This window comes from Rhipicephalus microplus, chromosome 5, assembly GCF_043290135.1.
Source record: "Rhipicephalus microplus isolate Deutch F79 chromosome 5, USDA_Rmic, whole genome shotgun sequence".
Taxonomy (NCBI): Eukaryota; Metazoa; Arthropoda; class Arachnida; order Ixodida; family Ixodidae; genus Rhipicephalus; species Rhipicephalus microplus.
The window spans coordinates 59,104,221-59,242,312 of record NC_134704.1 but is presented as its reverse complement, the minus strand read 5'-3'; the positions used below and the strand labels follow the sequence as shown (position 1 = coordinate 59,242,312).

The 138,092-nt window shown below is 44.7% G+C and overlaps 2 protein-coding genes and 2 pseudogenes across 12 annotated transcripts; 3 read left to right on the top strand and 1 right to left on the bottom strand.

The window, feature by feature from the left end:
- The first annotated feature begins 9,264 nt into the window (after window positions 1-9,264).
- LOC119174493 (very long chain fatty acid elongase AAEL008004 pseudogene) lies at window positions 9,265-11,703 on the top strand (annotated as a pseudogene).
- A 14,810-nt stretch (window positions 11,704-26,513) lies between these two features.
- On the top strand, window positions 26,514-28,518 carry LOC142817798 (very long chain fatty acid elongase AAEL008004 pseudogene; annotated as a pseudogene).
- Window positions 28,519-43,096: 14,578 nt separating this feature from the next.
- On the bottom strand, window positions 43,097-81,622 carry LOC119174494 (uncharacterized). Of its 10 annotated transcripts, XM_075895539.1 has the most exons (28): window positions 81,319-81,622; window positions 80,623-80,858; window positions 79,378-79,475; window positions 78,544-78,696; window positions 78,264-78,309; window positions 78,072-78,159; window positions 77,388-77,539; window positions 76,778-76,906; window positions 73,113-73,229; window positions 70,957-71,011; window positions 70,823-70,871; window positions 69,971-70,049; window positions 68,395-68,510; window positions 67,742-67,818; window positions 66,298-66,336; window positions 66,162-66,209; window positions 63,257-63,301; window positions 61,293-61,337; window positions 60,503-60,559; window positions 60,094-60,123; window positions 57,883-57,940; window positions 55,806-55,867; window positions 53,050-53,212; window positions 52,436-52,562; window positions 48,998-49,054; window positions 47,845-47,921; window positions 47,338-47,464; window positions 43,097-44,642 (listed from the first exon to the last, which is right to left on the bottom strand). In XM_075895539.1, the coding sequence occupies exons 2-28, from the start codon at window positions 80,848-80,850 to the stop codon at window positions 44,601-44,603; spliced, it is 2,364 nt and encodes a 787-aa protein (XP_075751654.1). In that variant the 5' UTR covers window positions 80,851-80,858; window positions 81,319-81,622; the 3' UTR covers window positions 43,097-44,600. The 10 variants fall into 10 exon arrangements, with proteins under 10 accessions (XP_075751654.1, XP_075751656.1, XP_037281314.2 ...); XM_075895541.1 differs by lacking the exon at window positions 48,998-49,054; XM_037425417.2 differs by lacking the exon at window positions 60,094-60,123.
- Window positions 81,623-81,683: 61 nt separating this feature from the next.
- LOC119173849 (uncharacterized) lies at window positions 81,684-113,040 on the top strand. 2 transcript variants are annotated; one of them, XM_075895545.1, is made up of 11 exons: window positions 81,684-81,877; window positions 83,305-83,393; window positions 90,416-90,464; window positions 92,849-92,946; window positions 95,999-96,079; window positions 101,554-101,683; window positions 104,997-105,172; window positions 105,864-105,989; window positions 107,356-107,601; window positions 108,761-108,937; window positions 112,780-113,040. In XM_075895545.1, exons 1-11 carry the CDS (start codon window positions 81,754-81,756, stop codon window positions 112,888-112,890), a joined length of 1,407 nt encoding a protein of 468 aa, XP_075751660.1. In that variant the 5' UTR covers window positions 81,684-81,753; the 3' UTR covers window positions 112,891-113,040. The 2 variants fall into 2 exon arrangements, with proteins under 2 accessions (XP_075751660.1, XP_075751661.1); XM_075895546.1 differs by having other exon boundaries at window positions 81,684-82,027.
- The last annotated feature ends 25,052 nt before the right edge of the window (window positions 113,041-138,092 follow it).

The window sequence follows — 138,092 nt, the reverse complement described above, 5'->3', positions numbered from 1 at the left end:
CCCCTTTCCTTCTAGAACTTTCCAGTGCTTGCCCGGCCGCCGCTGTGGGGTGAGGAGGTTCATCGGCGAAGCCACGCTTCCGAGGGGAGAGCGTTGCGCGCCCGGGGAGCCTTTAGATGTTTGTTTTCTTTTTTTTTCGTTGACCTCGCGGCGTCATTCGGGCGCGTTATCGCAAGAATTTGGCGGCGCGCCCATTTTGAGCGCTCGTTCTGTGACAGAAGGTCGGGAAGGTGGTTCCTTTGCCCAAAACAGGTAACACTCACAATCCCATTAATTACAGACCCATATCGCTCATCAGTGCACCATGTAAAATTGTTGAGCACATTATCTACAGCCATTTAGTCTGCTTTCTCGAAAACAATTCCTTTTTTAGCAAATTCCAACATGGTTTCAGAAAAAAATTACTCCTGTGAAACTCAGTTACTTAGCCTCACTAATGACCTATTTTGCGCCGCTTACCGTTCTTCAGTTATCGACTGCGTATTTATCGACTTCGCGAAGGCATTCGATACCGTTTGTCATAAACTACTGCTTTCTAAATTAAACTCAATCAACCTAGATGTAAATATTCTCAAATGGTTGGAGTGTTTTCTAAGTAACCGCACACAATACGTTGTTGCTAATGGCTTTATTTCCACGCACTGCTCTGTTACATCTGGTGTGCCCCAAGGTTCTGTCTTAGGTCCCCTGTTATTCTTAATTTATATTATTGACTTGCCGAATACACTATCATCAACTATTAGACTCTTCGCGGACGACTGCGTAATTTACAGAGAAATTTTGGATTCCGCCGACCAGGGAGCGCTACAATCTGACCTTAATAAGATTTCTACCAGGTGCGATACATGGTTAATGAAACTGAACACAAATAGGTGCAAAGTAATGCGAGTAACCCGTCAAAAACATAATACTACAGCGTGCACTTACATACTCAACCACGACCCCCTAACCAAAGTGTCATGTTACAGATATCTTGGCGTGTACATCTCGGATAACCTTTCTTGGCAAACACACATCGATCATATCACAAGCGACGCTAACCGCATGCTCGGTTTTTTACGACGAAATTTTGCTCTTGCTTCAGCAGATATAAAACTCGTTTTATACAAAACTTTAGTTCGGCCAAAGCTGGAGTATGCGTCGTCGATCTGGGACCCGCATATCAACTCGTTACTTCATGATATCGAAGCTATCCAGAATCGTTCCGCACGCTTCATATTATCAAACTATTTTCGTACGGCTAGCGTCTCGTCCTTGAAATCTTCCCTTAACCTACTTGATCTGTCTGTTCGCAGGAAAATATCACGACTTTGTCTTTTTCATAAAATTTATCACGCCAATTCAACGCTCAAAGATTCGATGCTTTTTCCTCCCACTTATCATTCGACAAGAAACGACCATCAGTTCGAGGTTGGCGTACCCAGCAGCCGGACAAACTATTATTTCAACTCATTTATTCCTAAAACCAGCTCGGACTGGAACCACCTCCCCACCTGCATTGCTTCAATAATTAATCCAGCCAATTTCAAGGTGGCTATTAGTGGCCATATTGCCTGATATGGGTGATGTGGCCACTGATGGTGGCCATATTGACCATGATGGTGGCCATATTGACCATAGAAAAAGGCCTGCGGTGCGTCGCGAGCAGTAGACCTATGTGTCAGAGAAGAGAGCTCGGCTTTTAGAGTCTCTAAGCTGTCAGCCCCAGTGCCAAATTTGTAACGCCTCTGTATATAAGCTGTACATAAACCTTGTTTAACTCACCGTCGTCTCGTCCGCTCGTCTATCAGCTCTGCGCAGAAGCAGTCGCGAGCTGAGAAACCTACGCTACCAAACGGATGGTGACCTCCCCAGCGGAGTTCGAAGCAGTGGCGCCTTCGGGACCGTGTTGGCGTCGCCGTCTTTCGAAACAGCGGTTGCAGCGGTGAGATTTCAAGGCGCCCTTCGCAACGTCGTCGAAGTTGCGATTCGTAACAACCCCGAAAGTCTCCTTGCGTGCTCATACACTTAGCCATGGAAAAGCAAAAGAAAGAGTTGGATTTTGTGGTTTCAAGCTTTCGTTGGGGCTTTCAGTGTTTTTTTTTTGTCATGCACTATGGCGTTGATGCATTGTTTGGGCCAGTAACCGGATATAAGCGAACCAGTCGACGATATCGCGGGTTAGTGAAGAAGCTCGTCTCTCTTCTTGCCCATAGGCCTTCCTCTGAGGCGGCGGTGGCATTTGTTGGCATAGGGGTACGTGGCCAGTCAAAGGAAGAAAAGAGCAAACTATACTGGAACGCACTGAGTCCGAGTATTAAACTAGAAAACGCAGCATTACGCGTTGTGAACCTTAAGTGCAGAGTGCCTTAGAGTCTCCCTGTCCGGACCCATGGTGCTACTGCCCGACAATAATGCAACAAAACAAATTGTCAAGTGCAAACGATTTGTCTGTTTTGATGGAAGCGCCGTTCATAACAACAAAAAGAAAGGAACGGCATTTCTACCACGCAATGGAGAGCAGCTCGTTGCAGCGTATGTCGCCTGCTGGGAAAAAGAATTCCAGGATGGATTGATGTTATGAGCGTCCCCTTTATAATTGGTCCATGACATGACTGCCACCAGGCCCGCCAAACAACACACCCTCTCCTTTTTTTTAAAAATGTTGACCTAATGCCTTGTCTACTTCGACTAGCTGTCTTAATATAAGGGAATATAAGTACATTCACAGCCCACTTCTTTGCTCCATGTGGCAGAACTAATGTCCTCATTTTAAATGCGAAGCATTTTTTGGCGAACTTCGGCGACTTAGAGCCTATCTATCTATCTATCTATCTATCTATGTATCTATCTATCTATCTATCTATCTATCTATCTATCTATCTATCTATCTATCTATCTATCTATCTATCTATCTATTTGTCTAGCCGCTTACGTTTGGCTGCTCTCGTGGCCACTCCCTTAACTAGGCGTGAACCAAAATTAGCATGGGAGGATAAGATGGTTGGACGAATATGATGCGCTGGTCAAGACATGAATAATGCCACGATCCCGTTGCGTGCACCGTCAAACACTTCCCACCAGACAGTGGCACATACCCAAAGGCGGGTATGTGCTGCTAGTATGTGGGTATGGGACACAGGTGATTGACACTTAGTATCTATGCAGGAACGACGAGAGCACACATGGGCAATTTTAACACGCGAGCATTCAGAAATACCAGACATCGGTAGCATCAACCCGACGAATGAAAGAATAAATCTCAGGGTCCCAGCTGGAATCAAACCCAAGCGTTCTACGTGGTAATCAAGCATTTTACCACAGAGCTATGCGAGGTCTCGGAACTACTTTTCAAATAGACGCTAATCTTCGTGAAACGTCAGTAGTGGTTGCAGGGCTGCCTACCCAATGTTATAAGCATTATATATGTGCTCCTTTGATACAGCCGTCACGTCAAGTTAACGTCAATTGTAGTTAGTTGCCATGCGCTGAAGTTGACTCATGTAGCAGTGTCCAGAGCTACCATCCTCGCGAGCACCAGCGCTTCGTGTCAGCTACTGGTGTTGCTAATACGCATGTTCCAGTTGGCATCGTTGCGTAAGTGCAAATAACTGCTTATGTAAACATCTGCAACTTTTCAACATTTGTCTGTGCGTGCAACTTTTGTACATATATTTAGCGTCATTTCATGACGTGCCGCTCAATAAAAAAAAATTGCAACACGGTCACCTTCCCTCCGCATGCTTCGCATAACGTCGATTCCCAGGTATATGGGATCTGCCTAATTTTTTCCTTCTATTCATTTCTGACCTTTCTCTCTAGTTTTCTGCCACCAATAGTCTAGCCATCTCTTATACTGATCACTAGCGTGTTAGACTTTCCATTGTTATCCGCGAAACCCAAGGATCCATATAAGCTCGTGCCTAAACTACATCTGGGTGGATCTCCACATTCAATCAGACCATGTCCCGATTTTCATGTCTTCCCCGCAGCACATGTATCGTTCTTCATTACCGAATCTCGCTTTATTGCTACATGTTCTAAAGAAACCCGATATCGCTTCAAACAGCTAGCAAAGAATTAGCATAAAATTCATTTCTTATTTCGTTTTTGCCTTTTGGGTGGTTACTTAGAGTCGTTTTTTTTCATCGCTGTCATCCAGTGAATCTTCTCCTCCTCTCTAACTTTTCACTAAACGCTCTATGTTCCCTACAGCCACACATTTACTACATCGCCTACAGCCACACATTTACTGGTGGGCCTCCTAGTACTTTTCTACACCGTGTGTCAAGGCTCTTCCTATGCGTTTAACGGAAGAACTTAGCCTATTTACCCTCCATCATATTTCTTAGCCGCTCTTCGAACCTTACTTTGCTCTAGGATTCGGTCGCTTCAAAACTTGCCCATCTCATATCACCCTTTACAGCCTCATTTGTCGTCTTCCGGCGAGAGCCTGACGCGAGGCGTCCCAAAGTTTTGCGATTCATATCCATTACTGTCTGCACCTCCGACCTCATGCAACTGAGTTGCGGAATGCGAGCCCCGGAGCCATTACACCTTTTCACAAACCTCGAAGCACCCCGCAGTCATCGTCTATTCATAACGCTTTGTGCTTCATTACTGAAGCATTCCTCTTTCCATTTGCACCCGATTCTTTCCCTGTACCTCCATGTACCTATCACCCCCGCTTACCCATACACCCAAGCACTTGTATTTGATTACCCTAGGTATTTCTTGGCCCTAATGGACATCACCTGATCACTGGAATCACTTAATGCCATCAATCCTCATTCTGTTACACTAAATCCTATCACATTCCCTTTCGCATACTATATCATCCGTTGTATGATCTCAACTGTACACAAATAAGATAATATCTGAAAGATAAATAAACCTGTAAGTTTTTGCTCAGTTGTCACGCCATCCTGTTTGTGAGACCAAACGGAACCAATGTTGCAACCTCCGAGCGTTTTTTTTTTCCTCATCACCGTGTAGATTATGAATAACTGCGGGGACAAGGGACATTCCTATTTCTGCCCCTTGTTGATATCAACTTTCTGTCTGCTACGTATTCCTTCCTATTTTATGCAAACTGTACTTTCTCGGTAGATCGCCCTCAAAGGATGTATACATTATTCGCCGATGCCATTTCCTTTCAATATATACCATAAAATTTCCTGATTAACGTTACCACATGCCCCAGGAATGAATCATCGTCAGTGTCACGTAGGGACGGCTTTCTGTTATCTCATAAAAGAATACCAAGTACTCCGAATAGTTAAACACTTCTTTTTAAACATGTCTAGAAAAGTCACGTGCAAATACCTGTTTTCTATTTCCCGGTTCGCGGGCCTGCTTGTAGACTACACTCCTGCAGTCACGTGCTCCCAACGTCACTGCTCCTCCATTGGCTGACCTTGGGCAGGCGCTGAGCCACGAGCGATTTTTTCCTACTGCGGCTATCTTGATCAACGTGGCGAGCGAGTGTTGCTGGCTCGTGCAATGGTTGCCGCTCCACTCTTGGGGAAAAATCGCCCTCGTGTGAAAAGACCTAATGGAAAGCCCTGCGCAAGCCTGGGCACTGAGATGAACCTAATGGTTGCCACTGCGTTATCTGTGTGTTTTTATATATATGATTTAAGGCTGTCAGCAAGTAAGGAACTCTCAGGCCTGATGATTTCTCTTAGTGGTGTTGATCCCACGTTAAGAGGTAATGCATCATCAGGTAATGCATGATCTAGAAGCGCGCAGGTGAATTGATTAAATCATGGTTAATTACAGTCCCTCGCAACTCTTCTGGGCATTCTTTTTTCCTTGACGACATGCTTGCCTGCTTCTGAGCCTCAATGTGTACCAAGGTTATTTCTGGGGTAGTACGTGCAAAACTAATAAGGAACGCCGTGATAGGAAGTGAGGACAAAAGTGTGTTTCACGCCTCTGTTAAAAACTAGTGAAACTGACAGATGAAAACTACGAAACAGAAGCTAAGAGAAACATTATTTCTCGCTTCTCAACTGTGGCGTCATTACTATCACTGAAATTGAAAGAAATCAGTAAAAAAAAAACACCCTTGCCGTCAGTGTGAAGCGAATTCCCCCCTTCAAATCAGCTATAGGTTGAACTTGGCTGTAATGGATTCGCACTTGTATGTAGCTAGCTCTGAACGTGACTGCACAACAGGTCTGAACTTAGCTGAAACTATAGCTTGAACATAGCAATGGTAGATCTTTCTTAGTTTTACAAAACCTGGTCACAAACTTGGCACGAATGCTATGGTATGAATAACTCTATTTTGGTCCTGAGGATCAGTGCAGACTGACGTTCACTGCTACCACGTTGGGACAGAGAGGCCAAACTCCTCTGTCGGCGCACAGGCATTCTGGCAACCCTGAGTTGGCCCGCAAGCACGTCACTGAGCAGCATCTGGTGCCACCATGGTTCACCTTCAGAATCACCACTGTCCAACGCCGAGCAGCGCCAGAACGTGTGGTTTAAATCGAGCACCCCCTTCCTCGGGTCCCTCATTTAATACAATAGGCCGAAGCACAGCAGTTCCAATTGATTTTATTAATGAGGACCAGGTTAGGGTTCGTGCGCGGTGCGCGCCTGCACAAGTCTTAAAGTAACCGTCGGTGGCCTGTTTAGTCTATAATGTGGCAAGGGCCCAACGTTTGGTGACCTTGTTGTAAGTTACCAGCTGGTCCCCAAACTATGAAGCGGAAAATTCATCCACCTCAGGGAGTGCACGGCACAATAATTCCTCATGCCTGCCTGTGTGCAATATCGTTGATGTTACGCAGGGCTCCCACCAATGGCTTTATGTTAGCCGTAAACCAAGTAACTGTATGCGGATTACCTACCCTGCAGCAGTCTGCAAACAGGTTCTCAACAATTCTCTTAGAGAAGGCTTTAATCGCAGAGTGAGAGTCACTAAAACATTAAAACTAAGCCGGAATCAATAAGTGCTACGGCAATAGCTACCTGCTCAGCGGCCCGGATCGATCATTGGTACAAACAGAAGTGGTGGTGGTTGAAAAACATGTATTGAGAAAAGTACTGAGAGTTGCACTACAAATGCACTTGCGGCATTTCGAATGAATGTCCAAATTTCAATGAGAAAGAGTTGCGCTGGATTCTCATGTTGGCACTGCTGGTAAAAGCACGAGCAAGGCGCCACTCCAGATCGGAGTTCCTGTACGCTGGATGATTCTGACGTACAGTTCGTTTTCGTGCTGCATTTTTCTTCTCTCATTCCCTCGCTCTCCTTTTTTTTTGGGGGGGGGGGGCAAAGTTTCTTACGCTGTGACTCAGTCCCTCCGTTGTAGTAGCCATTCCTTACTTCTCACAAGGTTCACTAGATGGCGTACGTCATCACTGGTTGGCGTGGAAGCACGCGTTCCGTGTGGTTTAGTTTGATAGGATGGCGGACAGACATACGGACAGATGGGCGGACTGATGGACTGATGTACAGACAGACGAACCGCTGAGATGACAGCCCGCGAAGCTTTGCCCCATTCATCACCATTCACTCCGTGAATATGCTGTAAATAGTTTTTTTTGTTTTATTTTTTTACCACGTATTCTGGATTGGCTCGTCGACGCTATTGCGTTCTCGCACTGTCCCGCCGTGGTAGTCTAGTGGCTAAGGTACTCGGCTGCTGACCCGCAGGTCGCGGGATCGAATCCCGGCTGCGGCGGCTGCATTTTCGATGGAGGCGGAAATGTTGTAGGACCCTGTGCTCACATTTGGGTGCACGTTAAAGAACACCAGGTGGTCGAAATTTCCGGAGCCCTCCACTACAGCGTCTCTCATAATCATATGGTGGTTTTGGGACGTTAAACCCCACATATCAATCAAATACTTGCGCTCTCGCACAACGACAATTCTCGCTTACCGATGCGCTGTTTCTTCTTACGCACGTACTACGTACATACGAACGTACTTCCTTTGCGCGTCTCATGGCTGTATCTGATTGAGCAGCGGAAACAAGCGCGGCCGGCGCAGCGGAAATCAGTAGAGCGAGATGTCCCCGTTTCTGGGCGCTGCTTAGCCGTGGCCACGTGGCCGTCGTTAAGCGATAGCAGATCAGTGGCAGTCACTGCCACGCGTTCCTTGGCTTTATCTGATCAGGCGGCGAAAACGCGGCTTTTTGTGGAACGCTCATGTTTTACCGGAGGATTGAAGACCTTTGCTATAAAAAAAAGTCAACAACGTATGTTTCACTTTGTGCAATATGACTGGCACGCACTTTAGTGAGTAGAGTCATTTTAGCAAAAAGAGAGAGAGCATTAAGCATATATTTGGGTATGATTCATTGTAGTATGTGGATTCTAATTCGACATGATGCTTATGCGCAACGAGCATATTTTCCCTGTTGAACATTTAGTCCCAGTGATGAGGGTTATGTTTGTTCAACGACTCCTTGGTAGGCGACTTCAGAAATTTCTGCTCATATCGTTCAAAGAGAATATGTAGCACAAAACGCTGCGGAGCAAGTTGTACCACTACAGCTAGCTTAGCCGATAAGCAATAGACATTCACGACATAGCAAGAGATTCAAGAAACCTAACTATGGACGTTTGCCCCGCAAAGCTTTCTTTTATTTCAGACGTTTTTCTCTGAATATCGGCCTGTATATTTTTTTCACATAGCACTTCATCGTGTGTTTACTGCATTTATCTCACGGATTCACCCAGAGTGCATTTTCTTTCCTCTCGCCAGAACTATTATATTGTCGCCTACTACAACGCTCACTGCACCAAGTGGTGAAGCCCTGACTCCAACACCTGTGCTGTCAGGTCGAACACCCCCGAAACTATACTCCGTGTCTTAATAGCAGTGCGAAAGCTATAAAACCAAAGCACATGTGTGCTACCGCCCCATGAAATGGTAGCTAGGTTTAGCGATAACTTTCTCACTTGCGTTGCTAAAGTAAATGCTGCGTTATTTATTATGCCACTCAATCAACAACAGGAACGCGTAGGTGAAATAGTTATTGTTTACTTTGCAGTTCACTTTGCCTTTCTTTCCATTTCTTAGACAACACCACCTTTCTGCACACCGTTTTTTTTTTTTGACACCGAGCTCATGAGTTCGGGAACAATGATTCAGAAAATAAATGTTAAACAGGGCATTATGACTTAGTGCATCAGTGTGTGGTCGCAAGCGTTCGATTCAGTTTTCCAAGAAAAATACACTAGCATTATGACACTAAAATATGTCGTAAAATATACTCGTAAGGTTACACGTAACATGATAATCGTCACAACCCCGAAATCACCATCGATATGTTTCTCCCATTCACATTTTACTTTCGAAACGCGTAAACGACGCGAGGAGAAGGAGGAAAAGACTGAGGAGAGGAAACGACGCAACTTGTGCAACCATATATTACAGTAGGGAGCACGGCTCAATGGCGATGATGCGAGCGAGCATAACAGACATTGCGTAGAAACTTGCGGAAGCCCTAGCCTTCACTTCGATGTGAAGATCAGTTGCTGCCGAGTATCGGAGAAAGGAAACGTAAAAACATATAATAACCGAGTGATTCAGAAGCAAAAACGAAGGTCACGCGTCAGTATAAAGATACGAACGTGGATCACGCACATATTCTCTTGGTTGTGCACAGTGTGCATGGCGTCTGCATCGCCGGTCCGTGGTGTGAACACAGCCCGCTGAGGAAGTGCATACAACGCAGTGAGTTTCTCGGCGGGGGGTGTGGCTCCTAGATCCATACACCAACAATGGACTCGGGCAGGAGCAGGAACTGCAGGACGGCTCGTCCTTCCGCGAAGACCTGTGGCTAGAAGGCGACCCTACGGGACATCAGCTCACAGACATTCCCACACCTGGCCGCGACCGCGGTCATCAAAAGGTTTCGCGGAAGACCACACGTGCCGTCTCGTCGAGTTGCATTCTCATGCTGATCCACATGGCAGCGTCCACATCAGCATCTCTATTTGACCTGTACCATCACGTGTGGTCATTCCGAGACCCCCGGATAGAAGGATGGGGTGTAGTGACCGAAGGGCGCCTCATCTTCCCGCTTTTGTTTGCCTACGTGTACCTGGCCAAGATCGGCGGCCCCCGATGGATGAAAAACCGCGAGCCCTACAGACTTCGTTACGCGATCCTGACGTACAACATCGCGACGGCGTTGGTTAACGCCTACTTCTGTTACCGGTACGCCAGAGCAACGTACTTCGGCGGTGGCTACAGCTTCTTCTGCCAGGGCATCAACAGGGATGGGCACTCTGCGGAGGAAGTGGAGCTGAACTGGTGGTACCTGTACGTTCGCATCGCCGACTTCCTCGACACATTCTTCTTCGTGGCACGCAAGAAGTTCTCGCAGATATCAGTGCTCCACGTCCTTCATCACTTCCTCGTCGTGCTCAGCGGCTGGGTGTGGCTCAACTTCGGCAATGAGGGCCAAGGAATGTTGGGACTGATCATAAACCAAGCTGTGCACGTGATTATGTACATATACTACTTCTTGGCGGCACTCGGACCGTCAGTCCGGCAGTACCTGTGGTGGAAGAAGTACCTCACCAGCCTTCAGATTGTGCAATTCCTGATCGTCATTGTACACATTTCTATTCCGATATTTTACAACTGTGGGTATCCAAAGCCACTGGCAGTGTTAGGCGCCGCGCAGCTATTGCTCGGGCTCGTATTGTTTATGAATTTTTACCTCCAGACATACATCCGGATAAAGGTTGTCGATAAGAAAACATCGCAGGCGGATGGCAAAATGAAACTGGGCTGAGGAAACGTGAGAGAATGACCATTCTGTCTTACAAGCTGTCGCTCTGCTAATATTTTTTTTTTCCTGGTGAGCACAACCGCATTACTCTTAACCATTCGGCACTGAGAAAAAAATTTGTCGAAAGGTATTTACTGCCAGCAGCGATCATGGAGAGTCTCTAAGCCAGCTGATGCACGCTCGAAGCATGCAGGAACTGCCCGTCAACTTTTTGAATAAAAATAGGCCTCGATCTCCTCCCATCAACTTTTGGTATATCATCAACAAACAGCGAGATCTTACCGAGGGGAGATCTTGCTAAGCAGTCTCAAACATGGTCCATGCCCTCATCTATACCACAAAGACACAATCGCTGAGTCAATATCTGTGATATTGTTTTGCTTTCTTTTTTTGATCGGCGTTGAAGCCGGTATGTGTGATGTGCCGTTAAGGTTCCTCGCTGGTCTTGTTCTTGTTACTGTGATAGCAGTTATATGGATACTTTCTGTGTATTTTCACCATTGTCGGCGCCGTGAGGTTCTGCATACAGTTCAAACTGATAACACTGCTGAGCGCGTCGTAAGCTCCTCGTGCGAGTAGCCATCGGCCATACCATGCTGAATGCGCCGGTTCTCGTCCTCGTGCGAGTAGAAGCGTGCAAATGCAGCCTGAGATTGTGTCTCAAACGGAGAAGAAGCACGTGTCTTTCGTGCGCGATTGGACGATCGGACGGATTGAGGAGATGAGGAAGTGGGTTGATGATCCGGTCGGGGGGTGATGCCTGGCTCCAGTAGGTACTTGACCTTGATCAACCTGGTGCGGTCGCGCGCGCCCCTATCTAGAGAGGAATCAGAGTACGGCACATACCGTCGTGCGTGCTGCAGACGGCACGACGGTATCTTGATCACTGCAGCGGCACGTTCCCTTACACCGGCATTTTGTTGAGTTACGCCAGGTTGCATAATAAAAGAGTTGCCCGAGACTTAGCTCTTATAGCCTTACTTTGTGTAACTTGCCAATTTGTTGAAATCGCATATTATTCCCCCGGACGAAATGGTGAGTTTATTTTTTTTTGTAAGTGCTCAACAAATTAGCCTCAGGAGGTATGCTTGAAGTTAGAATACATCCTTAAAGAAGGAAACTTTATTTAAAATGTAACTCTCTGTATGCTTTGAACAACTCGGAATAGTTTATCACGCGGACGCCAGAACTACAACGTCACTCCAGGTGTATGATCCTTCCTTTCCCCGTAAAGCAGGAGAAAAATAAACAGCACAATGGCAAGAAATTAAGGAAATGGCTGGCAACCACGTTAGCTACCTTTAGTTAGTAAGAATTTCTTCCGCTATCGAAGAAAACATCACGGAGTAGTGACTCTGGACCTTCTTAGAGCCTAGTACCTTCCATTGCTTTTGTTGAAATAGTCATAATAATCAGCTGACCCAAAAATGTTAACCCTCTGCTTGTCCCTCATTTTCGACCTCGTGTGTATTACTTCTCACGTCCTTTCGATGGGGTTGCGTAGGAAAATCTTTTTTTTAAGCCGATATGGGACTACATAGCTGTAGATTCAGCTTGTCCCACATGTCGCTACAACCTAGACAAAGAGTATAAACCGGCGTATTCGCGAAACGTTTCCCAGTGGAATCTAAGTGATGACGCGTGTTTGTAGTTCATTCATGCATTAGGCAGCTTAGATTAGGTGGTACACTCAATGCAAAATAAATTGTCACCATTTGAAACCCGTTGTGCTTCATATGTACTTTTTCAAGCACTGCTTCACTTGACACGTTGCGGTAGCTCCTACAAGGTACAAGTACTTATGGTTTGTTTCCGCTTTTTCGTGCACACATATGGCACACATATGGAGTAGTTAATAAAACTACTCATGAAATGTTCCTAACTTCTGAAATGAACGACAAAGGGAAGCGCTTCAATCGTTTTATACGGCGCATTTCTCTCCGTGAAGATGCTCTTCAACTGCACTTTTTTTTCTGCTATAATATCATGTTTTATTTTATTGGTCAGAATAAAAATAGTGAATCTTCTTAATTAATTTTGTGATGATTACTGACAGAGTGTCACTGCGTTGCATATTCCCCCTATATTTTTCTCCTAAAGGCCGGGTCACTAAAGAGAAACAAGGAGATGGTTTAGATTGACAAACTGCACTGTGATAACTCTAATGCCTCAAGGTTCACCATCATAGTTTAATTATAAGCGGAGAAAAACAAGCCTACAATTACATTTTAAAGTTTTGCGCCCAAATCTGCCCGCGTGATACCAAAATGTCAAAATGTACTTTTGGTTTTCATGAAAGTGGCCCGACGAAATTCTCTGGAACTTGGTATGTAAATATAAAAAACACACATATAACAATGTACTTCGTTTTTATCGATTAGAAGCTGCATAGGGACCCCGTAGACGCCTTTGTGACGTCACGGTATTTGGTGCTAGAATGTCAAGATGGCGCCTGCACCCACATTTTCTTTTCGCTATACGGTTCACTATACTTCCCGCTCGTTTTCTCGCGGTAACAGTGGCGTTTTCGAGACTGTGAAATTCTTCTTTACTGATACGCAAAAAATCACAGCATATCCACGAAGTGAATGATGATGAGTGGGGCGAAGCGTCCGTCAGTCCGTTCGTTCTTGCTTCCGCCCGTCAATGCGTGCGTGCATGCGTCCATCCGTACGTTCATCCAGCGAACACTCCAAGTACCGCCATCTCGAATCTTTTCATCATATATTCGTCATATACAAGTACCACCATACAGCGGACACTCCAAGGACTACACTCTAAAAAAAGGGGGAGCGAGAATGGAGAAACAGGCTTCGTTCCTCTTTCGGCGCAGCGACTTCCTCCCTTTCGGGTGCTTTACCCATCGCGCCCTCTCGCGGCAAGGACCAAAGGAGCAACGTTCCTCCTTCAGCGTTCAAGTTTCTCTTCAATCACGGGGGTCTTGCTCGCGCGCATGCGCACGCCAAGCCTATAGCCGGCCACGGCCAGTCGCGAGCGATTGCTTTTACCTAAGATTGTTGTAAGCAATGCAGGAGTGACGTTTTCTTTTGTTTTATTACTGTAGAGTAAAAGCCTCTGTTTTTTATCGTCATAAACAAGAGGTGGCTACCTACTACTACTACTACTACTACTACTACTACTACTACTACTACTACTACATTCATCGGAAATGCACGACCCACGGCTTAAGGAGCTTCACCTTGTGGGGGTGCTGACACCCCCCCTGTAAAGTTGTCTTCGCCGCGTGGCGCACGTGTCTCGCCCCAAGGCTTTGTTTCGGTGGTGACCACCGCCGGGCGATAGATGGCGTTATGTTCGCTTTGAGTACCACTGTTGGTAGAGTGGTAGCCGGCGGCGGTGGCCCCTGGCGGAAGGCGGGCCTTGGTGGTGGGCGACAGTTGAGCGAGTCTCTTCTGCGCGTGGCGGCTGCCGCGAACGGTTGTCTGTCGCGTGGGCCCCCCGGTGCTCGGCACCGCGGGCTTCGCGCCGGGGTCCCACGTGGAAGGTCAGGCGTTGGCGACGCCGCCTTGGGTATGTGCTAGTGTGTTGGGTGTGTTAGTGTGTTTTATCATGTTATTGTGTGTTTAGTGTGTCAGTTATGTTTGTATGGTAGCGTGTTAGTTGAAATTGGTGTATCATTCGGCGGACAATGTCCTCGTCTAACTTAGTTAATAAATGTATGTATGTTGTGTGCTTTGTACCGACCGCGTCAACTGTGTCCGTTCACTCCAAGAGCGTGGCGTGGCAAGGCGCGCGTTCGCCTCGCCGAGACCCCACAACCTCTAAAAACCATTTTCTTCTTCAGTGTGCCTTTAACCGTTTCATTGTGCAAGTGAAGCCCGAGACATGCAAACCTTGTTAAGTTTGGCCTGGAAATTCATCTGGGCAGACGCCATGGTGCGTAAGCCGGTCCACTGGAGAGGCTCTCAATCCCTTCGGCACCCAGTCTGCCAGACGCTGTCAAAGATTTGAGTAATTACCCAGACCATGTGACAAGCGAAGGCGAGTTCCTGACTTTCAACTAGGGACCTTTTTGTCGTCTTTTCGAGCAGAAGCGGTGACTGATGCCCTCGGTGACTCATTGGGCGACGGGGAAGCTGGCGTGACCGGCGCCAGAGCTGACGGGAGAGCGGCGCTCTTTTAATCCTGAATCAAGTAGCCGACCGGCCGACTGCCTATGCCCGCCAGGCATTGTCCCTGCTAGCCGGAGGATGAGACGTCGTGTCGCCACGACGCCACGACGAAAGAGGACAACAAGGACAGCATCTTGCTGGAAGGGACCGCGGCGGCCACCGCAAATCACCCCGCTAATAAGGCGAGCTGTGCGGCAGACCCTTTGATGTACGTTGTCAGGATCGTGGGAACTCTCGACTAGCGGCACACACACGACGAGGAAGAGCCCTGCTGGCGCCACCTTGCAGTGCAGTGTTCACGTGGACCGTGCATGCTCGTCCCCCTCACCTGTGTGTGTGTGATTGGTGTTCCACTCGCAGAGGAGGAGCATAACAGGGCTTAAAACGACGCCGCAGAGTGCTGGACGTCGCTCTGAACTATGTAACGTTCAACCACCACGCTCGTGGTTTGGGAAACCCGTAAGCTTTCTTTGCTGTAAATATGTGTAAATAGTGCCATAAACCTGTTTGTTTTACGTATCCTGTTCTTGTCAGCGTTCGTTTCCTCCACCCGGTTACACCACGCTACCACAAGAGACCGGGTAGTCCCCCATTCTTTACAACCTGTAGGCGTATTGTACCTTCGAACGCAATTTTCATAGACATGCGCAGTATATTTCTATTCAGACCGGAAGTGGGTACACGTGTGAGGAATGAAGGATGCATGCTACCGTAGGCTCTCCCACCTTCAACGCCTTTCCCTACGCCAAGGCCGTTAAGATACGATTCTCTAGTTTGCGCAGACACAGTTCTCGTAGTTCTCTTAATCAAAACAGGCAAGTTTTTTCCCCCTTCGGGGTTTCTCGACCTAGTGTCCTCACGTTTTTTAAGTGCGAAGCGTTTCTTAGCGAACTTCGGCAACTTTGAGCGTTTCTATCTATCTATCTATCTATCTATTCGATAATGGTATCGATACCAAACTTGGTATGGCATAACATAACTTTATGAAGAACATATCTGACCAGTCATAACATGAAAATCATGACTTGTATGTCATGAATATCATGGTTTACATTTCATAGTCCCGCTGCTCTTCCGGTGGCTTCGTTCACACGGCATGTTGCAAAACAGGTATAGTATGACATGATTGCATGGCGAACACAAGCGACAGACCCTAACACGAAAATCATGATATGCGTGTCATGTAACAACACGACTACGTGCCACGCTCATGATGCGCTGGCGGCCGTTTTGTTAGCGTCACATGTATCAAATTTGGTATGTTTTCTACCAAGATTGACCAGCTTCACAGTTTTTTTTAGCTTTCCAGTGATGGTGTAAACTTTTTTTTATTTTATGTTACCGTTCATTTTTTAGCGGAAATAGTTGTGCGCTCTTGGTGGTTTACGAATACTTAGCGGCTAAGAGTGCGCGCTGCGCTAAACTCAAGGACACGGGTTCGATTCCCGCGGCTATATCCACTGCCACAAAGAAAAATGTTATCAGGCATGCTCATGCACTGCCACCATGACGTCACTCATTTTGACCGAGCGAGCGAGCGTACGGGACGCTGTGAATTCACTGCCAGCATCGTCGTCCGTTAAAAGATGAATCGTTAGCGGCAAGTTTTACATGCTTAAGCGCTTTATTCTGCCTTTTGCCTAAAAAAAAAAAGCATTGTCTTAAGTGATGTATTATGCTTGAAAGTGTTTCGAGATTTATCTGTGAGCAATTTCTTCCGCAAAAAAGTCACAAAGATTATACGCCATTGAACATGTGGTCGATCAACAATTAGAAACAAAACTTAATGGCTCAACAAAGGTACGAAATGAAGAAGGTAAATATTATTAATTTTTTATTTATTTACACACCAACTTAGATTATCTAGAGCATGCAGAAAAACTGTTCTTACTCATTTGCAAAATTTTAGAAGTTTTATTTGTACTCTTTCGAACTTCATAGACACGCAGTTGAGGAAGGTGTACGCTGCTACCACAATTGTGTTATTCAGCACAATATCAGGGTGATGACCATAGCAAGAGAAAAAAAATCTTTCGTTTCACAAAAATCTCTTACGACTGACACAAGGAGCAGCGTTTCCTGTTTTGCTCTGGCCCCTGTCGCACTGATAAGTAAAGTCGCTCATATAACTTAGGGCCTGGGAAAAATGTTAGCACAGGGTCTATATTAAACCGCGTAGCCCCTGTGGGCGCTTATACTGCACTGCCGGTACTTGGATCAGTACATTTGGTAGTGGTTTTTAAATTTTTTAGCTTGAAGTAGAGCTCGCACACCTGAAAAACATTCAAGGAAGCGCTTTACCTCAAGTATCTACAGACATCTAAATTTCAGGGAAACGTATTAGACTAAGGTGCTGGCGAGACTGGCGCAAAGTTATAATACCGCTATGAAGTGATTGGAATACCGGCAAACAAATAGGATTCGCGAAATCGATGCACTAAGCAATGCAACAGCTTTTCTTCCATTTTTCTCAACCAAGTGAACAGACGTATAGGTCCGCTGCGCTATTCGCCAACAGCAAAATGTTTACGAACCTGAAGGAAAAACGCCTGTGCTGAAAACATACTGACACGTGTGTTTATTATTTTAATGCCAGAGCTTACGCTAACAAGCCAAAAACACATCTGACACGAGCGAGCACAGAACGAGCACAGAGCGAGCACAGAACATAGTGGAGATGGTGCCATTGAAACGACTTAGTAATATGTAGTATAGGACACACGTACCTTCGGGTCACGAAGAAAACGGATGTCGTCGTGAGATTGACGAACGACTCGCTCCAATTTTGTTATTAGGTTGGCCTTTGGAAACGAGAACACTCAGAACTTCGGCCCTTTGCCACGAAATTCGCCAAGCAGCATCGCCCAACCGTTCAGATTTGCAGCCGCACAGATTGCGAATACCCAGTGCAACAAGCGCATCACGTATACCCGCTTCAGCCCACGGACGCAGAAAAAAGACGGCATTTTTTAGTCGCCCACAAGCACACCATCACGCCGCGAAAAAGTTCGTCAGGATTGGCAATTCATATCTGTCCAGCGATGAGAGCAAGCGTAGGTATGTCAATGCAGCGAAACACGACGATGTAAACGAAGTGACGTCAGAGCCCACGGCAGCTAGAAAAATTGAACAGTCCTGAAATTATCCAGGTGTCATTGGTATATAGTGGCCGCCTCTCGAATGACCAAAAACGCAAGAACACCCATGCGTCAAACTTTAAGTGCACAGTAATGGATTATTATGTGTGGTCTAACGTCCCGAAACCACCATATGATTATGAGAGACGCCGCAGTGGAGGGCTCCGGAAATTTCGATCACCTGGGGTTCTTTAAAGTGCACCCAAATCTGAGCACACCGGCCTACAGCATTTCCGCCTCTATCGAAAATGTAGCTGCCGCAGCCGGAATTTGATCCCGCGACCTGCGGGTCAGCAGCCGAGTACCCTAGCTACTAGACCAGCGCGGCGGGGCCACTAAAGGGTTGGGTAGTGTCATTATGGCAAGTAATTCCTATTGAGGGCTTTTGAAGTATAGAGGTTTCAAGGAAGGGAAAAATATTGGCCCCTGTTTCAACTCTCCCTGGTCCGATGGCCAGCTCAGGAGCGCCCTAACAATGGTCCTGGATTCAACCTCTTGACGTGGAAATTGAAAATTTTCTTCTGTAGAAACTATGCATAAATATGTCGTTTTTTTTCACGTTTGCTGCTGTTCCGTGTACGTGGGCAACATTTTTTTTTCATTAATAACTTGTTATGCTTATTATACCGTATGGTTAGGTAGCGTACTTGCCACTGTTCAGTACCTATATGGTATAATAATCAGCCACCAACTAGCCCAGCTCTCAACCTTATTGCTCTGCTTTGTGCGTGCGTGCGTGCGTGCGTGTGTGTGTGTGTGCGTGTGTGCGTGTGCGTGTGTGTGTGTGTGTGTGTGTGTGTGTGTGTGTGTGTGTGTGTGTGTGTGTGTGTGTGTGTGTGTGTGTGTGTGTGTGTGTGTGTGTGTGTGTGTGTGTGTGTGTGTGTGTGTGTGTCAACGCAAGCTAACCAACGAGGGTTAGCTTGCCGAGAACACCACGCCGCACAATGATACAGCTAGACCGCGAGCACTCTTCTTTTTCTTTCTGAGAAGGGGGGGGCTTTACACATTTGCCTATATTTGCGCTATGTAAACAATATTACTTTGCTCCTTACGTAGTTGCCATAGGTGTCACGAACACTTACACTAAATCAAGCTCAATTTCCTTAGGGAACAATTTGCTTACGCGCACGCTGACCATTCCTTCGAGGCTACCACTGCGCCGACAAGTTCCACGGGAGTAAACGTTGCTCCGCATGGTCTAACAGTTCCTCCCTCGTTTTGCACACGGCACCTTCGTCTTGCAGTTAATCCCTCCGCGGACAAACTGTTGGTAGCAGGGACGGAATGCAGCAACTATGTCCGAAATAAACTAAACTAAACTGATAAATTAAACTCCCATTTCATTCTTTTGCGGCTTAGAGTGACATAAGTTGAATAATAAAGGAGTTGCCTGTTATAGTTTTACGTCATGTAACATCAAATTTGTTAAAATCACATGTCATCCCGCCGGACGACACTATAAGGTTTTTTTTTTTTTTGGAGTGTGCAACCGATCAATTAGCGTCAGGAGGTATGTTTGATGTCATGATATGCATTCGTAAAGGAGTAAAAGGAAATTTTGAAAGTAACCTCCTGTATGCGTTGAGCAACGCGGGAGAGTGTATCAGGCGCACGGCAGAACCACAACGCTGCTCCAGGCGTATAATCCTTCCTTCCCTCGTAAAGCAGGAGAACAATAGAGAGAGGGAAAGGTCAACAAAATGAGGAAAATACATTAGCTACCCTTGATTGTTAGTATGATTTTCTTTCGCTATTTAACTAAGCACCACTGATTAAAGGCGCTTCCCGAAGTCTTCCCAAGCCCTGTACGTTTCATGGGCTGCTTTTGTTGTTTGACTCATAATAATCAGCTGGACGAAACAAGTTAACTCTCTGCTTGCCCCCCATTTTCAACCTAGTGTCCATTATTTGTCACGTCGTTTTCATGTATTTGCACGAAAGTCTTTTTTTTTTTAGCCCATCTCGGACAACTACATGGTGATGCGACCGGGGTTTGCAGGCACCGGATATCCGGGATGAAGATGTCGAGGCAGGAGGAAGTTGACTCATTAGAAAAGGTTTATTTACATTATGCACATGGCGAGCTCTCGCACATGATCGGAGCTCTTTCTTACATGGCGAGCTCCAGAATGGCACTCCTCTACATGGCGCCCTTCAAGTGAGCCGGGTGGATCGTTATAAAGGGTATGTTCTCCCCAGGTCCCTAGATCAGGGAACGCGTGCAGATGGCACGACACATCCAAACATGATGATCATGACACGGAAGTCATGTACGGCATCATTTACCTCCACCTCGCAACGTTGTGCTGATTTTAAAGTGACATCCCAACATTTATCATTCGTGTTTCACATATCATGGATTCCCACTGTACGTGGGATCTGCCAATATTTTTTTTTTGTCTTTCGTGCATTTTTTCGCTTGCCAAGCATCGTCTCACGGTAAAAGTGGCCTTTTTGGGACTGTATAACTGCACTTTACTAATGAGCGAAAAATTGTATCCCTTTAAGCATTTCATTGGTAAGTGAAAACCTGCAAAACATGCAAACCTGGAGGTGTATTGCACACCTCCGAATGCAGGGTCCATTGGCGGGCGCAGTGTATCTCTGTTCAGCATTGAAGTGCGTAGGTGCGAGGAGGTGCGGATACCTTTTACCGCAAAGCCCCCCACCCCTTCCCCGCTTTCCTAACGCTAAGGCAACTACAATCAGAGTTCCGTACAAACACTAAGTACAGCCAAGTTTCCACAGGCACATTTCTCGCTATTGCCCTTAATTCAACAGACCACTTCTTTTTAAATCAACACGCCAGCTTAATTCAACGTGCCGCAAGTATAGGCGACCTTAGCCCAAGTTCGGCATCTAATCAGCCACGCTTCCGGAAGTCGCATTACTTTCTCTGGCCTCGCTCTCACCGTTAACTGCTACAGTTGCCACAATAGTCTGTAACCACAAGAGTTTGATTAGTAATGATGGGCGTTAGTCGTCGGGATGGAGATTAAGCGTCAACTTGCATACATCCACATTGAGCGGCGCTATGTATAGCAAACAATGACAGACATTGCGTGAGCTATCTTGTATATCTACCTTATATCAATGTACAGTAAACACTAAACTACGTCTGTATATGACACGTCTTACTTTCATGCTTCATAGATTCTTATGACGAAGGAATCAATCATGTCCGCCCCCCTCCTTTTTTTTTTTTTTTTTTTGCACTGCTGAATCCCCGCTAAATCAGATTCACTCTCCATGGCGAGTGTTTCCACCAAACCATCGACATAAACAAGGAACTGTATATAGATGATCGAATGTTTTCCTATTTCTAGTGCATTTGAAAGCCAAGCCTTATAAATATTTGGAGTCCGGGAGACGTATGCCATAACGTTAGAGAAAGCTTTTTTGCTCTGCAGTGCGATTTGAAAGGGAAAGCTCTTTCACATCGTACTATACGTTTATACAACTTCAGATCCCAGAGTTCAGGCACGTAGCGAGAAATTCTTTTTCGGGGGGGGGGGGGCACATTTTTTGATTTTGGGATGGGCACCACCTGGAAATGGTTATTTTTCGCTCTCTGTACCATGGCGCAAAAATTTTGAAGGGACGGGCCCGGTGTATAACCTTCTGGTTTACGCCCCTGCCAGCGTTCAAATATGATGCAATGTTCGAAAACTAAATCCCAAATGGAGGCACTTGCAAGGGTGCCCCCACCCCAACTCCAACTTCACCATATAGAGGGTCAGACCCCCTCATGATTTACGCCGCTGAGTATAAGCCGCAATGCACTACGATGTGCGCAATCGCACCACAGAGAGAAATGCGTATACATTAACGTCAGCTCTCTTATGGGCGAACAACTTAAGGATATTCGTTTCATGCAAGTGTCACTGACATTAGAGAGCTTTAGTATAGCGGAAAACGCTTATGCTATCATTAGCGTTATCGCAACGGTAACGCTAAAACGGAACGCACGGCATGTCAACTGGTGCACTTTAGGTACAGCGAAAGGCGTTTCCGCTAACTAACGCAAGCAACTGTGAAGCACCATCTAGTTATAAAAACAGTAAGTGGACTTAAAGAGAGAGAGAAGCAGGGAGGTTAACCAGAAATTGGGGCATCCGGATTGCTACCCTACACGAAGGGAAAAGAGAATGGGGAAGAAAGATGAGAAAGAAGGCGAAGAGCAAAATAAAAACCTCGATTGTACATGTCACTAAATCTAGCTGAAGAGAAGTGACCGGCGGATGCTGCAGCGTCTCCGTTCCGCGTTTGGTTCAAGGTTTCGCCTGACAGCCCGAAACAGATCGCTTTCTTCCTCGAGCATTCCTCAAAAGGCCCCTATTACATGTATCAGGTTGACCTGTGCCAGCATTTGCGTTATCTTCGAAATAGGCGAGGGAATATAGCTGCGCGGCTACAGAAAACATGAGCGAACCTTGTAAACAAACTGCGTTACGCCCTCTGCCCCGCAAATCGCCTGTGTACTTCGAAAGCGGAGCTATTTCATAGGCAGCACATGGCTGGCTAAGACTCATTGCTTAAATCTGGATCAAATACGAGCATTATTTGGGAATGAATGGGTTTAAAGAACGCAGGCTGCCGACTATAAAGATTAAAAGTGGTCGGCTTTCGCTTCAAGCACCGCAATCTTGCCATATACGTACGTGATCTCTCGCGTACGTTAACGTTCAACGCTATATTCCAGAAATAGCACTCGTGTGTAAGAGTTCGGGATATATAGGTTAACGTTCTGCACATTCTAACCTTGGAGCCCTCAACGCCGATGCTAACGCTACATTCTTGCATTTGCTGTTTCCCGCTATACTATAACTGTCTATTGACACGACGCGAATGAAAAAAAAAACATCCAGAAGTTGCAAAATAAATGTTTTACTCCATGCTGAAGACAGCGATAGCACCGAACTTCAATAATGTTTGTTAGCGAGCTCATTGGTGCTGCATGTTACGAAACAGTACGCTTTGTTAGTGTGCCTAGCAGTACGTGCAAGCATAGGGAAAACCGAGACAGCTCGTATACAGTTGTTCGTGTTCTCAGTCTGCTGCAAGTACAGCAATATATACATACATAGTTTTGCAAGAATTCCACGTCCACCCGCCACACGAACGAGTTGTCTTAAAGAGAGAACAGAAAGGCAGAGATGTAGACCTGAGAAATAGTATATATGCTCTAGCCCACTAGTCTGCACCAGTGGAGGGGAAAAGGGATAAAAAAAAAGAACCTACAACCTCGCATACGTTTAAGAGAAGGCTAAAGTAAAACGCTGAATCAGTTTGAATAATTGATAATCCGTATAAAACTTTATTGCAGCTAATTAGTTTCATCATAGTTCCATAAAACAGAAAAGTAAAGGCAAAGTTTACGCTTTTAATTTCGCACTGAATGAGAGCCAAATGCCAGAGAGACGAAGGAAATTACCGAGATATGGGTCCAAATGTAAAAACATTTGGACCCATTGGCTCAATGAAATTTCTTGAAACATGCCATATAGAGTACGGCGTCCTTAGAACACAACGAAGTTCTTTTTTTAGTAATATTTGAGGTTTAACATACCAAAACCACCATATGATTATGAGAGACGCCGCAGGCGGAAGAGCTCCGGAAATTTTGACCATCTGGTGTCCTTTAACGTGCCGCCCCAAATCTGAGCACACGGGCCTTCAACATTCCTGCCTTTTTCGAAAGTGTAGCCGCCGCAGCCGGGATATTCGATCCCGTGACCTGCTGGTCAGCAGCCGAGTACCTTAGCCACTAGACCACCGTGGCGGCGGCAGTTCCTTTTTACCGGTTAGTAATTGTAAAGGTACTTGCAGATGCCTTTAAAATCTGTGATGCCAAGGTTAGCAGGTTCGTAAACTTCAATGCGGCGCCGTCACATGTAATCTCTTCTTGCGCGTTTTTCAAAGCGAAGCTCTCAAAGCTCAAGATAAAACGTTTCGATGTGTGCAACAAAAAAAAAACCTCCACGCCATTACATATCAATACAAGCAAGCCACAGCTGCGCGTCACTTGAATTTAATCTCGCCTCCGTGCATATCGGCTGAGGAGAAGCCGACGAAGGCAGTCGCAACCGCCGGACCAAGACCGGTGATAATATAATAATTGTCGGGGTTTAAAGTCCCAAAACCACCATAAGACGCCTTTCATAAGAAAGGCGTCTTATGAAAGGCTGTAGAAGTTTCGACCACCTGGGGTTCTTTAACGTGCACCTAAATATATAGGCACACAGGCCTGAAGCATTTTCACCTCCATCGAAAATGCGGCAGCCGCTATCGGGACTCGATCCCGCGAACTGTGGGTCAGCAGCCTATTAGCTTGGCGGGTTTGGCTAAGTTTGGCCGGCGTAACACGAGCCCAATACGAGCGAAGAAAAACACACGCTTCTAACGAGGGATCCACAACCAGGCCTGTACGTTGGCGTCTGGCACCGCAGTATAAACATTCTCGAATAGCCCGTGATAGGCCATGGTTCGACTCTATACTCTGTCTATGCCAAGCAAAGACCTATCATCAGGCAAGAAAGTCACGTCAAGCCCCCAAGACCGACCATACAGCTTCACTGTTTCTTTGGTTTTACAGGGCTATAATATAAACTTTTTATTTTTTTTCATTTTTTTTATACCGGGCATCTTTTCGCTGAAATAGTGGTGCCCTCCCAATTGGGTGTAGTCAAGGGCGGTTTGCTCATGCTTAGCGGTTAAAGGTGTCGTGGTGCTAAGCTCAAGGACGTGGGTCCGATTCCTGCAGCTGAAGCGCCCCCATCTCAAAGGGCCAGAAATGCAAGAGCACTCGTGTGCCCACATTTGAGCACTCGTGTGCCCACATTTAGGTGCACGACGAAGAAGCCCAAGCGGTCAAAATTAGTCCGAAGTCTCCCACTGAAGCACACCTCATAATCACGTCGGGGTTATGGCGTGTAAAACTGAATAGATTATTATTATTATTATTATTATTTTGTTGTTGTTGTTGTTGTTGTTGTTGTTGTTGTTGTTGTTGTTGTTGTTGTTGTTGTTGTTGTTGTTGTTGTTGTTGTTGTTGTTGTTGTTGTTGTTGTTGTTGTGCAATAGTCTCACAAGAACGACTTCTCTGTGTCATTTGCTTGTACTTGAACTGTGAATTAGATTTGAACCTAACTTGAGTTATCCTCCGAGGCTTGAGAACTTGTAAAAAGAAAATATGTGATGCACGTGTCAGCTGAACTGTAAGTGTACTGCGCGTGAGAAACGTGCACGGCGCCGGAATAGAATATTATGCATCGCATGCGATGAATACGAAAGACATTCCCACGCCTAACCGTGTCACAGGATCGCCGAGATGGCGACAGCCACGACGACGTAAAGCAAAGACAAAAACGACAAAAATAAATAAATAAATGTGCATCTTCACTGCGTGTCACTCATCGGCGCTTTCCTGATTACGCCCCTTAAAGAACGAATTCACATGATCATAGTTATTACCGAGCGTGTGTTTGCCTCGCGAGTGCCGATGCCGCTAGTGGTGCTGGCAATCGAAAAGCATCTGATGTGTTCCGCTAAACTCTAAAAATATGAATACACACGCACGCATGCAAACACACACACACACAAACACACACACAAAGAGAGAGAGAAAGAGAGCAAGTTATCAAAGAAAAAAATTACAGCCCACTTCCACTACCATGCAACAAGAAACGAAAAGGAATCCAGTTTATGCATGGCTTCCGCAGAAGAAGAAGTTCAATTAGCATGTCAAGTGATCGAATCCACGACCATTGTTAGGGCGCTCCTGAACTGACCATAAAGCTAGGGAAAGCTAGGGCGAGGTGAAATGAGGGCCCATATTTTATTTCTTTCCGTGAAACTTACACCTTGAGGGCCCTCAGTAGAAATTATTTGCCTTAACGAGACTATCTATCCCTTTAATGGCATTTTATACAAAAACATTCGAGGACTCTGGTGGTAAGTATACGCCACTGACAAAGCAAGCACGGCGAGGGAAATCAGACGTCTCCCCCCACCCATAAATGTTCATATTTGAGCGCGTATACATACACGCACATATACAAGCGCGCTCACGAACGAATAAGGGTGGTTTAACCACCTCCCCAACCCCTAAAAAATGCCGTCTACGCTATACTGATATATTGGTATACGCCCTTTTAATGTAAGTTCCGCAAAATAAGCGAAAATCATTTGTAATCAAACTTTCCACTTCGCATAGAACCTAATTATATATTGAGTACATTTGTCTGCAAGATGAAAAATAACATCCAACGTATTTTTAGGCTAGGAATTAGCCATGGTGTGTATGTTCAAGTCTAACATGCAACTGAAGCGTAATAAGTGTAGATTTTTAGTTGAGTATAATGCTGTATTTTGTACTTTCATGCATGGGTATGTTTGTTGAGCGATTGGACTTTCTTGAAGGAGACTTCAGACGTTTCCCCTAGCACAGTTCAAAGAGACATGCAGTATGACACACTACGAAGCAAGTGACATCTTTACCGTTAGCATAAAAAACTGGCACTAGCCAATACGACGTACGTTCTGGGAAGGCTCTCGCGACAAACAGTCAGGAGATGCAGGAAAGTGAACTATGGACGTTTACACAGCAATGCTTTCTTTTCTCGCCGCTTTTTCCTGGGCATCGGCCTCTTCATTCTTTTTTTCCGCCTTCAGGAACTCATCGCCGCGGTTAACACATCTGCCTCGGGAATCCACCCAAAACGTGTCGATCGCGTTCATTTCCCTCTCTCCAGATGTATTATATTAGCGCTCACCGCCTCACTCCCATCTTCGGGTGGTATAACCCTGACCCAAGCGCCTCTTGTGCCTGGCTCAACAATCCGAACTAGGCGAGCAAGAAGGAAAATAGAACGAAATAAATATTCGAAAGACAAAATAAAAAGGGAGGTAGCACGCCAGTATAAAGATATGAACGCGGATCACGCACATCATTCTTTGGTCGCACGCTGTCTGCATGACTTCTGCGTCAGGGGATCGTGGCATAAAAGCAGCCCGGTGAGGAAGTGCATATGCAATGCAGTGAGTTTTCCCGCAGGGAGCACTGCTTCTTGATTCGTACACTTACAACGGAACCAGACACGTGCAGGAACCAGTGGACGGCTCGACATTCCGCAAAGACTTCTCGCTAAGGAAGGCGACTCTGCGAGACAACAGTGAACGCGCCTAACCACGCCTCGCAGCGACCACAGTCACCAACAAGCTTCACCGAAGACCTCGCGTGCCATCTCGCCAAGCCGCGTCCACACGTAAATCCACATGGCGGTGTCCTCATTAGCATCTCTACTTGAACTGTACCATCACGTGTGGTCCTTCCGAGACCCCAGGGTAGAAGGATGGGGCGTAGTGACTGAGGGCCGCCTCATCATACCGCTCCTGTTTGCATACGTGTACCTGGCCAAAATCGGCGGCCCCCGATGGATGAAGAATCGCGAACCGTACAAGCTTCGAAGCGCGATCCTGGCGTACAACTTCATGATGGCGTTGGTGAACGCCTACTTCTGTTACCGGTACGCAAGATTAACGTACTTCGGCGGCGGCTACAACTTCATCTGCCAGGGCTTCAAGAATGACGAGCATTCTGTAGAGGTGGTGCACTTGAACTATTGGTACGTATACGTCCGCATCGCCGACTTCCTCGACACGTTCTTCTTCGTGGCCCGCAAGAAGTTCTCGCAGATATCGGCGCTCCACGTCATCCATCACTTCCTCGTGGTGCTCAGTGGTTGGGTGTGGCTCAACTTCGGCAACGAGGGCCAGGGAATACTGGGACTGATCATAAACCAAGCTGTGCACGTGATTATGTACACGTACTACTTCCTGGCGGCCCTTGGACCGGCAGTGCAACCATACCTGTGGTGGAAGAAGTACCTCACCCGCCTGCAGATTGCGCAGTTCATATTCGTCGTTGTGCACTTCACTGTTCCGATATTCTACGACTGCGGCTATCCAAAGGCATTGGCACTGTTTGGCATCGCGCAGTTACTGCTCGGACTCGCATTGTTCATCAACTTCTACGTCCAGACATACATCCGAAAAAAGGGCGCCAGTAAGGAAACGTCGTTGGCCAATGGTAAGGTTAAACAGGGCTAAGAAAACTTGAGATCTGGCCGCTTCGCCTAACAAGTTTTCGTTTCGCTGATAATTGTTCCCGATGAGCACAACCGCATCATCCTCCACCATTCGCTATTGTGGTGGAACTCACAGGAATCTACCTGTGGCCGTGACTGCCTACTGCAATAACGAAGTCTGTCTACCAGCGAGTTCATGCACAGCGGACACACACGAAATGCGCATGAACTTTTTAGCTAAAAGTATACGAATGTCTTCATCTCCCATCTGCTCTGTTCTTGATCAAGAAACAACCACCGCTGTCCGAGGACTTGCTCAGTGTCCTGAAATGTGGCTCATGTCCTCATCTACTGTAAGCTCACCATTGCTAAGTCAATGTTTGTTATACAAATGGAACAACCATTTACATTTCTTGTTTTTTTTTTCTCTCTCTCTAGCAAATGGTGCTGAAGCCTGAGTGAGTGCTGTGCCATGAAGCTTGCTTGCTGATCTCGTTCTTATTACTGCGATAACAATTCTTTGGACACTCGTTTCCAGTGCATATTATGCCGTTGTTTATGCCAATGAGGTTCCGCTTACAGTAAGAATCGATAACATCACTCCATGCATCGTATGTTGTACGAGGGAGCGAAAGCACGAGAAGGCACCCGACAATCGTGTCTTGGTGAGGAAACAGGTGTATTTCGTCGTGCGAAAAACCACTGGGGGGGGTTTATGGTGTGGAGCATACGCGACCGTATAGCATGAACACTGTATCAACCGGGGCATTGTCACATGCATACCTATCTTAACAGCGATCAGAAGAGCGATCATGCATTTGTGTATGCTGCAGACAGCACGCAGGTCGCTTTCCACGCGGCAACAGCTGTGTTCCCATAGGCCGGCCGGCGTTCTATTGAGTTATGCCAGGTTGGATACCAAGAGAGTCAGCTGCTTGCCTTACTTCGCCCAACATTACCATCTGTTGTTATAACATTCATTGCTACACCATTGCGGCGAAACTGTGAATCCTTCTTTTCAAAGCTCGCAATGAGTTGGCGTGAGGAGATTCGTTTCGAGTAAAAAAAAAAGTAATGTATCCGTATCGGGGAAAAAGAAAATTTAAAAATGCAGGAAGCTGGCAATACATCGCGCAAAGCTTGGCACAGCAAAGTCCGAGCCCATGGCCGCTCGTACTTTGGTTCCATGACGTCAGAGTTTTCTTCACGGGGCCATCGCCGTCTCTCCTCCTCCCTGGCATTCTCTCGTCGAGCGTCGTCAGGATCGGCTTGTCGCGCCTCCTCGCGGCTTCTTCTCGGGTCAAGTAGGTTGGATCACTAGCCATTTACTGACGTTCTCGTCGACCGATACTTATAGGCTTCGAGGTAGACGGCTTTTTCTTCTTTCTGAGCACGATCTTTCTTAGGACACCCAAGACTGTGTGGGCACAATCGGGCACAGTAAGGCTATGAGCGGTGGTTCCTTAGGATGTCTCTGCCGGTGGGCGTGGCGTAGCTACTGGACATGTGCTGCGTGGCAAGGTAGTGCGATATGGTCGCTAGACGGCGTGATGCGAGGTGTGCGCGTTGTCTCCGTTAGTGGGCGTGGCTTAGCGGCAGCTAGTTTTGTGCATGCGCCACTTGGTTAGGTCATGGGTCTATCTGCGGCGTGGCTGGTTGCTAGGCAACGTGAGGCGAGGTTTTTAGGTGATGAGTCTCTCATGACAGACATTTTACGTCGAGTTGGAACCGCTTAGTTGTGAGAAATAACCTCCATGCATGCTTTTAACAATTTCGAGAAATGCATCAGATGGACGGCGGAAGGATGCCCCAGGGCGCTCTACAAGTGCAGTACTTCCTCTGAGGAAAGAAAAAAGAGAAAAAAGAAGAGCGTTATGGACAGAAATTAAGGAAAATGCCGACAACCGCACCAACTACCTTTAGTTTAGAGTGTGCTTTTCTTTTGATAACGAAGAAAGTACCACTGGGTAATGGCGCTGGTCTTTCCTGAAGCCCTGTACCTCGCACTGCTGTTGCTGCGTAACTCATAGTAAATCAGCTGCCCCAAACTCTTTAACGTTCTGCCCCGCCGTGGTGCTCTAGTGGCTAAGGTACTCGGCTGCTGACCCGCAGGTCGCGGGGTTGAATCCCGGCTGCGGCGGCTGCATTTCCAATGGAGGCGGGAATGTTGTAGGCCCGTGAGCTCAGTTTTCGGTGCACGTTAAAGAACCTCAGGTTGTCAAAATTTTCGGAGCCCTCTACTATGGCGTCTCTCATAATCATATGGTGGTTTTTGGGACGTTAAACCCCACATATCAATCAAATCTTTAACGTTCTTTTTGCCCCCGTTTTCGACCTAGTGTCTATTGTTTTCATGTTGTTCCAATACACTCGCGCAAAAGTTCGTTATCCTCGGATGACGTCGATGTTAACTGAGCCTGCCTTCTTTCGTTTATACACGACTACATGAAGATGGTAAATTGGCATTGTCCAAGCATTTCCTTGAAGAATCGAAGTGACGACGCACGTCTGTAGTTCATTCGTGCACCAGGGAGTTTAGATTATGATACACTCCATGTAAAATAAAATGTGACCATTTCGAACACGTTATGTCTCAAATTTGTTTATTTACTTACTTATTTATTTCAATATACAGCAGCCCAAATACACGACTATAGCAGGAGTGGATGAGTAGTGAAAGACGACAGTGGAAATGTTTAAATACCAGCTGCTTCGCTTGCACACTGCGCCAGCAAATCAAGCAGAATATGTGGACGGTTCGCGCTTTTTCTCACGGGCACATATCACATGAAAACAATTATCTAATAAAAATAGGTATGAAACTTTCATAAATTTTGAAATGAACGTCTATGTCTGCACGCCAAAGGAAAAGTTGTTTTATACCATGTATTACTTCCATGAAGCTCTACAATTGTGATTTTACTTTCGGCAACGACTTTGTCTAGTAGTGGTCAGAATAAAAGTGAGGGCCTCCCTAATTCATTTCGCGATGTTAAGTGACATAGGCACCATCATTAAGTCCCATATTCCTTCCATTTTTGTCTATTAAGGGGATATGGTAAGGTAAATGGTACATGTCAGTTTTTACGTAACATTTTAGAAACTGCTGCAAGTATTCACATAAAATTTCACGGGCTCGCAAAGAATACCACTGGTTATCACGTGACACTTTTTTATTCCTAGATTTTTATTCCTATGGTCTACTCTCAAATTTTAAAGTGTGTTCACTTATTCAATGTACTTTTTCTCTGCCACCTCCGGAAGGAATGTAATGACGTTCATCCGTGTTATTGTAGATACTTTTAGGTTATACCTTAGCTAAAAATAGGGCATCTTTTTTGCAGCTTTTGTAAAAAATACTGCATGCACAAGGCCACACTCGGAGGGTGCGTATTGCTGTTTGAGTTTATACAGCTTCACTTTTTACAAAATCAGCAATTTTTTTAGTTCAGATATTTCCAACTTGTTGTATCATGTGCATTTAAACTTTCATTGAAATCAATTCAACACTTTTTTTTAAAAAAAGGTACGCTGAAAGTGAGAAATTTCTAAAAAAAAAACGCCATTCGAGAAAAACGAAGTTTCATATGCGCAAACTGCTTACGCCAGAGGGCGCACGGCAGACTTTGGCACTAAGGTTCCTGTATATGCTATTTTTAGGTAGCATATAGAGTAATGTTACCTTTAGGTAGCGTGTACGGTAACTTCATTTGGCACTGAATTTAAACCGCTTGGAACGGCCGCTTGTCGTCGGGCTTTCACAGGTTTGTTCCTCAGAGCGCAGTAGATTTTTCGGTGTCAAAATGGTAAATTTCATTTTTTTCGGGCGGTAGGAGGGTTTATCCCACCACATCACCTTGAACGCATCATTGTGCAACTGAAACCTGAAACCTGCCTTAATCTGGGCCTATTGTACTTCCGAATCTAACGTCAATAAACTCGCGCAGTGTACTTTATTAAAGAGGCCTTAAAGTAAAATAACAATTTAAGTCAGAGTTAAATCTCAATGTATCAAATTGTAAAAACCAACAATATTATCAACAGCAGTGTCCTACTACTTACCAAGAAATTAATGCAAATGTACGAGAACACATGCGCCACGAGTAGGCATTCGCAAAATGATCCTGATGACGTCAGATTTACCGCCTACGCTTAATCACTAGCAATCGAACAAGCTGCACTAAATAAAGGAGTTGTCGTGATCAAGAGACGTAATAAGATGCTGCTTGTTCGTTTCTGTTTGATTCATGAAAAAAAAATATCCACCGGACGTTACTATAGGGAATGGTGCGAGTGGTTCAAAATTTTAATTTTTGGCTGGTTAAACTGGACAGGTTGTGCCGTCTAGCGGAGCCAATTTGAACCAAGCACGCCTGCCATCTCGGAGGTCATGACAGGAAATTGTTCAAAGGCGGTTGTTGCTGCTGTGGCTCCCGCTACTCTCGTTCTGCTGCTGCTAGTGTCGGTGGCCACGCAGTAAAGCCGGGCAATGCTGTGCACGGCAACAGTCACGTAAAAGGTTCCACTTGGGGCGAGTAACTGCGAAGCAGCAGCGTTGCACATGGGTGGCGTCATGGTTGGAACGGCACTAACGCGGGTGCTGTGGTGAGCGCTGGAAGATTCATTTGAAGTGATGGCTGGCGTAGATCCTGTAGGTAACACGCACAAATGAGCGGCGGTCACAGCAGGTGTTGCGGGCGAACGGACGAGCCACGAGCGCGCGGCAGGCGAAGGAGTGAGTGACGTAAGCGCGTACTGCGAAGTGAGCGTGATGCCAACGCGCAGCAACGGCGTGACCTACTTAGCACGGCACCAACACTTGCGGCACACTCGTACGGAGGGACAGCATTACACAGGCTAGTCAAGCTGCTTAGCATCTAATAAAGCGCTGCGTGAACGGAGGACTGTGGCGGCGGCGGCTATTTAGGAACGCTCCAGCGCGCTGGTTTTCACAGTATCCCAGTTAGCATGGCGGTCGTGCTACGCTGCGTCGTCCTCGGCTGTTGATGTGAAATTGGCAGCGCGAAATTGTCCGCGCTAGTCAGGCTACTCACGGAGTGGTATGCAATTATACATACATGTCTGAAATTTTTTGCATCAACTTATCGCATAATCGAAGCAGCTGCATTCAGAATTCGTCCTATAGGCAGCATTGTAATTATCGGCAATTTTTTCTTGCCTTTTTGTGACGGTAACCTCTTGCTTCCCCCTACTTCCGACCCAATCAATAAAACAGTTTCACGTTTCAGGCCTTCTTTGTACAAGAATTAGGGCGTTGGCATACCAACAAAAGAACGAATAAAGGACGCTATTGAGGCGCAATAACAAGAGTGTTTTCTCAGCTGCAGCACTCTGTTATTGCTGACAAACAAAAGGTCAAAATATTTAGCCTGGGTAATATGTCACAGCCTCTGCGCTCGTCTAACAGAGATGAGACCTTGTTAAATGCAAGAAAAAAAACATGCGGCCCTACACGCCGACCAAAGCATGAATTCAATAGAAACATGTTCCGTCTTCATGTTCTTCTCTTTTTTTTTTTTTTGTTTTGTAAAGGCCAAAATGCCTTTCTTACACCTCTGATACATCTCTGCTTTCAGTACCTATTAGACAGAGCACTATTCACTTCTAGTTTGCGGCGACAAAATGGAGGTCCACTTCCCGACTGTCTGCACATCGACGTATAGCCAGGACAAAAGGGGTTCAACCCCTCCCCCCTTACCAGCCCTTGCTCCGAGCCCCCTCATCCAACAAATTTTTAATTTTGTGTACGAACGCACACACACGAACGTACACTGTCTACCGTAGAATGTCTTACATAACAAAAACAATCTTCCATAACCCACACCCGTATGCATCATTTCACGGTGAACCCCCAGAGCACTCTTAAAAGGTGGCAATTCGCAGCGACATATATGTTTTTTTCTGGATTCGCAGGTTTCTAGCACATATAAGCGGTCCTTAGTTCCCACATGGCTGGAATGGTCCTGTCGCCCGTCAACTATCGTTGCTGTATATATACAATATACTTTGGTACAGCAGCTATATGGTGGCGCATCAGTATTATCCACATGCACAGATACGCCAATATGAGCACAGCCGAAATGGCAGTCGCGCACGGAAAAGGTAAAAAGGAAGCTTCTTCTCAATGCAGCAAAGAGCTACATAACGGCTGGCGACGTAATCCTAAGACGACCCGACGTTACACGCGTACGTCATCTCCGCGTGGCATAACGGCATGCAGCAGGAAAGAGTGTCACATAAGAATGACATGACGAATGACCCCGCGAAGCGTTCTTATTTACGACGAAAGGTGAAGGACGCAGTCCACGCAGACAACAAAAAAGAAAAGAGAAGGGGACAGGATCAAGCGTCACCTGTGGCACGTGAACTTTTGAAGGAGTGTTTTATCAATGTTAAACGAGATCTGTGTATCCATGCCTGACGCGTCTGTCACTCTGCATAAAATACAAGCGCTATTATTATTATTATTATTATTATTATTATTATTATTATTATTATTATTATTATTATTATTATTATTATTATTATTATTATTATGCTATCGTGATGCCATAAGTATAATATTGTTCACCTATGTCCTGCGAAACTATCTGCGCACATGTCTACATGCATATAACAAGAATATTTTTTATTTCTTTTTCAAAATAAACTCAGTTGAAACTGACGCTATATCCTGTCCGATTCCTTTCATTCATCTTTTTTTTTTTTCGTCTACGTGGATTACCTCCTTCATCTTTCGCCAGAGTAAACCACCTAGCCCAACAAGAAGTTCTAGTAGCTGTGCATCGACGCCTGCGCCCGAAGATATACGATAGCAGAATAAACACTGAGCGCCAATATTCATCGGCCCGTTTATGATTATCTTGGCGAGAAACACTCAATGTGATCTCGAAACTGGGACATCTCGACGCATAATTTCCTAACACCACCGGTTATCGCGCGAAATGTCGGCGTCCAAATCGCGTATATTAATTCACAATTAGCACAAGAACACTATGAGAAATTCCTATAAAAGACGCAGAGCTATGAGACGCCGCGCAATAACCACCAAGGTTATAACCATCCCGATGACACCTTCTTGCGATCGAGTTCCTTCATATATATTTATAGGAGGCCACACTCAATCTACGAAAAGTGATGGCCGCATTCTTTAACAACACAAAAGCGGAGAGCAGAGGGTCCAGACGTCTCATTTTTATTGCGTAGAGGAGCTGGACCTCGATCAAAGCTCAACCGTAAGCACCGTTGAGCCTCTGCGGTACGGCCTGAAAAATATTTTATAACATGCTAGTTGATGTTCGAAGAACACTGATGATTGATTGATATGTGGGGGTTTAACTTCCCAAAACCAGAGACGCCGTAGTCGAGGAATCTCGAAATTTTGACCACTTGGGGTTCTTTAGCACACGGGCCTGCAGCATTTTCACATCCATCTAAAATACAGCCGCCGCAGCCGGAATTCGATCCTTACCTCTAGACCGTAGCCACTAGACCACCGCGGTGGAGCATTGTTCGAATAAAATTACCGACCCCTCCTCCGGAGTAAGAAAAGCCAATCTTGAAGGACGTGCCTTTCTGCAGTGGAAGCGTGATCCCATTACACCACACAAACACATGCTACGGTCATTACTTACAACACCACCTTGCACTCAATTAGGTCTGAGAGACCACCTCCCAGTAGGTGGTCACGTGGAGCATATCATGCACAACCATTCACATTTTGCACTTGTCGTTGTGTAACCCCATGTTCCCATTAGAATGCTCTGGTGGCAGCCCAAACCGGGTTGTCAGAACATCATATACAAACGCTATAGGGCAGAGGTACTACAGTTCAGAGACATAACACTTTGATTTAGATCAATAAACAATTGTAAATGATACGAGTTCTGCGAAGAATGAATTTCGCTACCTATATTTATGCACCACAAATTCAGCATGACTTACATTCCTTGTGCAACACTGGCACTTACATGGCGTGTCACATACCGACGGAGAAAATATTGAAAATGAAGCAAATCCAAGGCATACTTCGAAAATGTCGAGGTGTTGACCTAATGTTGTTACGACGTTTCATTCAAACATTTTTTTTTTTTGGCAAAACAGATAGATCGAATAAGTCTGACAATTGGAATACAGGGACTATCACAGTCTGCTTGCTTTTATTCGCGCTCGGATCACATAAAAGCTTTTGCGCATTAAATCCACAAATAAGTGGATATCTAGGTGTCTGATAATTGCGAGAAATATTCACTCTCCACTTTGTGTGATGCGCATGCGGCTGTTTTGCACTCTCCATTAACGCATTTACCTTATCGAGAAAGCGGCGAGCCACGGACTCATCGCGCCCTCGACCGCACACGTCTATGCACAGAACCAGCACAACACACCCTCAGCGTAAGAAAACGAAAAAAACGTACAGTAACAGAGTACGTAAACATGTCAAGTGTGTCCCTGCATCAATACATGTATACCGGACTTGAGAACGATGCACGGATTGCACATCGACAACGCGAGGGCTACCACGGTCACTGTAGAGATAAAGATTTTATGCGCGGCGTTAGTTGCGTCAAAGCGCATTCCACCCCGCACATTTGTGTCGCGAGTTGTGAAAGCCCCGCGACTTCGAAATGACGTTGCGCTAGAACCAGATGCAGTGGGCACGCTGCTCACCATTGTCCAGCCAATAAGCAGTAGCCCACTGCTTATAGGCTGGACAATGGTGAGGACGTGCCCAAATGGCCGGTACACGAGATGAACACACCAGAAATAGCTTCCCTGCGCTCTGAATTTTCTGGAGCATTTTCAAAACTTGAGTTCTTTAAGTCTCTTGTGGCGGCAGAGGCCGCAGCAAAAAAACTGAATCATGATGTGTATGCGCACATGTGCTAATCATGCGACCTAGCTGTGCACCCATAATAATTTTAAGTGCATATGTCGGACAAAGTAAATGCATATTCTTCCGACATTCGCCGCTGACGTTCCGTTAAATAATGCCGCCAACACATCTACAAGTATTTACCTACGACATGCCTATGACGTACATCCCATGCCTGCAAAGGCAATCTGTGCAATGCGAAAAGTGCGGTCAAATGATTTCGCAATGTCCACGGGTACACTTCTAGTACACTCTACCACGGGCTATGGCGCATCGTACAATCCAAGATGGCTGCGGGAAAATGATCAACCCATGAACTCGCAAAGGAAGATAGGACGCACGAACGTACGCCCCGCGCCGCTTTCACCGGATTAACTCTTGATCGTCGAATGAGAGTATATCGGACCAGAGTCCCTTCCCAAACCATAGGAATGGCTAAATGTTCGCTACCTTTTTTCTTGCCGCAGTGCGTAGGGTGGATGTGTCAGCTGATCAAGCATGCGTCAACGACGCCTTGTGTAATCCTGCGCGTGCTACAGGAAACTGAGTGAACTCGAATTGACGCATGAACTGAACGACACTCCGAGATAATTTGGTGCCGAGCCTGCCTGACGGATTTGATTTGCCGCAGTAGTGAGCCAGTAGCGAGTAGCGCTACGTCGCGGCTCCACGGGACCGAATGTTTAACGTGCCGATGGTTTGCTAACACATTACGCCGTCGTCACTACTTGCGCTGTAAGTACCATGCAGTTGCTTCTTCAACGAAACGCAAGCATTTAACTTCGCATTAAGTAGCGTCTTGTGTCACAGCCATGATCAGACTCTAACAGTGCGCAATTCGCTGCACTCGGATGTTGCAGGTTCCATCAGCGCGATCACAACAAGAATATCGAAACACACGCGTACGATATTCGTAACGTCAAAATTGTGAAAATTTGTCGAACAAAAACATCGTTTAAATTGCAACGGTAAAGATCAGGAGAAGTTATAGCGTGTAGTGTAGTCGTAACCACAGAACGCCTACGTCGTAACGGCATATATTTCACTGCTCTAACCATTTCGCTTCGCTGGTCGAGCTCGAACGTGTTGACGGCATGCGGCGCTCCGCAATACCTACTGTGATTGGGCTACATGCAATGCACAAGGAAAACTATGCTTTTTACTTTGATTGATATGTGGGGTTTAACGTCCCAAAACCACCATATGATTATGAGAGACGCCGTAGTGGAGGGCTCCGGAAATTTCGACCACCTGGGGTTCTTTAACGTGCGCCCAAATCTGAGCACACGGGCCTACAACATTACCGCCTCCATCGGAAATGCAGCCGCCGCAGCTGGGATTCGAACCCGCGACCTGTGGCTTTTACTTTGAGCTCGCTGAAGAATATCATATAATGAATACAACCAAATTGACTTACGAGCGTGAAAAAAACATTAACGCACGTGGGGGCGTGAAGTGCCACTCGATCGCTGCTCGTGAATCAGCAGCTGATCGTTCATCCTCTCTGTCGCTCTCAGTGCGATCTACGTCCAGTGAAAAATTCTCGACGTAAAGACGGCTTCTTTGAACACCACTGGAATGCGAGGAATTCTCTCCTCCGAACGACTTCGATAACACCAACCACGCGTCACTCAGGCCCTGGAAAACCAATTGGCCACCCAGGACCAGGCCCGGCGAGCCCCTATATCTAGTGGCGCTCCGGGCGAAGGGCCCCACCCACTTTAGTTACCGACAGTACAAACGTTTATTTTCTCTCTCACCACGCACAACATGAACACGTCACTGACTCTCCACGTTTATCTAGGCCAACGCCTCATGGATTGGATTGGATAAACTTCTATTTGGTCCTCCAAAACACAGATCACTGTGTTGTGGGCAGCTCCCACGTGGGGACAGAGATGCCAAGCTCCTCAGCCGCCTCGCGGGCTTGGTAGACAGCCCAGAGCTGATCTGCCAAGGACGAGCTGCGCATTGCCGCCTCCCATCTGGCAGAGGTGATGTTCGATAAATGAGCGAATTTGGTGCACTTCTAGAGCATGTGTTCTAATGAAGCTATTTCCCCACAATGTGGACAAATATTACTTTGGTATAGGTCAGGGTACATGATGTGTAACATTTTCAAAGTAGGCTACGTCCGCGTTTGCAAAAGCCTTAATGTAAGTGCTTGGGGCCGGGTTAGATTTTTGTGAGGTGGAGGGAAAATCCTTCTAGACAGGTAGAAATGTTTAGTGAGCTCGTTATATGTTGTAAGAATTTCCCGGTTATCTCCTTCACCGGTAGAACGCATCCCCGGGGAGGCGCGGTTGGAGAGTTCTCGCGCCACCTCGTGTGCTGCTTCATTGTGATTGGGAGGGGAATCGTTTATTGCCCAAGGTGAGCTGGGAACCAACTCAGAAGATGATGCGTTATGTTCTTGCCTTGCAATATTCTCAGCGTTTGTCCCCTTGGCGAACGACCGTAGTGCTGCCATGGAATCACTGTAGACGACTTCAATGTTATCCATCTTGAGTGCTAAGGCGATGGCCACCTGTTCCGCAATGATTGGGTCTTTCGTCCTGACCGTCGCCGAGTTGACGACATGGCCAGCCTCATCGACCACCACTGCCACAAACGCTGTCTCATTGGCGTTGATTGATTGATTGCGGGGTTTAACGTCCCAAAAACACCATATGATTATGAGAGACGCCGTAGTGGAGGGCTCCGGAAATTTCGACCACCTGGATTTCTTTAACGTGCGCCCAAATCTGAGCACACGGGCCTACAACATTTCCGCCTCCATCGGAAAATCCCATTGGCGTAGGAAGCCGCGTCAACAAATACGACCCCTCGTTCCTCGTTTGAGACTTGTCGAAGTTTAGTCCTGGCCCTCGCTACTCTTCTTCCGACGTTGTATTCTGGATGCATGTTTCTTGGTATAGGAGACACCGTGATATTCTCCCGGATGTTTTCGGGGATATCATTGTAATTGCGTCTGATTGCCATTGGGTGTTGGCCCAGCTCCTGCAGGATCATTCTCCCCGACCTTGTTGTAGATAACCTTGCAAACTGTGCTCTCTCTTGGGCTTCTGCTATTTCCTCGAGCGTGTTGTGAATGCCAAGCTCAAGCAGACGCTCGGTGCTGGTATGTATGGGTAGGCCCAGGACCTTCTTGATAACTTTCCTGAGGAGCACATTCAGTGCCTCGGACTCTGCTTTTGACCAGTTGTGCATTGCTGCCTCGTACGTGAAGTGGCTTACAACAAACGCATGCATCAACCTGATGAGGTTGTCTTCCTTGATCCCATTTCTTTTGTTGGCCACTCTGCGTATGAGGTGAACTGCACTGTCTGTTTTCCAAGTTAACTTGGCTATAGATTTGCTGTTGGCACCGGTAGACTCTATCAGCATGCCCAGGACTTTGATGGAGTCGACCCTCTGGATGGCATCCCCTTGATTTGTACAGAGGTGGATGTCTATCTGGTTTAACGGCTTCCATCCCCTGAGCTTCGGTCCCCGGCGTGCAGTCCGATACAGTAAAAGTTCTGACTTACTCGAGGAGCACTTAAGCCCGGAAGGAAGAAGGTACTCTTCTACGGTGTCAATCGCCTCTTGCAGAGCGCTCTCAATCTTCCCCTCGCTTCCACCTGTGCACCAGATGGTAATGTAATCTGCGTAGATGCTGTGCTTCAATCTTTCAATGCTCGATAATTTCTTTGACAGTCCAATCATGGCAATGTTGAACAGCATTGGTGAAATCACTGCCCCTTGCTTCTAGTTCGATTGCTGCCGTCTCGATATCTGCAATCTTCATCACAGCTTTCCGATCTGTAAGAAAGGACCATACATAGTCATAGAAAGCTTTCCCCAGACCAAGCTTGGAAATCGCTTCGAGTATGAATGAGTGGTGGATGTTGTCAAACGCTTTTTCTAGATCTAGGCACAGAATGGCTCTCACGTCTCTGGTTTCATTGTCGATGACCTGGTGTTTCATAACCTTCAATGCATCTTGTGTGGATAGCCCTGCCCTGAATCCAACCATATTGTGTGTATATATGTCGTTATCTTCCAAGTACTTGTTTATCCTGTGCAGTATGGCACGTTCTGCAACCTTGCCGATACATGATGTCAAGGATATTGGCCTCAAGTTGTCCAAGTTAGGGGGCTTTCCTGGCTTAGGAATAAGGATCATGCTGGCCAGCTTCCACTGCTCTGGCACCCTGCCTTCTTTCCATGCTGCATTGATCATATCCTTCAGGGTTTCAATTGAATCGTCATCAAGGTTACGAAGGGCCTTGTTTGATATACCGTCCGGGCCAGGGGCCAACCTGCCGTTGAGATCATGCAAGGTTCTTCTGATCTCCTCGATGTTAAAGTCGCCCTCAAGACCTGGATCGGGCCTGCCCTGGTACTGTCTACTTGGTGGTGCCAATCCTTTTTTGAACGCCTCATGGGCGCGGAGAACTATTCGAGCCTCTGGCACAGAGTAACATAGTAAACGTTTACTATGTCACTCTATGCCTCTGACGCCCAGCAAGACGCGAATCGCCAAGGAGATTATACTAAAACTTTTTAGTACAACCTCCTCGCGAAACGCCCGCAGTGTGCTGCCACCTATCAATGAACGTAAAAACCAAGCGGCACAGCGTTGGTCAAGGTTTGCCAAAGCAAATCGCGAGCCTGCGCTTCTTTCCACGTACATGAAATATTATCATTATTCACTACAAAAGCACTGACGAATGCTGTATGCACGTAAAGCAAGGCCAGTTCAAACGACAAACATCAGACGATAACATTATCCTATCCAACGTGGCTGCAGAAAATCTTGCGATGCTATTGCAACACCCTAGAGAAGGCACTGTCATGGCCTATAGGAGGCGCGCCGTGCTTTCCAAGACTAGAGTTACTGTATATGCTGTATATTTCATTGCATATTTCATTGCTCTAACCATATCAATTTGCTGGTCGAGCTTGAGCGTGTTGGCGGCATGTGGCGCTTTGTTATATTCACTGTAATTGGGCTGCATCCAATGCGCAAGAAAATCCGTGCTTTTATTTTGAGCTTGCTGAAGGATATTATACAATAACAAAAATATTATCAATAACAGTGCCCTACTTATGCACAAGAACACGCGCCGCAGTAGGACATTTTCAAAATGATTCCGATGACATCAGACGGACCGCCTTCAAATAATCACTAGACTTACGAGCGTGAAAAAAACATTAATGCACGACGGGACGTGAACTGCAACTCGCTGCTCGTGAACGAGCAGCTGATCGTTCATTGTCGCTGTCACTCTCAGTGCGTTGACAACCATCTACGTCCAGTGAAAATCCCCGACGTCAAAGACGGTTTGTTTGAACACCACTGCTGAAAATAATCTGAGGAATTCTCTCTGCTGAACGACTTTGATAGCATCAACAACGCATCCTTTACCACTCGCAACACCAACACGTCATTGAGAACATTTCGCTCCAATACCCAGCAAGAAAGGAATCGTTTACAGTGTGCTGCCATCTATCTACAAACATTTAAAAACAAGCAGCGCAGCGGCAGCGTACGCCAAGGTTTGGAAGCGCGAATCACGAGCCTGTGCTACTTTCCATGTACAATGAATGTTATGGGATGAATTCATACTAAAGCACTGACAAATGATATCCGCATGTAAAACAAGGCGAGTTTCAACTGCAAAGGTCAGACGATAACATTTGACTATACTATGCTGCTTCATAAAATCTCATGAGGCTTACATGTGTATCGAGAGCACGAGTCACCATGTATTTTCAGGAAAACTTCGCGTCTCGCGAGAATGAACCAGATTTATCGCGCCATAGACAGTTCGGTATATTCACTAATGCACGAAACATACAGTGGTTTGTGTTCATTTCTTGGTAATGCATTAACACTGAGTACAACCTAATAAGAAAGGGTCTGCCTACTGATCATCCACTCCTGAATTCCGCTAGGCGGCGGGACAGTTTATGAACATTGCAACACTGCATATATCCACTGGACAACAGTAAATGTCGGGACAGTCCCAGAAATGTCGTAGCACTGCTGACTGAGAGCTGTGCTTCTTACTCATATGTAAGAACAGCTCGCAAAATTATTGAGCAGGGGAAATAAAAAGCTAAAACAATTATTTATTCAACGAAGTTCATGCACAAGCACTATTCACAAGCTAAACCGTGCATATAAGAACATTTGCTGTAACAGAAATGTGTGGAACTGTTGTACGTACAAAGATTAAGCTGCCACGACTGCTGGTGCCATAAGGACGTTTCCAGCAGAGGCCCAAGTTAACAGATGAATAAAACATAAGCTGTGCTACAGCAGCTGTAAACAAAAGAAGATGCAGGCAATTGCTCTGCCTGTTGGAAGACCTGCAAGACAGCAGAACTTTCTTGTTTCCTGATGTTTTCTCTGTGAACACAGATATGGCCAGACATATTTATGCGTGGTATAGGAACCATTAGAAAGGGACACTGCAATTCGTATTCAAAACCACCATCTCTTGAATATACCATGAAGTGCATGAAAATTTGCATTTAAAACCATCATCTTTTGAATATACCATAAGGTGCATAAAAAAGAAAAAGCTTGATTTGATGCATCAAGCGCGTTGCATAGATTAAAAAATATATTTTCAAGGCTAAGCCGTATTAAGTTTGAAAGAATACTTAGGTCTACAGTTCAACAAGTGCAAATGTGGCTGTACTGCTGGTACATACGGTATATTGTTCGGATGCGAGTATCACACAACTTCAAAGGTGATTCTCGAGAACAGGCACAATAAAACACACTGAAATAAATACATTTCTCAATGCCGGGTAGGCACAAGTCTTGAAAAACATAATAAATAAAGATGATGTAGTTACAAACAAAAAGCACAGCCACAGAAAAAGTAAAGAACGCCTCATGTATGCTCCGCTGGTATGTCGTCATTTTTTTACCTATAAGAAAGAACTATGGGTTTGAAAAATGTAGGGATGTTCGGGGTTATAGAATTAAAGCCATGAGTATATCTCAGTGATTAGGATGCGTGTTGTGGTCAGGACAACAGCACACTGTCCTTTTAATTGCTTGTTGAGCATGCACAATGGTTACATTGAATAAGACCTAATGTCTGCACATATATAGAAGAATGAGAAGAACTGCTTCAATGAGCTGTTAATCATGCATCCTTTTACGATTATTTTTTTCTACCAGAGCACCGTTAATCATAACGATGTCAAATAAAAAAATTGAGAAACTGTAGACCGATCTCACAATTTTAAAGAATATTTTGCCAAAATTTGCATCACATTTGTCCCAGAAAATGTGACAGAGCTTTCATTTCACTTCCCAATAATATCTAAAAGTGAGATTCCTTGTTTCTAGCCCTCGTATGCGTTACAACAATGAAGCGTACAAATTTATTTCGCTTTGGTCAGCAAAAGTTGTGGTGGTTTCAAGAACGGTGCCAGATGTCCCTACAGTAGTTTTAATGAGGCATTTGGTGGTTTCTTGTACAAGTGTCGGCGTACAATTTTCTTTTACTTCTTTAGGTGTAGCTGGTATCACAGTCTGTATTGCCCGTCTATACTATACACAGGTGCTCGTTGGCGGAATGTGAAACATGTGACAATCATTTCTTTGTGTGACCATCGCTCATCAGCTTCTCGTAATGCTGCGAAAAAAAAAGGAATAAAGTCATGTTAAAACTTGGACTGCACTCCCAAGAATTCACTGCAAGTCAGACACAATAAACAGCGATTTCAAATGAAGTGCCTTCATTAAATGAGGCTACCAAAAATGAAGAGAAACAATGAAGAAATAATGAAGATTAGGCGATGAGTCCCTCAATTCTATCCTCAGCTATGCTGAATTGCAATTGCAGACGCGGAGCAACTTTTTCCACTCTTTCTGAAACAAATTTGTTCCCATAGTGAAATGACAGCACAAGTCTGCACATTCCAAAGAGAGAGTCGGAGATGAATTCACAGTAGACCAGTGCGCTGGTACATACTAAAATTGCCGACGGCGGCGCGCCGATGGTTCCACCTTCAGCAGTGGCGTGACGCGGGGCATAGGGAAGGGGGAGGGTGGGTAGATTTAAAAGTTGGTCAGGACAGAAATTTGTCCCCAGATTAAAAAAAAAAACTCTGTTCCTCCGGAAGGGCAAAGCAGTTAACATGATAGCAATATGTCTTAATGTTATTTATTTACAAATACTGCTGTCTCAGTTTTTGAGACATACCAGGTGTAATTACAGATGTTCAGCATCTTGAAAAATACAATTTAGCAAACTATATGTCTACAGAATTCTTTTTCAAACGGTTCAGCACAGAGTCTGTACAGACACTTATCAAGCTAATTCCATAAACCAAGAGTCTGTACAGACACTTATCAAGCTAATTCCATAAACCCATGTCCTGCGGGAAAAATAAAACAAAGCAATTCAGAACATATTTAACCGGTACAATATTTAGAAAACCAGACCGGCCCATACCAGTAGCAGGGCTTTTTGCACATGCAAGGAAACACTTCGGCCATATAAAGCTTTGTTGTAACCCCACAATAATCAAATTGCGGCAGCCGAGCACTTTGGCCACTAGACCACCATGGCAGGTAGTTTGTAACACCAGTGTAGAGGTAAATGAGCCAAATGAACCTAACATAGTCACACACAAAGCTTTCAATTCAATTTGAGCAGCTACGGCAATTAATATTGACAGCTTGGTGAGGCAGTATCTCAGCTGGTAGAGCTCAACAGCGAATGTCAAGACAAAATGAAATGGTCGCGTGGCAGAGACACTACTACTTCTGGACACACATATGCGAACGCTTCAATGTCACTTTTACAAACCTTATGAATCGACAAATGCAGCATAAAAGGCACTGTGTGTCACGGAACAAGAAAACAAATTCATAATTAGTTGTGCTCTTGTAAACGATGCGTCACTGCAATCATGTTTATAAAATAGAAAACACAAAGCATACGAGATATATAAATGTGAAGTACTACAAAACTTTTGAAGCTTCTACACTGCTTTTACACAGGGAGAAGCAACTGTGTGAATGAAAAATATGGCACGCCATGAAACTGCTCAGTAAGGCATGCCCGTATGCAATGTATACAATGAAAATCGTAAACAAACAAGATGGCAAATGGCCACCAACAGCAGCATGCTGTAAAATATTAAGCAGAAAACGAAACAGTCAGAGAAATTGTGGCTGAGGCTTGCAGATTGTATGTTTAGATTTCCAAAAAGCCTCTTGACATTCCGGTTCACAGTAAAAAGGTTTGCATTTATGCTTTGAAAAAACACACACACACATACACACACACATAAGAATTCGAGCTGAGGCATGCAGGAGCCCACAAGTTGGGTCAACTCTGTGTATTTCAGTGCGGGTCTAGCATTCCAAAACCATGATACGAGATACGCCACAGTAGAGCGCGCTGGAAATTTTGACCACCTGGGGCTGTTTAACGTGAACCTAAATCTAAGCACACGGGTCTCAAGCATTTTCGCTTCCATCAACGATGCTGCCTAGGCGGTTTGCAGTTGAGCACCAAAACCACTAAACCACCGTGACGGGCGCAACCGCCGACTCCTTTGCGACCACCAAGAAGACAATAAAACTGGCACTACTACAGGTGAAGCAGCAGAGCTGCATTTCCCTAAAGCCGTGCAAAAAATGATTTATTATTGGCTTGGGGTGGCTTCTCATATAAAATTCCAGATAGTCAGGTTTGAAACTACCGTTAAAATGCTGCCTGTAGTATGGACATGCTGCTTTGGCTGATAAGGCAAGCCTCAACGCAGTCATGCCACAGAGAATGGGAAAAGCAAGAACTGATGCATGTATGTTAGTAAACAACGGTTCACCGTAAACCTAGAAAATATAGTGCCACCTTCTGTATACGAGATTAATCTTAAAAAATAAAGGGTAAACTACCAGCAGAACTTTGCAGTGAGTTGGTTATTGGTTGAATGGTCTAAGGTACAACAACTAACAAAATTAAATTCCGAGGTTTCATGAGCCAGAACTGTAAATATGATTAAAAGGTACACTCTAGTGGGCTCATTACTAATGTTTATCGCCTTGGATTGTTTAATGTGCACCTCAATTTAAAGTACTCGTGCACTTTAGCATTTCACTACAATCAAATTGCAGCTGCCATGGCTGGGAATTGAGCCAGTGTCTCAAGAGTGCAAAAATAACTGATTCTCTTCGTGTGCAATGGACGCACTGACACGTGGCAACAATGCACGGGTTTCACTGTTCCGACATAATTTTACTCATTCCTCACTCTTAATAGTCTGTATAAAATTTAAGCTACACTAACGGACTATTCGGTACGAATTTCTACAAACCTTGAGTATGGCCATGTCACAGTTTGTGAGCTCCTTCTGCTTGGCGAACGCCTTGGATTCCGTTTTTCGGGCACTGGCCGTCAACTGGACCCACATGTGAGCCACATACTCAATGTCTGCTAGCACGCTGGATGCGAACAAAAATAAAAAAAAGAGCAAACACATGTTTTACAATGACTATCTCTACTGGTAGACAAATCAGTATGTATATATGGTTTAGTTTCTAAAAGCAGTAGTACTGCCAAGGACATAACTAGTACTGCAGATTACCTTAGACTATCTAGCATCCTTTTTAATATGCATTGAAAATGAAGTACAGTGGTGAACTTTTATTCTGCCTGCATCTATTATTTCTATAAAGATGTTTCCAAGAGAAAAAAGGTCAGTTCAGCTGTATCAGTAGATTACCCTTCAACATTACCAAAAACAACAATATGTCAGCCTCTAAGCTCAGCACAAACAATATTGAGGGCGTTTGCAACTTCAATGATGAGTGGAGCAAAGTACCTTGAGATCACAGCCAGTAGAGCTTCATTTTCTTCAAGCAGTCGTATCCTTTGGCTTGTCTGCTTAAGGAGTACACCCTACATTGCCAGAAGTATCAATATTTTATACATGTACAAAACTTATTGAACCAGCACTTTCAGAATACATGATACAATGCATATGACGCTAAGCATCAATCCACTCAACTGTATTACTAAATTATTACCGTTGTATGCATAGTTGCATGTACGTGAGACCAAAATATTGGTCCACAGTATGTTTAATCGAATAAATAAATAAATAAACATTATCGACCATCTCCCCAAAGGGAACCATGATGGGATGCGAAGCAGCAGTGGTGCACAGGCCGTTGACCCGGCTGAAACCGGTGTCGACGCGGGTGCTGGAAGATCGGTTTGAAGCGAAACTCGGTGTAGCTTTTACTCGAGCAAATTTTTTTTGAAATGCAAAGACACAGGAGGCAGATTTGGTTTCGCATAAGTTTCATCGCAGATAAACGAGCTGAAAGAGTGATTCACTCGATATGCGGTTGAGCGTTGCGGGCAGTGAAAGAGAAGTGTGTTGCGAGCGGGCGGAGGAGCAACACCACCTAGGTGTGTTGGGAGAAGCTGGCCGCTGCTGCGGGTGAGGGAGAGAGTGATGTTTACGCGCAGCTGCGACTTGACCTACTTGGCATCTTTCAAACAACTGCTACGGGGGGAACGCGGTGCAGCGCGTTGGCACGAAGACACGGACGAACGGCATTACACAGGCTAGTCAAAGAGCTGCTTTGCATCTAAAAAAACAGTTCAGTACAGAAAAAGTAGGCATAATCAATAACCACCGCCTAGTACACCTATTGACACAAGGCCTACATGCATCTGTTATGACAACCCTTTCTTCAAAGGGCTTAATATCAGCAGAAGCCAACAAGCATCTCAGTTTAGACAGATAATTTCCCATTTGCAGACATTCTTGCAGCGCGTTGTCGGAATAGGGAACATTTAGGTCTGCAGTTCAACATTAAGAGTAACAAAACGCAATTCCGAACTTTTGCTAAGGCAGACAATTGTTGCTGCAAGACCCCCCCCTTTCTTTTTCTCAATACTATCTCAAACCTGGCAGGGAAGAACGATATCTCAGCCACATGCTTGGAAGATCAGAAGCCACTCACACCATAACACGGGCCAGTAAAGTCACTCATCTCAACATTGAGCACAGAAGCTTTTTTCTGAAAACAAAACAAACAAAGAAAAGGAAGCAAGCAGGAAAAGCATGTCAATATAATCATTGGTTATCAGAATGTAGAATACATATTGTACAAGTATGTATTGCAATTAACATTTCATTGAAAATGAAATACCCCTGCAACAAAGCACAGATAAGTTTTGGAACACAAACAAAATTGCACGCACAGTTTCTTACATTAAACTTCAAGAAGGGTATACAGTCAACTGCCGATTTTTCGGACACTCGAATTTTCAGACATGCCCGATTATTCGGACACCTTCGCGACACCGCCACGAGCCCCATAGAACCAATGTATAAGGAAGTCTGAAATTTCGGACACTCGAACCCCCCAGTGTCCAATTTTCTGGACTTTTGACGTGACGGAACGTCGGAAACCACCACTGACCTCAAACACCACAACTGCGTCACACGCGATTACGATCGGATAAATGAGCATGCCGGTCTACTGTGGCGGCATCTGTTGCTTGAACTCGTTGATCGTTAGCGGAGAAACACACATGGCCTCCGAGATTCCTAACACTGGCTGTGTTTATCGTGCAAGGGTGCTTCACTCATAATAAAAACTATCCACCCGGAAATTTTTTGGCGCCAATAAAGTTCCTTTTGCTTTAGCGCTTGTGCTCGTGCGTGCCACTCTGGCTTCCCACGCAGGGCTTTCACGAAGCGTTTCACCATTTCGAACTAGAACTAACCGTCACACACCGACTTGGTCTGGCCACACTAGCTATTTTGAATGTTTACCAGCGCCACTTCCGGAGTACCTGAGGCACCGTCGCCTGCCGCCGTGCCGTTTTGTTTACGCAGCCCACATGGTGTTTGGCTAGCCTAGTGCGTGGTTGTGCGATCGTGTGAAGTGTGCTCTGCAACGCTAAGCATAGGTGCTTCGACGCTCGTCAGCAAATTCTTTTGTTCACATCGAGAGAATTTCGCTTGCCTGTAATGGCCCCCATTCTGCCTTCGTCGTCCTCGCCGATGGCATCGATGCGCGGAAAATAGTACCATCGGTAAACGATGGAGAAGAACATGATAATATCATGAACGGTATTATCAACGACCTCCGCTCTGCTGGTGCTTACATACCCACGGAAGTAACTTTTCAGCAGTTCGTCGACGCTGACAACGAGCTCGACTTCTGCGCCGAGCCAACCGACGACGAAATGGTCAGTCAGGTTATAGCGGATTCAGATGACTCCGATGTCGAAAAAGAGAAACCAACACCTGCATCACCTACGACCGCCAAATTGATGCGAGCACCGATGACGCTGTCATCGGTGTACAGTGATGACATGACCCTTGCTCAGATCGAGGCGAATGTGATCACATGCAAGCGGAACGCCGTTCAAACAAGAATCAAGTTTTTCAAGCCACTACAGCTCTAACACCGGCTGCCCTGACGGCACCCGCTGTCGGCTGCATGCATTTTTTTAACGGCTCTTTTCAGAGCCACCCCACTGATGCTTTGGCAAAGTTCCGGAAGTCTGGTACTTCGACCTTGACCCTCTTGATCCGAGAAATATCAATGAAATAATGTGTTTTTTGCTTGCATGGAAGAATATTAGCAAAATAATGCGCTTTTTTTGCTTGCATTAAAAATTATCAGTAAAATAATGTGTTTTTTTTGCCTGCATTCATTTTTTCGGACTGTCCGAATTTTCGGACGGTTTTTCACTCCCTAGGGGGTCCGAAAAATCGGCAGTTGACTGTATTTTCCTTTACACTGAGGAACATGGGTACAGTCAATTTTGGATATATCGAACTTGAAGGGGATCGCAATATTGATAATTCTAAATAAATAATGCAATTGTAAGCCTTGAATTAATGCATTGTAACTCTTGAAGCCGCTTTGAGAAATCGTAATAAGCAACAATATGACAATTCGTTCCCAGTTTACGTGGCAACTTCTTCTTTTGAAAGTTACCACAGTTCAATTTGCACGAGAAAGGCCCATAGACGTCTTTCCTCTTGCATGCCGTCAAGTTTATGAAGTCATCCTCATTATTCGAGCACTGAAGCTTCAAAAGTAAGCCGATTCAGCACCTTAGGCTACAAAACTGATTAACGATGACGCCAATGCAAGCTCTGTAGCGTGGTAAAATGTTCTTTAGCAGCTGCAATAGAATGTTTAAAATCCCACGAGACCATTTCCGTGGCACTGTCAACGCCAGCCATGATATTAACACTGATGCAGCCAAAAACATTGACCTCATCATCTGCACCGACAAAGTTTCTTTCTGTACTCCAGTCCAATGTGTCGCCCGGAAATGCTAACAAATCGCGAAATTCACTGAGGCACTGCATGTCGTTGTCAGCTCTGACAGCGCAACCAGAGTCGTCACCTGTCGCCAAAGCCTATGAGGAAACTGCACATGACACTGCTTTGCTGGACGTCGTTCCAAACACCAGTCATCATTTTTATCACTACATGCGATGCAATGTTTGGTTCCACTCCCAAAAGAAGATTCACCAGGATTGAAGCGAGAACTATTGAATTTGACAAGATGCAAGTTGCAACGCTGTTGCCAAACAGATGTCGACAGCACTAAGGGCTTTGTAGGTAGTAGCAAGCAGAAAGCAAGAAAAAGCGCAGCCTCGGAAATGTGTCTTTTATAACCAAGAAAGCCAGATATAGATCATAAGGTTTCCAGTCTCGAAGGCTATGCCTTTCGGACCCACATGCCATCGTGCGCGAATAAGGAAGGAAGCATGCAAGGAAGGGAGTGTGAACATTGCAAAGATGCCGCCGAGTCACTTTGCATTCACATCCGATTTCAGTGCCCTCGGCAACTGCACCCCTTGAAAAACGATGTGTTAATGCATTACAACCTATGACATATTGTGCATCACGTGCTGGTGCACTCACAAAAAGCACGACGCAACCAACGAATTACACAATCTTTATGTCACCTGCGCTTGACGAGAGATCCAAACTTGTTAAACGCGGCCAAAAAATGATCAGTCTTTGTCAGAATAAATGCACTTTGTGGGCTTCGGCCCAGTGCAGCGTTCGATATATCAGATGTCACGCTTGGTGGGAGTTCTATATCGTGCACAACAGTCCCATACTTTTGCACGGAAAATCACAGGGGATTTATCAACTGTTCAACATAGCAAATATTTCTATGTATTCGAGATCGATATACCTGGGATCAAATGACTTGTCATAAATAAACAACTATAACATTCACCGATGACAAACATTCATGAAAAAGAGGCTTGTAATAATGACAGGATTATAGAAAGAAAATTTTAAAAAACTATATTTACAGTATAGAGTATTTCTAAGCCACGTTTTTCTAGCATGGTCTCTGATTCCCTACTTAATTGAAGTCATAGGTATTGCGCAATAAGCCATTTCGCTCACCCTGACTGAAGACGGCAGGCCAAAGTCTTTGGTTCGATGCTCATCAACATACCCTATCACCGCTGCCGAGTTCAGGCATGAGCTGTCCAGGGAGTCAAATCTCTGGTCCTCAAACCACAGGAATTCGCTGCATAACAAGACCGTACAAAGGAGCATCAAATGATGGCAGAAATTATGAACCACAATGTAGCAAAAACATGAATATTTTTTATTTCCCATAAATTTCTTTTGTCTGGCAAATTTCCACAGAACCCGTAGCTGCGCACACAATGAAGGTTGTAAGGGAGGGCCCACAGCTCCACCTAATTATCAAAGAAGGTACCAGGTCACCGTTTCGATAACAGATAAATCCAAATTTCCAACGTGACAGAGGGTGCAAAAGACATAACCAAGAAGTAGTTTTGTGTTTTGAAAATCGTGGCTCTGAATTAATTTACATTGAAACAACTCTCTACATTATAAGTGCTCTCTTGTTGGTAAAATTAACACTGCACATAATTTGTGACACCGATCCCTCACATTAGCTTGGGCTTGTGTGTTAGCTCTCTGTTCACCTGCAATGGCACTGACAAACGTTGCCCTTGATTAGAGCAAGAAATGATCCATCAACTGACCCGAACCGCCGGGGTGCAAAGAGAGCGAGAACCTTGGCACTGGCGGCAACCTCGTGCGCACTGAGGGACCTCCCCACCACGATGATTGGCCGGCCAATCAGCAACGAGTAGAGAATGTCCTCCACTTTCACCCGCCTGTTCAGCACTTGAAGAAATATTGCTTCTGCAAAAATGAAGCATAAGAGTCACATGTTAAGTTCCGACCTCCCGAAATAGGACAGTACTTAGAAAGAAATTATAAGCCAAACCTCCAGTGCCTAGGTGCCACAATGCATGGTGTTGTATAATGCCCACGTCCGACATGATGTCATGGGCCCTCACTTTTCAAGTCATCAGTTGCTACAGTAGTAGCTTTAACGGACCTATAATAGTTTTGACGATTCTGTATAAATGCATTTATATGGTAGAGCAATTTGTACTAAGATTCATTTACAGATGAATTTAAGCTCTACGAGTCAATTGTGTAATTTTTTACAAGACTTTAAACATGCCATTTCCTACATATTGCAGTGGCTCAGCTGAAAGGGTTTTTGACTGTCTTTGTATTCCCAACATCAGATAATTTTTCGTTATGTAGCACCGGCGACCTATCTGATTGGACGTTTTCCGCCCACGAAACTAAACTACCGGTGGGAAGCAAGAGTCATCTGCCCGTATTACAATATGCTCCATGTTAACCTGAGCTGTGCGACAGTGTTTATCTCAAGGTTTCTCTTCTCGGATACCCTAAATCGCACTCGCTGAACAGTGTGCCATAAATCTAGAAACTGGTGACTTCCAAAGCTGCGACATTGTGTAGCGCTTGTAAGGCATCTGGCAAGCGGAGTAGCTTCAGCTCATCAGCGCAGTGAGCGTCAGGCTCTTGTTATCCAATCAACGCCAGAATATCTGCAGCTGTAATTTCAACTTGGACGACACCATCGCCTCACTTTACGCTTATTGGCAATCATTTTCAAATACAGGTGAATTCCTTTATAAGAGGCATGCTCTGGGCAGCCTTTCTTGTCTTTTATATGAGCTGTTTCTTATAAGCAGGGTAATACGAATGCATTTTTCGATTTAACTGCATTTTATTGTAGGCACACTGGTGCCTCTTATATCAGTGTCTCTTATAAAGGGGTTCCACTATACTTTTTATTTGTCCGCATGCCTTCGTAGAGTGTCCCCGTACAGGAGAATAAAATAAAAACAGCTGGTAATGTGGCAGCACCTGGCAGGGCAAATGTAAATCCCGCCAGCGCTTTATCTGTTGCCAGACAGCACGCACTCGGCATGCTCAGAGACATACTCAAAGGAGCTCGATTCATCAAGTACACTGCAGTCGCCAGCGGCGCCTGGCTGTGCAATGAGTTGAGGAGGCAAGGCAGAAGGCAGTGGTATGAAGGAAGGTGTAACTAGAACTGCCCACAGCTACCTTGGTATAGGGTGAGTCGCTTAATTTCTGGTGGAAATGCTCACAAAATTTCAAAAATAATTTCAGAGTCCCTTTAATTGCAATGGGCATCATACAGGGTGTCCCGCATAACTTAAGCCGGAACATTGAAAAATGAAAGGCACTTCAGAGGCGAATTGAAACCAAACGTATACTATTTGCACTAGTCTACAGGTACTCAAATTATTTTTTTTTAATTTTTTTTTTCAACTAAATAATTGTTATCTTTAATAACCTAACTTTTAAATTCTTGGCTTAAAACCCAAAATATCAACACTGAGCTGTAGAGCACTTTCAAAAACCACCGACTGCATTGTTTCCAGTACAATACATCTTGTGCTTTTTTTTTTACTTCATGTAAAGAAAGCCTGCGAAATTTCAAAAGAAGCCGTGCGACGGGCCGTGGGTGCACTTATATAACGCTGCTCTCAAGCGTGCAATCGGTGAATAAGGTCACCTGTGGCTGCCACGGGGAAGTGAAAAGGTGCTTTCAAGGTGGCCGATGTTTGGGCGTCACATAGCACAGCAAGCAGCCTGCTATTCATAAGAAACACTCAAAGTCAGCGATAGAATATTGCTTTCACTTCTCTTGACAAACCACACTACAAGCTCAAAAATCACTCGTCCCAGCCATTGCATCAGCCATCGCATCAGCCATTAGCTGATTTGAGCACGGCACTCGGTGATTACTGGGGTCACCGCAGGAAGCCGCGACTTGCACACACGCAACCGCTCTAACGCCGCACATTCGAAGGACAAAAAAGAAAAAAAGAAAAAAAGAGAAGTGCTCAAGGTCACGAGGCGCACGGGACGTAATTTCTTTCCCTGTGCCATCCTTCCCCGTTGAACTTCCAGCGCTTTCGTCAGAACAAGAAAAGAGAGAATGCAATTTCAGCGTGCGACAAATCTTTGCGTATTGCGACAAACCGGGCGCACCTATCACACCACTGTAAAAAACAACTGAACTAAAAAAAAAAGACAGCACTCTAAAGGGTGAGAAAGGAGTACTAATAAAAACAGGAGATTATTCCTAGCACTATTTCTTTGCAAGTACGCCTCAATAGGCTCTTCAATAGTGGAGCAGTAAATCAACTGGCATATAAAATTAATGGTGCCAGTGGTGCAGTCACCTTTTAGCTGCAATTATAAGTATAATGACCTTGGTAAGCACATGTGAAATAATAGTGAACTATACGCTGATATTCTTGCTGGAAGCTCCAGTTCGAATGAATGAGACCAAATATATTGTTAAAAAAAAAGAAAAGTGCAATTTCTTCTCATTGCAGCACATACTTCTGAGAATAAGGAACAAGTGCATACTGACCAGACCCATCATGGACACAAGTCTGCAAGGCATCCCACTGTTTTTCCAGTGTTAGCCCATGCCTGCAAGTCAGGAAAAGAAAAAATTAAAAATTTCAAATAACAACTAGTGTAGCTTTTACTTATTCTATTAGCTACAAATACAGGACTAACCTATTCTGTATAAAGCATATGTACACATAACTGCAATGTTTACTAGTGTAATCAATCTATAATGGCAAAAGATTTTAGCAGTTGTTTTTGGGCAACCAGCAGTCATAATTTTTTTTTTTGCTCATTGAAACTCTTACAACAGGTCAGAAAAAGAAGAATAAACAAACTTGAACAAACAATAACCAAATAACACTAATATTACTACTTTTTCAACAGTTTTTTTTGTAATGTTAAATGCCCTGTCTGTTAGCCTACCATACAGTTTGTACATGACACTAACTTCTATTATTTAACTTTTAAGAGAACTTTGAATACATAAAAACATGTTCTAGTTTCTGACACTGCTGATTTAAACTAGCAGTTGATGGTAGATGTATAACAATCAGTTATGAAAAAGCTAACTATCAAATTACATTTCAATAGGGCTAAGCAAATATTTGAACTATTGAATATTTTCTAGTAGTATTTGCAATTGAATTAACAGCAACTATTATTCTTCAAGATATTCGAACTTCTGGCAAAAAATTACAATGGTTCCATTGTTGAAAATCAAATTGTAGTGCTTCAAAATGATGCACGTGAATCCAATTCTTTTTGTGAATATTGACCTATCGTAAATGCTAATGGCTGTCATCGCATCATGGCTCTATTTTAGAACAAGCAGCTCGATCACTGCGCTGACCAGAGGAGTGAAAAAGTGCAAAGCGCGGCATCAACCGATACCCTACTTGAGATTGACTGAAACACGAACCCAATGTTTTGATAAGAAAAAAAGATAGACGCAAGTCACCCTTGCGGAAAAATAATTATTCTGCAAGAAGTTCCTTTTCTTAAGTGATTCAGTTAGTTCGTGTGCCGATTCACAGGGTAGTTACCTTGACAAGCTCAGTCAACACGGAATCGCTTGAAAATGCCTGCAAGTTAAATCATCAAGATTCGGACATTTTTTCATTTTGGGCTCGTAGAAACATTTCCCGCTGGACATGTGCAGCTGATGATTTCCCTCTGTTTGCACCACTCACGGGCACAGGTTTCAGGCACACAGAATAGACATGACGTAGCTGTCTTCAGCGGGCGAAATAACTTTCTTTTGATATGAGCACGCGCCATTTTCCCTTTGCTGGAAACAAGTTCTGATGCAGAAAGACCTTAGTCAAGCATGAAATGCAGCTGTGTGGGCTAGCAAGCGGGCTAGCTATAAAATGAGCTTGCCTCTTGCGATGGCAATGTCACTGCACACGCCAATGACAGTCAGCTGCTCTTAATCCCTCGGATGTGGCTCTTGGTTTCATACATTGACCAATTCTACAATACACACTTTCCCAGCGATGTCTTAGTGCTGCGAAATCAGCCTGCCATATAAATCTGGTTAGTACCATTCTGAAAATGTCGAAATATCAAGTTTCCAGGCTTGAGAAAATACTGCGCATTACGGTTCAGTTTTTTACACAGTGGGCAGTGAACAGCCACGATAATTACAGGTTATAGTGGAAAAGAAATTGTATTGCCTTCAGCTAGGTTTTTCAGTACACAATGTCAGTGAAATCAAGTAGTTAATGCACGACTTTGTGAAAAACAGTCAAAGTGGAAATGACAGTCCCCTTTTCCCCTTTATACTTACTGACAATCTAACAATACAGTAGCAAATGCAAAACTGTCCGAGTGAAATGTTTTATGCAGACACACCAGCTTCTGCACGTACTGTTCCATTTTTTCTTTATATTCCAGTCATGGTGAATTTATACAATAGTGGCTTCTATTGATATGTTATCCTTACTGAATACAGTTTAGCACCTTATACTCGTTAAAGTTTTGTTTATATGCAACATCAAACATGACTTAAAAGAAGGTGTCAGAAAATGCAAATCTAAGGCATTAAAAAAGCGATAAATGATATGAATGGGAAACAAGTGAAGTTCACTAACTTGGAGCAGTCTGCAGGGTCAGCACATTCTTCATCCCTGCTCCAGTAGTTCCTTTCCCCTGTTGAAACCGACAATGAAAAAAACATCCATAAGACAACCGAACATAATATGTGAAAACAAATGTGCAACACATTGGCTAGAAGGAATACAAGAGCTTTAAAGGGGCCCTGCAACACCTTTAAAAATACACATAAAATGAATTCAGCAAAGGAGCTTATTGCATCACAAAATGACTACCGCAAGAACATTTGGAGTCCATCCAGTACGAGCAGGCTTACAAAGATTTGTCGCGCGGTGCAACTGCCACACCTCGTCTCATGTCCCGACGAAAGCACTGGAAGCTAAGCAGGGAGGATTGGCACAAGGGAACAAGGCACGTAATGCGTGCCTCGTGACATTGTGCCTCTTTTTCTTTATTTTTTTTCCCTTTGTACACGCGAGTTTTCAGTGAGTTGGCGGGTACACGAGTGGACAGGTCGCGACCTCTTCTGGCTGCCCCAGTAACTCCTGAGCGCGCTGCGCTCAAATCGGGCAATGGCCTGATAATTGGACATGTGAGGCAACAATTTCCAGGTATACAGCATCATTTGTCCAGAAAAGAGAAAGCAATTTTTAGCAGACTTTGAAAACTTATTGTATATTCCAGGTCGTACGGTACACCATAATATTTGGCTCACACGTTCTGGGGAGCCTCAACTATCGGCCAGCAGTGTTTTCTGACTGTGCTCAAAAAGTATTGCAGCGCCCCTTCAAAATAAGTTTCAAGAGGACAAAACAAAAAACAAAAAAAAACACTAGGTAGACAAGGGCGGTTAAGATACCACCCCTAAACGCTCGAAGACTTGTCTAGTGCCAATAAAATATTCGCCATATAAAAAAATCACGTGTTGAGGGCCTGTGGCAGAATCCAAATTGCCCGCTTCCATACAGGGAGTTGTACCACAGCTTACATGTCACCACTTATCACTATCCTACAGCCACAATGCATTTCCTTGCAAAACACGCAAAAGGACGACACAGCAGCAACCTGCAACATGACAGATGTGTAGGACTGTGCGACTATTCCAATGCTTCGAATATCTGAATTAGTAATGCATTATTTGATTTCACTTCAATTTAAACTTAAATTGTTGAAAATTTTGAACTATTCAAAACAAACAAATAATCGCACATTAGTTCGGATGTAATACCCTGTAAAGATGGTTTCACTGTACTGGAGGCCACGACTAAGACACGAAAACACATATCCACGAAAAATCTGCAGTGCCACAAAGCTCCACTTCAAAGTTAAATGAAGATGTTATCCTCACATTGATTGACTTTTTTTCTTTATATCAACTTATATGCTATAAGTACAGCCAATTTTAGAACGTAACATAATTTACAGGCTGTCACTACCATTCTACCAAAAGTGAAATCTTGCTACCATTCCAAGTTGATATTTGCAAAGGACTTGTCTCAATTTCAAGACTATACTGTGCAGGTTAGTTAGGCCATGACAAATATGCCCATTAGTCTTTACATAACACGATACATATATACTATTCAAATTCTATTCGAAATTATTTGACCAAAATCACTATTTGCTTCAAATTCTCTCCGAACCAAAAATTCACTATTCGCACAAGCTTACGGGTGAGGCAGTTTCACTTACTTGCCAATAGAATGAGTTACACGAGCAAGTAAATTCGTACCAACACTATCCAACAAAAAAAACCTACTAAAACACAATTCTGCAAACAGCACATAGCTCAATGAAAATTTAACTCTAGTCGCCATCATCCGTGTCAAGAGTAACTTCCAAAAGTTCTTTTTTTCCAGGAATCACATAGAAATATATAAGTAGCATTTCATCATGCCTTACAACGTGCTGCAAAGTAGCTTTTATTGTAAATCATGGTGCATTTTAGTAACAGGATTATACTCAGATGCCATGTCCGTAGACCAGCACTAGAACACTCCAATAGAGTTTGAGGTCACGCACCAAATATACCTTGGTTTCTTAATCACTCGATGACTTCAGTATAATAACATCCTTAGAGGCTTTCTCAACTATTAGTCTATCCCTGTAATGTAGGGCATTATTTGCCTTTAGTGTCTTTAAAACGTAAAAACTGGGTTAGCAATCACCGAGTGAGTACTGTATGTCGGAGGATCATGTTATGCAATGTTACACGGCTCGTGAAGTATGAAAAGCTCACGCAAACTTACACACGCACACTTTCGGGGCTTGAACCTTCTCTAAGAGCAACAGTTAGTAAAAAAACAAAGAAACAAAGAGACGAGTGTGAAACAACGAGGAAACCATTATTAGTCACGTATGCACATGCTGGCAGAGAATGCAGTAGCGTGTAAATTGGGCAAGAAAAGCAAGTTAACCAGCTTGAGTGACGCAGCAGTTGTGATCCAACGATGTTGGTCGTTGGGCGAGTTGGAACAAGTCAGTCACAATGGTATTCAGTGCAAACGCTAAACAACAGACAGACGAGAAGACGTGCACATAGGCATGTATCTCCTCTAGTTTGTTTGTAATCTAGTGTTTACGTTAAATACCGTTAAGTTGTAAGCGAGCCAGCTGCTGACTAATAAGACACACAGAAAACCAGGTCTAGACATTTACCGGGCTCTTCGATGTTATTCCCACTCCCACTGCATTTTCTTTGCCATAGTAACTGCTCTGAAAGAAAAGAAATAAGAGCACAGCAGGTACCTGTCAAGCAAACGTGTAGAAAATGGTTACCATTCTTATTGCAAACTTGGCAGTAGAAAGAATGCACCACATCAAACTGAGATCACTTTGGTAAGCTAACCATCAACAAGTAGCAGTTCTTGACTTCATTATTAATCCAGACTTATCTCAAGCCCCATTAAGCTTCAAAGGTGATGCGACAGCTCGTGTTTCATTTGAACATTTTGGTATCCTGAGGCGAGCGGATGCGATTCCCTTGCTTCCCAAATGTTCGTTTACCCGACGCAATTCGCTAGGTACTACGTTTTTGTCAGTGGATGTCAGTGCAAAAGTGCTTAGTGTGTAGCCCAGCTGATTGCTAGACAACAGGTAAATGATCTGAAGGAGAAGTACTCGTGCGATAGCCCTCCCAGTCAAGGAATCAACAAAACGAGTTTCTAGAATGAAATAAGCCAATTCAGACCCATCACAGTGACATATGTGACTAGCACCGACCATACCACCAGGATTTTCAATGAGAAAAGAGAGTTAGGAATCAACAAAACGAGTTTCTAGAATGAAATAAGCCAATTCAGACCCATCACAGTGACATGTGTGACTAACACCGACCATACCACCAGGGTTTTCAATGAGAAAAGAGAGTTAGTTTGCCCAAAGCAAGCATACCTGCTCGCATGCATGAAAAGCGCATGGCTGTGCCAAAGGGTTCACTCTGCCTCACCTCTCCACGTAGTCCGCATCCTGGATGACCTCTGTCCTGATGAATCTACGCGCAAAGCAGCAGCCGGAGCAGCACGACATTAAGGACAGCATGCAGTACATAAAGACACATTGATAGCATGCAAAACTATCCAGAAATTCGTCTACATTGCACCAAACCAGAAGCTCAGGATTACATTTTTTTTTCCTTTTTATATTTACCCACTCTACATCTCTGTTACAACACGTGGCATAAACTACCTCTGAAAGTTTTTCGAAATGTAACATGTACAGATCACCAGTGTATGAGAAGTCTAAATTTAGAATTGCCCATGTTCTCTTGAAAGCCGGTACTAATTACAGAACTCTACTAACCTAATCTTCTAGTATTTCTTCCTATAATTCCACTGACAAGTAGCTCCTGTTGAAAAATTTTGATGTGTGGTTTAAATCAGCAAATTAATACTTGATCTCAGAAATTTTGAGAAAAAGCTATGCAAACATAATTTGCCATGAAAATAATGTCCCATTTAATTAAAAAAATCTGGCTGATATGCTATGTGTTAGTTGACATCGGCAAATTAATGAGAACTCCACAGCTTAAAAAAAACTGCCGCTGCTGGTGTAGTTACAAAAGCTATAATAAAAAGCACACAAGACCTGCCTTAAGCAACTACACATTGGTCTATGTCAGCCCTTTAAGACCAATACTACACAGGGCTAAAGATTTTCAATACATTCTCTACTCTTTAAAGGCAAAGGCTCATTGCAAGCCACTGATAATTATCCCACTGATAACACTTGCCAGTTTAATGATGGGCATGGCATCCTAAGTCATACATATGTTGAAGGTGTGCAAGATCAATTAAGTTACAAGAATACAGGTAGAACAAAGCTGCAATATATTTATTTATTTATTTATTTAATTATTGGTACTGCAATCCCCTGGAGGGATTTTAGCAGGTGGGTACAAAAGACGTAAACATCAGCATATAACACCAGGCAAACAGATGGAACAGCCTATCACAATTATACAAAGCTGCTCTTTCCAAGTTCTTCAATACCACTGTAAGAATTCAGCACACACAAATCTAACAAATAGAAATTATGCACACCTTCCTAGCACCCACCTAGAGCTGTTTTACTACAATAGCAAAGCTATGCAACTGAGTTGAATTTAAATTCATGGAATGGCTCAATCTACTTCATTCAGTCGACTCTTCCAGATAAAAAAAATTGCTGAAGCATACAAAAATGCATTAGTAATTTGCGATGGCTATCTTTTGTTACCAAAGCGACAACCTACACACATACTGTAAAATGCTGAGCAAGTACCCCCTACCCCTCCCTTTTTTTTGGGCGATTTGAAGTATGCACCAATACTCAAGCAAGCGACTCCTCTCCCCTCCTGCCGTTTCCAATGTCATTCACTTTTTATTTGCCCGACAAGGGCAAATAAAAACAGCGAATGTATCCATAATCAATAGGACATTTTATAAGAAACATAGTGTGAGCATGCTTTATTAAAAGCAGCTCTTCTGCTGCCATCTTTAATTTTGATTCCCGACTGAAGGGCTGATCCTCTAAGTCTCTCCGAGTTATACTTCACCATAAAGAGGTCGGGGCGGCGCGGCATACTCTGGATCATCATACAATACGTCTTTGGACGCGCTCTGGCATAGAATTTTTTTGCTGCTAATTTCTCAGGCCCTAAAATGCAAGTAATACTTCAAAACATTGACTTAACATTCTAAATAAATGTAGCATTACTCTTATAATACATCAACAAGAAAGTAAATTCTGGTTTCACAAATCACACTTGTGACAAATTAAAGCAGACTAAAAGCAAGATGCAAAGACAAAAGGCAGATGTTATTTGCTTTTTGGTCATGGTGCATGAATGTAAGTTTAACGAGTAGTGTAAGTAGTTCTAGGTTCGTTATGCAACAAAAGACAATGTCAGAAACATTACAGTTTTGTATCTACCTTTCTGGCTTGTTTGCCTGATATGCCAAAACCTCCACGAAGTTGCTACAAGGAAAGACAGTAACAGCAAGAAAGTTAGCCCATCTTATGCAACAAAAGCCTTGTCTTAAAATTATCATATCTACAGACTAACCTATAAAAACATGGACCCCTCATTTCCAAATCAGCGTCCATTTCTTTCATTCTGCACCCTCCACTGAATCCCATTACACCCATAATTGCAGGAGCCTTCAAACTTTTGAAGCACTTTAAGTGAAACCAACAAAAGATACTTGATGACGAAGGAACAAAACGGGTATAAACAGCACTGGACACAGGATAGTACACAGGTTAGTAAAAGAACGACAAAGGCGCCGAACTAACAACTGCTGCAGGAGAACTCGAGTTTGGTCTAGTTGGTGCTTACAGTTCGACATCTCGACCACACAAAACAGACGAGGACCGAGGGAAGTACGCCAACGTGGACAGCAATCTTTCAAGTCATTCTTCCAGAGACAGACATAGCAATACTATATAGTGACTTGTGACATGTGTAGACACATCTGCTTATCAGTCTAGTGGGACATCCACTTATACTAGAAGAAATGAGTTTCTAACTGAAATAATCTCATAGAAGTATGACTGTCACATTCATCGCTTTTCTTTCTCATAAAATGAGCTTCTAATAGCTCTCGAGTTATTTGGTCTTGCCTTCTGCTCAGAATCTCATCCCCTGAAATCGTGGTTTACACGTGCAATCTTTACAGTGCGCATGCAGGTGTGCCAAAACGTCATTTTTTTAAACTTTTGTTCGCGTTCCCTGAATCAATCATTCAGGCACCACCCCGTCTGCCCTATGCAGGACTTGCTGCACATTGGTGAGGTTGTGTGCAGGACTCCTGTAAAGCATTTAGCGTATGGCATGTAACTGTGTCTGCGCATGTCACAAGTCACTATATATTGCTACGTCTATCTCTGAATAAATGAGTTGAAAGTTCACTGCCCGTATCATCATACCTCCTTCTGCCCTCGTCTTTTTTGAGTGGTAGAAATGTCAAACGATAACGACCACGGGTTCATTGCTGCAACATGCATTACCTATATTTCAGGAATATACAATATTCATCCCCCTTGTATGTCGTTCTTTCACCATCCCGTGTCCAGCGCTATTCCATCTTAATCCCGTGCCCACCTGCCTGGTAAGGTGCACTCCCAAGGAATAAAGAAAGTGGCATTCCTAAACTTCAGTGACGCACCCAAATCTCACGCAAGCTCTGTGCAAGTATTACAAATGATGTGCTTGAAAGTAAATCTGAGCTCTTTCCACTTTTATTCCCTCCTACACTCACAGATCATGCATGCCCAAACCTATGCCAGAGCCAACTTTAACTATAGGGTAGTGAAAAGGCAGGAGTTACACCTAGCTGAATACGTCCCCGTACCGCTTTTGTAGTACTACTATGCTGAGTGCATATACTGGGCAGGGTACCTATGGGACTGTGCAGAAAGCCGATAAATAATATGATAGTGGCGACAATATTAAGATGAACATGACAGAGGTGATAGGTCAGCAAAATGCTGGTAATTTCGGAATGTCCAGCTTCTACCATGGAGTGGCACAGACAAACTAAAAGAAAAGCAGCATTATCAACAATCAACGAGCACACAGCAAGCACGGAGTAGACAACACTGCAGAGCCTTCCAGAAGCTTTTTGCCACATGCACAGCACTGACACAGGCCATGCATTACATGCTCATGCTATGTTTAATAAAATTAAATGATGTGGCACCTCCAGTACATTATGAAGATATGACACATGTAAATGAATTTTCGTTTAAGAGGTAATAATGCTGAAGGCATAATTACAAGGCAAAAAGTCAAAAGAATAGTAACTGTAAGCAAGTGATACTAGTTATCCCTCCTGTCTGTAAGATGAACAATAATATAAAATTTGAAATTACATGAAACAATGGTTTTAGCATAAAAAGACATACTGCAAGACAATATTTTTCTGCTCCATTTAATCATCATTCTTCTGATAGTCCCATCAGTGGAATCAGCATTAACGCTCTTTGTGCCCTAGCCTTATCTGCTTTATGAGCAGCAAAAAATTACAATCAACAAACCTCTTTCGTGCTCTCTGCTTAAAAGCCTTAATGATTACACAGGCAGCAAGCATTCTACCAAAGCAACAATTCATACATACATCTTATAAGTGAGCTGCCATGAAAATTTGTCTTTCCATAAATTGGTTTTAAATGATTAGTACATTATTACTGAATCAATATTCACAAAACTGACTACAAAGCTTTCTTACTAACCTTTTCACTAATATCGAAAAAGATGACCTGTGTTCTTGATGGTTAGCAGTCCCTAACCACAGTCTCGAGACTCACAAGCCCAGCATTGGCACTGCACAAACTCAAAGCTCATGCAGAGTAATTGTGCTGGCTCTGAAAATTCTGGATTGTGCATCATTTCCTGGCAGTGCTCATTTTCCGTGTGGTAGCGATATTTACAAACAGAGCTTCAGCGTAAAAATTTACTGTAGCCAACTTCGCGTAATGCATCCGCTCGCTATTCAAAAATACCATTTCGAATAGAAGCAGCCATGTATCTTTAATGTTTCAAGCCAGGCTTCTTGTGCAGTCTGAAATCTCATCACAGCTAGGCCAATGCTTTGGACTAAAAACAGCATCAAAACAACCCCAAGATTTAGTACCTTAGTCGGTCAATCGAGTTTGGTAGGTAGAGGTGCTTATCAGAAACTCTAGTACAGTACTATCATCCACTACATGAAAATCTTAGATGCATTAGGTTTGTCAGTAGTAGAAAAAGTGATCTTTCTCAGGTACAAACCTAACTGTCCTAGGGCCTTTGAAGGGTTAACAATTGAACAATTGAATGCATAAACCCAAAACATACCTGCTCCTTTTGTCTTGCACTGAGTCTCCATGACAGAGCTGCCTTTCTCTGCGTGTCAAGTTTATTGAAGGAAGCAGTTAAGTTCCTTAAGTACAGAAAATTTTTTACAGAGGAACAGTACAATCAAACAACTTACCAGACTCGCTCATTTTTGTGTTTTCAGCTTCAAACCTGCCTGGAAGTGAAAGAGCATTACAATATAAATTTTAAGATTTTAAAACACACAACCGAGAAATTGGTATAAACAAAACAGGTGGAATTTAAGGACTAATTTTTCTTCATTAGACACAATCTTAATGAGAGCCAAGAGAAAATAAAGAGAAGCAAAGTATAGAGGCCATTATTTATAGTAATAACTGTTGTAGGAGTTACGCCCATCGGGCGGATGGCATAATACGTGCTGTGTAACATGTTGCACCATCTGTGACACTATCTGTGACAGACATAATTTCAAAAGGAGCAGTGAACACATAAGCCGAACAGTCATCGACAATCCAGCGTCCACAAGTGTGGTGTGTGCCCCGTCGAAGCGTAGGTTAGTGGTAAACCTGGTAGCCTGTGAGTTTCGTGTAATTTGAGTGCCTTCATTTAATGTCCATCTATTGATGAATTTTTTTAGGCTTTCATCAACTATTTCCATTCCTCAAGGGAAGATGTCCCGAACCCTTCACTGCGATATACAAATGAAGAAATAATTGTGGACTAAGAGACATCTTGCTTATGGCAGGAACTGAACCTGTAAGCTTTGAACAACCGATTTAATCCTCTACCAATTGAGCTATGACAACAGTCGTCCTCTTGTTAACTTAATCGGGTATATCTGTAGTACACCCCGTAAAGTAAACCAGGGCACAACCACTGCCGTAACTCAACTGGCACAGAAGCTCGCATGGGCCTCAAACGGAAATGTCATGGACATGCAGAATAAACAAAAACAAGAGCGGTAATATTGTGACAATGCTTGTCAAAGATCTTGATACAGTAACACAAAACCAAGAACACAATAATACTGGATGAAACACAGGCAAAGTGTTGCTCAAATCACAGGTTAAGTCCACAAAGGAAAAAAATTGGAAAAAAATCATTTGATTAACCAGCCCAAGCATAGTGGACAGTGCAAGTCACTTGCTACATGGTCCTTTTTATACATATTTGTAATAATTCAATATTTTGAATTAGTCTATGGACAGATGTGTACTTTCACAAAGTACAGTGAATACTATCACATTGCGTACATTATGCAAGTAAAATACCAGCACAGGGCTCCAGCTTGTTTGAATTCGCAAATGAGACAATAATATTGGAATCTGGACTTTTATGTCCCAAACCTACAGTATGATTACTAGGGATGCTGTCATGGAGACATTGAAAATTTTGACCATCTGGAGTTCATTAACGTGCACTGACATCGCACGGCCTCTGACATGTCACCTCAGTTGCAATGGGACCACTGCGGCCGATATCAAACTCAGCTACACCACTGCGGCGGACACAAATGAAACGTGAAGTCCACATAAAACCACTCGCATGTAAGCTTTTGAGACACCTTAAAAATCACCGAGACTGAAACTGCAACTTACTGTATAGTTCCTCAGGCAGTGGCATGCTTGCTAACGAGTGGTTGACGCTTCCGTTCTCTTTCTCTCTTTCAACTGCACTGCAAATCAAGCGGGCATGCAAAGCAAGAAGAGGCATTTCCACCACACAATACTTGAAGGAGATACGCTAGAATAAATTTTAATCAGTTTACCGTATTTTTTCGGCAAACAACTCGTTATAGAATCGAACCACTATATTCATGAAACGCGAGACAGAATGAATATGCAAATAAACAAGTCGTGTCGCCCCTGCATTCCAGCCTTTCTCCCCACAGTGAAATCCGTGAAACGCATGTACTAACTTTCTCATCCTATCGGTTATTTTTCAGCATTGGCTTGCCTTTTCACCTGCAACCCTAACGTGGCCTGTTCTGCCAGTGATAATTTTAGGAGATGTAATTCCCGACATTTTCTGAAAGCAACATGCACTTTACAGATTTCTCCCATCTTGAAAGTTGTGGTTCAACACTCGGACCTCTCCAAAAAGACAAGGGCCACCACCGATTGTGCTTGATGCAATTACAGACATTTCAGTGTACACGAGAAATATGAGAGGCAGGCCCGCAGCAAAAAACGTTTTCGGAGACCCCGGCTACGGGCTTGATAAAAGGTCCATGCAAACACGCTCCTGTTACCCTTTCTCAAGGTGGAGATGAGAAAAGCAGTCGAGAAATCCACTGTCCACATCCCACACGCCATTGGCCGCCTTTTCAAATGGCAGGCACTCGGGGTGAGCAAGGCGGTAGTATATCTGGAAAAAGAACAGCATACAGAAGACCAGTACTAGAATTACGCAAACTACTAGTGCAAGTAAATGCTTCTATTATATTTCTTGCAAATTTTAGTTTCAAGTTACACTCTTCATTACAATGAAACAATGAAGCCAAGGAAAGTGTAGGGAAGGTTAATTGTTCTGTTTCAAGTGTATTGTAATAATTAAGACATTAATGTGAGGAAAGTGAAGTGGACGAACTTGCCACTGGCCGGAACTGAACCTGGGACCTTTGGATACGAAAGTTGCAGGTTTGTCTCCTGCCAGCTGAAAGTCAGCCGTATTTACTATCACATCTATATCACAATTACTGCAGTACACCCAGAACAATACAGCTAACATTCCCAATGCCTTCTTTGGCATTGTCGTGTACTGGTTTGCATTATGGTTGTGTCAAACAAAAAAATGAGCTGTCAGAAATTCCCTTCCTTCGTTTACTCAACATCATAAGTTCACATTATGAATAATAAACAGCTTTTATCCCTCTTTTCAATCTACAGTGAGCTGAACTCTAGCCACGAATGGGATATTACAAAGAAGAGCACTGAGGCATCCCTGCTTCCAGGTTGTGCTCTTTGTTGGGCTACTAAACAAATATCACGTGGACACTCTGCAGTGATTCTCCGTAAGAATCAAAACCAAAACTTTCTAAAGAGTAGCAGAATGTTCCAGCTACCAGGTGCTGCACTGGTCGATCAGTACACAAGCAACCTTTTGCTTGTTTGACGAAAAAACATCGAAGAAACCAATTCTCTCATTTCAACCTTTACGTTCATGAAATTATGGCGAACCAATGTCACGATGGCCAGTAAACTTGTTAAAAACCAGGAAAAGACCATGTTCTCTTCGCAAAATTGTGAAATTTTGAATTCCTCACATCATCTGTCGACAAAAAATGTCAACAGTTTGCAAAAGACAAAACTATTGTCAAATGCCATTTACCTTTGGCAGCAACAGAGCCGACCAGTTTAAAGCATGTTTCCTTTTACAATAGTCACCATATTTGTGGTGCACAATATACCAGAATGTTAATGTGCAAACTGCAATAAAACTACATTATTCATTATCAATCTAGTATTTCAAAAACTATTTACATGTTGTAACCCAACAAGAACTATTGCAGGAACAATTTTAATTTCAATCATCAGTACAAAGGGCACACTTCTATGCTTCTGCTTATTATTATCCCTTTATGCATCGCTTTCAGTCATACAAATCATCACGCTGTTTTCCTAGAATTTGTTCTGTCAAAGTGATAATAGAGGTAAAGGGGGACCAATACCACCTCGGCTAGCAGGAAGTCCCCTAATCAAAAAATTGCCTGCGAAGTAAACCGCCCACTTCTCAGTTTGTTTTTTAAATATGAGAAATGAGAGTGTCATTTAAAGAGTATCCTAAAATATATTGATGCGCCCTCTTAAAAAAAAGGCTGCACTTACACACATTGGCTGACTAGACTTTGAGCACTTGTCATGAGACGACACATGACCATTCGAAACAAGGCTAGAAGCTGATGCCCTGGAAAAAAAAAGAGGAATAAACGATACAAGTTATAAAAGAAACAAAGGTTCCGCGATCTTCTTTTGCAAAAATGAGTGGCCTAACAAGAAGCACTGAGTAGGCATTCCATTGTCAGTGTTCCGAGTTTAAATTCATGTTTACATATTTTGCTGCGTCCCATCATTTTCCTCAGGAAGAAAAGGCGGTAAGATGGCAGTCATTTGCCATCTCCACAACCACACCACCTTTGTGGGCAAAGAGGGGACATCAATGCACGATGCACGCTGGTCAATGGAGCTTCAGATTGTGCCAAGCGGCCACAAGGTAAAGCCTGGTAATGAGGTTTTATACGCGGTGGCTTTAAGTTGTGTTTCATGACCTACGCTCAGAGCCATGACGCACGCGTGATGTAGCTCCCTTCTGTGCACTTTCCAATATGCCACTGGTATGAGAGAAAGCAGGTGAAATGTGTGACGGGTCTTTTGGACTACACATTGTTGATAAATTTGAAAAATTTTTGCAGCAATCAATTTGTCAAGCAATGTACTGAGATACTGAGGTCAATTGACGATAACTTAGAAAAGTGGTTAAGGACCACCTTGAGGCAAGTTTCGAAAATGTGTGCTGCGAAGCAGTAAAAAATGATAAAGGTCAATACAAATTGAGAAAAGATCCTTACAACCCAGACATTAATGGCTTAAACAGGGTGACATAATAAATAAAAAAAAAACAATAAGATCCATCATCCTTCACGAGAGAGAGTAAAGCAAACCAAGGATTCCGGTGCCCACCTTGTCGAGTCTGTTGACCTCAAACAGGCACCGTAACGTAATGAAGACACTGCAAGTAAAGATGTTGCAAGTCAAACATTTCACAATGATAGCCTCTGTTAAAATTGATCCCACTAAAAATATAGTGTACCTACATGGCTTTTCTTGCAGGAGACACATGGCAACACTCTCTGCTCTCCTCCGGAAGAACTGGAAGACAGAGACAGCAGCCATAAAATCAATGCAGTTATGCACACATTTAGATTTGGTGACATATTACATGAAATGAGCTTCAAATTCACAGGTGTAACTTCATTAAGAAATCTTTGCTGCACTTCTTTGGATAGCACTTAGTAAAAACTAACATGTTGTTACAGTATAAAGTGAAAATGCAAGCCAGGTTCCATAAGTGATCCAGCTTACTATAACTTTCAGTATTGCTCAGATAAAAAAATTATGCTGCAAGAATTGTTTGCTCTTGAATATTTTAACTCACGAACTACCTGTCGCATTGTTTATACTTGTCCCACTGTTACACTTTCAACTAAATTTCTTATTCACTTCTTCAGATCTGTATTCTTTTCATATAGTCTAAACCACATAAAATTTTGAAGTACTATTCATAAATGCCCACTTGAATGTAAAACACGTCAGCATAAGTTAACCGAGCGAACAGTTGGCTCAGAGACTAAGGAAAGAAAATGAGCGTAGAACACAGGGGAAAATGAATTAAGGCCATAGCGATGAATGCAAAAGGGAACAATGGAAGCCTGATGTGGAGGAGAGTAACAATTGAGGAAACACAGTGCTGCATAAATAGAGGTCTGTCTACAGTGAAAAGAGGAGGCGTCTCAGCAGCGCACTGATGCCCATTCGCTGATGACTCAATCGGTAAGAAGTGTCGAGAGTACGTCTGCCGACGCCGTAATTATTGCCGCTAAGTTATTGCTGCTAAGATGTGCTCCCACATTTGAACTTGCAGACTGGGGAACTCAAGTCATCTGTTGTTAAAGCAACATGCTGTTGACGTTTTGTGAAAACAATCTTGACCCGATCGTTTCTAATGCGATAAGGCAACATCGCTCACCTAGCTGTTTATACACTACGGAATGTCGTCCTCACTGGTGACTTTTCTTTATATTCACGTTATATTTAAAGCATGTCATTTTGAATAAAACACAACACTTCTGAAATGGTTACGTACTACACAAAGAAAGCTTGGGTCATAAATGCACAGTTAAAATAGCCAAATGCCACAGGCTGCACAACACATCTGCACAAATAAAAATACATAAAATAAAAGCAAAAATATCTTGATAGCAAAAAAAAACAATAAACTTCACACTGTAACTAATCACCCTAAGTCACAAATACAATCTACAATTTTTATCATTTCTCAGAGCGGTGGTACATTATTAGTATCCTCCCCCTAAAGCAAAACCCCTTTTGGAATAGTTTAAGCATTTTCCGACCAACTTAACGAACACAGAACCATGCCACCAAGATTACGATACATGAGCCAGGATGTGGCCCGAGCTCAAGAAATTCTGGACTATAGACGCCTCTCTGACGCTGCATTGTCAAAATAAAGACTTTCATTATCTCTCTTCCTGCAGTTAGTTCTGAAACTTACCACCAGAGGGCCTTTATTGGCTTCCCTACTAGCACTAAACTTGGGCACAAGCACGACAGAGGGAAGCAGGACAGTCCAGTTCAGTTCTGGAGCTTTACACACCAACCAGAGTTCTTCAATCATACTGGTTCCAAAACTACATTCCAAAACATAGGCATGCTCATAGCCAATTCTGCAGTGGCCTGCAAATTGTCGCACCATCTGGGTGCAGTACCGCAAAACATCAAAAGCCACGGAGCTACCCTGCATGTGTTTCTCCGAAGCTGCTCAACGCTGCATGCAGCGCCGGCGCCGTCACAAGCGTTCCTTGCTCAACAAATGACGCAACACTAGCAAAACCCCGCGATTTCGCCCAATGGCGAGTTCGGATCTTGATATATGAGGCCCATGGCAAGTTTCGAAACTCTTATGATTGATGAACTCTGCAACACTACAATATAATCATAGGACGTGCCATTTGCGGGTGACTCCAGATAAATTTGGACCAGCTGGAACCGTTCATTGTGGACCTGAATCTCAAGTACACGGGCGCTAGTGCATTTCACCCCCATCGAAACATAGCCACTGCCATGGAAGGGAAACAAACCTTCCTCTTCAAACTCAGTGGCTCAACACAATCAGCTAAGTTGCCATAACACGCATCTAAAACAAGAAACCAGTGCTTGTAAGGTTGATCACCTTGTACGAGACGTACAGCCAGTAGATGCAGAGGATGAAGCCTTTCTTCCAGATGTCTCGCAATGGCACCAGGCCAAGCTCGTAATCCCTCTGAAATGGGATCTTCAGCTCCCTGGGCTGAAAGCAAGGTTAATTGCTGCTTTAGACATTCCCACGTCATTTCTACATACATTAACTGCAGCAACTACATTTCATTATCAAATAATTCCAACACCGCTTGAAATGTGCAATGCTTTGTTATTGCAGGGACCACTAAAGCCAAATAACAATTTATGTCAAGAGTGAAAGCGCGATGTTTGACAACATACAAAACGTCAATTTTAACAGCAGAACCCTACTTGTCGTGAAATTAGGTTAAATCGCACAACGTGCGCCACAAGTGGGACGAATTTAAAAAATGACCTCGATGACATGAGAGCGTCCGACTACAATCAATCACTAGTAATCAAACCAGCTGCAGTAAAAAATACTTTGCGTGCATTACGTAATAAAATGCTGCTTGTCCATTTCCGTTTGATTTATAGAAAAAAGAACCGCCTGAAGTTACTATAAGGAATGGCACGAGTGGTTAAAACTTCCGTTTTCGCCTGGTTAGGCTGGATAGGTGGTGCCATCTAGCGGGCCCAGCGGGGCCCAAGCAAGCAGAAGATTGTTCAATGGCTGTTGCTGCTTCTGTGGCTCCCGCTGCTTTCAATCTGCTGCTACTAGTGTCTTTGGCCACACAATAAAGGCTGTAAAAGTTGGCCACGGCAACAGTGATGTCAAAAAGACCACTTTCAGACAGGTGATATAAAGTGAACTGACGTTATGCGGACCACTAAAACCTGGTTTTGTTTCAATACAAGCACTTCCTTGGCCCAAAAGTAGCCCCATGAGGTTCCTGGACCGCTATTTCAACAATCAACATCCGCTTAATATTTGCCTTTCATGTCCCTTGGCTAGACAGCCAAGGGACACTTTAGTATAGCTGGACCTTTAGTTTCCAGCTACACAATACATCATGATACAAGTGTAGTAGACTCTCATTAAACGAAAATCTGTTACATTGAATTGCTGCTTAAATAGAATAAGTGGTTCTGACAAAGTTCGTTTTGTTCTTGCATTCTGCACCCTTATTCATCTCTCTGTAAACGAAACTTGTGCTAACATTCAATGTTCCAGATGTGAAGCATAATATGAGCGAGCTTGATCCTGTGGCGTCCGCGCACCACTGCGCATGCCCATCCCCTCCCCCTTCTTTTTTCTCTCCTACGCTCCACCCACCCCTCTCTGTCGTTTCGCAACACTGATGCAGGGAGCTTCTGCAAGCTAGTCTCTTCATTGAAAACCCTGACTGCTCACACTTCCCCCATGTGCATTGTTAAACAGGAGATTTCTCCTGCTCATTGTTGAACACTAAAAATTCGCAGCGTGCACTTTAACTAAAAGCGGACTGTGGGCCTCTATGTGCAATCAGAGTCTTCTGTTTCTCATTTCCCCTTAGTGGCGATTGGCATGTTCCAGTAAAAAACACCGGTCCATCTCTGCATGCATTGCACCCCCCCAGATTTCTCTGCAGCGCAACGCTGCGGTGAGTGCCAGCATCAATGTCGCCGCCTGTGTAAGCGTCAGGGCCCGCTGCTTCGCATCTACACATGGCTCCCTTCAGTGGGAGATGGTGCAACTTTTTTTGCCACTATTCGACTTGAACTCAACTGAAAATGAGTCTAACAATTTACACACCCCTAGTAATATTCTAATTGAAAAAAAAAAGTATTTTCAATGAATTATACTACACTGCTTCAAAGAAATGTTATGTGACTTGTACATAGCCTAACTGAACGACAATAGTCATAAAAGGAGCTGCTCTTTGCTCTTTCCGTATGTCTCCATAAATGCACGGAAAATGCTATATACTATTTATTTCTTTATATAGCGTTTAAACCATGTGCCATTCTCGATTGGTCACCGGTATTATTAGCAGAAAACGTTATCATCATCTCTCTCTTGTTAACATTCTGGTCCATTATTACAAACCATTTTCAGGGAGAGCTGGAGGGGGCAAAACTCCCTGACCAGCCCTCTGGCCATGCAAATACTAGTGGCACTTAGGTAGGAAAGCATTCTTTTCCAGAAAGTCCTTCTTTCACATAGTTTTACAAGAACGGTCAGAAAGTTATACAACAAAGCACAGAAGTTTCAAATGTGAAAGCAATGCAACTTGACCGAGAGGAACAGGACAACAGAACAAAACGAGACTTTCTATCCTGCACCGAAGGCCCACAATTGCTTTTCACTACGGCAAAACAGTCCGCTGGGGTGTTATCACCTCAAGGCTAGCTGGCAAGGATGAAGGAAGGAGGATGAACAGGGGGTTAGCTTGGCAAAGATGCAATGAAGGCCAGCTCCCCGACAAGCAGCTGGTACTATGTAACTAACTTACAAGCGCAAAGGTGCTAGTTCACGAGCTTTTCCAGATAAGAAATACAGAGAAAACAGGTAGTACTATCAGGCAAAAAGACAAAAGGATATGTTATCACGTCCCGAGAAGCGCCGATAAGCTGTCTGTCAGGAAAGTAGACAGTGCAAGCGAACACGCCCACTGCCCAAGCACTCCAAAAAATCAATAGACCTCTTCACACAGCTTTGTTCCAACTTCTACAGCATCATGCTATAACACAAGACTATACTAAGCATAGGTTGTCATATTTTTGAAAAGAGGATTGGTTGCAAACTGCCATTTCTGGACGTTTCTACGAAGGCACACTTTCTCATACAGCCGCTACATTATACAAATTAGCTTGGTTTGGCTTAGTTGGCTTGATAAGACCACAATACTGGCAATAAAGAGGCAAGTGCAAATACCTAAGAGTTCTTTTAATCACGCAGTTCCTACACATCACAGGAAGCCTCCACTATTATCACAATGGCATAAGCTCCAAAGCATGTCACATGATCAAACAAACAAAAGAGGGCAAATTTGGAGGGCTCAATTCCCCTGCGAGACCATGCATTAATAAGAATTAACAAACACGAAAGTCAAAGAAAGTATAAGTAATGTTATTTGTATTAGTTATGATGTGAATAAATTAAAATGCATGATAAGGGAACTTGCCATGGGCAGGGACCTCACCTGCAACCTTCGAGTAATGCATTCAATGCTCTACCAATTAGGATGCGGCAGCTTTGGTCATTGGCTAGTTCACTTTATAGGGTATTTATTACCTATATCTGTGCTTTTAAACATAGCTTTATTAATTCAAGAGATTTTATGTACCCATAATATTAACACAGTTTCCATAGAAAGAAATAGCAGTCTGTGAACATAACATAAACTGAACTCTGGTTCTCCAAAGATATACATACACTAGCAATAACATTTCTGGTGTTACCTTTACCTTCATTAAATTATAGAGTACAGAGAGATGCCAAGCAGTTGCTTGGAGAGCAGCTAAAGATTTTACTTGAGTGCGCTTTCTCTGTTAGCAAAGTTGAAAACCTCAACATTGGTGCAAAGAACACCGCATGCAAACCAGGAGCCAGTTGAATGTGCCACCACAGTTTTTTACAGCCTCAAATGCAAACGTCAAACCTCATGAAAGGCAGTGCACACACACAAGAACCTGTGCGAAAAGTGGTCACGGTAGCACAAGAATGTTTAAAAAATAAAAACGGGAAGCACAGACCTCGTGAGGTGGCTCCTTTTCGGTAGCTAACTGCAGGAATCTCTCCAGTTCAGGGCTGAGCCTTGGTAGGTTTAGCAGAGTACGCACCAAGTCCTTGGCTTGGCACTTAATGCGCTGAGCATGTTCGGCCTACAAGGCAACCAGGTGAGCGTGATAGACGAGGCTCATAGCTAGCATTCTTTATGTCCCAATGTCTCTGCTGGGTGACCACAAAGACTGATATTTCTATGCATATACTTAGACAACTTTTCTCCCAACTTTTTGTTGTTCTTTGTACAAATGTAATCCTTACAGCCACATATATATAAGAACTCATCCTAATTTTACGTAGTATGGAACGGTGCTCGAGCTATCCAGGGTTAAAGAACGAAATTAGCACAGCTTTCACAGTTTCTGATTCCTAATTATCATTAGAGCCAATAGCCGTGCTAGTTGTTCCACATCGACAGGAACTGCACCATAAGACAAGACACCAGAAAACAAAGGCGTTTGTACGATTACTTTTCTTGCCTTGTTTACCATTTTTTCATCATGCATTTCATAACAATACAAAGAGTGCTTGTTAAGAAAAAGTGAGTTTTTAAAAGACAAGTAAAAACATTGCACTTGCATCAAATGGGCAGCCAGCTGCCAGAGAGTCCTCGATCTCTTGCAGAGCAGATTCGAGCATGTCTTCGTACTTGCTGAGCGACTCGTGAAAGCTTGCCTCAGAGATGGACGATCCATTCAATTTGTCGCGGTGCTGCTTGCACCCTATGTTTACTTGTGGCACAAGAGAAAAAAACTAGATGTTATGCTGACTATTGTGTAAAGAACCACGACAGATAATGTAAGTATACCTTTCACCAAAAAGGTCAACAGTTAAATGTCCTTAAAAATAAAGCTGCAGCACACATACAAATAGTTTAATCATCATTATTAGCCGATTTTATTTTTCCTACATGATGAAGAATTGCAGTAAAAAGAATTGTCCCCCATATCTATTACCAGAAAGTTTTTACGACGTGCCGAAAAAAGAAACATCTCAGATTTACTTAATTCTAGCAATCTGCTAGGTCTGTCATTATATCAGCTTCTGACTTGATTCAACTGTGGTTTCACAAACAGCGACTGGATCAGGAAGAGCTAAGTAAATTAAGATACAGGCATAATAATTATTTACGTATCACAAGGATTAATGGTATTTCATTGTAATGAATTTCAGGGATAACACTAATTACAGCAAGCATTCAAACACATTTTCACAGCATGTATAGTTTGAACAGTATGAAGAAATGAAAGGATAGCTACATACATCTTCTAGTGTGCTTGACATCCTTAAGAAGATTTCTTATTCCTTGAACAAAATATTTGATGTTGTACAGCTTCAGAGCTAAAGATGCCTTGAATAGGAATGTCCAAGAAAGGGCAAAAAAGACAAATGTCTCATGAACAGAAATGAAACACAAAGATCCTACAAGATCAAGCAAAGTCAAGTTTACAATACCTCAATCAGTGCAGATCGAATGTAGCGTGCATTTTTTACCAATTTCCTGAAAATTAGAATAAATTTCCTTTAAAAAATGCTGCAAGGTGCATGAATGACTGAAAACGTTATGATTATCAACACAACACAGCTTCAAAGCACTTGCTATACTAAAGAAAAGTTTATATGGTACCCTAAAAATAAGCTTAGCATAGGTGAATACCTCAGCTTGTCAAAACCCTATATTAAATACTACACTCCCGGGTCATATTACAATACACACAACTTCACAATACCATACCCTTTGTCAGATGATGCATAGGCAATACACATGGGACGAACAAAACCCCTTGCTTTGTGATCCAACATGACAGAGTAGTTGACAAGTATGTGCAGATCATCTCGTATACTAGGCATCAGGATCTGGCTGTCGAGCTTGGGGAATGTTGATGAACTGAAAAGATGAGGAATTGTAAGAAAACCAATACATTATTTATGATTAGGTGCGATGCATAACCAGCGATAAACTTAGGAATGCACAGGCTAACACACTGCTATTAAAGCAACATTGCTTCATATTGCCTATACTGCAAGCTCCAGGAGTTGTGTAGAAATTCAGTCATAGCTTGCACTGACTTCATAATTCGATCATAAAAAGGGTGAGTGAAAGATTAGCAATTCCAAGACCTAAATGTTTTGGTGAACAGAGCATTTTTGTCAGAAAAATTGATGCAGCATTTGTAAAGTTGTGAAATGATACAAAGTTAACAAACTATACAAAAAGTCACACTGAGTGACAGGCATGCTGCTTTGGTCCCATGACCTCATGACAAGCAGAAAATTGTCACAGCCATTTACACGAAAGAAATGAGCCATGATGCTCAATGAAGAGAAAATTAACAGGAGTACAACATTATGGAAAAGCACTGCAAGAGCATACCACTGTACTAGCACTACCATTGCTTAATTGTGTGCATTCGATGCTTACTAAGTATGTCTGTCACTCATGAATGGTGCCAATTTTACTGCATCTAATTGCAGTACACTAATACTGAAAGAAATTCACAGTGTAGTCTACTATTACTGTGTGATTTAACATGTACTCGTATTTTATATTTTTGAATTGAATACTCACGCTCCTACTTGCTGATAGTCAACTGAAAGTATGCTGATTACTAATGAATTGATGTCTATGTTCTCCACCCTGTCTCCTATGTTGTGAGGTATAGTTACCTGTAGGAAAAAATGAACAGTGAGCATTCATAGCACAAACTGTTGGATGAGGGAATAACATGCTCCTTTAATGATGTGCTAAGTTATTACACAACATGAATTCAGCCCACAAAACATTACAATGCTTTTAGTAACCCAGTTTTCGCAACCCCGAAGGACATTTTAAATAAACACCGTGAAATAAGCGCAACCTTGATTGATTGATATGTGGGGTTTAACGTCCCAAAACAACCATATGATTATGAGAGACTCCGTAGTGGAGAACTCTGGAAATTTCGACTACCTGTGGTTCTTTAAGAGACACCCAAATTTGAGCACACGAGCCTCCAACATTTCCGCCTCCATCCGAAATGGAGCCGCTGCAGCCGGGATTTGATCCCGCGACCAGCAGGTCAGCAGCTGAGTACTTTAGCCACTAGGCCACCGCGGCGTGGCGAAATAAGTGCAACCTTATGGCAGTAATTAAGCACAAGGACAAGGTTTCAACAGTGCTCAGCAGAATAGGATGCCATCAGTAGATTTATATGGCCCACTCTGGCTATGTTTCATGGTTTTGCAAATACAAAGGCTTGCACAATCAGAGAAATTAAGAGAAAGGTCATGTGCCTGTGATATTACAACTGCGAATTGTTGGTTTTTAATTTCAGAGCATCGAAAATGCACAAGTAAAAAGAGTTTTGTTATAAATTACCTGCAAATAAGCAGAGGTAATTAAGCGAACCAAAAAATTGTTTTTATTTCCTGATAACTTCATGAAGTGCGTGTTCCTTATAAAGCATATAAAGAGTTAAGCTTTTTTTCTTTTTTTTAAGTAGACGCCAATGAGTTATTCTCGTGCAATGCTACACTTTTAATGGACCGAGACACATCGCGACAGGTATGCCACAATAGTTCGATAAATGCAGCACCCTGACGCCAACTGGAAAAGTTAGTGACGAAGCTCTGCTCTTGAGATCACTCCGCTACCACCAACCGGTGAAACTTCACTTTCGCGTACAGCACAATCTCAGCTCGCACTGCTTATTGTGATCGGTTGAACATAGTGTAACTGTGTTTCTGCTAGTTTTTTTTTTGTTATTTTCGCTTGCATAACGACGAAACTAGCTACATAGGACGACGACACAAAGCGACAGGGGCGCTCACTCACGAGTGGCATGGGCCCGTGGACTTCGTTGCACTCGGCGATGAGAATAAAATCATTGTCTTCGTCGACGAAAGGGTTCTCTTCCTGCGAGAAGAGCATTCCGCTCCAGTCGTGTTGTATGGCCTGCTTGCTGACGGGATCGTCGTCGAAGTCGAGGAACACATCGGCATGTTGCTGCGCCTCCTCGTCTCGATTAACGTAAGCCCGGGCCTCGGAGTGGTGCCCCAGCATGCCAGGACCTGAGACAGTAACACCAGGGTGGATTTGTCGAGCAGCTGGGCACGTCGCCCACCTCTCAGCGCTCTCCGGTTTCGTGCTACCCGGTGTTTACTGCCACCGGAGGCCGTCGAACATGTCGGAACAACAGACCCGCCATCGCGCCCGCCCGCACTGTGTTTACACCTCGCGGTGCTGCCGGCGAACGAAGGCGCTTGTCAAATCGGTCCGGCACTTCAACGCGTGCCGGCTCTCCACTCAAGGCGCTCAGAGAGCGCACAGCTACCCTTACACACGGCCAGAGCCAGTCACTAACACATAGCGCTGTACTCCAGCATCGACACGGAAGGAGACGACGACGAAGTATAGAAGCCTACCAAACGTAAAGCAATATCTTCTTTCCGATAAAAGGGCGCGCAGATATAATTGAGGATTACGCGTTATAGAGTTGCCCACCGTCATAAAAACGGAGAAAATTCTCACGGATTGCGCGGAATCCCTCTTGGAGTCGGGTGGTGCGGTTGTCGTCGCTACCGTGGCGCTGATCCAATGGAAGCGACGCTCATATTCGACGTTGTTGTTGTTGTTGTTGTTGCCCCTTCGCACTGGCACATACCTTCGTTTTTCCGTTGTTGCGATCTCGTCTTCGTTAGCGCGCACCCTTACATTACACACAGAACACAACGTAATTTATTATTTAGTTAGGCTCAAGGACGGGCAAGTTGTCGGGCGTCACATCGAACGCTCGCTAAACAAAAACTGATCGACTCCGATTGAGATATCGAGACATGTGATCTGCGGTGTTGCCAGACCGTTTCGTGAAATCGGCTGAAGGCGGTAAACGCACACGTACGGCAATGCGTCGTTTCTTCCAGTAACGCAGTGACGTAAGAAGTTGTGGGTTAACTTCTCGAAACGATGTCATCAAAGACATCAACCCTATTCCTAATCAATGCACTGGTTATGACACTTAGAAACGAAAGCACCCAACGTGCGACATTGCATGCGCTGTGTCAGCGGACACGAGGTAAAAGATGGCAAGGTATTTATGGCTTTACGCATGCTTCGTTTTATGCGAATGTCGGGCTTCTTCTGGAGTGATGTAAACGCAAACTACCGCGTTTTCGATCTAAGACCAGCTTATACCAGGGTTTACAGAAATAGAAGCATGAGTATCGCTCCGGCGTCCACGGTAAGCCGACGGTTCTCCTCTGTATGCGTTCCATCAACGACAGTACGTAGCTTTCTGGCACAAAGACATGTGTCAGTGAGACAAAAGTTCTGATTCTCATTTTTTAATTATTTGAATCCCTACCTACCAATTCCTCAGGAGCGTAAAATATTTATTGCGTTCAACTAAGCAGTACAGCAATATCTTTCACCGTGACATGTTGAGCCAATCAGAATTTCAGAAATGGCGTAGCCATTAAGTGGACCCAACAGAGCTCTGAATTTGGTTCCATATTCTAGGACATCCACTTCCAGATATCTTGGTTATCTTTCACCAGATCCTTCGCCAGTAAGGTCTCAGGCACAAGCAATGTGAAATTGTTGTGTCCTTAAACTTTGCCTTCTGAGACATCTATATATGAGTTAATACTATGCTAGCTACTGTTGCAGGTTTTAGTTATATTCTTGTACTATCGTATGCTACCTATAAGGGTAGTTGGAGTGGATGAATATGCAAAATAAAAGCCAATGTTGTATCCGACGAAGTTCAACTGTTCTTTGTGCGTGCTGGTTTGACATGTGCTAATGAAATAGGGTGAGGGGCACCGATGGAAGAGCGCTTATTAAAGTGTTTACATCCTAGAAGACAAATTACTTAGCCTTTAGGACGAAGTGTTTTATCATATATAAGCACGGAGGAGCTTTGATTCAGTTGCCTTTGCCCTCTTTTCAGGAACCAACTTATAATATTCAGCATTAAGATTACCTATTATATTATGATCGAAGTTGCACATTAGTGAGATTGTACCATTACACACTCTACTATCTGGTGTGGTCTCGATAATTTTAACTAAACCCACTAAAAGAGAGAGTGTGCGTGCAAGTTCAACCAGACTCATGGGGAACAAAATTAATAGTTGGTCCATGCCTTCCGGTATAAAATAAAATACTATTACCTGGGGTGCTATTCCTAACATGTCAAGTTGTGTCGTATGTTGTCCAGTTCATCCTTTCTGGTTGACCCAGAGGGCCACCCTGATTTTCTGACTCGTCTAAAATGCGGCCAATACGCAGTTCTCTAATGGCGTGAACTTCTGCGGTGTCCATAATAGCATTTCAGGCCTGTTAACAGTTCTTTTTTTTTTTTTTGGACAAACTCCGCAAGCGCTTATGTAGCGCAGTGATTGTTGAAACGCATTGGTACTTAAAATTGATTAGCGCCGTCCAATTTTGTTTGATATGCATAATCAACATAAATTTTTTGCCTTTTCAAAATGTCTGCATGTGTCGACTGCGAAGAAATGCTTCTGGTGCCCGGAATTCTCGTTCTGCTCGCCGCATTTGCGCAATCCAAGAGTGACCCCGACCAGCTGCCACTAGGAATTAAGGTGAGCCGTCCGGTAATGAGAGATGTGAAAGCGACAAAATGGATAAATGCATAAATAAATAAACAGAGAAAGAAAAACATTTGAACATGTGTTAACCTTGCAAAAATGTACGTTTCCGAGTTTTTGATACATCCACAAATAGTCTCTCAAAACTTTTTGGATGTGCACTTATAATAATATGCCACTATATTGCCAGCGAGCAAGGTGACCTCTAACCATCGACTGTCAGCTTAAGAATGTGTTCGTGTCATGAGAAAGTGTTCGCAATCGCTAGTAATTCAAAATATTTCAGCAAAATCTTTCATTCTAGACAATTGCACACATTTATGTGAGAAGTGAGCGAGCGAAATTCCGTTTCGAAATGTGTACGAACAAACACGCGTTCAGAGTTTGCGTAACATAATGCGGAGCAAAATATTGTTTTGAAAAAGCAACGTACATTCTTCGAACATCGCGCGCGTCCTACGTGTTGCCGGTTTTAGATACCTTAAAATAGCAACAAGTAAAAAAAGCTTGTTAAGTCACCGTAATATAAAAGTACATTGAATATGATTTACCTACAGGAAGAGACGCATAATTTCAAAAAACAATGCAGTGTGGTCTTGGTGTGGTTTGGAAAACAGGCTGTAACTCGTAAACTATGGCGACAGCGAGATAAATCTTTTGATTGATATGTGCGGTTGAACGTCCCAAAACCACCATATGTATAAGAAAGATGCCGTATAGTGGAGGGCTCCAGAAATTTCGGCCATCCGGGGTTCTTTGACGTGAACCCAAATCTGAGCACACGGGCCTACAGCATTTCCGCCTCCATCGGAAAGGTAGCTGCCGCAGCCGGGATTCGATACCGCGACCTGCGGGTTATATTCAGGTAAGGTTAATTTTGCGTAGCAACATGGCTTTATACCATCATGTCAAACGCATTTTAAGCAGTTGTACGCAAGAATATTATTATTTCATAGTATTACCTAACTTCAGAAGCGTTATTGCGAAATCACTGCGGTGGTCTAGTGGCTATCATGTTCGACTGCAGATTCGAAGGTCGTGGGATCGAATCCCGACCACGGCGACCGCACTTCAACGGAGATAAAATGACCGAGGCTCATGAGCTTAGACTTAGGTGCACGTTAAAGAATTAAACAACCGCGCGTGTTGGACATTCCCCGAACCCTCTTGTACAGTATCTCAAAAATCAGATCTTGGTTTTGGGACATAAAACGCTGACAGTTGTTATTATTTGCAAATATCACTGGACCCTAAACGACGCTCCGCAACTTGAATTCACTACGAACAATTTCGTGTCACTTCAAGATTCCATCTTCGCCTGAGGCTTTGTCCTGTTTGGGTTTCACGAAGGATCGTATGTTGGAAGGCCGTGTTTTGGGCGTGCCGCGGTATGCACTATGCGTCGCGTAAGCTGAAATGGGCGCTGAAATTCATGCTGACCCTAGTGAATCCCGTACACCAGTGGCTTCGTGTCCCCTACACGCATCATCGCTTTGCCCCAATCTCTACAAATGGGGGACCTGTGCCTCTGCAGATGGATGCAAGTATGTGTCGAATCGGCATGCTACAGCAAGCATGGCTTTTGTACAACACGCAAGTAACCTGATTATGAAAGTAATAATGAGCAAATGTGAACTAGTAATGAAATCATACAATGACTACTTGCCTAAGTTAACTAGATAATAGTTTGATTACAAATGAACAAGGGAGCTAAACAACCTGTTGGCTAACTATATGTAACCATCATTGGTTTTATTTTATAAAGCAAAAAAAAAAAACAACGAACACTGCATGAAAAATTAGCGCCTTTATATTTCCCAAAATTCGACTGGCATGTCAAGCTAAACGAATGCAGATAAATTCACGAAAGACAGATAAACTATCTAATACAAAATGCGTTGCAGCGGTGATATTTATGTATATTTGAGGAGTTATGTCAGTATTCAAGCTTACATCGGATTCTTGACGGTCGTCCATGGTTGCAGAAGAACCTCAGCATTCCAAACTTGGTTTCCAGCAGAAAGCCCGCGTGAAATCGTCGTGTTCGATTGCTTCTGCATAGCAGCGCGCACAACAGTGGTACGAATGCAAACGTCTTGAGATAAAGGGCGAAATTCCAGATAGGTGGCTCGCTGGGGCTCCGTCACTTATCACTTATCGTTGTTGGTTCTTACAAATACCATTAACTAATCGCTTATTTAAAAAAACAAAAGAAAATCTTCCGTCACTGCCACCTCTCAGCATTTACGCTGGCTGACGGGGACGTGTAAGCAGAATTTTTCCGAGGATGGGGGGGGGGGGGGGTCCATTACCTTTACATGAAGTGGGAGCCGGGCAGGTAAACAGTCATTTCGGGCTCTGCATACCATGGCAAAAAAAGAACGGTGGGGGTGAGGTGGGGGAGATAGGCACGGGCCGAGTGTGCCACTACCTGGCTACGCCACTGCTGGGTGACTTCTGAGATAATCTAAGTACATGACATAGAAGAAGCGATGTAAATCATATGGCCTTTTTAAAACTGTTGCTACACACATCCGTACGCAATCAAACGTTAACTATGTATACGAATACATGGAGGCGTTGTATATAGCTGTTAATTCAACTGTAGTAATTTAACGAAAAATTCAAATGGCCGAAGAGAACATGCAACTTGCCGCAGGTGTCGACTGAACCAACAACCCTCGCATACGCGTGCCATGCGAATGTTTATTGACTTAATTATTAGTGCGGCACCCCGCCGCGGTGGTCTAGTGGCTAAGGTACTCGGCTGCCAACCCGCAGGGCGTGGGTTCGAATCCCGGCTGCGGCGGCTGCATTTCCGATGGAGGCGGAAATGTTGTAGGCCCGTGTGCTCAGATTTGGGTGCACGTTAAAGAACCCCAGGTGGTCTAAATTTCCGGAGCCCTCCACTACGGCGTCTCTCATAATCATATAGTGGTTTTGGGACGTTAAACCCCACATATCAATCAATTATTAGTTCGGCACCAGCCTGTGAATACCATGTGCCGAATGACACCATCTGGGAAGGAGAGTTTTCAACAGACACTTCAAACGGGCTTGTTGAAATAATAATGTGTGGGTGTCACAAACGATTGCAATTTTCGTTTCGCCCGCGCGCCCCATCGTCCAAGGAAGGACGCTTTTGTAACTTAGAAGTGTGGCTGCTTGGGCTAGTTGGTATGGCATGCCAATAGTTATAGCGCGAGAACAAAATGACGACACAGAGACAAGAAGGACACGTGTCTGACATTATCTGGCGTCCACGAGATAATGTCACGCACTTCGGGTGAGGCCCCTACGATCGAACATCGGCGTGCGGCAGACTCGCAGGCTTCCACTTTATGCTTCGGCCTGCGACACCTGAAAGGCCTCGAAGTGGCACATCTCAAATTTATTTGCAGGTCGGTCGACCCGTGTGGGGTTGCACGAGGGGTGATGTATGGGTCTGACTGGCGTACTTGTAGAGCAGACACGGAGACTTGCTTAAACACAAACGAGCATTTAATGAACACAAGGGCAATAGCAAGGATATTACGAAAGTTAACTTAAGAGGAAACAACAAATGTTCGCGCGACGGAAAAGAACAGCTAAAAAACAAACTATTCTTCAAATGAACATTACAACAGGTACAGACATAACACAAATACGCCGAATGTTAATAAAATAACAACATGATGAAACAACAGAAGATACCAATAAAATTTACGAGAAAAAGCTCAGGCTCGTGCTTCTGAATTGCCACGTGCGTCGCAGCGCACACAAGTATACACTTTTCGAAAGAGCTGGTTATAATACAATTATGTATACAGTTTTTTTTAAGTCACAATAAAAAATTCCATCCGGACCAGGCCAGCTCTTGGTACACGTAGGGCAGTTGACGTGGTGTCGCTGAAGATCTCGCCAGCTTAGTAGACGACGAGGGTGCCCGGTATGGCCGCCGCCTCAATACGTTGCGCGGGTCACTCTATGCTCGCCGCCTACCCAAGACTCGCGACCCCGACGACCGCACTTGTTGCTGGCTGCACGTCAACTGCCGATTTTCATGCAGTCCAAACTCCTTTGGGACGTCCCGTTCTCTCTGGAGGTCATTTCTTTTTCCTCGAACACATGTTTCTCCTTTCGATACAGGTGTAGGGAAGACGCAGCTTGCGGCCTGAATGTCCAACGAGACGGAATGTCCATCGAGACGGAATGTCCATCGAGACGGAATGTCCAATAGTGGACATTCCGTCCCGGTTGGACATTCAGTCTCGGTTGAACATTCAGGCTCGTTGGACACTCAGTCTCGCCCGTCACGTGACCCATTGGACATTCCGTCTCGTTAGACATTCCGTCTCGTTGGACATTCAGGCTCTGAATCGGAAGACGCGGCGGCGCCGCCGCTGCGTCGCCAGTTGCCGGATGTCATCTTCCCAAAACAAAAGCGTCCTTCCTTGGACGATGGGGCGCGCGGGCGAAACGAAAATTGCAGTCATTTGTGACAGTGGGTTTTTACGTCCCAAAGCCACGATAAGATGATGAGAGATTCCATATTGGAGGGCTGCAGAAATTATGACCATCTCGTGTTCTTTAACGTATACACCGACATCGCGCAAACTGCACGGGCTTCTACCATTTCGCCTCCATTGAAATGTGACCGTGGCAGCCAGGTTCGAACCCGCGACCTTCGAGTCAGCAGCCGAGGGCTTGTTAGTATTGATCCAACGTTGTAAGTAGCGCGAAACTCATCCAAGGACAGGTTCAAAGACGACAACCTACAAGTGATTTTGCTCTGTATGCTTATTTAGTAAGTGTTTCGCGCTGCAAATGATGAATGCTCAACGTTCGCCGCTGTGGCTGTACTAGTGGCCCTTGCTAATGATCCCGAGGTTATGCCGTATAGTGCCTATAGAATACATACCCTATCCGCCACCAGGATACTGCTGGTAGTGCGCAGCACGCTTAAAGGCTGGCGCGCCACTTCTCACGGTGAGGGTCCTCAATGCGCGCGCCCTCCTTTGCCGCAAGGGGGCGCGCGCATCGAGGAACACGAGGATCAGTCCAGGACTGATGCTCGCTGCTCTCACTTCGGGACAGAGAGGCCAAACTCCTCTGCCGCCGCACATGCCATCTGGACAGCACCGAGTTGGTCCACCAACGTTTGAAGTTTGAAGTTTGAAGTTTATTTTATCACAGTGTTTCACCACGTGCATCGAGGAACCCTAGGGTGAACAGTAATGGCGGCGAATTCTGCAAAGTGACGCGCTGGCGGACCAACTTGGGGCTGCCCAGAGGGCACGTGCGGTGGCAGAGGGGCTTGGCCTCTCTGTCCCGATGTGGGAGCAGCCAGTATCAGTCCTAAACTGATCCTCAGGACCTTATTAAAATTCTTCAGACCGTATACCATACCAAATTTAGAGGCTGTAAAAAGCTTGCTGTAGGCTTTCTCCGCATGGAAGTGTTGGCCACAGCAAACGTTTATAATATATTTTCATGTGCTTCCTAAATGTGCATAAATGCTCACGATTCGTGTCAATCGATAGCGCGGCTGCCGCCGACGTCACTGTGTAAGAAGCATAATGAAAGATTTAGTGACTTCAAGCCACATTAGTATAACTTGCAATGAGCGGGGATTCACATGTACACTGCATGCACCAGGCAAGCCAAGAGAATATCAGCTGTGAAATACTCTTCTTTTTTTTTCTGAGCTTGTGTTCGAAGTAGCCAATTTTGCTCGCATTTTGCAAAGTACTTTGCATAATCACGTGATCCCGCGAAAATGACAATAAATAAGTTTAGTTTTTTTTTTTTTTTTGCACGCCTCTTGCTTTAGCATCAGCTTTCCGCAGCCGTAAACATGAGAAACCGGATAATTTCTGTGGCAGAAACCTGATGCACTGTGAGAGAAGCTGGTGTAAGTTCTCGGCGGCGGCATAGTTATGAATGCGTTGCATTCAAGTTAAAACATGTTTTCGCCATGGTCGCTTAAGCGAAAACATAGAAGCTCGTCTCTAATTGTGGTTGCACGAAGAGTCAAAGATGTCGATACCATCGTCCGGTAACTCGGTAGTCTCGAAACATCTCATGCGTGTACCAAGACTACCGTAAACCTTATTCTTCTATATTAGAGACTTTCAGTGAGTGTTGAAGGCCTTCAGACATGTTGATCGCGTCCTTGCGAGAGCAGACAGTGTAGCATTGCGAGCGTCACAGCTCCATGGATCCACGTGTTCAAGCTTCCGTCGCAGGACGTCAGTGTCGAACTAGACGCCCAGATACCGATACTGAAAGTCGTTCACATAAATAAGGCGATATTAAAACTATTTAGCGAGAATACACTAATCTTGGAATGTGTATGATGCTTTTTGGAGCAAGGAAGATCGTTTGCAACGAATAACACGAAAGCCACGAATTTGATGACACCAACCTTTAAGGTGAAAGCCGTGGGTTGGGAAAGGAGGCAAGTTTTCGTCCTCATGTCAATTCTTACAGCGAAAGCTGATATGGCTATAGAGAAACGAAAAAACCGTCCGGCAACGGTGTCATAAGCGCTCTCCAATGGTTTTGTTATCAGTTACGTCATTGCCAAGCACGCGCGTCATTGGCTGCGTTGCGAGTGATGGTGTGTCTGATCTCATTAAGCGAAATGTGTGTCTAATCTCAGTAAGAAGCACAAACATGTAACCAGTAATTGTGAAATGCTTCAGTGCCACGTCGGGTTGGGAATCCACTGCTAAACACCGGAGTCACACGCTTCAGCTTTCATTGGTTAGCCATTTGTACAGAGTGCTTCGGAGGCAATTGTTTTTTTATTTCCCAATTTCCACACCTCAATTCTAAACTGAAATAACGCTTTCGAATGCTATTTCTGGCTTGGTATGATTCTGTACAGCTAAAAAACCTATTAGCCTGCAATGTCAACAGTTTTTAAGTTTTGTTCAAGTTTTATTCGAAATGCGTGATGAGTGAATGAGAAGGGCTTACAGTGTGGATAGTATAATGGTTAACCCGTGTCACACCCTCCACTGCACTTTTAGGGACACGGTATCATGGACCTGCACAAAGGGGACACTGCTCTTGTATTCTGTGAGTATTGTATTGTATTCTCTTGTATTTCAGCCGCAAAGGACTGCTCAACAGCTTGAACGCGTTGTGAACGTGCCACTGCATGTTACGAATTCCGCACTGTCTCTATTAGGTTGCATTGCAGTGATTTGACGCAGCCTTTCAAAGTGCAAGATTTGTTGTTATGATTTTCGTACTCTTTTTTTTCTGCTGTAACCTCTTCAAAGGCAGCTTAGAAGCGCGTTTATTTCAACCGAAGCGAAAAACACAAGAAAAATAATTAACTGAAAATGCAAAAAAGCAAGAAGCACTTTCTTAGTAATAATTATTTATTTATTTATTTATTTAAACTTACGTTAACCGGTTAGACATGATTCCGTGGGAGCCCGCAAGAAAATATCAATAGCATCCCTATACAAGAGATATAACGTTCAAAGAACTCTTAAACTTGTAGTAACGTAGTCAAACAAACGATAGGACTGAAGAACATTCGAGGTGTGACCCTGCAGATTAACAATTACGTCGTTCTTTTGGGTTTTGTCTTGCATCACATTTAAACATCCCGCCTAATTCGGCCAGATATCGTATTTTCAGTGCTGCATTTGCTTTGCGGTAGATGGCACCACTCGGCCGTTTCAAAGCTCAGTAAGGGAAATTCACTCGTCGGCGTAAGCTTGGCATGGAAGCGTATTCACAGCGCAAAGAAAAAAAAATGACATGGGGTAATGCTAAACTTTCTTTTGACTAATGTAACGTGAAGTAAAGAAGTGGAGATAAGAATACTACAGATATTAAAACAAGGAAATTGAGGGACTTTGCTGCAATTCCGTCTCAAGGACGTTGCTCCTACCACCGGCACTACCACCATCATCTTCATGACCGTCGTCATCATCATCAACTGTAACTGCCACTAAAGGGGAGAACTCTAACGGAAGCGTGCCAGATAGCGTGCCAGGTAGCTGTCAGAAATACTTGATATGTAATGCTAAGGTAGAAAGAAATTGCCAAGTTTCAGATTTCAATACTTGTAAGATTCTATAACATAAATCATTTAATCACCTTCAGCGTGACAGCATGACTATGGACAAAGATTATGTGAATGCACTGCACCTTGTTTCTCTCATATGAGTGTAACTTAATTTAACAAAATAGATAGATAGATAGATAGATAGATAGATAGATAGATAGATAGATAGATAGATAGATAGATAGATAGATAGATAGATAGATAGATAGATAGATAGATAGATAGATAGATAGATAGATAGATAGATACCTGTCACCTTTTAGTTTCCCTCCCCCCCTTCTTTTTTCTGGATATGCACAAGCGCATTGAGCACCACCAACCATACTCAAGGCAGTCTAATCGCCAACCGATTTCTCAATGTGCCCGACCCTCAGATCCTTCAGTAAATTCTCAAGCAGCGGGCTTTTTTTTTCCTTGTTTTTTTTTCTTTCTTGTTGCTGGAAACTCGGTGTGTCTAATCGTGAATCAACGCAGGGTAGCCTGGTTACTCCTTCTGTAATACTTTTGTCAAAGCACGTTTAACCAAAGCCACTATATCTCAACTCTTGCAGCGGGGCGACTTTATGGGCCGCCTGAATTTGTGCAGTTAATCTGAGCTCGCGTGCACAGGCTCTTGATACTGTGCATGGCGTTTCACGCTCAATTGGCTTATAAGCTATAGCGTGAAAAAGGACAAGAGAGAGGGAGAGAGAAAGAGGCCGACATCTGCAAGTTTTATATAAAATATGTTATTGGTGCCGTCGTTCTCTATACTCATCGCCGTCGGTTTTTCATTTTGAGAAAGGGAGAAAATTGCAAAAAGAAGGGACATATTTATTTGCACTGATAGTATATCAGAGTGGTACGCATAGCCTTCAATAATTGTTATATAATTAATTTAATGAAAAAAGGCCAAGTGAATGAATGAACGCGGCGTTTGTTGACAAAACTGGTATCATGATTTTGAGTACAATTTCTAAGTGGAGAGTACGGTTTTCATTCGTGCATTCGGTTTGATGAGCTAATGATGTCTGAGTGTTTATGAACCTGCGAAACGGAAGAACACGCACCCATGGATGCTTTGCTTTTGGGGTGTTCTAGAACAGACGGTCCGAAACCAATTCGGAATAACCTGTTACACACGGCACGCATCATATCGTTGTTTGGAACGTAAAGCTTCATAACTAAAATATTTTTAACATCTGATTAGCGGTGTGACTTTTCCCTGCGATGACAGCAGTGCACATACGCTTGAGGGTTAAGATAAGAACGAAGTATAGCTTCAGTGACGCTTCGTGAACACTGCCCACACAAAGAATACACGACAAGTATTGGCTATATAGCTTTTGCTTTAGAGTTTCCGTACTATTTCAAAGTGACTTAACCGTTCCTCGCGCAGACGTGACGGTGAGCAACCTAGGCCACGACCCCCTCTCCCTATCTCTCGTGAGCCGCTCGTGTTGCCAGCAAGTTGCACCGGGAGACGTCGACTGTGACGTAAGTCAAACAGCTATTCAAAGCACATTCGAATGCCTTACTGTAAGGTCTGTATAAATATAGTGCACGTCGGTAAACGAGACTTGTCTATCCTTACTAACCTACATTAATCAATAAAAATATAAAACAGCGCTTCAACACAGGGCGCAGGAAAGGAGAGTCACACACGGGGCAGTGTGTGTCAGCGCCGAGTGTGTCTCTTCTCTCCTGTATTGAAGCACTGTTTCATATTTTCATCACGGAACCTCACCAACTCATTCAATCTGCTTGTCTTCTTCAGGTTAACCTCTAACCGCTGTTGATTCCTACGATTGACGGTAATGGCGTCAGCTTGCTAGAACTTATAGGAAAATACGGAGGTATACCGCAGTCTTGAGCGGGGTAACAGCCGTGTGTGCTTTGTGAGTCTTGTAACGGTATTCACGATTTTATTTTTGTTCATCGCATACGCTTTTTAAACGTTGTGGCATCACCATTATGCCGTCAATTAGTCGTTCCGGGCCCGGCGTCCCAGCCACTTTTGTGACCGTTCCAAATGTATCCGAAGAAAAAAATCGGGCTGATGTAGTGCATCGGAAACAGTGAATTGCAAGGATATTTTGTAGAGAAAACTATGTCTGGTCATGCGGCAGCCTTCCAAATGTCACATATGTTTTCTTGGTGTTCTTTGTAAAAACATTTATTCTGAAAGAATCGTTTCTTGTTTCAATACCAAATTACGTAACTATAGGTCAACGGGGAACTTCAAAGATTGTTTCTTCCTTAAAAAAGAAATGTAATGATGAAACTTGACATGTGAGAACTACTTATTTGCTTCCGATTGACGTGTACAGATGATATTTAGTTGGAGCATCATCGTGTGTAAACTGTGGGTCAGTGTGGACATAGTGATGATTTTCTCAAATTTGAATTTTTTTTGTCACAAAATTTAGAAAATATAGAAGCGGTGATCTGAAGATACCTTTAACGTGGAAAATACCGTTAATTTTGTAAGTGTTTGTTACCGAGATATCTATACATGAATCGACGTTACACTGGAGAAATGAAAACATAGAACATTTTCGTGAAATTTTTGAGTGGCATATACGGGGGAAAATTTTTCAGTATTGCTGTTCATCTTCAAGCACTTTACACTGGGGTCCACGGCCCGCAGGGCAGTATTATGCAGCGCCGACACAACGCCATAACAGGGAGAGAGAACAGAATGTTTTTATTTTCTAACATCATTATTGGGGGTTCTTCAGGCGAAAAGCCATAATACATCTGGAATGTGCCTGAAGGCACTCGCATGGCAGAAGTTACAATGAAAACCGGCATACATATACATGTTCAGCATTTATCCGAGTACACAATTTCAATGGAATTAAAAAGGAGAACATGTTTAATAGCACTTACAAAATATTTAAAGAAATAGAAATGTAATATATTTAGGGAAAGAAAATGTTAAAACGAGTTGTGGTACGTAAAAAAACGGGGGTAGTTACAACACTTATAAAATCAGTAAACATGGCTCTGAAACATAATAGTATAATGCATTGCTTATTGTATACTGAGTATATTGTAAACTTATCGCTTATTGTATAGTTATAGTATACTGAGTGCGAAAGAAAAATTACAAACAAAAAACAATGCAAAAATGCAAGAACTGTTTTCTTTATGCCTTCATTAATCCCTGAAAAAGTATTCGCTAACTTGTTTGCGCATCAAAGTATTTGGATTAAAGCTTTCTCCTTCTATTTTGTAGAACTGACCATAGGCATTTGGGGTAAATCTGTTCCCTTCAGTTTTATCGAACCGACCATGAACTGGCCCCTTCATACCCTATTCTATACGAAGGCCGACATGGCAGTTTCGACCTCTAATATATGGTTATAGACAGGAACAAAAAAAAAATATCGTTTTCATTTGGCATGGTCACCCATCTTCACACTTAACCAGATAATGTCCATGCGGTTATTGTCGATTATAGCAATTACTGATTATCCGCAGAGTCTATTGATTATAGAAAACAATCAATTTCAGTTTGCCCAATTTTTGTTCTCTGCTCGCAAAGCCATTTCTGCCCTCTTCCCCCTCATTTGGCGTACGCGTCCCCGCCGTGCCATTTTTGTGCAACAGGACTTCACCACAAAAAGTGGCCGGCCCCCTGCCTTACACGAATGTCCTTGCTTGTTCGGTAAACTAAAATTATAATAATAAAAATAGTTGTTTTACCCCGTGCTTTATATTTTTAGCAGTTTAGATATTTTTGTCCTTTTTTATGTTGCTGCCTTGGCTTTTCTGACTTCAACGTGGTTGCCGGCTGGTTTTAGGATCAACTATCCTTTTCAGTTCTTTTGTATATCGGGGACGCACCTTGTGAATTAGGAATTTTCCACGTCGCGGCGCTGTTACTTCTGGTTGATTGCCTCTTCCGGCAAGTAGTTTCACGACGTTTTTCAATGCTTCTCTTCACTGTGTTCTGCGTGCCATGAAACTTGGCCTTGCGTTCGGATTCGTTGCGAATCATTTGTGAGTTCAGCCCTGTGTGTTTGTGTTCTTTTTTAAGTGCTTCATACTTTTGCGCTCATAAAGATAACGCAATAATGAGCCAACTCGCACAATCAGCAGTTTCAGCGACTTTTTGTCATATTAGGATGTCACTCCATCTGCATTATATGAAGCAACGCTCGGGCAACGTACGGTTACTCACCCGTATTACCCAGAGCTTCGCACTTGTCATGGTTCACTTCGTGGAGTTGCGTGGATTCCCCCCCCCCCCCCCTTGATTTATAATTGCTCTGAATTAATGTAGAGATGACGCCTTGGTTCGAAGGCATCACTATTGTGACAATACTATGTATTGTGCTGCTCGAATCGAGACAGCCCAATTATAGTCTTGCTTATGAATGGACATATGAGTGCTTGTAGAAGTGTGCAATGCTCAACGTACAATGTAATGCTAAACGTACAATGTTTGTCATTCATAATCCGCGCGCAACACCACACTGCTCACATGTGATGCCTGTACTACTGGTGTGATTATTTGTCGGCTCCTCTCTTATTGCTACAGTCTATGTTGCTGATCGGAGGTGACATGGGGGACATTTACCCGGGCGACAGCCAGAACCTCACGGCCTACTACCCAAATTTGGTGGGTCACCAAAGGACGATTTTTTTATGTTTTTTTTAACTGACACCATTTAATGTACAGCAGTTATTGTAGTCACAGTACCAATTTGGTTTTGACACCTTTTTGTCGCATTCGACGCTGTTACTTCCTCGTGGTGACACTGTGCACGAAGTTGTGTAGTTGCGCTTATAGACATTATTTTTGGTAGAGGCGTTACGCATGCCCAAAGAAAAAAAAAAGAAGCGCTGTTTTTGGGCGATGTCGTTCGTATATAGACATGAAATACGAAAGATCTAGGGCGGGCTGAAAAGGTTGTTTGAAAGGTTTCTGCTTTGCCCTTGTCGTGCCTTATATGGAGAGCCAATGGATCAATGAGAAAATTACCTGGGAAGTCCTGGGTCCGTGTGGAGTCTGACGGTGACAACAAAATAAGCCCGAGGCACATTCGAAGACGGTATAGTATACCGATGCAATTAGAACTTTTTCAACTGCGCCAGTACTGAAGGCATTCTCGTGTCTGAAAACTTCTTCTGGGCCGAAAAAAAAAAAACATATGGCGTAAAGGTTAGATTGCTACCGATGAATTGAAACAAAAATTATCACTTTATAGTTTGTTATTCTGCCCCGTCTTTGGGGGCTCTTGAATAATTGCGATCACTCGCAATCATTTATAACTCACAATAAAAAAATTACACTCGAGCATTTTGGCACTTTTCGGCCATAAAATTGTGGTCGCAGCGGAAGAGACCAAAACTCGTGACGTCATGCGTTGCACGGATCTCCGAAGCAGAGACACCGCTTCCTGGAACCCCTACGCCAGCCAGCACGCTTATACGTCGAACGCGGTTGCTCATAGCAAATGCGTTCTTCGTAGACACTGGGAATTTTGTTTAAAACAACTTCGCCACACTGCGGCACCAGCGCTGTCGCTGTCCTACTAGCGTTACGGGAGGTAAGTGCATAGTTCCGAGTTGATGTAAATCTTTCGATGGACAATAACAGGTAGCTTGTATGCCAATCTTTGGAGCCCACTTAAGAAAAAGGGAGAGGGAACAACGCTACAAGACTCTTTTTTTTTTGTAATATATGGCACATCTTAGGATGACTGCCAGTTGGTCGTGTTGGTAAAGGTTCATGATGAAACAAGCGCTAAAAATGCACACACTCAGAGAGGACTCAGAAAGCGCTTGTCTGTGTCCTGTGTATCTTTAGCGCTTGTTTCATCATGGCACATCTTGACAACGCCCAACACGACATAAATGATATCCGGGCTTTACATTTCTCGCAGGACCATCCACCAAACAGCTATAAATGTAGTGGAGCTGTGTAGTATTTCCAATGACTCTGGCCAGTGACTCGTGTATGCATACGCCTTTCATAAATTCCAAGTTGTTTGTGACTTTATTTTCTGCCACTTGAGTAACAACTTGCCTACTGCACATCATGCTAAATGTGCACGCAAGATCGTAACCACGTTACATGCAGGCAAGCTGCATACTGTGACGCGCAGAGCATTGGCGTACAAAGAGAGGAAGATCGAGTGGGTTAGAAGGTTCAAACTTTAATTTCCGGAAATCTGCAACATTGTAGGTGTATGATCACACATACAAACACTCGCAAGAACATACACATGAAGGTTCGTTGATTGGGACTTGCTCGCTGCAGTGCCGACCGGTTGTGCTCTCGCGATCTCCAACGACAGTGCAGCTCTGGCCGACTCGGTTGGTCATACGCCACCTCCTGTTGCCGACAAGAGCTCTCGCCAGTGGTTCCCTGTCCTCGGACTCCTGCGATCTGTTCATCTTTCCTATCTTCTCTTTACTTCCGTCGCTCGCTGTCCCTGCGCCCCCCCCCCCCCCTCTCTCTCTCTCTCTCTCTCTCTCTCTCTCTCTCTCTATATATATATATATATATATATATATATATATATATATATATATATATATATATATATATATATATATATATATATATATATATATATATATATATATATATATATATATATATATATATATATACCTTTTAATTATCTTCTTTTATTCCCTCCTTACCCCCATCCCTTGTGAGCTACTGTTGAGGTGTCGCACCAGATGCAGACAGTTACGGGGCTCACTCTTCTCTTCTTTTCCCTTTTATAACCAAATAAGATGAATTCCCCACTTTCAAAAAAAAAAATTTTTGCTACTCCCCTGGGGCAGAGGCATTCAAAAGAGATTTTTTTAAATATTCCACATTTGTGTAGGCCGTGCCCAGAACCAGACGCAAACTCAGATGGCTGCGCAAAGAATCGAGAATGGCCTATATTGGGCGAGCCTCATAACGGTGCAAAAATGCCTGTTATAATAAAGCAGCGCCAGTCCGTGTGTTCGTCTTCTTTGTCTCCGTGTGCTGGCGCAAGAACCGCTAAGATAAATTTGTTCCAACTAGGCCGAATTTGCTTCCACGAAACAGTTGTACGTTGTTTAGTGTCTTTTGATCTAACCAACTCAGCACGTCCGCAAGCTTAATCCGCCTTGCTAACTTGCAAGGGCTCCTGATTGAGGCCGATTTCCCGCTAATTGCGCATACGCGTCGGGCCCGAATCCCTGCAGTTACAAGCGGAACGAATTACCGAGAAGCAAGCCTTCGGGGCAGAGGCCTAATTTCGCTTAGAGGCGGCTAACGAGCTCGAAGCCGGAAATGGCAAATCAAGGACAAGAACCTAGTTGTGAGTGTCTTTGAACAAACAGAAAGTAGTTGTACGTGCCTCCTATACACTGCGTATGCGTACGCTATATACTGGGCCGCAGCTCGTGCGTTCTTCACTCCCTCGTGAGTAGTCGGTGCGAGGGAGGCGATAACTGGACAAATTGCTCCCCGCTGAAATTACACAGTGCGCTATTACTACTGCAGCTCGACCGGCATTTCATTCTTCAATTACGGGGGCAGCACCCACAAGACGTTGTTTTATACAATGTTCTCGAGGGTGCGTCCTGGAGTTGGCGCAAGGCTGCATGGTGTCGACCACCGGAATCGTAGACTAGTAATCAGTGGAGTTGGGCGGGCGGGCCGACGCGAGGCTCTGTTGAACATGGCGCAATAAATTACGTCAGGTCCTTGGCTGAGCATGAAGTAGCCGCGGCCGGAAGTGATCTGCGGTGTGCAGCTGTTCTCCCCTAGATACACAACTACTACGTGTTGAACCTGATGTATGTATGAGTTGTTAAACACATGGTGTTTATGCATTCAGCGGCTTTTCACTGCCCCAAACCGCGATGTGTTACTTGTAGTGTTGACTAATATTTATATAGGGAAACATTGAAGCAAGCACTTGCGGATGACATAATACGCACTTCCGTTGGGCCTTGTGTGCTTAAAGTTACAAGTCGTTTCTGTAGCTTCGGGGGGCACTGCATCGAAGTTCTAGCAAACTTGGACATCGTTAGGCTACCGTATGCGAGGCTGCCGATCTGACATTAATGCCACGGTATATGCGGCCGTGTTGCCGTGCGGTTTTTTGGGTGTTTATATAGATGTCAAGCATGGAAGGCAGGTTTCAGTCAGTTGGTTTGAAATGTGGGTCTATTTGTGAAATCACACAGGCACTTTAGATCACGATCAAGGCTGGTCTGGATAGGACTTCTTGATCATAATAAGAAGCTTGTCGCCACTTCAAGGTACACCTTCAGGGAACCTGATTCAGATCCAGTTTGGCGCAGACATTGGTTCAATCAGCCATGAAGCAGTATAGCGATGCGCACAGAGAGATCATCTTGATTCCGATCGGGCCTTATCGCGATTCAATGTGACCATGTACCAGCAGTTCATCCGGTTCAAGCCTGCAGCTCCGGATCGACCCTGATCACGATCAAAAGAGTCCGTGTGACATCAGCATAAGACTGAATCATTCGTGAATGAGCATGCCCTGTCTGTGAAAATTTGGTGACCACAAAAAGTGTTTCTGCATGAAAAAAAAAAGACCGCAACTTGTACAGAGGAGAAAGAAAAAAAAAACAGCAGATAAATGATGGTTTGTTAGTAACCACATTTTTCTGAGACCTCAGTGTGCGTGGTAGATGACACTGATTCGATCAAGTGTTGCTAATGAAATTTAACCACGTAGAATATTTGCCAGTGGCAAATTCAGAAGTGGAGGGTTAACCCTCTCCCCATCGATAAAAATTCTGGCTACACCCCATATATCTAAAGTGTCAAATAAGACCAAGACTGCTGCTTGATACAGTGAGTTGGTTCTTATTTTAAACAGATTTACCAAGATGAGCTTAGCGCTGTGCCTGTGTGCCTTTCCCTGAGTGTTCGTCTTTTTGCTCTGTAAATATGTCTTAAATACGGCCCGCACTGCACCCAATTTCAATGCCATTTGTATATAAGCAGAGACTGCCTGCGTGCAGCCCGTTTTGATTTTTGCGACTGCTACGCTGCTCGGAGGAACTGCGGTTGCACCGCTTCAATGGAGTGGACACAGCACCGAGCAAGGGTGCCCCTGAAATTAAACGGGCTCTGCAGCGTGTCTATACGTTTACGCCGCTATTGGCGCCAAGACCACCCGGCAGCCTCTGGATGATCGCGGTAGCGGCTGCTCGTGCGCAGTGGCTGAGGGAAAACTACCTGGGCGGGCGCCGGTAGCCGGCAATTACGTACCTTGTGTAATTGAACTCTGACACTCATTTTGACAGCTGCTTACCGCGGCTCTAACCATGCCTCTCTCACTTATCTCTCTTTTCGTGACGCTCAAGTGCCCTTGCCGATGCCTTCGTTTCTCTTTATCTTCCTAATCATCGGAAACCGCTGTTTGCGTGAGCGATTGCTAGGCATGTGCGGAAGCAGTGATCATCTTAACGGACTGGGCGTCCATGCTCACCCCAATACTGGTGGTCACAGTCACGCGCAATAGTTTGTGGACATACTTGTACCACTCTCTCTTTTTATTTTTATAACTGAGCGGCCTGAAGCGTTGTACTGAATCGTTCGTTCTAAAAGACATGGTGGGTGAACGCGGACGCTAGAAAGAAGTAATGACACCACGGACGCAAGCAGCTCAGTTGTGCTAGAATTATTATAATTCTTTTTTTTTTCGGCTGGCGCCATGGTTTTCAAACTTCTGCTCGTGAGTGTACATACGCACCAAACTGCGAGGAGGTGCAATGATATAATAAAGCGTGTTTTAAATAGACGATGCATCCCTCGCAAAGCTTCTCGTACGTATGTACCCGGCAAAACAAGGCTGGTTCGCGCTATACCACTATTACGCTGTCTATATGGAAACGCGGTGGCTGGTCGCGAAGTAAGAAGTTTGGCCACGCTTAAGTCGCACGGAATAATCTTTCAAGGCACCCACACTGAACGGGACAACCTAACCTAACCTAACCTAACCTAACCTAACCTAACCTAACCTAACCTAACCTAACCTAACCTAGGGACGCCTCTAGCCGTTTGTTTGTCTGTAACCGTCATTTCGAGAGACGAGTCGCACGCAACCCGTTTCGTTACAGTACCTCGTGGACCGGGTGGGTTACTGCGAGTTGGAGATCGCAGCACCGGATGGCGAGAAGCTGCTTCACACGGTGACCTTCAACACGACCGTGCCCAGGGGAGGACCCAGTGTGCCTCCTTTCCTTCGTGGTAAGTGAACGCAAAAAAAAAAAAGCAACAATTTTTTTTGTCATTTATTGAAGCCTTAAGGGCCCGGAGGCATTACACAAGGCATTACATTACGCACAAACGCCGAAAAAGGAAGAAAAGACGAAGAAAGGGAGAAAAAACATCTCTAAGAAAGGAAACAGGCAAGCAAAAAAAAAACAACTACCGTACACTGGAAATAAAACAGCAATATACACAAGTAATCAGCATCATAATGCATGAGTCACTAAAAGTTAGTTACTAACATGGTTCAACTAGGAATTCATTTTAATTTAGGTCAGGTTCATTGTTATTTTTTCGCGAAAAGTCGTGTGGTCGGTGGACGAAACAATACTGTCGGGGAGGGTATTCCACAGGGTTATTGCATGAGGGAAAAAAGAGTCTTTCATCGATGATGTGCGGCGGGACTCTTGAGGGCACTTGAGGACACATAAGGACACTTGGAGGACACCTGGAGGACACTTGGAGGACACGTGAGCTTCGCCTTATAGAGTATATAGCCGCGATAAAGTATAATCCGCATCGCACGCTTCGCCTTGTGAAGGGCTAACCTGCTTCGGTTCTGTTCGGTGCATGCCTCAACCGTGCCATAATGAAAAGAATGATTGTGCGCGTAAATGTGGCCATTTCAAGCTATCGTTGAATTTCTACTGTGAGAACAGTTGACAAGTGTCCACTAGGTCATAATTATTTCTTTTAGGAATTAGCAAAGGGCTCAGTATGAGGCCGTACGGCAACACACGAACACACGCAGCTGTTCACTTTGCTGATGGTTCCGCTGCCAATGATGATTACACGAGACATTCATGTCGTACATTTTTCTCAAAGCAGTTTCTACAAATCTGCTGGCTATGTGCTTGACATCTGCTTGCCACGCAAACGGTTTGTGTTCGATCCTTGCTCAGACCCGACAATTTTCATTTTTTTAGTTAATTTGCACATTTCTCAACTTTTTTGGTAGATGATGGTTTTTTGCTCACAACCAACGACGCCAACGCCGACATCGACGCCGATACCAGAACTTCTGCGAAACGAGCTTTCTAACGCTACCGCATTGACGGTATACCACAGGACCTTGCGGTATAATGAAAAAAATCACAGCATATACACCGAGTGCTTTGCTGACGAGTGAGGCGAAGCGTCCGTCAGTCCATACGGGCTTCCGTCCGTCCCTTCGTTCTTGCTTTCGTCCTTCCGTGCATTGGTTCGTGCGTCCATTCGTGCATCCGTCCGCGCGACCGCCCATCCATCTGCTTGTCTGCCTGTACGTCCGTCCGTCCGTTCGTATGTATGCTTGTCTGTCTGTCCCTCCGCGTGGCCGTACGCTTGTCCGTCCACCCGTCGTGCATCCATCCATTCGTCCATCCGTCCGGTACTTAGAGTGAGCACTCTAAGTACCGCCATCTCGCATCTTTTCATCATAGATTCATCATATACAAGTACCGCCATCCAGCGGACATTCCAAGGACTAAACGAGAGCTGGCTACCTACTACTACTACTACTACTACTACTACTACTACTACTACTACTACTACTACTACTACTACTACTACTACTACGACGACGACGACGACGACGACGACGACGACTACTACATACATACATCGGGGACGCACGACCCATGACTTTAGGAGCTTCACCCTTAAAAATAAGTAGAGTCGAGCCACGGCCTGTCTCAGGACCATGCAAAATTGTCCAAACTCTAGCGCCAGAACTTAACGTGCAAAGCTTGCTGTGGCACACCCGGTGGATGCTCTAGCCTGTCCTCGCTCGTACTTAGTTCGTGCGGTGACTGCGTGGGATGCCTTCGTCGGTGGGCGCGGCCAAGAAGCAACGGCGCAGAGGGGGTTCAAGGGCGAAGCTTCTTAGGGTCAAGTCGTGTCCCCTGTCCGTCGTCGTGACACGCTATGGACATATCCGTTTGGATATGGATATCCATATGTATGTCCATATGGCTATTCATATGGATATTCATGAGTATATGGGTATATTTATATAGATTAACGCCTCCTCTAGAAAGATGCCTGCGACTTGAGCCGAGGAGCCGGTTCCCGGCCCTCTCCTGTTCTCTCCTCCTTCGCTTCCAAAACAGTGTCGGCTGCGAGCGTTCGCTGCGGCGGCCGCTTGAAATCTTACCGCCTCTGAAATTAAAGCAACATATACTGCCGTCTCGGAGGCAACACAGCCATGCCTCAGTGATGGTGTCACTTCCGAATCTAGCAGAAGTACTAGTGCCGGCTGCGAGTGCTCCTCGAGGAGAAAACACTACACCACAAGGAACTTCCCGTTTCCATGGGAAAGCGTGGGAAGCAGCAGGCATCTTTCTAGAGGAGGCGTTGTATAGATATTCATATGAATATCCATATCCGTATGAATGTCGATATGAACATTCATATGGACATCTCAACACCATATGTACATTGTGATTAATAAACAACTTTGTATTTACTGTACACATGTGTTGTCACGTCTTCGCATCATCGAATGGGCAATGTACGGAGGTTAATGATACCACCGGAGCTTCGCTCACTCCTCATCATCCACTTCGTGGATATGCTGTGAGTTTTTTTTTTATGAACAGCGCACGTTCTACCTCGACTTTTTAGAGTTCCGCTCTTAAAACTTGGAGCACGCTTGATCTTAACCTTCAAGAGTAAAACGTGATAACGTAATAGGGTTCCATACACACAGTCTTCAACCGCGCCGCAAGGAAGAGAGCAATTCTGCGCGCAATATTAACCGCTGAAGAATATCTTAAAATACCTACTCGATGTATGTGCAGTCGCGGAGTGCCCACTAGCCCACTACACCATAACTCTTCCTTTTGCAAATTGGGGATATGCCCATTACGTATCCGTTAGGTGCAGCGTACACCAGCGCGACTGTAAACTTTTTTTTTTCAACGAAGCAGTTTCAAGTGCAGGCGTGGTAGAGCACTTGCTTGCCAATTAGTACGCTTGCTTTTGATTCTCACCCAAACCAAGCATTTTTATTATTGATGTATTTGCATCTGTGTTTATTTTCGCTCCTGGTCAACGCCAATATTCATCTTACAACCAACGTCGCCGACACCTGACTTGCTGCGAAACGCGCTCATTCAGCTATCGCATTAATATTCTTAATTATCATGCTATCGGGCAATAAATGACAGGGTTGAGCGTGCAGGTCAGGGTGCTTTTGATTGCTGCGCTCCGGCGTCTCACTCGCAATCGCCCTCTCATAATCATATAGTGGTTTTGGGACGTTAAACCCCACATATCAATCAATCAATCAACTCGCGATCGCCGACCGCAGACTTCTTCACTCCGGCTGAGCTGAAGACGTGCCACAGCCCCGACATGGACCCGACGCGGTCGTGCCAGCCCGTGCTGTGCGACATCAAGTACAACGGCGTGCGGAACTTCTTCAACGAGACGAGCCAGCGTTGCGAGCCCACGGCCAACTGCTGGGACAACGCGGAAGAAGAGATGGTGAGGACAGTGTATACCTTGCCTCGAAAATATTCCTTTGCGCACACATTCAACGTGGTCACGTACCCTACCTGGTTAAAAATAGATTGCAATTTTGAACAACGAAAGGGTAGTGTCTCTGACCGTTGAATAAAAAGAGCCTAATATAAGCTTCCACTAGATCAAGTAATTTATAGAAATTTTCCCCGCCAAGACTAGCAGTCATACTTATGGGGGCTATTGAACTTTTCTTTAGTACTTCCTAGAAATTGATACCAATCAATAAATATTTGCTACTGGCAATAACAATAACGCAGCAGCTTAGTGCACGCAAACGTATTCAGGAGCAGAAGTGCAACTTTGTTGCGCTATAAAATTATGTATTTAGCATGTATATGTAAATAATAAAGTCAGATTTCAAAGGTTCAGATTGGAAGCGCTTTGGAAACGGAATACAATATAGGTAGTAACGGTTTGAGTTCAAGATGTCGTGGCAACGTTAGCTCGCAACAATCGTGAAGAGAGGGGGGAGAAAGTTCACACGGATGTTATACATGTTCGTGTGTGCGTTTGTATGAATACTGATGAAAAACTGAAATTTTTTGGAGTGGACGGCGTTGGTTAACCCTTCCCCCTTTCACCCAATCGCCACAACCACGCCCTTGTCGATGCTGTGGATGCGAGTTCGTACATTGAAATACTACGGCCGCAGGTGTACCTGGCTGGAAGCAACACGTGCCGACGCGTGGGCGAGGTGTTAACGGAAGAAGAGTTGGACTACTTCGACAGCTTCCAGGACAAGGAGTCGCCGCTTCGATCCATGCACGGGTACCCCATTGTAAGGCACACGTGATGACTATACTACCGAGTTTCTCTTCAATACTCGCACAGTATACGACTCCAGATATGCGGAAAATTAAGAAGTAGGACAGAAATTAAGTCACTGAACAAGAGGAGTAAAATAAAGATGGAAAGGAGCAGACGCACGCATAGCAACAGAAAGTGATCGTTTATCTCGGGGAAAATGTATATGAAAAGAGCGACGGGAATAGAGAACTTCTACTGATGACTACACTGCAATTACGTAACACATTTACGTAATTTACTCATTTTACGTAACAATATGTATCTCGAGCAGTTGAAACCAGATCATCGTGAGTGGCATGTGTGTCGGAATAGCGTTTTCCCGATTGAAACAAGATATAACTGTATAAGGTGAACCGCGGAAAAAAGAGCGGAAGTGTTGGAATCGCTATGTAAAAAGATATATACACATACGAACAAGTGAGGCGGCGTGTTCGGTTTCATATGTGAAGTATTTTCAAAGGCATGCCGGTGCTGATGGTGTCGATGTCTCGACCCTGCATCACAATGCGCTCATTTGCAAACTAAGAGAGTCGGACTTGTAGGCAGAGGTGTGTTTGCATATAAATATTTTTTTACGTGAAAAACTTAAATTTTAACGATAAGAAAAGCTTCCGGTATGACAGTGTGGTCAACAGAGCGCTGCAGAACTATCTATTGCTTCAATAGCTTTTTTTAGTTAGTATTTAAATATTTATTTATTTATTTTGAACTGTTGAAAGTGCTTATCTATTTCTCACAGTAAATGCATGTCGCAGAAAGACCTTGTTAATGGCTAAAGTTCGTGTAGTAGACACTTCGTTGAATAATATAGTAATGAATGAATGAAACTGTACTGCGAAATGGCTCGTTGCCGGTAAGGACCAGAGCGCTTAGATGGAGGAAGGAAGACATTGTCCTCGAGTAGCTTGCTTGACCTGTTGGATAGCACTGCAGCTTTTGTCCTGCAGATCAGAGCTGATTACCGTTTTCTACCATCTCACTATAGAAGAGGTTTTAATGTAATTGTTGAGGTTTTGCGTCCTGAAACATTGATGTGATTATGAAGGACGCCGTGTAGTAGAGGGCTCCGGAAGTTTTCACCACCTGGTGTTCTTTACCGGGTGGCTGAATAAAAATCCACGGGTCTCTACCATTTCGTCTCCATAGAAATGCGGCGCTGCATTTGCTTCAAGAATCACAACTTCCTAAAACAAAGACTATTTCGATAGCTACAGTGCAACGTATAGTTAAGTATTTCGTACTATATGAACACGCTTAGTCGCGTGTACAAAAAAATATGCCGTACGCAAGTTTCCTCGCTTTTGCCGGATATTGGCGCGTAAAACAAAACCACGCAGAAAGTGAACTGCCACAAGGGGCGTCCGGATCCCGGGAACAAGTGGTGCCAGTGCGACCCGGGATGGGAGAGCGACCCGCTGGAACACCAGAGCTTCAACCCGGACCTGATGGTGTACCACATGTGCACCGTCTACGTCGGCGTCACCACGGCAGCCACCGGCAACTCCTCCTCAGCGGCCCACCGCCACCGGCACCGAAAGAAAGGCTACATCGCCAACATCCCCAAGAAGCGCCGCCGAGGAGAGGTAATGAAGAGTTCGTACGCTCGAGCCAGCTGCTTCATATGCACGCATAGATTTGAGCACTCACGCGCCTTCATCAGGGTCTGATACACTTGTCCCACGAGACCTGTTTTAGTACGAACCGAAAGTTTACTAAAACGCGCACTGAAGCCAGAATGCACTGTCTTAAATTTATTTATCGATTTCTTTATCTACAACAAAAAAATGTTGTGGGATACCGGGGAAAAAAAATAAGCTGATACAATATGCTTGAGGATATCCTGGCCACCATACACGTTTTACAACGTAAAAGATGGTCACGAACAAAAAATAGAAAAATGAAATGCACACATAATGAATTGTACATGAATGTCCTTCATGAAAAAAAAGTAACGTGCTTTCATAGACATAATAAAGAAACATACTAAAGAAACATAATAAAAAGTAGAATATTTCCCATGAAAAACAGCGAGAAACGGAAAGAAATAGACGGCGTTGTTTTTGAGGCATGTTCATGATAAAGATATTGTTGTGAAAAGTTTCCGTGGTTCTTTAATTGAGGTTTCCGGAATGTTTAAAAGTTGCTCTTTACTGACTCTATTTAACAAATGTGGTAGTGTGAACCGGAGCATTTGTTGACCACAGTTATTGCGACATTTTTAAATTTGCCATTCTTCAGTTTGACTATACTATAATAAGATGACTACCTAGCATGCTTGTGTGAAATGCTTCGCACAGTTATTAAGGCTTACGGAGAGAGAGGTACATAATGATGTATCTCTATCTTCATGTACAGTATCCTCCGCAATCCATTTGAAAATCATCTATGAGGCCAGCTCATGTCCGCGATGTGATATTCATGACCTGTCAAGCCCCAATTACACATGTCAGCCGAGAAACTTTTGCCTAAGCCTGGCAGAAGGAAGAAAAGTTTGTGCCAACTGGCAAATTTTCTGGGAGATGTACTTTGGAAAAAACGATTATGACGCTCGACTGTACGTTATGTATAATGTGTAACTGTTCTGCGCTAATTACTTCCCATTGTTCAAATAATTTTCCGCACTTCATCCACAGTAAGCGTTCCTTGCACTCCCCGGATAAACAAAGTACCGGCAGGCGAATCCTTACATTTTACTTGCTTTACGGTGATAAGCATGCAGTCTTACGCATTATGGTATTGCAGCTTGAGCGCGGAGCAAAGCCCACGTTCCGAGGGAAGTCTGCAGGAGGGGCCGGCGGGAGAGCTGATTCGTCTGCCGAAGACGACGCCTCGTCTGGCAACGCCGTAGCTGATGGAGGCGGTCCGTCGTGGTACAGCTCGTACGTCAGCGACGCGCAGTTGAAGAATGCAGTGCTACCTGTATCCTTTTGGTTACGTTGGCTGTCAGCCTTACGTGGCAGGGCTGGAGTCTTCCGAACGACAAGCACAGTTAAGTATTGTGTATAGTGGTTCCACGACCTAATTTTCCTTTGCGCGTGTCCAGGTGTTTGAACAGCCTGCTTGAGAAGCAAAGGTGGTTCGCTGACAAAATACGCACGCAAATTGCCGATACAAACAATGCGGATGAAACTATATATAGCGGCATGAACGTCGTAAACTTTCTCTATGCATTAGAATTATCGGCAGAGGAAATAAAAGTATTTATATGCGGCATTTTGTTCATGGTAGGCAGTAATACCTGTGTACCATGGGCAGTTTTATCGTGATTAGACCCAATACGGATCGAATTTTCCGATCATGATTGGCAATCATCGCTTCTATACGCTCCAAACTAATCCGGATTGAGTTTGGCTTGGACGTCGACGAAACCGCGATGTGGGTGGGAACCAGATCGTGATGCGTTAATTGCGACGGTATTGATCCCGATCAGGCATGATCGCAATTAACGGTGACCTTGTAGAAACGCCTTATCCGGGTCAACCCTAATCTAGATCGGCCCTGATCGCGATCGAAATTGCTCGTGTGACACCAGTACTGCGTTTTAAATGCACTCCAAAGTATCAGAGGCCCGTGATCGCAGAAGCGTGCCAGAAACTGACGAAGCATGTCACAGTGTAGTTAGAATTCCGTGATTTTGCCGTCAATTGCGGAACAGAGTCTACGGCACTATTTCACTGTCCATACTAACACGAATAAAATAAGTTTCACCGAATTGCTACACCAAGCTTTTTTGTGCAGACTTCGCACTTCGCTCTGCTCAACGCCGAATAATACGATACAAAATGCATACCGCGGAATTTCTTGCAAAGCGATATTATGGAGAAGGTGATTTCGTTGTAAGGCGAGTTTTTCTGGAAATATTATGCGCCTACTGGCGATCGGAGCTTTGCGGTTTGGATGTCCAAGACGCCTGCTGTCCCTTCCGGTCCCCTTCTAAAGTGTCCGGCAGTAGTCTGTCCGCGAAGCATTGTACTGCCGAACCAAGGCATGGACGTAGTATACGGGCATATACACAAAGTCAGTACAACGTTTCACAGTATTAACCAGAACCAACTAGCCCTGCAGCTGTCACCGCTTAGCGGTCGTCTACCTGCTCCTAGCAAGCCGCGCAATTGCTCTCCTCCGTACACCTCGGGCTGTATTGTTCCGCGTAGATAGCTGCTCCGCTCTGGACAGCAGTCGAGCGCAGACCCACTCGCGCCGCGATTGCAGGAATGCATAATTTAGTCCTTCTCCAACGGTCCCCAATGGGCGTAGCGCCGTAATTGAAAACGATTACGTGAGTCATGCGGACGGCTCCAACTACAGCGCAGAGAGGGAGAGCGCGGGTCAGTCCACTTTGTTGTTATCTTCTTTTTTTCTCCTTTTCGTTATCTTCTTTTCGGTCCCATTGTTCCGGCCTTTACCTGCCCGCTCGCTCTTCGTTCCTTCTGATATCGTTTGTGTTATGTGCGTTTTTGCTTCGCAGTCACCTTTACCGCGAGCCGGAACCAACGATCCCCACCCCGAAATCCTTCTCCAGAGTTCTCGCACCACCACAGCCATCCTCTTTTTGTGCCCGCGCTGCCTCCGCTGGTGATGTCGTCCCTCTGTTGTGTTCTGATCGTCCTGCCTGTTTCCAAACCAGATTTCCGCCAGTCGTTCTCTCTTTCTGCAGCACATGATCTGCTATTCGCTAAAAGCAAGTTAAGCCTTAGTGTGGTCGACGTCCTCTGAAGTTTAATTTTGCATTGTTTTGTAGTTTCTTTTTTTCTTTTGGTCGAGCGCGCATTCCACAGGCTTTCTGATGATTAAGCGTGAGGTATGTGGTTCTTATGCTCATTTCTAACTCTCTCTATAGTTCGTACTTCTTTCCCTGTTTATTTGACTTAATGCTTCGACAACGGATGTCGACCAGAGTTCTTCAAATGCATTTTACCCACACTTCGTGATAGTGATGGTATACTCCAATTCTTAGTTCCCGTTCAAAGTTTTTGAATTTAAAGCAAGACACTACCTGGACTTCATTCTTCTGCACTTCGTAACAAGGTGTGGCGATGTCCGAAGGGAATTCGATTACCGTGTTTAACCGCGCGATACCAGCACTGGCTATAGTGTTCACAAACTGCTGCCTACTGTTGGCCAATTTTCGCCTTATGTTGGATATCAGCTTTGTAAGCGCTATATATGATCTTCATTCAATCTCAACGCAATCGTTCAGTTGTCGACCGCGTTTGTTCTTATGGGTCTGAACTACATATGTTTCTCGCTCTCTTCATTCTCGCTGTTAACCGTACCTCACTCTTTCTTTTCTTTTTCTAAGCTTTCCGTGCACAATTCGGTTCCTAGTGGACATGAAAGGACTGGAGTTGGGGCAACACGACGTGCTTTCCGTCTCTTTAGTATCGGTGCCAAATGAGCACATGAAAAAATAACGACTCGCAAACCATGCAGACGGAGTAGGAAATATAAAATAAAACAAAAGAGGCTACCAAGACAGGAGGTTCGGTGCGAGGAGGGCTTAAAGAGCCTGTGATTTCGCGTGGTTCGTTACGTAGGCCGCGGGTCCAGATTTGACATATGGTTCCGGAAAATGAACGCAACGAAGCAGCTGGCGCTGCGGCGCCATCGGGTTGCGCCCCCCTGCGGGCTAATGGAGAAACGAACGGCGGGGCTCTGGCTCCGAGGGGAGAGGCCTATAATTAAGAGCGGGGCCCATATCGCTCGCATCATCAATGTCACCTTTCGAGGTCGTTGAGAGACGTACTTTCGGTAATGGTCGTCCCGGGTGATCTGTGGTGCTCGTTGATGTTGTTCATGAGGTTGGAGGTGGTTACTCGCCCGCATGAAAAACGCGTTCTTTTGTCATAACAGAGTCCGACGTTTATTATTAAAACAGGTCCAGTAAACTACAGAAAGACCCACAGAAAATACCCGATGAGTGTCGGTCACTTTTTCGCAATATCACTGTTTATTTTTTTAATGTCACCTTCCTTTAGAATTCTCGTCGTATAGCAATATTTTTATGCATGTTTACAAAATGTATACGTACGTATGCTTCTTTTTAGGGCCAGTCATGTTTGGTCCTGGAAATGCGAAGCATTTTTCATTCATTACTTTTTTTAAATTCAATCAAATGACAATATGTTCCTTTCGTTATCTGGTTCTTGCTCCTGATAGCGGCCTTTTTGAAGTTCTGCATTTTTTATTATAGTGCGTAAATGAATACACTTAATGCAATAAATAATTAATCATTAGGTCTTACATTGAACCACCGGCATTTCGTAGCATACAAGCAGTGTGCCAGTTTTATTTATCGATTCACTCATTATCACCGATGGTTTAAAGCGTCATCGTACACATGTGGCATCGTACAGTTTTGCACGTATACACCTATATTTTATTTCCCTGTGTGTAAACGGTGACTCACTCACGGGAGTGGGCGTGACGCAATAAATTTCTTGATTGATTGATACGTGGGGTTTAACGTATACCATAACCAGCATATGATTATGAGAGACGCCGTATAGTGGAGGGCTCCGGAAATTTCGACCACCTGGGGTTCTTTAACGTGCAGCCAGATCTGAGCACACGGGCCTACAACATTTCCGCCTCCCTTCTTGGGGCGTCATGTTCCTCTATATATGTCTAACGCTCTTAACCTTTGTGTCTAACCACTGTGGCATTGTTTACAGCAGCGGCTGTGCTCGTATCCACGTGCACATAAGGTAATCCGAAAAATGCTGGGCACCGCATTTCCTTGACCGAACGACATCCGACAGGCACTGATCGTGGCGGTGGCGCTGCTGTCGTGCCTCGTGATTACCCTGTGCGGCGTGGTCGCCTTCGAGTGCCAGAAGGTCAACGAGGTGTCGACGGATTCGGCACTCTGACTTCCAAAGCGCCGCGCTTCTCCTTCGAATTCTATAGCGACCGTATTACACGCGAACAGAACCGAGGAGCGTGGCCCGCCTTGCCTTTTTGCCTTAATCTACGCGCTCGTCTCTCTTTCTTTTTGACAAGTCAGACAATAAATTGCGATTACGCACGAAAGTTCGTTCGCCTCCTCGTCAAATCTGCATGGCCGGAAGGCGTTCTTTTCGGCGAACATTGAACCGGGATGTGCGTAACGGAAAACAGGGCTGTTAGTTTGAGAAATTCGAAATACAGCTGCGCTGTAAGAACGCACGGACCTGATGATGTCCTGTCGTCTTCGTGCGACCAATCGGCGTAGCCAGGAAGCATTGAGGGATTGATTGATATGTGGGGTTTAATGTCCCAAAACCACCATATGATTATGAGAGACGCCGTAGTGGAGGGCTCCGGAAATTTTGACCACCTGGGGTTCTTTAACGTGCACCCGAATCTGAGCACACGGGCCTACAACATTTCCGCCTCCATCGGGAATGCAGCCGCCGCAGCCGGGATTTGAACCCGCGACCTGCGGGTCAGCAGCCGAGTACCTTAGCCACTAGACCACCGCGGCGGGGCAAGGAAGCATTGAGGGCTCTGTGTATATCTGCGCGAACGAAAATACATCAAGAAGTGTTTAAGAGCCTTCACCAATTCAGAAATATATATATATATATATATATATATATATATATATATATATATATATATATATATATATATATATTCGGCAGATCCCACGTACCTTTGGAATCCACGTCATGTGAAGCATGTGGAGGGAACTAGACGTGTTATAATTTTGTTACTGAGCGACACGTTCCGAAATGACACTAAATATATTTAAAATAAGTTGTACGCCAGAGACATACGTTGAACAGTCGCACATGTTTTATATATATAGCCAGTTATTTACACTTGGGCAACGAAACCAACAACAACATGAGTGTTAGCAACACCAGAAGTCGTAATATGACATGTAATGCTTGTGCTCTCGAGGATGGACACTGCTACAGAAATTAACTTCAGTGGATGGCACTAAACTACAACTGACGTTAACCCGACAAGACCTGTATCATAGGAGTACCTGTGTGATATTTATAAAATTGGATAGACCACTATTGCAACCAGAATCGACTTTTCACCAACCCTGCACCTCAATAATGTATATTTTTTCAAAGCATGTACCGAGACGTGGCGTGGCTCTGTGGTATAAAATGCTCGATTCCCACGCAGAATGGGCTCGATTCCTGCTGGGACCCTGATGTTTGTCGGGTCAACGCAGCCGATGTCAGTTTTTTTCTGAACGCTCTCGCATTTATATTACCAATGTCACATGTCGCCGTTCCTGGGTACATATCACCTGCTGCGCATACCCGCATACCAGTGCACATACCCGCCAGTGGGTATGGGCCACTGTCTGGCGGGAAGTGTTTGACGACATATGCGACGGGATTGTGAGGAATGCCTAGAGAGAGGGGGGGGGGGAGTGAGCGTAGGTTAGCAGACACCCCATGCGTCATCGTTGCGAAAGGAGAGAGGGGGAGCGGATGCGCAGTGAAGATGGTCAAGCAGCACACCGGATTGAGCTCAACCGTAAGCTGCTTCGCATCTAAAAAACATCTACGTACTTGTGAATGGAGACAAGACCGTAACCTTCAAACCCACTACGCCCCTTTTACTCACCTGAAGGGCTTACCCCGGTATTCACAAGCGCTCCTCGGCTCGACTTTCACCCTTCACTTCACAGAGTTGAGCACTGCACCACTGCTCGGCTGAAAATGGCGCTGCGCTACTCAAGAATAGCAGCAAATTATCACTCATATGCAGTAACTTGCCCTGCCTAGAGATGGCGCTCCCGTCGGCCTTTCTCAAGTGAAGGTGGAGCGTTTAGTGAAGGGGCGTTCTAGAATACGGGGGTAAGTGTTTCCAACTTTAAACCTGGGTACTAAGCAGGATGTACCAAGCTTCTTGGGCAGACGAGTTTGCTCCGAGCTCGCACTAAGGCACTCATGACGGTGCCAAGCGCGAGATAGCAGCGCTTATAAAAATAGCTACAAGAACGTGCGTGACGTCAGAAACGCATGTTGGACATTTCCGGTGGTTATCAAAAGAAGCACCGCTGGATAGATGGATGGATGGATATGGCTATGCCCTTTAGATCGGGCGGTGGCTAGCGCCACCAAGCCGTAATGAACTCAAAACTATAATTATTTTTTTCCTTAAAAAGTGAGTTTGAGGATTCGTACTTTGCAGTGAAGAGTTTAATTTTCACTCGTGCCTTGACTTTAGCCCCCAATCAGATAACCTCCTTCTAGTTAAGTCTACTTGCTTAAAGTCAATTTTGCCCTCCCGGTCCCTAAACCCCAGTGCTTTGAAAAACTCTGCGCCATTATCCTGAACTATAGGGTGAAGCCCTTTACAGAACATTATCAAGTGTTCGGCAGTTTCTTCTTCCTCTCCACACGCATGCATACTGTGTCTACCCCTTCGTATTTGGCCCGATATGTCTTGGTTCGCAGTACCCCCGTCCTAGCCTCAAACAGTAGAGAACTACCCCGAGTATTATCATAGATCCTTTCCTTGGCAATTTCCTGCTTAAATGTTCGATAGATCTCTAGTGCGGACTTCTTAATCATGCCCATTCTCCACATGTCAGTCTCCGTTTCCTTCACTTTCTTCTTAACCGATAGTTCTTTTTGGTTTGACCACCTGCTGTTTTCTAAGTATTTACCAGTCAACTTCCTGGTTCGCTTCCTCCATTTTGTATCGACATTCTTCATGTACAAGTAGCTGAAAACCTTCCTAGCCCAACGCTCTTCCCCCATTTCTCTCAATCGCTTCTCAAATTTTATCTTGCTGCTAGCTTCCCTGCCCTCAAATGATGTCCATCCCATATCACCTTGTACTCCCTGATTTGGTGTATTCCCGTGAGCTCCTAAAGCAAGCCTACCTATTCCACGTTGCTTAATTTCTAATCTTGCTTGAACTTCTGATCTCATGCACAAGACCGCATTGCCGAACGTCAGCCCAGGAACCATGACCCCTTTCCATATTCCTCTCACAACATCATACCTATTGTAATTCCACAGTGCCATATTTTTCATCACTGCTGCATTCCTGTTACCTTTAGTCGTCACGTATGTTTCGTGTTCCCTCAGATACTCGGTCCCATTGCTTATCCATACGCCCAGATATTTGTATTTATCTGTTATCTCTAGCGTGACCTCCTGTATTCTAAGCTCACTACATTCGTTGTCATTGAAAATCATGACTGCTGATTTTTCTTTACTGAATCTAAAACCTAACCTATCTCCCTCATTACCGCAGATGTCCATCAATCTCTGCAAATCTTCCTTGTTGTTGGCCATTAGCACTATATGATCTGCGTACATTATTGCTGGTAGTGCCTGGTCAATAAGTTTTCCTTGTTTGACTAAAGAGAGGTTGAAGCCCAGTCCACTTCCCTCTAATTTTGCCTCTAATCCTTGTAGGTACATCATGAATAATAAGGGTGACAGGGGGCACCCCTGCCTAAGCCCCCGTTTTACCTCTGCAGGCTTGGATACCTGTTTTTCCCACTTTATAACTACCTTGTTACCTTTATAGATGCCCTTTAAAAGATTATTGACTACATGTTCCACGCCTAGTGTGTACAGTATTCCCCACAATTCCTCTTGAACCACGCTATCATACGCTCCCTTGATATCCAAAAATGCTAGCCACAGGGGCCTGTGTTCCTTTTCTGCTATTTCAATGCACTGCGTCACTGAGAACAGATTGTCTTCCAACCTCCTGTGTTTCCGAAACCCATTCTGCAGTTCCCCCAGCACCCCCTCATCCTCTATCCACGCCTGCAGTCTTTCCTTTATAATCTGCATTGTCAGCCTGTAGACCACTGATGTCACCGTTATAGGACGGTAGTTGTTTATGTCAGCTTTGTTCCCCTTTCCTTTCTAGATCATGCTCATCCTGCTAAGTTTCTATCCATCCGGAACTTCACCATCGATTATTATTGTGCTCACTGCCTCTCTCAAAGCCTGCTTAGACTTCGGACCTAATGTCTTTATCAGCCTAATTGGAATGCCATCTGGGCCTGTTGATGTACTACTAGGAACCCTTTTCTCAGCCCTTTCCCACTCTTGTTGTGCAAATGGAGCCATTGCACCACTTGATTCGTCCTTGTCTATTGTGGTGCATAAAGTACTTTTTTGTTGAAATTTTTCTGTCACCCTTGTTCTTATATATTCAATAGCTTCGTCCCCTTCTAGCCTAGCACCTTGGGCTGTAGTTATAAAACTCTGCTCTAGGCTCGTCTCATTTCTTAGGGAGTTTAGATGGTTCCAAAATTTCGCAGCTGCCTTTCTATCTTTTTTATGTACTTCTGCTAGCCACTGAGCTCCCTTCCTTCTAATCTTTTCATTGATCAGAAGGGATGCATCCCTTCTACAGCTTAGAAAGGTTGCCCATTTTCTTTCAACATCATCTGTCGGTTCACCCCGCTGCTTAGCATGTCTGTGTTCTCTAGAGGCTTCCTGGCGTTTCGCTATGGCTCTCTTAACTTCCTCATCCCACCAACTTTTGGGTTTGTGTCTTCTTTTCCGGGGTGACTTGTCACGTGTCTTAGCAAGCTCTAGCTCAAAGAGTCTCATTAGATTCGTGTACGTCCACACTGTCTTATTATCCTCCGTGATTACTTTCTCAATTTGTTTAGTAGCTATTTCAATTTGCCTTTCTGGATAAAAAATTTCCTGTAGTTGCTCATCTTGTCTCCTTCCCACTTTCACTGATCTTCCAAAACTTAGCTTGATACGTTTGTGATCGCTACCCAGACTTCTGGAGCCACCTTCATCTATGTGCATTCCCCTGAGCTTATCATACATCCTATGTGACATCAGTGCATAATCTATCGTCGACTGAAGCCTTCCTACCTCCCATGTTATTTGCCCTTCACACTTCTCGGTACTGTTGCAAATGATCAAATCAAGCCTTTCACACATATCCATGATCATTTTGCCTGTCGGGTCGGTATACCCATCTATATCTTCCATGTGGGCATTCATGTCTCCTAGTATAATTATCTCGCACTCTCTTCCTAACTCCTGAATGTCCTTTGATATACACTCTACCATTGCCTGGTTTTCCTCTCTGACCTTTGCTCCCGTCCACAAGTACACGAAACCAAGGAGTGTCATTTGACCTGCCACTTTCCCTTTTAGCCATAAATGTTCCTTACACTCCTGCTTGACCCTTTGCCAGTCTGTACTTTTATGAATGAATGCCCCAATACCACCCCCCTTTCTGCTGCCTTCTGTTCTATTACAATATTCCCACGCGTAGTCCGGATTGTTCGGAGGTCGTTCCATGTCTCTGAGATGTGTTTCTACAAAACCGTATACCATCGGCCTCTCTTCCCTTAGCTGTTCTTCTATCTCTTCCCACTTCAGCCTGTTCCTACCACCCTGCATGTTAATATACCCTATGTCTGAATTGGCTCGGCGCTCGTGGCTACGTCTATTTATGCCCCGGACTTTACCTATCTTAGATATTGGTGCCACTTTGGGATCGTATCTGTCCATACCACCTGTCGAAGAGTCTCCCTGGTTGTTTTCCTCGTTACTATAGCTATCCTGCACCCCGAAGGGCTCGCTTGCCCCCCAAAAAAGCTACTGCGCGTCCTGCAAGTCGCCAACCCACCTCATGACCTAGCCGCCCATCGAAGTGAATTCTGTCTCGTTGAAAGCCCCCCCACCTATGCACCTCTCTGTTTATTTCCACCACCTCAAAGCCTTTCTCTCGACTCATCCGCCATATCTCTTGGTTTGCGTTGACCACCGCTCTTTGCAGGTTGCTATCACGCACCGGTACCTCCGGTATCGTGCATATCACTACCTGTACCTTAGGAGAAGTGGCGCGCATGTCATCGACGCCTTTCGCCAGTGTGGCTGCTAGTCCTGCTGCATCTTCATTTAGGACATCGTTTAAACCACCTGAAATTATCACAAGGTTTCGTCTATCAGCTATCGTACCGCGTGCGTACACGTCAGCGCCACCACTCAGTCAACAATTCAGCTTTGAAGGACCGTCAGCCTGACTGTCACGCTATCTCTTTGTCAACTCTACACGTGTCTCCCACAGGCGTGTTCGTGAACTTTTGTCCTCTTTCGGGCACGTTCTTTCGTTCCATCTGCAGCGTAGAAATTTCCACTCTCGAAGGCAGCAAGGGTGCACACGCAGCGCCCTCGTGTTGTTCGTTTCGCTTCTATCAAATACTGCAGGTAGATGCAAAGACAGGCTGCCACCAGGGGCGCTCGTCGCATGGCGGAAATAAAGGCGGAAACGTGGCTGTGAGGGGAGGGGATACGTCGTGAGCGCGGTGAAATTGAATGCGATGCGTATTAGCCACATGATGATATAATTTTACTTCTGCGTGAGTGTGTGCATAGTCTGCGTGGCATAGCTGATAGTTTAATCGTGCCGCTCGCTGGCGTTGCGGTGTGAGCACTGCTCCCCGGCAAGAGCAAAAGTGTCGGGCGGACCCGATCTTCGCCGCAGGCGTCTGTCAATCAAACTGATTGACGCGTGAACTCAGATACAAGCTCGTTCATTCTGAGAAGGCCCCAATTCAACTCGTGTGTCACGATGCCTGTGTGACTGTCAAGCGCTTGATGTGGTGAACGCTGAGAAGCAGCTTCTTTGCATTAACAATAATTCGGTCATCTTGCCCTGCCATAGAGGAGCTTGTGATAACCTAGCTCCTTGGAGCTTTGCGATTCGGTCGTCTTCTCATCTGCTTGGTCTGCTTCGATGTGAAGGCTGCATTAGCGCTGTCTTAACTCTGGCTATACTAATTACCTAGGGCTTAATGAAGATAACACTGAACAGTGCTGTCTTAATTGATGTTTCAATTAAAACGGCAATAAATATCTTATGTGCAATTAGGAAAGCCATCATCAGTATAGAGGTATTTAACTTTATTATTATCAGCACAATCTCAACATTCATCGTGCCCTGCAGTAAGGTATAATTAGCACGGTTTTACTTAGCGTGCTCATGATTAACGTCAGTTTAATTAACATGGTTTAGTTGTTGCGTCAACTAGCGTGCTTTAGTTACCACGGTTCTTGCTTTACAAGCTTGATTACCACGGTCTTATAAATATGTGACGTAATTACCTTGGCCTTACCACGCCTGGGCTTGATTACCTTGACCATATCATCTTCTGGCCTAACTAGCCAAGTATACCACCAAGTCAAATAGCTAATTAGCCGGCAGCGCGTGCTCAGGTGCTAGCAGACGATGAAGACGACAAAGAGGACACGCACTGGCCGAGCAGAGCGCTGGAATGTTCAGGATGACCACGATGATTATCACGTGGCCTCAGGTTCAGCTGCGGTCGCGATGTTGTGAGGTGCTCGGCCGGAACGAATATCGGCAGGCATTGAGTTGATTATTCTAAAGCAGACTAAGTGCAGGAATTAAAAGCTTCAAAATGAAGTCTAACACCTTGTGCTTTTAAAAGAACACCAGGAAAAGCTTCTGATGCTTTTGTTGCATTGGTGTCCTTTTGCACTCGGCGTAATGACAAAGAAAAGAAAGAACACGTCTCTGGTTTGAAAACACCACCTGACTTCGTCGACCATCCTTGACGCGATGCCGGGTTCCACCGTAAAAAATGCAACGCAGCGCGCTGAGGAGTGGATTTGACTTTTCCCCACTGTTGGCTCATTCAAAAGGGGGTGTCGCCAGAGCTCAGAAAGATCCTGAGTTTTGCCAAGCTCAAACGATCCAGCATAGCGCCCGCGATCTTTAACATACTACGAGACAGCCTTCTCCTAGTCTTTCATCGCCTTCTTCGCAGGTTGGCTTGCTAAGACTCAGTGTACACTAGCGCTGTTGACAAGAGGGAGACCTTACTTGCCCAGAGTCGTGGCAAAAAAGAAATAACAAGATTAATGAATGCGCACACTCCTCCCGTACAAAACTTTTTGCGAAAACAAAGAAAACTTTTCATTACTTTACGTTCGCTTCTAATGAATCCCACGCCACAAGTTGTTTCCCACAGAGCCAGCGATTGCTCTATGCTTACAGCACACACACGGCCCACGTAGGACTGGGTTCGAGGCTCTGGACCATAGCGCGAACCGTGTCTCTCGTAGATCCACAGCGCCATACAGTGTAGAATATAGCCGTGAACCTGAGCGCCCCGCTGCGTGCATGGGAAGAGCTGTGTATAGAAGTGAGACGGCGTAGCTCGCCGCTCCATTAGGCAGAGGGGGCCGGTCGGCTTGGTCACGCGACGCAGCTCTATAGCTGACCGCAGTCCGCGGCTCGCAGGTAATGAATTGACTCAGCGGCGGCCGAGCGGACCTTTACCGTCCCACGCACGCTGGCTTCTTCCCCGCGTGGCTAGCCACTCGGCGTCACACGCGTTTTCCCGATATAGCACGCGCAAGCGCCGTCCTGTCATGCAGAGCCCGCGGGGCGATGATACATCTCCGTGTGGACACAAAGGTAGGGATAGAAATAGTGCTTCGTACGAGGGGGCGCTCGCAGCGCAAGCCGTAAGGCTTCATCTACCAATATGGCACAAGAGGAGCCAGCTAAGCAGAGCGGGTTTCACTGTAATGCTAGGAAGAGGGAGGGCGAAGTCGTTCCTTTGTGAATTCAGCGGATCGTCAAAGGGTAATGCGAATGATAATTAAGCTCTGTTGCTGAATTACCATTCTGGGATGACAAGAGTGCCAGCTTTTTTTTTTCTGCGGACTCTTTGATCGGTCAGAAAGAACTCGGAAACGAAAGACGAAGTATCTTGCCGTAGCTGCTCCTGACATCGCGAGAGAAAGAGGGTGGAACGAGAAGAAGAGAATGACGTATAGGTAAACGCAAAGGTTTTGTTATTTGTTATTCTGTAGTGGGTGATATAAAATGTGGAATAGAAAGAAAGAGGGAGGGGTTATCATTTCGCGTATTCAGTATATAACGAACGCAGAAGCCTGCATCGATGGAAGGGACCGGCTTCAGAAACGTTGTTTTAGAATACCTCCTGCTATAGAGTCATTCCATGTCAAATGTTTCAAGCATTATGGTGACCATGGCAGATTTGCTCGAACGAAAACAAAAAAATGACCCGCCCTATCTAGTGGGAATTGAGTACACCATTTTACCGGCCACCAAACATGGCTGCCCTCGACCAGCGATGCAAAAATATGGCATAGAGGAGACAGTTTCAGTGTTTAAGGCTGAGGTATACGCACCACTCCGTTGTCATATTGTTCCGCGCAATGCACACACGCACACGCTTGACGTTGATGTAAACAATTGAAAATGAGTACAAAAATAATTTTATAACGGTGTGTGCCGGTAGATTCTATAGCTACACCAACTACACCATCTTGTCTTTGGGTTGTTAACAGTTTAGTCTTCACCTTCGCATGAATGCTTCATTTCGTAAGTTTTCATCTGTTCAAATCTACAAAAGGCGTGTTATTCGTTCCGAATAATATGGAATGTGAGGTGCACATTCAACACAACCTTTAGTCCGAATTCTACACCCTATCGTGTGTCCATGCTTGGTATATAGCTTAGTGCTGTTCTTGCTCACAGCAGATTTCCTTCAAGTGGCTCGTACAATCAACTTGAAGTTAACGCATGTTTGAGAGAAAGCTGTAGATCCTCCAAGGCCTTTACAACATCTTGTTACCCCCCTCTCCCGCGCCTCCTCCTTGTCCCATCAGAAGAATAAAAACAAAAAACAGAACGAAGCCCATGTTTTACTTTCTGGTTATGAGGCTGACTAATTCGGTGTCCGCGGGGATCTAGAATCTACGAGCGCGGCACCCAAATTAAAGTTATGCAACGAGCTAGGGCGCTTGGCGAACAATGGGCAAACTGGGGCCAACGTACCGGGCGAGCTGCAGCCGCAGAAGCGCCATGCCGCAATTACGGCGATGGCGACGCTAGATTGTCGCTGCAGAATGGAACGGCGATGATGGCATCGTCCAGGTACGAGAGAAGCGAAGAAAGCAAAAAAAAAAAAATACACGAAACCGGAGGAGCGAAGGACTGGCTGTAAAACACAGTTCTTTTCGGATAAAAGAGAAGTAAGCTGGGGCAGCGCTGATTCGAACGAACGAAAGCCACCGGTACGAAAGAAAAAAAAACGCAAGTTGAGTCCATTCATTCCCAGAACGCCCCCTTTAGTCTTTCTCTCGCTACGTATTACGTGGCCCTCGCGCATGCGTCCGTACGAATGCCAACTGTCGCCGGGTCAAAAGGTGGTACCGCCGCGCCGAGGTCCGTTTTCTCCGGGAATGGACGACCATTTGTCATGCCGCGATACACACGACATGACGCTGCGTCGAAAGGGAGAGAGGTGAAGGCGGGATGGAGAGGGTGCGCGGCATAGTGGAGAAGAAAGGGAAACGCCGATAGCGATCGGGAGTGCGAGGACGAGATGCATGTACGTATGTACGTGTGCGCGTTTCAGTGTATATGCGCCAGCATATTTATCGGTTGGCCGCGCATGTAAATGCGTTCTACACGTACATGTGAACAAGGCTCACTTTTTTTTTCGGAGATTGCGACGCACGCATCTGCCGGACCTCGTATACTGCACGTACGAGATTTGCAGCTGCGATTTGTGAGGCAGGAGGGAGGGGGGGGGGGGGGTCACGTTTTGGATTGACGAATGCGAGACGGACGCACTTAACGGTCGCTCTAATATGGAAACGAGGAAGTGCAGGCTTCGAATGCCTCCTCGACTTCACCGAGAAGGTTGGCCAGCTGCAGGATTCACGTAGTTTCGGGATCGGTGTATCGCGACAATCGCGCAGCTGCACGTCGATTCAAGGACAAGTGGGGATCGAAACCTGGTCGCTTATTCAATGGCAAGGGGCTCGCACTTGAGGGCAGCCGACGTAAGAGGTTCAATGGCAATCAACTGTAAGCTCGATAAGCCCAGCAAGCACACATGAGCATGGTTTCTTGGCGAACATCACTAAATCCATGCAACTATGAAATCAAGTACCAGATAGTCGTTCTCACAAAAATGTTTTCGCCGCTGATACGTACTTCGGTGTAGCAGTATAGCGGGACTAGGTTTGATCATTTGAATCTATTAATAGAGTCTACGAGAGCTGATTGCGATTGGACTTAAAACTTTATTTGATTGGTTGGTTCATAGAGTTTAACGTTGCACGGCGAATTAGGCAATAAAAGAAGCCGTAGCGGAGGCCTCGAGAGAATTTCAACCTCCCGAGCTTCTAAGTTTTAATTGCACTGAGAAAATTTCCATGTCCTGAAAGCAAAATAAATGATAAATTCAAATTCATACATTGCGAATGTACGCGTTTGATTCTCATTTAAACGGGTGTCATGACATCAGTTTCGAAGTTCAGAGACGCAGATTCGACGGCCTCACTGTGTCGATATCCGCTCGCCTTCCAACACTCAATAGAAGTAAATGCTAAAAAGAGGCCGTACCAAGTGTATAGGTAACGTGTTTCTGTCGCCCGTTATTTTAATTTTTTCATTTTTGTTCCGTCGAGATATAAATATCTCGCTTCAAACTATGCCCTGTCGGGTCTGCAATCTCCGCGAAAGCGCTTTCAGTTTGATTATGAAACACTGGCTCTTACATATATATATCAGCACCATTCTTATATTGCTCACTTCTCTTTTCCTGCCAGCGTTTCGCTGTGCTTTCAAACTGGTTTTAAATAAAAATTTAGTTCATTTTTCTGCTCCTTTTGCATCGCAGCTGCCTCGGCAAATACATCATTCTCCCACTCTCAAACCATATGTCAACTTTCCCGTGAGTTGACTGGCAGCCGCCGTTGTGCACTCTCGATTACACAAACAGGGCACGCACGAGACCGCAAGCTCCGCGAAGCATGCTCTCGTATTAAACCAACAGCGCGCACGAAAGCGAACCCCACGCGACGTACATACACATATAGGGTGTGGCTCGATTTCACTACAGTTCTTTTTCGTTTCTCGGCTTCGCCCGGTTGTCGGAAGGTGATGCTGTAAGAGAAAGGGGGTTATTTCAATGTGGGTGGCAGAGTTCTGAGGAGAGTGTTGGAGCCGGTGTCTTGCCTCCCCCCCCCCTCCCCCGAGTTGAACAGAGACTGTCAAAAGCCTTAAAGCCACAAGACGGACGAGCTTTGTTCGGCGTCGGTCGAAACTGTGACGACGACTGAAACAAAAAGAGGGCGGGCTACGCGCACTCGGTTAAAAGCAATGAGAGAAGTGGGAAGGGGTGGAGGTGGACAAGTGGGAGAGACGTGGGGGGTGACGGGCGGTGCGTGCGAACACCTGATAACAGTTGCGTGACACGTCGGTCACAGTGCGGCGCGTCGCGAGGACACGCAACCCTGTCGGCTCGGCGACGACTCTGAAAGGAAAAGCAAGAAAAGAAAATTTCTAGAAACTACTGATTTCTTATTCACAAAACTTTTGTGCTCCGTATGGGACATACAAAGCGCCGAAGAGGGAAGCTTGAACGGAGATTATGTTAGCGGGAAGAGACGTACTGCATAATTATTTGGTGACGTGGAGCTCGATCCGTTACTTCCATGTGTCTGGTCTAATTTGTCCTGAGAAAAGCCACTGAAAACAATACGGAAGTTTGTATTTCATTTTAGTTCTGCAACTTCAAGACATCTAGATAGAAGTAAATCTGGTAGTGCACCCTCGTTTTCTAAATTCACCGAGAAATAACAAAACTATAGTAATAATAATGATATATTACGTAAGGCAAAGTTGTTATGGGTCACAGAGTGGCTGGCGACCTCTGGTGAAACCACGAGTGTGTGAAAACGTGAGGGATATATATTTTCTATGGACGACACGTATGCATGCAGATCACACCTAAGGGCCCAAGCTCGTAGCTCAAAAAGTTTTTGGACGAGATGGGGGGAGGTGGAATGGGGTGTTAAAAACATATTTTTAGTATTTATTTTCGGTAAAACTCTTTTTCATCAAATTTTTGGAGGAAAGAAGCGGATGGGGCATAGGGTATACACTTCCACCTTTCATCACAATGTATTCTAATTTACTGTTAGGAAGGTAGCATCACTTTTATCGCACAATTCATCACTTGCGTCACACGTATTCTTTTCAGTGTTTTCTCAATTGGATCAACTGTATTTCCGAGCATTGCCACTGCTGACGATAAGACAAGAATTTCTAACGTAGCATGAATCCAAACGTAAACACCGACTGAAAGCAAGAGATATCGCCAATATTACTTTGTTTTTTCGTTGGCAAGAAGAAACATGTGAGAACTTCCTGTTTCAATGGACGCACTATCAAGTAATAAAAAGTTTGACATGCATTCTTTAATCAGTGCTGCCTGTAAGTGTTTTAGCTTGACTCAAAATTGTAACGTAAATATAACTAAACCATTATACTAGCGTCAATTATTTTCTCAGTGCCGTGATCAGCCATCTTTACGAGTTCAATATCCGTAGTAAATTTAGTATTGCAGTCATGAAGCATACCTCCGAGATCGCTCAGCATGTAAGGCATCGCGCTTCTAAGCTTCAAAGCGCTGGTTCGATTCTCGGCCAAGGCGGCTGAACTTATGCGGCGAAAGAATGGATAGAACACCCGCGTTTTTATATTTCGATGCACTTAGAGAATCACATGTGGCCGAAATTTGTCCAGAGTCCTCCACCACGCAGTGCCAATATTTAGGCATATTAAGTTCCAGCAATAATCATGGCAACTCGTTCGACGTGGTGTAATTACTCATGCTGCAGGACGAAAACGTTGCAACGTGTGCTCTTTGTTTATATTAAACATTAGTTGAACGAGCTGAATAACGTTTTGCAATATGCGAATAAATGGCTATAACCTTTGCAAGGCGGGGCTGTCCACACTGCATCGTACTCCGCCGCCTAGCATTTCCAACTTCACTTACAGGAACACCACGTATTGTAACAGCGTGTGGCAGGGCCTAGCATTATCGACGTCGAATGACTAGCGCCGGTGTAGTCGGAAATGAACGCGTGAAAAGAAAAAGTTCGACCTCAAACTGACTTTTCCGAAGCCCGAGTTTTGTTTTGATTTGGCAAACAGTCAAGCAAGAGAGAGAGAGAGAGAGAAAGGGGGAAAAAGAATGAGAATCATTTCACCCTCCGGTGGCGACCTGCCACGCCTCTATAAGCCAATCGTGCATATCTGCAGTGGCCAATCGAATCACCTGGCCGCAGCAACTGGGTTGGCCGGCAGCAACCCAACTACCTCCTCCTGGAAACTTTGCCTCTCGAGGCGCAACAGCAGTGACGGTTTCTTTATATATTTAGGGGCGAAGCTCCTAATGGCGTGGCTTGTGCGCCCCGTTGTCGTATGTGGCACATACCCGAGAGAGCGGTCCTTACAATGTCCGCTGGATGGCCGTACTTGTATATTATGAATACGTGATGGAAAGATGCGAGACAGCGGTACCTGGAGTGTTCACTAAATAGACGGACGGACGGATGGAAAACTTACCGGGAGACTCGCAACCCGAGAAAGCGGTCCTTAGAATGTCCGCTGGATGGCCGTACTTGTATATTATGAATACGTGATGGAAAGTTGTGAGACAGCGGTACCTGGAGTGTTCACTAGATAGACGGACGGACGGATGGAAAACTTACCGGGAGACTCGCAACCCGAGAAAGTGGTCCTTAGAATGTCCGCTGGATGGCAGTACTTGTATATACTGAATACATAACGGAAAGACGTGAAATAGCGGTACCTGGAGTGTTCGCTAGATAGACGGACGGATGGACATACCCGAGAGAGTGGTCCTCAGAGTGTCCGCTGGATGGCGGTACTTGTATATGATGAATACCTAATGGAAAAATGTGAGATAGCGGTACTTGGAGTGTTTACTGGATAGACGAACGGACGGACGGACAGACAAACAGAAGGACGGCCGCAAGAGCAGACGCGCGGACGGATGGACAGACGAACGAACGGACGGACGCACCGACGGTCACACGGATGGACGAGCACACGTACGGACGCATGGACGGACTGACGAACGCTTGGACATGCAGTGATTTTTTTTCATTTATTTTTTTGCTTACGTTTCACCTTACGCTCATTTCATTGAAGGCCTATCACAAGATAAGGTGGCGATAAACAACAAAAAAACCACAGCATATCCAAGGAATTGAAGATGAGTAATTAAAACGTCCGCCCGTTCGCTCGCCCGTTCGCCAGTCTGTCCACCCGCCCATCCATCCGTCTATCCATCCATCCATCCATCCATCCATCCATCCATCCATCCATCCATCCATCCATCCATCCATCCATCCATCCATCCATCCATCCATCCATCCATCCATCCATCCATCCATCCATCCATCTGTCTGTCTATCTGTCACTCACACTAGTGCTTCACACTGGTGTGAGTGACACTCACAGACATGCATGAACAAACCCCCGGCTTTAGAAGCTTTGCCCCTAAAAAGAAAAGACACAAGAAACTCAGTGTTATAAATCGACGCTGCTCATTTAATTTTTTTATTTACGCATTCATTGTCTTCATTCATTACTGAGAATAGTACTTCTTCAAAATACCAACCTTATCAAGAAATCATCGTCATCATTGCCGTCACCGTCATCGTCACCAGGACTATAGCCAGAAATGGTTTAAAAAAATAGAGAACGGGCAGGGGGTGGCGGGGGTCAATTACTTTTTATAGACGTTCGTTTGCGTTTGAATGTGTGTATGCATACTCGCACATATGCACAAGCAAAGTTTTAAATTTTCAGGGGTGTATGTCCTGAAATACTTCTTCCCGAAATTAACCCATGCTTGAGACTCACCACCAGCTCCACCACCACTATTACCATTAGCAACAACGCAGTGAGGCTATCAGTAACAACGTAGCCATGATCTCTTTAACAATGCAAACTGACTTTAATACCGATATACTTAAGTGCGTAAATGCAATAAAAATAATAAATGAAAGCAAAATTACGGAGTGATCGAGTTAGTGAAACAACTTAATTAGGTCCACACTGATACACACAAGTTAAGTTATGGAGTGTATTTTTTTTCCTCGATAAGTCTTTCCTCGATAACACATTGATGTTAAAGTGCATGCGAGTGCAACGTTCAACCTAATTCCTAAATAAACATAGCACCTGTGGGCAATAAGAACAGGTGGTCGAAGTGACCGAAGATGTATTCAGCACCAACATCAACAATGCCTGATTATACCTGCTTGCAGGTGTTTCGACACTACTGTGGTCTAACTGGAAAGAAACGACTGAGTCCTTAAGAATGTTACTGGTGTGTAACAATTTCGAATTCCCAGTTTTTTTGTCAAAAAGTGCTCTAAGAATTACAAACACTCACAGTGCTGGCGTTTTCACGGCCTACATACGCGTTAGCTATATTACTACAAATATTTACGAGTGACTGTTTCTCTGATGAGCGTTTCAATCATCTTAAGAGAACCTGTTGTAGACGGCCGAAAAAACGCTCCTGGCGACAGTCGTATTAGTTCTCAGATATGTTGCAGGAATGTTGTCATGTAGCGTCTGTCACGAAGCTACTTCGCAAGCAGGCGATGTAGCGATCGAGTCACCGTGTTCAGCACCTGCATTACTCTGTCTATATTTAGCGTTTACTTACGATGACGTACTTACAGTAACTAGGCACGTATGGCGTCGGTTACAGTCACACGTGAGTGTTCCCAACCTGCCAAGAATCAACAATGAAAAGAAGAAGCTTGAAAAGTTTGTTTCACCTTTTCAATCCTCTTATTGCGACGAAGCCAGCTTTTACAAAAAATCACTTCACGCACGCAAGGCCCATAAGTTTTGCGCTACCGTGTAAGATGGTGACACATGTCATCGCTTCAGAAAACTTACCGGGCGACTCGCAAGCACTGCTACATCGATATGCAATCAATTGCCTTGTGATAACTACAACTACCGTTCGAGGATATGAAATACAATAATAAATAAATGGTAATTGCTAAGTATGAGAGAGGCGCCTTTCTTAGGTTTTTTTCTCTTTATTGGCAAGTATAAATAAATAGCAATTGCTAAGTATGATCGATTAGATTTTTTTCTTTTTATTGGCAAGTAGAAGTTGTCAGACGCCACCTACAAATGAATGAAAGAAAGAAAGAAAGAAAGAAAGAAAGAAAGAAAAGAACAAGCGAGAGAAGGCTAGATACATTTTGATGGCTAGGGAGTTTCTGGCGCTCAGTTTCTAGGTGAAACATCAAGCTGTGCCGATAGAACACTTGTAGGCTACCTGTAATATTAATAATAATAAAGAAGCATGCGTGACGTCTATCGTTTTCGTCAAACAATAAATGATAGAATAAGTAAAGAATAGATCGCTTTATTAGTTTACATGCCTGAATACCGAAGAGAGGTAATAGGTCCAGGTCATTGTACGAGATTTCAGCTTCCTATAAGTTTTACCTCAACCAGCCCGGCTTGCCGGCTTCCGGGCCCCTTTCATTACGGGCGCACCTGTATGGGGCTGGACAATACACGCGCAATTTTTTTCGCAAATCGCGTGCCGAGTTCAATTTTTATCGAAGAACGATCGCCCCCGCGCCACGCAGTTGACAGCCGTCCTTTACACGGCGCGAGTCGTCCATTTGTTTCCGCAACACCCAACCAAGTGTTTCTTGCCTATGCAGGGAACGCACGCATGTTTTTGAACGCAGGCGTGCCGCTGCGCTCATGCCGACAGCGACTCACGCGAAATGGCAACTTCACGCCCTGGACTCTGAAAAAAAAAAAAAACGCGATGAATGACGTGAGTGCAGAAGTTGGGGGCGTAAGTCAGTTACACTGGCTGCTTTCGCGCTAAAATTCTCTCTGCGGGGGCGCGCGGGCTTTCCGAAATTACACCCACGCACGGCAGCGCACGGAAGGATGAAAAATAAAAAAGAATTTCCGATTTCAATGAGCGAAGACAAAACTGTAAACACCACGGCGCGTGCTCTGAGGACGCCTCGAGATCATGCGATTCTCGAATACGGATAGCTCGCGATCACGCATGTTCTGTTTGTCTCTCACTCTCTAATACAGCCAAGCTGTTTCGCTAGTCCCGTTTGGAATGTTTCGTTGCAGTGGAACCGGTAGTTACTCGCGCATATTTCGCGCAGCAATAATGTTTGCGATTCCAGTGTGAGGCAAACTGTTTTATTAGCGTGGACTTCGCGTGCTCCGTAGCTGCTAAGATCGACTGTGACATCACTCGGGGGGGGCTTCGGTTTAATGCATTCCGTTCTACGACGTGCGATACCGAGAGCGCTCAAGAGGCGAGAATCGAAGAGGGGTTGATTTTATCGGAGCCATCATCAGGTTCGCGGAGGACGGTTGCCGGCGCCTGTCATCGCATGCTTTATGCGCACTTTGAACGTCAGCTCGCATGTGCGACTCGCGTACGCACGAACGACGTGCGGGCGGGCAGGTCTTCCACGTCCGGCAGTCCGCGCCGTGCGAGTCGCCGTTGGCACGCTCTCGTCGGCGCGGCTCACGGAAGGGTCCCGTGGATGCACGCACGATTCGCCTCGCCAACACGCGCGAACGCCACTACTGTATAGGCACGCGCGCATATGCGAGAGATGGCAGGGCACGGACGGTGCGATTTGCAGAGTGGCAGCAGCAAGCGAACAGTGCTGGAGAGTAGGGAGGGGAAGAGCTGTTGCCGTGGACAATTCTTCGGCAGCTTTTTGGCACGCCGTGAGGTCCTCTCTGGCGCGCGTGTGTGGCGTGCGCGAGGCTGCTCTGCTGGCGGCCCGGGGACATGCTAGCTAACGTGGCCAGCTCCGTCGTCGCGTGATCCGCGGCCGCCGCTGGTTTATGCCGGCGCACGCCTTTGGACTCGTGCATGTGCGTGATGCCCGCCATGGTAGTCAAGATGATGAGAAAGAGAGGGGGCGAGGAAGAGCAAAGGAAGAGGTTCGGAAAAAAAATACGGAGGGGAGAAATAAAAGGAACAGCGCCAGGCATGCGAACCTGCGGACGGCCCCACAGTCCTCTGCGTGAGGACACGTGAGCCGTCGCCGCTGTGAGCAGCGGCGTCGGTATAACTCACGCATTCGAGTGGTACGTGGCCGCGGCCGGGTCACCCTCGGTAGTCGGCCAGATCTGGCCGCGTAGACCGACCGAACGGGACGTGCTGGGCCCCACGTCGCTGCGAGGGTACGTGTGGTCTTCCGAGGACTCGGACTGCCCCTATCCCGTCAACGATGACCGAGGTCCAGTTCTACGGTCACGGATACGACGCGCGTGTTCCGATTATATAGAAAGACATCGTTGAAGATGCAGCACCCAACACTTCCGGGGAACTTGAGAACTGAAATGTGGCGTCGACTAAACGTTTCGCCTTGCCATCACCTGTGCCACCACTGTGCGTCACCTGGGTGGATCGTATCCGCGCCCAAGGCAGCAGTACCTACTGCTTCAGCGACGTGTCTAGGTAGGCCCCCGTCACTCCTGGAAACGGTTTCCAAGCATCGCACATCTATGTGCGCCGGGACTCCACGTTCATTGTCGGCGAAGGCGCGTGTACCGTACCCGGGGAGTTTCCGGAAGCCGTGGGTAGTCTACCCTGGATGTGGCGCAAGAACGCTCGTGGATTACGCCTTTTTCGCCGTACGCTGCCGCGTTCGACAAGGTCGTTCCGGTGAACGCGCTCCGCGCCTGTGGCCAGCAGAACGGCACGAGTGGATGGATACAAGTACGGGCCTCGGCCTAAGTCGGATATGCCCTATTCGGTGGAAAGGTGTTTCATGTGATGACATCAAAGGAGTAAACACCAGATTACACACCGTGTGGTCTGTCTGCCTCGAGCAGTGTGGTGCTAACAATCCCCGAAGCGGCATCCATTGGTGACGTCATGTGCACGGCGGATAGCTGCGGCTCAGATATGAATGATTCTTGCAAAAAAGTCATGTTGCATTTGTTATCGTATCATTTTGAAATGTCTTTATTCTTTATTTATTTTGTTTTCAATTGCGTTTCCTGCACTGGAGGTGAATGCACGCAGTAGTGCTATAAGGTCACCTCTAAAGTTATATGGCCACAAGACTTATTTGAACAATTTGTTGCTACGTTGCTATAGTAACAATTTATGGTGTCTTAGGCGCCAAAACCACGATCCGATTGTGAAGCACGCCGTAATAGAGGACTGTAGAAATTCAGACCGTGTGGTTCTTTCTTTCTTAATCGAGCACGCGCGTCACACAGTACACAGGTCTCAGGAATTCCGCCTTCATCGAAATGCGACTGCCGCGGCCGGGTAGAGCCCACCACGTTCGCTTCAGTATCTGAGCACCGCTGTGCAAACACCGTGGGCGTCTTCACGATGTGTTCGTTGTCAATTCGTTCTTGGTATAACGAGACAACCAATCAGTCACAAAGGATAACTACAGTTTTCGTTAACGCGCAGAGTGTCAATGAGCTAAAGAGTTCCACATAAACTAAGAGATAACAGTTAAGAAAAACGCCGACGTGAAGCTTTGTTTGTCACATAAATTTCGTTTGGACTGATTTATTAGTCGAACAAGCGGAAATATCAATCCATGATTGGATGCCTCGTAACGCACGTCAACTGTCACCGTGATTGTCATCTTCGTAAAATTAGAATGGTGCCGCTTGTATCATATCGAGTATTACGCTTCACATCCTGCTCAAGTTTTATAGCCGACTTGAAGGGAGCTATGTCACCACGACCAAATGGCTGAATTTATATGCGACTACGTGACTTTCTGCAGGAGCATTCGCCTGTATAAGTTGTTTAGCTTTAATGATAAGAGTTCTCATCCGTCTTATCTAAGTCATTCCCGCCATGTATTTCCGTACCTCACTATTCTTTTATAAGTGGCTTATTGCATAGACGAACCCTTGACAGCAAACTCTGCACTTAAATTTTCTCGTCTTTTCCCCCCTCTCTCTCTTTTATCTTTATACTCCCCCATCTCATTCCCCCAGCGTAGGGTAGCGAACCGGGCAGGTACCTGCAGCTCCCTGTTTTCTCTCTGTTGTTCTTCCTCTTCCTCAGTTGCCTGAACGCGCTGTTATGAAAGTTCCAGCTAACGAGGCCCATGCACACGAAATCTGCGTTCCTCCAGAGTCTTGTTTCGTAGCAAACAGCTGTTTGTTTTATGTCATTCTAGCCCTTGCGTGGGAAATCGAGACGCATGGCCCTGTTTGGGATACTGCAGTGAACAATGGGAAATTATTGAGATTATAGAAACATTCGGGGGATAACTTCAGCTTCGCCGTTGATAGTACACGAAGGACCATACTGGGTCCCATTCGCATCTACTTCTTATACGTTAGCCACTGCTCAGCGAGCACTTCAGTCGTACCGTATGAAAATGAATGTTTCTATGCGAAACATTGCTCGTTTCCAACTAGGCTAGAATGCCTACTGCCAGTAACGTTGCAAAATGCCCTCTATACGCCATAATGCTGGAGAAATTACACGCTCATCTTGTTTACAGTTGTCGCGTCGTCACGCTAGCAAGATGCCGAGCGCATACGTAGTCATTTTGTTCAGAACTTCTTTTTTTTTTCTATTAAGAAACCAGTACTGACCAGAGTCGAGGAAAGAAAATTCAGTTAAAGTAAACTACCGCAAAAATAAAGAAGAAAAAATACTGACGAAAGGAGAACAAGACGAGCGCTTGCTTTTCTTATGTCGTTTTTTTTTGCTAATTCACCTCTACCGTAATGCAAGACCAAGTAGCCCCACAAATACTTGTTCTGTAATAAGACACTGGCATAAGGCATTGTCCCACATAGCTGACACTTGCGACGCAATGTTTGAACACGAAAAAGACATGAGATTCACAGGTAGAACACAACACGAGCGAGCGCGCCCATTTAGTGTTTGACTCCCGCTAGTGTCAGCTCTTCAACATAGAGATTCAGTGTTTGTCGCACTACTAAGAGACTCAAGCGTCCGATCTCTCGTCACGCTGATCCGTGACAAAAGAGACAAGATGCTTAGCTTGGGAATGCGTCGACCCGTCCCGTGTCACCAGCCTTTCCGCTGATCGCGACTTTACGTTATAGTAGACCAACCATCCTAGGCACAGTGTAGCATGAGAAGCATAAGCGAATCATCACGTATACAAGGCAAAAACAGGTAATTGATTATTCCCCATCACTTGCTTGAACTCGGTAACATGCACTCACTGTATGACAATCACTTTTACGGCCGAGCTCTGTACACGGCTGGGCAAAATGAAAATTCGTCCGTCGTAAGCGCACCAAAACGCGAATGTACCACATATAAGATGGCGAGCAACTGGTCGCATCAGCGGAATCGAACAGTACGAACACGTAGCCCCCACTGTTAAATGCGACCATTTTCACGTTGATAAATCAGCTGGTGTAAGAGGCACCTCTGCCCATATCCTCCTAAGCCGCACCTCCTCCGCCCTATAGTAAGCTGAGGGTGGATCTAGAGAGAGCAGACACACGGTGCGAGTGTATCTTGCTGGAGAACTATTTTACGGAAATGGTGTGAGAGGCAGGGTTGAGGTGAAAGGGTAATAGATAGACATGTCAAGGGTTGCAGTCGGAACGCTCCCGCCATCTTCTGCAGGCTGGCCTTCGCTACGGGGACACTATATATGCCAGTTATAGCCGTTATAGTTAGTATTTCAAACTTTCATTTGAAATATTAGCGAGATGCAAACGAGGGACACGAAAATTCGGAGAGCGCGAGTGCTGCGTCGTCGCCACTTTGTTATGTCGTATGAATGCCCGTGTTTTGTTTGATTCGCAATGTTAATTTTAAACTGATGCACTTTCAACAGAACCAGCTCGCCATTTTAATTACATTTTTTGCCGGTTGCCGTCCTCTTTTGTTGTGTGTAACGTGTACAAATGCGTCCAGCACAGCCCTTCTCTTTCAAGCCCCGCCTACGGCGATGCTTAGTTCCCGAGTTTGAATGTAGACCAAGGCTGCTGTGAATATTAGTCATTGTTGTCGTAAGAAAATAAGAAACGAAAAGAAGTTCCTTGGCCCCTTTCTTCAAGCTATAAAAGAAGCTGAATGTGCTGCACTTCTAGAAAAAAAAAACAGTGCTGTTGTAGTCCGGTATATATAGCTTATGGAAAAAAAAACAGATGCTCAACTTTGTCGAGATCTAGGTGCAGATATACATGAATGGTCTGGAGCAGTGCCTTGGTTAGGGTTACTTCAATTCCAAAGTGCTTGCACAGACCACGGGCAAAGTGCGTGTTCTTTGTTTCAAGGCAGGATGCAGGGTGGGTCCATAGAGGAGGAGCCCTTTGACCACTTCAATGCGCGCACATCGGTGTCGCAGTTGGCGCAGCAAGTCTTGTTAACTACGGCAACAGCTTCTTCATTAGCGATAGTTCTTGCTGTCAGAACCTGGTAAAATTATGTCTTCAAGGTCCCTGGGTGAAGTACTTGACTATTTGAACAATATAATAAAGAGAACACCATGGTATAGCTTTGTTATTTTAAATATCTGCATAATATTACTATATTATACTCGTGCGCGTGCTTCAGGCTATCAGCACCACCTCTTTTGCGACTGCTCAGGGCGTAGCCAAGCGGTCGCACACCGACCCGTACACCCGACAGTCCCCCCCCCCCCCCCCGATCCCTACTCCTAATTTTTTCCGCCATGACACAGAGAGCGCAAAATGACCAATTCAAGATGATGCCCCCACCCCCTCGAAAAAAAAAAAAAAACCTCTGAGGAGTGGACCCAAGAAGTAATTGTCCAGCCAGACATAGTTCGTCGCAGCAATCTCGTTCTTAATATTTCCTGTTGGCGTCGCAGTATGCCACACACACACACACACACACACACACACACACACACACACACACACACACACACACACACACACACACACACACACACACACACACACACACACACACACACACACACACACACACACACACACACACACACACACACACACACACACACACACACACACACACACACACACACACACACACACACACACACACACACACACACACACACACACACACACACACACACACACACACACACACACACACACACACACACACACACACACACACACACACACACACACATCTATCTATCTATCTATCTATCTATCTATCTATCTATCTATCTATCTATCTATCTATCTATCTATCTATCTATCTATCTATCTATCTATCTATCTATCTATCTATCTATCTAACCTTTATGAGCGCAAGTTTAAACTTAACACTGTTGAATTGCGAATATCTTTTTGCTTGTGTATATTCTCTCTATATAGCACGCGGGGTTCAGAGGTCGAGGCGGCCGGGTGACCATTCATAATAGCCCGTGCGCGTTCATGTACTACGACCGCAGCTGGTGAATCAGTTTTGCGAGCTCATTAAAAGCAGGCGACGCAGTCATTAGCCCTCACGAGAGTTCCGAATGCTCGAAAGCGTGATGGGCCTTGCCCCCGGCAGCTGCTTCAGGGTTACACTTCGGAGGCTATACGGAGAGCTCTTATACCTCGCAAGGGTTTTCAGAGTGCGCCTGCATGCATGGTCATTAATGTTTCATATGCGCAGTTCAACGCAAGTCCTTGCTCATACAGATATGCGTAAAAACTGTGTTTTTTTTTCTAAGTTATTTTATATCTCTCTATATCTATCCTCTTTCCGACCCTTTTCCCCACCCCCGTACAGGGTAGCAAACCAGTTCGTCTAGGATAACCTCCCTGTCTCTTCCTTTTATTTATTTATTTCTCTCTCTCTCTCTATCTCTCTCTCTCTATCGCATTTCAGTAAGCCTAGATTATAAAGCTCACTCTTGCATATAGTTTCCTGCTGCTTGGGCCCGAGTAGAGCCTGCAGTATTTCCAAATAAATCAATAAAAAAATAAAGCCTTGCGCGAGCATTTTTTTCGGAAAACGAAATTATCTTGAGCCTAATACATGCAAAAAGCAAAACGAAATTTAGCTTGTATATTTATATAAAAACTCGCTCTTGGAGTCCACGATCAACTTTGTTGACGTTTTAGATATCTTATTGCGGTAATAAAACTACCACGTCGGCATTAAAATGTTTGATTTGCGAGAAAAAAAGAGGCATGTAAACGGTTGTGGTTTACCGTTATGAATGGAAAGCCCTTCTTAAGATCACCGTGTTTTAGCGCAGAAAAAAAAGTATGCACAAAA

Coding starts and splice junctions, on each gene's coding strand:
- LOC119174494 (XM_075895539.1), bottom strand. CDS start 80,850: ATGCTGGGGCACCACTCCGAGGCCCGGGCTTACGTTAATCGAGACGAG. Junction 71,012..73,112: donor GGCTGTACGTCTCGTACAAG/GTGATCAACCTT, acceptor TCTGTCTTCCAG/TTCTTCCGGAGGAGAGCAGA. Junction 68,511..69,970: donor AGTCTAGTCAGCCAATGTGT/GTAAGTGCAGCC, acceptor TTCTTTTTCCAG/ATATACTACCGCCTTGCTCA.
- LOC119173849 (XM_075895545.1), top strand. CDS start 81,754: ATGTCATCAAAGACATCAACCCTATTCCTAATCAATGCACTGGTTATG. Junction 92,947..95,998: donor CGGGAGACGTCGACTGTGAC/GTAAGTCAAACA, acceptor TTATTGCTACAG/TCTATGTTGCTGATCGGAGG. Junction 107,602..108,760: donor AGAAGCGCCGCCGAGGAGAG/GTAATGAAGAGT, acceptor ATGGTATTGCAG/CTTGAGCGCGGAGCAAAGCC.